The sequence below is a fragment of the Tachypleus tridentatus genome, chromosome 2 (genome assembly GCF_004210375.1).
Source record: "Tachypleus tridentatus isolate NWPU-2018 chromosome 2, ASM421037v1, whole genome shotgun sequence".
NCBI classification, from domain to species: Eukaryota; Metazoa; Arthropoda; class Merostomata; order Xiphosura; family Limulidae; genus Tachypleus; species Tachypleus tridentatus.
Window position 1 is genome coordinate 95,434,467 of NC_134826.1, and position 144,179 is coordinate 95,578,645.

At 33.4% G+C, this 144,179-nt stretch overlaps 1 protein-coding gene and 1 pseudogene across 7 annotated transcripts in view; one reads left to right on the plus strand and one right to left on the minus strand.

Annotated features, from left to right (window-relative positions):
* LOC143245564 (homeobox protein prospero-like) overlaps positions 1 to 990 on the plus strand; it is a 20,832-nt pseudogene extending 19,842 nt beyond the window's left edge. Inside the window, exon 4 of the transcript XR_013025640.1 lies at positions 811 to 990. The product of XR_013025640.1 is annotated as a homeobox protein prospero-like (transcript). The remainder of the gene's footprint in view (positions 1 to 810) is intronic.
* A 13,185-nt stretch (positions 991 to 14,175) lies between these two features.
* Positions 14,176 to 83,085, minus strand: LOC143244611 (vam6/Vps39-like protein). Of its 6 annotated transcripts, none has more exons than XM_076489601.1 (27): positions 82,679 to 83,085; positions 81,064 to 81,157; positions 76,341 to 76,418; positions 76,133 to 76,197; positions 71,367 to 71,409; positions 70,246 to 70,346; positions 64,418 to 64,489; positions 63,841 to 63,879; positions 58,011 to 58,103; positions 57,403 to 57,580; positions 57,111 to 57,243; positions 56,631 to 56,748; positions 54,629 to 54,758; positions 54,299 to 54,441; positions 48,010 to 48,138; positions 38,642 to 38,783; positions 35,079 to 35,165; positions 34,408 to 34,481; positions 34,165 to 34,263; positions 31,202 to 31,319; positions 30,445 to 30,573; positions 23,406 to 23,508; positions 22,812 to 22,857; positions 22,422 to 22,583; positions 19,153 to 19,287; positions 17,906 to 17,997; positions 14,176 to 14,473 (listed from the first exon to the last, which is right to left on the minus strand). In XM_076489601.1, the coding sequence occupies exons 2-27, from the start codon at positions 81,134 to 81,136 to the stop codon at positions 14,401 to 14,403; spliced, it is 2,655 nt and encodes an 884-aa protein (XP_076345716.1). In that variant the 5' UTR covers positions 81,137 to 81,157; positions 82,679 to 83,085; the 3' UTR covers positions 14,176 to 14,400. The 6 variants fall into 6 exon arrangements, 5 of the variants coding, with proteins under 5 accessions (XP_076345716.1, XP_076345717.1, XP_076345720.1 ...); XM_076489602.1 differs by having other exon boundaries at positions 82,685 to 83,075; XM_076489605.1 differs by having other exon boundaries at positions 82,903 to 83,031.
* Between the last annotated feature and the right edge of the window lie 61,094 nt (positions 83,086 to 144,179).

Below are 144,179 nucleotides of genomic sequence, written 5' to 3' on the forward strand. Positions count from 1 at the left end.
TAATATCTTACGAAAGCTGTTTAAGCCTTATGTATACAGTCTCTACAAGGTAGTGTACCTAATCAACATCACGTTTCTGAAAGCTTTCATTTCTCTGCATAAAAATTGTGTATTTGACAACGTTTGCTCTTAACGGGCCTGGCATGGCCAAACGCGTAAGGCGTGCGACTCGTAATCCGAGGGTTGCGGGTTCGCGCCCGCGTCGCGCTAAACATGCTCGCCCTCCCAGCCGTGGGGGCGTATAATTCGACGGTCAATCCCACTATTCGTTGGTAAAAGAGTAGCCCAAGAGTTGGCGGTAGGTGGTGACGACTAGCTGCCTTCCATTTAACTTTACGCTGCTAAATTATGGAGGGGCTAGCGCAGATAGCCTTCGTGTAGCTTTGTGCGAAATTCCAAAACAATACTCTTAACGTTCCTTAAGCGCTAAGAAACTTTAAGCGTAACGACGTATTATTGTTGTAAGATAACAGTCACTCTTCTATTCTTATTAATGTTTGCTCATGTGCAGAAAATTAGCATACTTAAAGTATAAAATCTCGAAAAATACTTTAAGTCTATCAATGGAAATCGACTTATTGTTGTCATATTTTGCTTGTTTGTTAGCTTTTAAGATTTTATAGATAATGTTTCATAGCTTTGAAATGTGTATATTTCTTTCTTTTGGCTTTATAGGCTATGATTGAGCACTTGCAGTTTATGGAATATTAAATCATATGTATAGGTGTTCGTTTTTGGCTTTATAAGCTCCTAACCTCTTCTGGTTTTTGGAATATTGAAATACATATTTATTTTGTTTTTGCACTATAGGTCCCTGAGAACTTCCGATTCGTAGTTGAACAAACTTTAAGAGAATTCTTCAAAGTAATAAAAACTGGCAAAGATCAAGAACAATCATGGAAAAAAAGTATATATAAGGTCATAGGTCGTCTCGACGACAAAGTCCCAGAGAACTTCAAAACTCCAAATTTCCTAGAGTAACTAGAATGACCATTTAATTACCTTTGTTGCAAATTATCACACGACAATGATGATTTACCCACAGAGACCTGAAGTGGCTGATCTAAAGGAGCTCACTGCTAGTTAACTGTTCTTCTAATCGTTGAAAAGATATGCAAAAATATACAATATCAAACATTCTCTCATAGATCTTTGGGTTTTACGGATTCGTGCCTTGGACTTTAGCATTATCTTTAGCGAAAGAAATTTTTAAACTGACTTGATTTAATCATCGGAAAACCATGATATTCCAAACAACTTATGAAATATGAAACACAAGTCTTAGGGTTTTTTCTTTGAAATTTCAGATCTGTTTCATCTGTACTGAGACTACATGATAAGAAAATAGCGAGCGGATTTGTTCATAGCTGTAATATATAAATATCCTTTAGTGATTAGTTCGTTGTATTTAATCGGAAAATTATCATTTTTAGACTTTTTTTTTCTATAACAGCTGTTTTTCGAGTATTCCATTGAAAATATATTTAGAATCAAGTGATAATTAACCTTTGCTTTTAATGCATCTAAAGCACTCTTTAGATATAGCGACGAGTGTCCTAGTCGCTGGATTTACAAATAATTTTGTTTTACTTCAAGTCTATTGCACCATCTAGAGGACCACTGTCGTGTTCGTGAAAGGTCTGTGTTTTTTAATATATATATATTTTATATTTTATGGCCACTTTTTAACAAAAAACGATCAAATTATGAAACATGGCGCCTGGGATTTGAGGTTTAGATAGCTTGTAAATTTTAGGCCTTAAAAAAACATTAGTTTGCTATGCATCATTCCATGCAAAGTTATTTTTAATTAAATTGGCAGCGAATATATTTTTTCTTTAAAAACACATTTGAATCAATTTGCCTCTGTACATTTGTGTGTACGTATGTGTAATATTATTACATCTAACAATGGTTATTATAATTATTACTTATAGCAACGACAATATATATTTAAGCAACGTTTACAAGTTTAGTTTGTTGAAAACGTTGTCCCTTGAAATTCCTCTTTTTGTTTCTTGAAAGTGGACTCACAACTAAACTCAGGTTTGTCTTCTGAAAATTTCATACAGTTTTATCACCACTTTTCTGCCACTAGTTGGCCATCGACCTCTCTTTGGTCGCTCATTTGCTTGTGCAACTTGACTGTCATTATTCCCTAATATTAGCTTGTTCTTTTAAAACAACCTGGCTAGCACTAGTATTTATTTTAAGCTTGCTCTTTTAATACAATTTGACTAGCATTGTTTTCTATTTCTGATTATCTTTTTAACATTATCTGATTAGCAACATTTCTTATTATAGGCTTGATCTTTTAATATAACCAGGCCACCAATACTCCCCATTGTTACATTGCTATTTTATTACACCTTAACTATTATTATTACTCAATGCAAACTTGCTCTTTTAATACAACCTGACTTCCATTAGTTCTCATTGTTGTTTTACTCTTTTAATGCAACATTACTGGCATTATTCTTCATTGCTGACTTGTAATACAACCTGGCTAGCATTATTTCCTTGCTTGGATGGCTAAGAACTTTAACTCACAATTCGCTTATTTTTAGCTTTACTTGTCTCAGCTCATAATGGTATATAGGGTGTACAACTCACAATCTGTGAATCACGGAATCAAATTCGGTCACCGATCATGCTTGCCGTAGGGTCATTATAATGTTATGATCAATCCCATACTTTGTTGATAAAGAGTAGCCCAACATTTGGAAACAGATGGTGTTGACTAACTGCCTTCCCTCTTAGTATATCACTTCAGAATTATTGAACGACTAGTGCATATAACTCTTAAATAGCTTCAACAAGTAAAATATATCATGAAGTTGTCTAAATACACGTTGACGGACTTAGTGTCTTATCGTCTTCACTAGTGAAAGTTTACTTTACAAAGCGCCACGAACTAAAAACTTACATTGTTGCACATCTTCTCAGCATGATTTTTATTAACCGTTTTGTTTTATATACATAAATAAGCTCCGTTCCTAACCCGTATCAGCTCCATATTGCGCTAATGATTTTCATTAATGATGATATTTAATTAGTTATTCTCCACGCTATTTCATATATATATAAAACGTTTATGTCACCAGCGTACAGCTCCATTTGGTGGTAATGAATAAATCTTCGCTGCTTCTATGTCAAGGACATAATCATCAACACTTCCTCCTTAATGCGTGTTTGAGAAACGGGAAGAGAAGTCAAGTCTTAGTAATAAATCTGATTCTTCTATTTACAAGTACATTTCTGGGTAGAGAGATAAACCATGCGTAGCAGGAACACCTAATTAAATTCCTCAGAATTTCTTTTCTTCTAGTCTTAAGTAATGTTTTCCTCAATTGAACTATTTGAGGAAGAGCTCGTCGAGCCTGTTAAAGTCTATAACTTGAATTTTTTTCTTCTCTTGTTCCACGACAAGGATTTCACTAACGATGCATTATAGTTACTGTAGAGATATGTTATTTTCACTATAGTGACTACAATGTAATGTACATTGCAAAAAGACATTACAATTACCTACAGATTAAGGTTTACACAAGCATTCTTATTTAGCGAAATATGTGCTTTTTAAGATAGATGTTTTTAACCTAAATATTATAGTCATTTTTACGCAAATCAACAATAAATTTAAATGAAACTGTAGTGCAATAAGTCAAACTTGATCCTCTGCATGAACATTTTTTCTGCCTTTAATCAATGATAACGTTTACTTTGAATATTTTGATTGAAAATTATATTCAGCGACTTTCAGTGAAGTTTTAAAGTTTTGCTTGAAAACAATTTAATCATAATATTTGTAATTGTTTTTTTGGAAAACTCAAACTTGCAACTGGTAATATTTTATTTTAAGAAGTGCCTTTATTTTTAAGTGTTGTACCTATTGTTAGTTTTATCATTTTCTGAATGATACAGAGCTTTCTCGGTCATAAAATGAGTTATTATATATAAAATATGTCAGCCAGATTGACAAACTTATACTGATCGACGTTTGACATAAAAAAGAAATGGGTTCGGTACAGTTGTCATATGTATTGAAGTACTGGTCGTTTCAACAACATTTTATCTACAAATTTGTTTGATCCTCTACGGTTAAGCACGATGAATTAGCAAGTTTATTACTGTAATTTATTCGGTAGGTTATTTGTAAACACAATACTGCTTAGTGTAAGGCTTCTTATAGATACACGTTAAAAGTGTAAAGATTAAAGAAAGATTAAAACACAAGTGTCTACTCACTCGAGTTTATGTTGTAATTTTTTAAATGGTTAAGATATATAAAGATAATCAAACATTGAAATGTGTTTTTGTCAATCCCAGTTAGTATCAACCAGTTAGTTACATTTGTTATGTTTTATGGAACATTGGCCTTCATTGTACAAGCAATCTGACTGGTTTACAATGTACGTATTGACTCAAGTGATAATACTTGTTTTTACACAAATGAACTTACTTAATGATGTCACTTTCGTCCTTAAGTTATTTGAAGTTGAAAAGAATCTTTTTATGCTTGCCTCAACGAGAGGGGCAAAGTAAATGTAAATGCATGCCAAAAGCATTAATTTGGTTTGGTTTGAATTTCGCGCAAAGCTACACGAGGGCTACTTGCTATAGCCGTCCCAAATTTACCAGAGCAAGACTGGTGGTAATGGCTAGTTGCCTTCTCTCTATTCGTTGGGATTAACCATCACATTATAACGCCCCCACAGCTGAAAGAGCGAGCATGCTTGGTGCGACAGGAATTCGAACTCGCGACCCTCATTAAATTTGGTGTTTAAAAGTTTACCACTGCTGCTACATAACATGTTTTCTAACATCATTTTCTTGCACTTTCGTTACAAGATGCATCGATGCCTGAATGAGAAAGAAACAGCAACCACTTTTATTGTCAAGTACGTGCGCTTCAAATCGCCAGTCTAAGCTATACGACAGCGTGCGTGTTTCAAAGTGTCTATGGAGCTACATGTTGTCCAAATTTCCACTTAAATCACATTATCAGTCCAAGTACTAATTCACTAAGAATTAGCTTGCTTCATTTATTCACCTTACATAATGAGTAATAAAGAAATATCATTTCTGAATAAATCCAAAATTTGTACTTCATCTTTGCGAGATGACTTTGCGAATATTTTATTTAATTTTTACTATGCCTTTTCCAAAGTTAATATTAACAGTTACTAAGTTAAATTTGCTTTCATTTCCAGGTAAAACTACAAATTTGCCCTTTTTAATGTAGCCAACGCCTTGGCTACTCTTTTACCAACGAATAGTGCACCCCACGGCTGAAATGGCTAGCATGTGCGGCGACGAGTATTAGAACCCGCAGTGGCCCGACATGGCCAGTTGGATTAAGGCGTTCGATTCATAATCTGAGGGTCGCGGGTTCAAATCCCTGTCATACCAAACATGCTCGCCCTTTCAGCCGTGGGTGCGTTATAATGTTACGGTCAATCCCATTATTCGTTGATAAAAGTAGCCCAAGAGTTGGCGGTGGGTGGTGCTGACTAGCTGCCTTCCCTCTAGTCTTACACTGCTAAATTAGGGACGGCTAGCACAGATAGCCCTCGAGTAGCTTTGTGCGAAATTCAAAAAACAAAACAAAACAAACTTTTCATTGAAGTGAGATTCATTTAGTCTACATGTTCCCAAACGTAGACTCCTTTGTGATGTTCTGTTTGTGAATTCTTTCATAAGCTCTTCTATATCTATCTTGTCGACCTCATCTTTGTGAGTGTGACAAACTGCCACATGGTTGAGGCGGCACTGAGACACAGTTGACCTTACCACGTCTTCAACCGTCTTAATACAGAAAAGCTGCGTTCACATTCGCAGCTGGATACTGGACATATAAGTAAAATTTTCATGAAAAGAAACACTTCACTAAACACCTGCTGGCTTGTTTCATGCATTTTACAGTAAGCATCCTTCGCACCTTTCAGAGATACTACTTTTGTTGTTCCTTTGAACATGGGCAACTGAAACTCGAGCTGTTGTGCAGAGATTTTTGGATAGAAGTTTATAACCGAGCTGTCAATCTTGCCAGATGCGATCATGTTCTCAAGTGCCAGATATTGCTTCAAGTCATTGTTGTCTGCATTGAATCTAGTGGTCAGATGTTCTATGACTGTGTCCACAAATTCAAAATATTGGCTTCTGTAGTAACCTCTAGCTATTGCAGAATGGTGTGCTGAGCCATCACCTGTGATCCTTCTGAGGGGGTCTGCGAATGCGTGGTAGTTCAATAGGCACCAGATCTAGGGAGATACCTTTTTCTCAGCTTCATCAAATATCTTGTTGTAATTTTCCTCTGTTCGCAATACCCGCAATTGCTCAACTGTCATTGCAGATGCTTCAATCATGCCAGATACTGTCGCTGATTTCGCTTAGAATGCACGGTTTAGTTCCTCTAATGCAGCTAATGGATGCTGAGCCATCAACAATCCTAAAACTGTCTTTCCTTTGTCAAATCTGCCCAGCAGATCTTGTGATTTAACTGCTACATCTGATTTTTCATTTGCTAATTCAGACAAAGAATCAACAATGTCACTGCTGTGATCATTAGCACATGTAATTGCAGATAGGCGGCACAACCAGCGTATTGGACACAGTTGGCAGATGTATTAGCTGGACCATTGTGGCTGTCTGACGATACAATATTTTCAAAGATTGTCTTGTATTTGCCTGACCTCTGAAGCAAGACACCAAGTTCATGTACCCACTGGATAGAATCTCGAACACATTCACAAGCTTCAATTGCATGTTGCATTATTAAATTAGCCTTGTGTGCTCCGCAGTGAAAAAACAAAGCTGACGGTTGCTTCTCTTTTATTTTTGCCTGGCATCCACTGTACGTACCACTCATGTTAGCGGCTTCATCATAAGTTTGTGCTCTTAATCCTGACAGTGGTAAATTGAGTCTGGTCAGTACATCAAGTATAGTCGAGGATATTGTTTCACTGTAACATTTTGAGTGCCATCGACCATTAATGCAAAGATTTTACTTTGCTACACTTTGTGTGCTATGTTCCTCAGTATGTGATGTCTGAACATCTCCATTATTTCATTCTGAGCCTGGGGTGATGTGGATGTGGTTTTTCTTGACAAGTAGGCCGTCAACTGGGGATCTTCCTCTTCCAGGAGCTTCATTAACTGCAGGAAGTTCCCCTCCGTATCAGTATGTCCATATAATGCTCGAGCTTGACGCAGTAAGAAACGTAAACGTCTGAATATTTTGGCTAGACTTCTTTTGCATTCTTCCTGCTGCTCCTTTTTTCCATCATGTAGCTGGACAGTCACTGGAGATATAGCGAACCTGTGCTGAGAGGAGGATTGGTGTTCGTTGAATTTCTGTTTTGCCTTTTTCCAGTTGCAAAAACTGGTGGATATAAAGGTATACTCCACTGGCCTCTCCAATTTCCCTGTAAAAAGGCCTCTATTTTCCGCCTTGGCACAATGAAAGCATACGACTTTTTGAGTCTGATTGTCGAAGTGCAGCCATGGGAACTCATCAAACCACTTGCCCTGAAAGTTGATATTTTGAGATTTTGCTTTCTGTCGTGGTATTAGTTGTGCGTCTGGATGATATGGCTTTATTTGTGGAGTGTCAGATTTTTCATTACTGCACAAACTTCTTTCACAACTATCTGGTGATTCATGATGTGCAATAGTTGCACAAGCATTTTCAGACTCGTCCTCTGAACATGGTATTTCTTCTGTATGGCAAGTTTCTATTCCTTTGCTTGAGATTGTTGGATTACCTGCATCTGCATTGTCACTTGTCGTACCAGTAACTGGCTTGCAGAACTGTCTAATATCGGAAAGTTTCAGACGCTTGTTTGTCATAATTGGAATCTGTTTCCCAGATGACTCAACAAGCTAAAATACAGTCTTTGTTAAAAAACTAACGTACAATGAACGAAGATAAAACAGAATGGAAGTAAGACTGAAGTGTACAATGCATTTAAGTCGAACGCGCAAACCTCACAGTTACTACCAAGCCGACTGACCGCCTGGGCATCGGTGGGACAATGTGTGCTTGTTACAACACAAGTGATTGCAAGTTTCTCGAAAAATGCTTAAACAGTCACTAATATATTATATTCCTGTTAAAGCTCATCAAAAGGCAAACACGTTGTGATATAATGTCTATAAGCACGTCTATTAAATAAAAACACCTAAACAAAAACCAGCAATACAATTCGAGTGGAGGCTTCAGGCCGTTGAAATCGCTCCTTTTGTGTTCTAATTATACAAGAAAATACAATATTTTTACTATCTATGATAAAATATTATATTGTTCTTTTACCATAAAGCACCAGCACTTTATTAGAGGGCGGTGATAATCTGAAATTTCATGGATTAATCAGGGCCACAAACACAGCATGAACCTATCGTTAACTGTACACTAAACATACACTATGGTCAGCGCCTTCGGCAGCTAAGGAGAGTAAGGTGTTCGACAGTAAACCTGGCTAGACATGCATAAGAACAAATGGCGTAGGAAAACCGCACAATATACACATAAGATTGATGCAGCTACAAGTTACAAATGGCCTACCAGATCTAGATCACAAGAGTTTACGCTTGGGAGTAATATTTTCGAATTTCATGCTTTGTTCAATCTGTTGTAATGAAAATTTTACTTAATCTTACACTACGTAAAAGACGTAGATTCTGTGATAGTGCTTGCAAGCCTTGCAGGTATATTTAGGCCTACTGACTGATACTTCCGAACTATCGCTTAGATTAAAAAGCTTAGAAGCACGCCTATATTAAAGATGTACATTTCGGCTACTGATAAAGCCTACATCTAGGCCTAATTATGTAATTCGATTGGTAAGAACACGAGAATCACAAGAACAAACACACAATTTGTAGACTTGTGATGCAATAAAACAATTCAACAGACCAAACTGAAGGGGGGATGTATCCCACCCAGCTCCCCCAGGATCTACGCCCCTGGCTTAAAATGAATCTGCCACTCGTACAAGTTACAAAATAGTGCATAGGATGGCAGAGCAAGGAAAACCTTTTACTGATGGTAACTTCATCAAAGAGTGTATGATGGAAGCAGCAAATGAGCTGTGTCCTGAAAACGCCACTTTCTTTGAAAGTATCAGCCTTTCAAAAACTTCATTTGTTCAGAGAGCAGAAGAACTTAGAGAGAACATCGCATTACAGATACGCCAAAAAGCTAGAAACTTTTTATGGTATTTTCTGTCACTGGATGAGTCTACTGATCTCTCGAGTACGTCATAACTTTTGGTATTCATTTGTGGAGTTAATTTGGACTTTCAGATCATGGAAGAGTTGGCATGAGTTTGCAGCATGCATGGAAGAACAACTGGAGAAGACATTTTCATGGAAGTGCATAAAACTTTGCAAGACTATAATCTTCAGTGGGATCAGCTTAGAGTTAATGAGGGAAAAACATGGCTGGAGTTAAGAAGGGTCTGGTGGGGCTGATCATGAAACAGTTGGAAGATCTTCAATTCCCAAGCGCTCTGTTCATACACTGGATCATACATCAGCAAGCACTCTGTGGAAAAGACTTGGATATTTCTTGCGTACTGAAACCAGTCATTTCTGCAGTGAACTTCATTCGGGGTCATGCACTTCATCATCGCTACTTCAAGGCGTTTCTTGAAGTAATTGATTCGGATTTCTGTGACTTGCCTTATCACACGGCGGTGAGGTGGCTCAGCTGCGGTAAAGTCTTGTCTCGTTTTTATCAGCTGAGAAGAGAAATAGATATATTTCTTGTCGAGAAATATAGAGCCGATCCACTTCTGTCGGATCCAACCTGGTTATCAAAGTTGTCATTTTTGGTTGACATCACATTCCACATGAATGAATTGAACTTGAAACTTCAGGGGAAGAATTACCTTGTCTGTGACCTCTATAGAATCATTAAAGGATTTCGGAGAAAGCTGTAATCGTCTGAAGCACATTTGGAAGGAGGAAACCTCTCTCATTTTCAGTGTTTCAATGAGTTTCATGCTGGAATCACAGAAGATGTCAACCTGGAGTTTCAGAAACAGATTATTGGTGATTTAAATAAGCATTTTTTGAGAGATTTTTGGGTCTTGACAGAATCGAAAGTGACATTCTCCTTTTTCAGAATCCTTTTGATTGTGTCATTGATGACGTGCCAGTCGAACTTCAGCTGGAGGTCATCGATTTGTAAGGAAATGACTTGTTGAAAGCAAAACACAAGAGAGGGGCAACTTATTGAATTTTACAGCTGCATTCCTGAAGATGATTTTCCAAAGCTGAAGCAGTTCGCATCTGGTATGGCATCAGTGTTCGGAACAACTTATGTCTGTGAACAAGCATTTTAAAAAATGAAGTATGTAAAGTCGGTACATCGATCAAGGTTGACTGATGAACATTTGAAAGCAATTCTAATGATTGGATGCAGCAATTCAAAACTGAGCATTGAAGATATATTGAAAGCCAAACGCCAATTTCATAAATCTCACTAACTTTTGTGCGGCTTAGTGAAATTCAGATATGTACTCACTATATGCGATGTAACAATTGTTTTTGCTAATGTCACCTTCTTTGATAACCTTTTGGTAAATGAAAATGTTTGTATTTCTGTTTTTTATTATGTGTGTGTATTGCATGCTACTCTCACATGGCTAATGTGGTATCCTAAACTTAGTGTTAAGTGTTTTACAGAGAGCTTTCGTTCTAGCTTATGAGTATTGAACATAATGATCATGTGGCCCGTGCTTCTCACTCCCAAAGTAATCTGGCCCCCTGTGAAAAAAGTTTGGTGACCCCTGTTCTAGTTGATCAAACAAGTGAAAAAAATGTTTTTCAGAAATAATTTTTCGTCGACTGATAAATAAATAAAGATTGCTCAATTGCGGCTGGAATTTCAGCTTAAGGCGATAGATTTAGTTTACCCCAGAGACATCACCTTGGACTGAGCTTAAATAGCCAATAACGTATGTTTATACTAAACCAACATTTTCAACAAAAAGTTTAGATGTTTTATGATGTAATGTGGCTCAACAAACAATCTAGTGAAAGGTTGAAAACGATAATATACCGCTAGGCACTTTCAGTTGGGGTCGAACATGCCTAGTAGTTAGGTAGCCGATGTAAGTATCTGATGGTCTCCGATAGGCCTACGGCATTTTGAGGCCGCGACTGCAGTGTAGGAATACAATATCTTGTTGTTCAATTGCTTTAATACAAGACAGGTTGGTTTGTAGATTTGGTGTTTTATGACACAAAGCAGCTAGGCTATCTGTGCCAAACATCCGGTAAAAAATTAAAATTAAAGTAAATTTAGTAAAATTCATAATAGGAAATTAGGGTAAAACAAAGTTAAAAAACATAAATAGCATAAAACCAATGTTTACATCTAGTCTACATCGATAAGAGAAAAACTACAGTAATACAATTATGCTACAGAAAGTCCTTGACAGCTTGAAATTATCATAACTCGCTAAGAAGACTAACAGGCAAGGACAAAAACCACTGCCAGTCTCCTGAAGTTGGCTTTTCCAGGCTTAGTTCCGAGTTATTTGACGCTATGGTCGTTTTCAAAAAGTAAAGTAATAAAAGTTTTAAAAGACTTGTAGCAAAATTTTAATAATTCGCCAGGATGACTAACGGGTAGTTCATACAGCATTGTTAGTCACCTGAAGTCAGCCCTTTCAGTTCTGGTTTTGAATTATTTGATGTTACAGCCATTTTCTAATTTCAAATCGAGCTAGATGGACTGCGATTCTTAAAAGGGAATCACGTTAAAAATGTCTAATGTATAAATTAAAAAACTTATATAACATTAAAAAGATTAATGGCATTTAAAAAACTAAAAATATTTCCAAGATGGACAGTGTCACCATAACCAATAACACTGTCTAACGTTATGAACAAACCTTGAGACAGAACATGTTTAAAATGGTGCCGTCGTTGAAAATCATAACGACAGCAAGACAGTAAAATGTGGCTTATTGTGACCTCAGTGTTATATAGACAACACATTGATGCATCATTCCCAGATAAAAGAAAACGACGAGTTAAAAAAACTGAATAATGCCTGGTCTTGTTAGAACAAGTTCCTCTTTCCAATCCTTACAGAACCAAGATGGCCAAAGTCCAATACAGGGCTTTATTTGGAAAAGCTTGTTTTCACGTTGCTCACTCCAACTCTATTGCCAGCTATAACAAAGCTGAGCCTTGAATATAAAACCATAATCCATGTATGGAACAGGCACAGCAATAAGAGTACAAGAGCAGATAGATTTAGTTGCAGTGTTGGAGAGCTCGTTCCTGTGAATACCAATGTGGCTTGGTGTCTAGAAAAACTTGATAGAAGTAGATGTTAAAGAGAAATGGGCCAGTCGGTTTTGAGTATTGGCCAGAACAAAGTGTGAACTAACGTGAATTAATTCCAGGGCCAGTAGAAAACTAAGTGAGTCAGTATAAATAGTGCAATTTGAGTACTGCTTAGCTTCCATGTGATCCAGGGCAAGAGAAATGGCGTACAGCTCAGCAGTGAAAACAGAAGCTGTAGAGAGGATTCTGCATGCAACTGCCAAATCACAACAAACCATGACAGAGCCCACAGAGTCACCTAATTATGAACCATCTGTATAAATAGGAAAGGAAGGATGGTTCAAAAGATGTTCAGCAAATAACAGACAGTACTTCCAATCAGGAGTGTCTGCTTTTCTCAGATGACTTGAAGATAGGTCACATTTGGGGACTGTAAGAAGCCATGGTGGGATGAGCTGACCAGTGGATACAGCAATGCTATCCAAGGACAGACCCAACTCATCCAACTGCAACTTAATACGAAGGCCAAAAGGAGTAATGGCAGATTTTCTGTTTTGAAAAAGCATGGCTCACCGAGGAAGAAAAACACACCATCAGGTAGGATGGTTTGGTAAGGAACGAAGTTTCGAAGCATATAGTAAAGACAGTTGGAAACGGTGGAGATGCAAAGAAGGTTCATGAGATTCTATATATAAGCTCTGAACAGGTGAAGTGCAGAAAGCCCCAGTGCAGAGCCAAAGTCCTTGATGATGAATGGGACCCAGCATCTTTAAGGCCGAAGTCCTGGCAGAGCCATAGACCAGTGATCCATAGTAGAGTTTTGATTGAATAAGAGCACGATCGATATATCTTTAGCATAAAACATCGATCCACTCCCCAAGTGGTGGAATAGAGGGCACGGAGGATGTTCAGTACTCTTGTACATTTGATCCGCAGCTGCTTTATGTGTGGTATAAATGTCAGCTTATGATCAAAGATAAGCCACAATAACTTGTCTCAGGGATCACAAGCAGCACAACTTCACCAATACAGAGTTCGAGATCAGTGTGAATTGACATACACATGCATAAGTAACCAATAATGATTCTGTAACTGAAATACACCATTCACTAACTATATGTATGCTGATTTAAATATGAGAGCTTTCTTCACTGCTATAACCTGCAAGAATTATTGTATATACTATTCTTCTTCGGGAATAGTGAACAATTAGTAAGTGTTTGAGGTTTAGGTCTCATTTGAAAATGATTACAACTTAAAATCAATATACCAACATATTTTAACATATGACAATGAAAACAAAAAATGTAGCTACCTTGGAAAACATTTTCACCAAATACATAACACATTGAGAAAAATCTATAGATCAGGCCTTCTACTGTGCAAACAATCTGGACAAATGTTGTATAACAAAGACAAAATAAAAAAATACAGCCACAGTGGTGGTTAATTATTAACTTGTCGAGAACAAAATAACAGATAGAAAAACAGGACTTTCCATAGAAATAAGAGTTAAAGAATATTCAAGAAGATAGAAATTTGGGAAAATGGGCTCATCTTTTCTATCACACCTTACAAAAATAAACACCAATATCAGGTGGAAAAAACTACAAACTTTTACCCCAATGGTAAAGGCAAAAACTAAATTGCCTGAAAATTTAAGTACAAATATAAAACGATTGCAGACAAAATTTGGACCTATTATTTAATATTACAATTCACAAACCTATATAAATAATGCTTATACAACCAAATCAAAACCTAATGTCTCACAGCACAGTTTAGAAAACTAAACCTAGATGCTGTTCCCAGCTTTTTCTCAACAATAAAAAACACAATCCAAGTATACTGAGATAAATTCACAAACTCTTTTGACTGAAAGTACTTTATTTTTTTGCTACATATTGTCATTAACAATTTTATTTATATATCTGTGTGTTAATCATTTAGTTACTTACATATGCATCATATAAAACTAATCATAACTGTATTATATTACATTTTACAAAGACATATGCAAATATATACATTTTCTGAAAAAGTGAACTTGAAATCATGGTAATATCCAAGTCACCTCTGTTATCACTGATGACCTCAATCTACATTTTCATACTTGACCTTACAGGAATAGTGGACAATAACGCCATCTGGGAACCTTGCAAAGGCACTAAAATAGCAACAAAATAAAAATATGCATCACAACACAAAATAAAACCTATAATTACAGAAACAAAAAGGGTTGTATCTTACATTTAATGTTTCAGCCATCAGACTTGCTTTTAGCATACATGATCAAGGATACAAATGGAATGGAAAAAAAGAAAACAGAATGAGTGATAAACTACTTTTGGCTACACGGTCATAATGTCAAAAAGCACTGTCTGGATGATATTCATTTATAAATTGATTAATTATTAATAAGAACTTCTGAGTAAAACTAAAGAGTGCAATAATATGTCAACAATATGTACTATATTTAGTGCTGTCACCTTTAACCACATACCAGGACACTCCTGAATCACCTGGAATGTAAGAGACATACTGTAATACTAGTTGAGATGCTATTTATAAAGAGGAAATTCCTAATCAACAACTATGGTGGTGTGAAATGCTTTAAATTGGTAAAGTGTAATTTTTTCATCAGCTTTATTTAGGTCAAGAAACTCCAGAATTAAAGTAATGGTTTATTTTTAACACTATTATTTCTTAATGTATTTTAACTACACATGTTTTAATTATTTTCTTGAATTAAACAGCTCATTGTTCAAAAGGACTGGCAAAGCAACAAGCTAGTTTAGAAATAAGGTCTAACAGGAAACATGGCTAACTAAATAACTGGAGCCACTTTTTTAAAAAAAAATTAAAAATTAACAAGTCTTTAATTAATGTTCACACATTTGATATAATAGCAAAAAGTATATCAATGAAAGAAGTAGTCTTAAATAAAAAACGAAAATTTTTTTTAAAGTTGTCAAACAGTATATAAGTAAATCTTTTATTCATTCTCTTTCATCAATATAGTTTCTTCATATTTTCGTGTGGTACAGAAAATTAGAGGAGCTTTTTGGGTGGGAAGGTTCTGTTTCACCCCTAAACGTTTAGCTACAGCATTTCATACTTTAAGAAAAATAATATTAGATTTAAATAACCACTTCCTCAGAAAAGGAAGAACTTTATAAGAAATAACATGAAAAAGTGTCAAGTAAGAAGTTGTTCAGCTAACTATATTCATCATAAAATATAGCTCAATGCAAACAGAAAACTTATTGTAAATCATACAATTGAATATGATTTTTTTTTTTAGTGTAGATATTACTCACACAGTAACACTTTGGCAGGTTACATTTAACTGAACACCATACAAGATCACAGGTTAGATAATATTTCTCATACTTACTCTAAACATTTATTTCTGCTGAGCTTTGTTAATATTACAAATGATGATGTAATGGGTGAAAAAAAAATTAGATGTCTTTAATACATACACTATGATTATAAACAAAACCTTACATTTAAATTATATTCAAAAACTACTTGTTTGAGAGGCAAATAAATTTTATTCAAGACAGTTTGGAAAGGAGGAGGATAATTTTATTCTTGAAATTAAAATAAAGCACATCAAATCTTAGCTTTCCCTAAAAAAAAATAAAAATGAATAAACTTCTGGGGGAATTTGGTTCCCAAGGATACAGTTCTTAACATACATTGCTGGCCAAAATCTTAAGGCCAATGGACATAAAGAAAAAATATGCATTTTGCACTGTTAGACACAACCACTTATTTGAGTAGAGCTTTGAAAAATGAAAAGAAAAAAAGGGAAAATAAAAACAAAAAAACCTTTTCAGCATTTAATAGGGAAAATGTGAACACTGAAATTAGCCTAAATACTAGCTGGTCATAAGTTTAAGACCATACAAAAAGAAGTCCTAAACAGGGTAGGAAATGCTCAACAAGAGGTCTCAGTCGTGCGTTTCACGGCCATCATTGCTAATAACTGCAAACATTCGATTTGTCATGGTCAATACAAGCGTTTGCAGAAAACTGGCTGGAGTGTTATTCGAAGTGGTGAAAATGGTTTCATGAAGATTATGCACTGTTTGGAATTGATGCCCATTTCAATGAACTTCCTTTGCCATCCACCCCAAAACATTTTCAATGGAGTTCAGTTTGGGCAAACACGCTATCACGTTATTTAGCATGAATAAGTCCTTTGTCCTGCGAGCATTGTGGATTACAGCATTGTTGTGCTGAAAGATCCAGTTATTTCCACACAAATGAGGGGCTTCAGTCAATAAGGATGCTCTCTCCAACATGCCAATGTAGCCAGCTGCTGTTTGATGCCCCTGTATAACCTGAAGCTCTTTTGTTCCATGAAAGGAGAAAGCACTCCAGATCATGATGGAACCTCCTCCACTGTGTTGTGTAGAAAATGTCCCCGGTGGGATATCCTCATCATGCCAGTAATGTTGGGAGCCATCTGGATCATCCAGGTTAAATTTTTTCTCATTAGAGAACAAAACCTTCCACTTTTCTACGTCCTATGTTTGGTGCTTCTCAGCAAAGTTTAACCGAGCTGTTTTGTGGTGTGAAAGGAGGCATGGCCTTTGAAGACATTTACGGTTTTCAAAGCCTTTCTCTTGTAGATGCCGTATTATTGTTTTTGAGCTGCATTCTGTGTCCGTAAGGGCATTAATCTGGTTCGACGATCGCCTGGTGCCTTGCCGGACAACCTCGTTGTCAATGACAGTGAAATTTTCTTGGGCCAACCACTTGAAATTCTTGTTACGTATCCCTTAGGAATTTTTAAGACATTTGCAACAGCAGTTGTACTACGTTCAATCTCACCAGCGATAGCACGTTGAGAGAGACCTTGCTTTTGCAGCTCGACAATTCTGCCACATTCAAACTCTGTCAACTTTTTAGCCTTTGCCATGTTTTTACCCAATGTAACACAGGAGATGTCAGTGGGAGATGTTGCCAACGCGAATGATTGAACAAAAATGACTAAATTTCGTTATGTGTTTACCGATTAACGCTTTGTTTCAGTATGTTCTTAAACTTTTGACCAGCTAGTATTTAGGCTAATTTCTTGGTGTTCACATTTTCCCTATTAAATGCTGAAAAAGTTTTTTGTTTTTATTTTCCCTTTTTTTAGTTTCATCTTTCAAAGCTCTACTCAAATAAGTGGTTGTGTCTAACAATGCAAAATGCATATTTTTTCTTTATGTTCATTGACCTTAAGATTTTGGGCAGCAGTGTATAATCATTTTAAGTAATGGGACATTTACCTGTAAGTGTAAAGAAGTTAACTGAGCATTCCTTTTTATAAACATGGTGATCTAAAGTATTAGTTTTCCAAAGTTGCATACAGTTTGTTTTTATTAAAATTCAAAGTTAAATAAATTAGCTAAGTATGTGTGTGTGTTTTGGTTGTGTGCATGTGAGAGAGAAAGTTTTAAAAATACTATTTTCTGTCAATGATCTGTTTTTCTCAACAACCAGTTGACTTGAAGTGTGATATTTTGCAATTTAAATGCTGTATGCAAGAAATACATGCAAATTTTCTCAAAAAGTAATAAAAATGACCAAAAACACTTGCCTTTTCCCAATCCTCTTTTGACATACCCTGCATATGTCAAACTCTCCAATGACTATTTTGTGAGAATGACACTGTATGCGTTGCTCTTGTACCTTTAAAAATAAAAGCAAAATTTAGTGCTGTTTCTAAATTCAAATTTAAAATATAATAAACCCCATATAGTTTTAATAAATAAAACCTGATAGATACTAAATCCTATTTTTCATAAGGTCAAACAGAATACTTAACAGTTTTAGAAGGCTAAACAGTTTGATATTTAAGATCTCTCATTGAACAGGGTGTCTAGTCAGACAACAGCAAGAAGTAAATTACATAACAATGGATATTTAATTATAATCACAGTAAAAACATTAGAACATCATTATGAAAGCACTGAAACAATATTAACAGCATGTTGAGTATTTACAGCTCAGTAAAATACTAACTCCAACACCACAGAAGGAAAAACCATTTAACCACTATAAAAGATATTTAGTCAAACCTCAGTGAAAGTAATAACACCAACACAATGGAAAGAGTGAAACATCATCATCAGTATGTCAAGTATTTAGTCAAAACTCAGTAAAAGGAATACTAAACACTGACACCACATAATGATGGAAAGAGTATCAACAGCTCTATTAAATTTCATTAGTGCATATTGATGTATAAAAGAGATGTTAATATTAGTAGTAAGCAAACATATACCAACTTTGTTAACCTTTTCTAACTGGACGCTCAATATTTCACATTGTGTTTAGACAAACACTCCCGAAAAAGCTGCAAACTAATTGAATACTGTCAGTTATAGTTTGTGTTTTAATAGAATGTTGTGAAGAAGCTGTAAAGTGAAATGATTATTCAAAACTCAGTAAATTAACAAGGAATATCAACCCTCTGGAAGGACTAAAACAATATTACCAGCATGTTGGATAGTTAGTCAGGACCCAGCCAGTGAAAGAACAAAATCAACACCATTGCAAAACTAAAGCAATATCACCAGGATGTGTGTATGAGAATGATGACATGAGCACACTCAGTACATTAGCTACCAATCAATAAAAAACTTAAAACTATTAAAGTTTAAGAAACATGCTTATTACTGTTGTTTTATCTATTATGAAACAAATAGTAAGAAGTCAGGAATACCAAAATTATTAAATAACTGAACAGAGAAAAAAAAATAAATATATAAATTCAAATTAATTTAAATATTCCTGCAAGTGCTTGACCATAAAGATGAGACACAAAGAATAATTTGAACATACCTGTAGATGCTCGGCCAACAACAAACTTTTCATTAGTTCAGCACTGTGGCACTTAGCCAACTGTTCATCAAGGATACGCTCAAAGAACTTGTGTAGTTGCGACAAGTAGATACTAGATGGTAACACTGTTAGTGCCTGAAAATGAGCAGTATAGGTAGATGTTACTGTTGTCAAATAATTATAACACCATGTTATGAAATACAGAATTATATTTCAGAACAGTGAAATTTCATTTTTCGAGTATTACTAGTCAAACCATTAAAATGAAAATTACGACTGACAAGACATTTATTAAAGACAAGGTTTTGAAAAAGTAAATTACAGTAGTAATGCTAGTAGGTAAAAAGTGAAGTTGCATTAGGATGAAGAAAAAATGGTACAAGAGAAAACCAATAATAAAATGAAGTTTGGTTCTTTAAAAATACTAAACAATATCTGATGGGTTTATTGTACTGTTTTTTGTTTTTATTTATCAATGCAGTAAATCAAAACTAGGAGGTATTTTGAAACTGGAGTCAAACTTTCTAGATTGTGTAGTTTTTATTTCCAAAGTGTAAATTTTATCATTTGCTTTAATTTGGAAAATATTAAACACATTTACTCTGTGCCAGTGATCATGCATGATCACAGTTTTATTAAAATTACCATACCAAAAATACAAACATGCCAATTTTTGTTTTAAAATATTATATGAAAAACTTTCTAATTAACATGTTTTAAGCTCAAGCTCACTGTACATTAACTGACATTTGTTTTCATGATCTTCAGTGCCTATTCAAAAGTTACTTACTGTGATTAGATCTTATGTGAACATTATCTAACAGTAGTCTTGTAAATGTCACAAAATTTGATACAGTCAGGTGCCTAATGATCTAGGTCAACCTTATTTTAGGAAAACCATTTCCTTTCCTATCATACTAAAATATTATAGTTTAGTAATCAACTAAAATATATAAAATTAGATATATATTCAAATTACAAGGTAAAATTAGCACTATTTTGTTAAAAACTGTTGTTAAATTCTTTCTTTCTAACAATGTCATATTCAGAAAAAATTCACAGATATTAATGTTTGAATCTGGAGAAAGATAAAATAAAAATTTGTAATTTAAAAAACATTATATGCAAGATATTAAATGACTAAAACTTTACTAAAAAATAAATTTCAACTGCCAAAAGGTAACTGTATCGACAGGTGTCAGAAATGTTTCCTGTAAGGAAAGACATACAGGATGGTAAGAATCAATGTGCTTTAATGTCATCCAGATTAGAACGTAAACCTCAATAGTTCCACTGTATCAAAAAGACCATTTTTACTTGCATATAGGCAAATTGGGTGGAGAGCCTTTCTGTTTTTGACCACGTTTTTTTTATTTTCTTTATTCGAAAGAGGTCTATTGATCTCCGTGGATTCTGCTCTGTGTTGATTGGGTAGGTCTCTGTTGTTGGAAGAAGATTTCACTGACTGAGGGTGTGATTACAAGATTGTTCTGCATCTCAAAACCAGAGAAAAAGATGTACCTGAGAAAATGCTCAAACCTGGAACCAAAGGAAGTGGATCAGGAGATCTGCTGGAAAGAATGGTAGGGACAGAAATGGGTGTTGACATTGATTCAACTTTCTTAACCATAGAAAACAAAAGACTTTTCACATGGTTTGAGAACAATTTTTTTGGAGGTACGGAGAGATCCATCTGAGCTCCCACAGTAACAGTGAAATGAAATGCAGCAGCATACGTCTGAGGTGGAGTGGCTGCGAGTAACTTTCAAGTCTTGGGGTAAGAAATGTTTGTGAACCATTTTCAAACACTGTACCTCTTTTTCTTCTATCCACCTAAAGCATGAACAAAAGTAAGATGGGCGACAGCCATTACAATTAACACAATCATAGACATTATGGTCCTTGCCACCACAACAAGCACACCTCAAGGAACCAAGACATAATGTTTTAGTGACCAAAATGTTGACATTGGAAACATGTGAAAGTGTTTGGAATATATGCCTGTATTTTGCAATTTAGATAACTTGCCTTGATGGTGGCAGGTGGACATGGTGAAGTAAAGGTCAAAATTAGGACATTATTTGTTATCATAATTTCATTTTTGCAAGTGGAGATATGCCTCACTGCAGAAACTCCTTGGGTAGAGAAACTAGCAAGGATCTCTGACTCAGGGTTGTTCTTCAAACCCTCTCGACAATAACTCGTTGTGACAAATTTAAAGTAACATGGGGACTAACTTCAATGGGTATAACCACAATGACTTTCAATTTCAAGAGGAGTTCACCATGTTTAGGTGTAGATGTTTCCATTAATATGTCACCAAAACGAAGCTTTTTGACTGACTTAGGAGAGCCAGCAAGTTTACCTAAGGTCTGTTTCTTCACTATTTTATTTTTATTTGGGGGGATCCATAGTAAAAAAAGAATATTTCAATGCCCACTGATACTGCAACAATGCCAGTTTCATGAGAACTAGACCCAAACACCAGCATCAGACACAATGTCCACAACACCCATTGAGAATGTTCAACACTGGTACTTGGCTGACCCTTGCCCAAGTGGACCAGCCAACTGACCTTGGGGGTGGGTGGGGGACCCCAAGGTTGCCTGTTCACAGGAATTCAATGCAAAAGTGGTGTTAGTGTTTGACCCCTCAAATCACCAGGATTCTCTCCTCCCTTTCACGGGTCACCACGACCAGGAAATTTGTCGGTGGATGTTTAGATCCCAGAGGAGGTAAACTGAAAAAAAAAGAACCTTCTCTGGAAGGTCTTTTCATCACGTACAGGAATCCACACTGAGGGGATCTTTAAAGGATTCAACTGTTGTAGCAAAACTAAAGAAAAGAGGCCATTACCTTAAGCAAAGTTACCGGTACAGCACAAAATAAAGGGGTTTGTTTTGTTTTGAATTTCACACAAAGCTACTCGAGGGTTATCTGTGCTCAAAATAAAGGGGAGAATGATATACTGAAAGAGTCAATATCTTTGTTGCATGATAACTTGGCTTTTAGCATGCATCTTTGTTTCAACATGACTTGGTAACTAGTTACATACAGAGGATTTATTTTTGTTGCATTATAACTTGGTAACTAGTTACCTTTAGAGTATCTTTGTAACAAATAACTGAGGGGTCTATCTTTGCCACAAGGTAACTTAATGATTCATTACCTTCAAGGTGGTCTTTATCTTTGTAACAAAACAACCCAACTGTTACGTACTACCTTTAGTAGGTTTATATTTGTAGCATGATACTTATGTGGTTTATTACCTTTAAAGGATCTATCTTTGTAGCATGGTTATTTAAGATGTTTAAAGCTGCCTTGATGTCAGGTTTCTGTGGAGTGTGAGATGAAAAATGAGACCCTGATAAGATTGTGGATATTCCACCTTTAGCTACACCCAGGTACATCTTCAGCAAAAGCAAGAAAACCTGGAAAGGAGAAACACAGTAACAGATAGCTTATACTGAGTTGCATATATTATTAAATAATCAAAATGTTTAATTTATCTATGAATTAAAAGAGAGTTAGGACTTTATCATTTGTAACAAGTACCAAAATTCTGCTGAAATATTTTCATTTTGGTGTTTACAAAGTTCATTTTTTACTTAATTCACTGTTCTATACTAGATTTTGTTTCAATGTAGCTTTTAACTTACATCTTGGCTTCCTGGTTTGTCAGTGCTGTAATTCTTTATGCAATACCTATAATGAGAATTTACCAGATACTGTATAAAACTTTACAAGTGTTCACAAAATTGAGTTACCGTCATGTTTTACATCTTACACACAAACAAAAATAAAACAAACACTACTCTAGTTCTAAAATTTTCATTTCAAAACTAACTGTGTTTTACAAGATTACATTTATAAAATTAGAAATATAATTGACATCCTTTAACAAAGTCCTGCTTTCAATCTCAATAACTGTGTGTGCGTGTGTGTGTGTGTGTGTGTGTGTGTGTGTGTGTGTGTGTGTGTGGCTTTTTAATTGATGATTAAGATATGTTTTTTCCTTTTAAATTTTCTACTGCTCATATTTATTTCATTTAAATCAATTACTTAATACCTTTAAACTGGCAATGTATGATGCAAAGTAACAGTTTTCCTCACTACTCTAAATTTATAATTACAAATACCTTCAATAACAAAATAATGTATTGCAAGGTTGCTTAATTTGTTTTTGTTTTTTTACTAATAATTACAATCTTATTACCAATGTGTACTTAAATTAGAATCAAATGAAATCTTACACTTCAGCTTTAGGAGGATTCTGCAAAATATGGAAGTAAATAGCTAAAGCCTCTTCATGACGACCAAGCTTTTCCATTATCACAGCTGCTTCATCAAACAGCCCTTGAAACAAACAAAGAAATATATACATAACCATAGGTAATATATGAAATTCAAACAACACTTTTAGAATTTATTAGGGCTGTAGTGATGCATCTATAAATGCTGTTACTGGCTTCCTATATGGTATTTCCTCTATTGTATTAATTTTATTGTCCATCTAATTAATAATAAAATTGGTAAATGTGAATGTTACTATGTTTCTTTGTAATAATTTACAACTATTCATCATTGAACAATTTTTCAGCTTTTTATTGTTGCAGTCATCTTTAAATACAACGGTGTTATGATACACACATTCTTATGTTATCAGACCCTGTGTAAATGATATACAGACCATAACACCTTGTAGGTAAGAAAATGTAAAACAGAACAAGTTAGTTTCAGGTTTAAGTATGTAACTTGTATTACCTCTTTTACAATATTGTATAGACTTTTCTAACAAATTTCACAACCAAAGAAAAATTAAAATACTTATGACATCTCCATAAGAATGCATTATCTTCCTTATAAAACTTGAAATGCTTGCAAATGCAATGACAGGAAATATTAGGTTAATGTCATAAGTACTGGTATATGAAGATGGAGTACAATATAATATTTGTACATATCATAAAATAAAAATTTAGTAGCTGTTCAAACTACTAGTATGATTTTGATGATTTAAACTCTTAAAATATGCAAAGACAATTATTTTAAAATAAATTATCTTAATGCTAAATCGTATACATCTTTTTCCATCTACAATAGGATAATTAGAAAATCAAGTATTGATAACAAAAGTCAATAATAAACTAAAACTGTATACAAAGCATTTTCCAAAAAGCATGTACTGCTGCAGTAACATTTGTATAACTATGATATAGCTATAGGCAACTTAGATTAGGAATTACAATATAAATCATACAAGTGAGAATGCAAATCAAATGTGTTGAACAGCAGTTTAGATTTTTTTTTATAATTAAGGTTAAAGAATCAAACTGTGCTGATAGCTACATTTTTAAAAGAATATACAAACTTGTTTGGACAATCTCATTGAACCCTATTCAGATGGGTCACAGGTCGTAGGTCATGCCAGCTTGTATTCAAAATTTTATTGAATTACTATTTTATAAATTTATCTCCTTAAGTTTGGTATCAATACTGTTGATCATTCAAATTTTCATATTACACATTCATTTCTTAATTTAAAAGTAAATATTAAAACAAACACACCTAAACATAATAACCTTTTATATTTGCTGAGTATCACTGTATCTAGTGACTATAAACATAGTACACCCACCATTCACTTCTTTCCAATTTTAGAAACAAATCAGATGCTCAGAATATCCTCTTAGATTTTCTCAGCCATTTTCAACTATAAAAGCATTTTCTCTTTCTGTCAAGACAAACCTCTGAACTAGTAAGACGAGTCTTTAGTCTCTTTGCAATTTTGTATTTTTTTAAATTCAAATACATGTTAGTTATTAAATTCTATAGTATTAATGAAGTAAGTTACAATTTTTTTGGTAATTCATAAGTTTGAATAAAACCAAAAAACATTTTTTGTTTGAAATCCTCCAAAGTCCAAAATTTCTTAAGGCTCACCAAGCTAAAACAAGCAGTAAAGAGTACAAAAGTGATATACTATTGTGCTGTTGTGTAGAGATGATACAAATACCAACAATACTATCTCATTTATATTGTTTTTAAAGGACTGATATTAGCTATCCCAAAACTTACATCCTTTTTATAAACAATTTTTTTCTACTTGTTTGCTTGGTTTTGTAATGCAATGTTTCAACAGAAGTGGGAAGGTTGCATTTATAACCAAGTTTTAAATACAGTGAGGTTCTAAGTGTAATATTCAGTATTTATTTATTGTTTGCTTTACTTATTTTTCTATGTCTTAAGAAAAACAAATTTAAGAACAAGCTTGTAAATAGTAATCTATATACCTATTCAATTTATAATAATTGAAATGTGACTATTTATCAAATACTACTCCATTAAAACACAGCCAAGTTACGTCACTCTGTAAAAACTATAGGTCAGTTTTATATTTTTATTGGAGATAGTTACACAAGTTTGTTTTTTGAATATTGCACAAAGCTACACATGGGCTATCTGTACCAGCCATTCCTAATTTAACAGTATAAGACTAAACAGAAGGCAACTAGTTATCACCGTTTACTGCCAGCTCTTGGGCTACGTTTTTACTAACGAATAATGGGATTGACCATCAAATATAATGCACTCATGGCTGAATGAGTGAGCACATTTAGTGTGAGGGAGAGTTGAACTCATGACCCTCAGATTACGAGTCAAGTGCCCTAACCATGATGGGCCAAGTAACATAAGTGCACATGGGCTACATCATCATGTCTTCCATATTGTAAGTTAGGCATGGCTAAAAGATCAATATAATAAAATTAATCTATACAAGTGTATAATGTTATAAGATTTAAGCTATTTAGTCTAAACATTTATGTTTGCTTTATAATCTGTAGTCATTCTGGAATGAAAGAGGCATAATTTATGTTCATTTCCTAATTTTATAGGTGATTATAAGATTGGCCAAATCAACTGAATGTATAGAGATTTGTTAGTGAAAATAAGTTTTTTTTCTGAAGAAATATTTTATAAAACTATCTGGAAATAATGATTTGGTCTATAAAATTTGAAAATTTTCTGATGCCAAACGTATTTTTATTCTTAAAATGAAAATTATTTTCCATGTTGGATAGTCAACATACAAAAATAAAAATGGCACAAGAGAAACATTGTTTAACAAATTGAGACTTTGTAAATTAGTTGTTACTGATAACCTGCCAAATTTTGTGAATGTATGCTTACTAATTTAAAAGTAACAGAATGAAAATTATGAAATGTAACTCAGACCATTAACAAGATAACTATCGACACGTCAGCTCAAACAGAAAAACAGACTACCATTATTCAGAAAACACAAACCAAAATCACAAGAAGAAACAAAGCATCCCAGGCCAGCGAAGAACAACTCGCCGAATAAGAACAGCCAATTGTTTCACCTCCAAGATCACATTTTTCTCTATCACCAATGGGCTTTTGGTGTAAACACAAGTTCAACACGGAGTTCCTACCTGATCTACAAGACCACAACTAGCAGTTTTCCTAGTCATCTAACATCCAGCCACATGCATACCACTGCCATTATTCATCTGTTTTCTCTTTATTCCCGTGTTTTTTTCCAGCTTCTTCCGAGCACGGTTTGGGTAGATTTTTTGGTGCCCAGGCCATGAAAGTGGGTTTTCTCTGGGTACTCCTGTTTCCCCCTCACAGCTAAAACTCTGGCATTGGATCTGTAGATCCCAGCCAAGGTAACATTCTTGCCTAGTCCTGAAAAGAGCCGTTTTAGTCAGGTATAGTTAAAGTTAATTCTAAATCATCTCGCCAGCTGCCAGGGCATTCTGACCATGGGCCAAGGCCTGGCTCACTTCACTTATGCTGCCCTTGTCCGATTCTATATTCTTTTGTGATACTCTCACATACTTACTTCACCTTAAGAAAGTCAAAATAAATTATAGAAAAACCCCATGTAAATTTCAACAATTTTTCACGTAAGGGGATGAAGAGGAACGTTTTGTACAAGGTTGATCCCTGGAACTGATCATGTACTAATAAAAGTTAATGATTCAACTTGCTACAGCATCAAAGTTGAGATTGTAATAACAACCTATATCACAGTATTGCACAGAAACTTTAATTTTTCAGGCAAAATGTATGCTTGATGAAAATTATAAATCCAATGAAATTCTTATAATACTGTACATTTTGTGAAGTGAGATATGTTGGTTGGTTTGCAAATAGGTTATCTGTGCCATGCAAGATATAGACTATTACATTTATTGCATGACATATTAAAGAATCAAGAATTACAGCAATAATACCGCTGCTTTTCATGTTATAATTTTGTCAGTTTTATATTGATATAGGTATCATGTCACTTCATGCAAATGTTTATTGGTATTAGTATTATATTTTGGATATATCACTGTAGCTATACAAGTTATCACAAAATACAATTAACTACATCTGTACCAAATATTTACTACAAGACTTCAGTATTACACAATAAAGTAATCAAATCATATAACCATACTCAAAATCAAATATTTACATCAGAAAAGTGTAAATACAAGTTCTTATCACCCATCTTTTGTCACAATCATGAGTCAGCTTTAACTCTCTCTCTCTCTTTCACTATGAGCTTGGTTCCAAGGAGAAACCTCTTAACAGTTTTGTGCTTTTTACAGTTTTTGAACTATAACATTTAATACAGGAAGTTATCTTCATCAAATTTTAGAGATTATCAGTAAACATTACACAAAATCACATTTTTTGAAAAATCTTAAGTCATGATTTGCTCATACATTTGTTTCTTTTTAAATGTTGATTATCCAACATGTAAAGTAAATTTTATTGTAATATTAAAAATACTTTTAAGCATCATAAATGGTCAAATTTCACATGCTAAATCTTTATAACTTCGTAATAACCTACAAATGATTACTTTTTTTTTTTTTTTTTACAAAAATCTTTGTAGTTTATCTGTTACTTTTACTATTGTAACTCAGTATGGGTTTGGCCAATGTAACCAACCTCATAACCATCATACAAAATTGGGAAACGTTTTTTCTCCCTCATTCTAGAAGGAGTGTAAATTACAATAAGAAACCACAAATGTTCAGCATAATGTTATAACATTTAAGCTATTTAGACATCTATCTATCTATCTATACATTTTTTTAGAGAAAATTAATACTAATAGAGTTAAGTAAACAAAATAAAAAGGAAGGACTACATAAAAAAACAGCAAATCCAAACCTCTGACTAATTATATTTGTTTGTTATTTTTTAACCAAAAACAAGCCCAAGCAATTGAAAAATAAAAAAAAGTGTTGCACTAGTTTAAAGGATCCCAGAATATAAGCTGTTATGTGATATATATAACATACCACAGAATTTGTAGGTGACTGCAGAAGTAGGACCCACATTGCAGTGGGGATACACGATCTATCAGTCTTAACTCAAGCAGTCTGGAGTTTTTGATTAGTTATTCACAATCATAGATGTATGCAAGTATTTCTTTGGCATAAATAAAAATAAAGGAATAATAATAGAAAGAATAGATGTAGAAATTAGGAGAGTGAGATGGAGTGCTCAAGCAAACAACGTCCCACATACATATGTGGGAAGGTGACTGCTCTCCAAAAGTAGAGAACAAGAAAAATTAATTGAGAAATAAGAATAGGAAAAATAAAGTACTACCATTTAGGGATAAGTATGACAGACTTCAAGATAAGTTTATTTAACTTACTTATGGTGTATCCCCATTGCAATGTGGGTCCTATTTCTGCAGTCTCCTCCAAAACCTAGGGTAGATTTTATACCCTACATTACAGCTTGTACCATGGGATTCTTTCAATTAGTGTAGCATTTATTTATTTTTCTATTTATTTTTATTTTGGCTTGTTTTTGGTGAAAAATAAAAGTAATATATTTTTTATTTCATTGATCCTTCAGCCACGTCTGACACTAAAGAAATTGAAATGATACAGTACATGTGCAATCACATTACCTTATTCAACAGTATGAAACTGGCTTTTACAAAGTGACCAGTCTTTGATTTTTTCTAGTGAACTAAGGTTTTGTAAAATACAGAAATGTTTTAGTTGTAGCACAACATGCATATATATTACTACTATTTACAAATAAGATCGTGTATTTCCATTATTTTTCTTAAAATACAGAACATTAAATAAAGCAATATAGAAAACAATGATCTTTTCTACTTGAAAATTTTATATTCCTTTGTCAACTTGCTGTAACATACTAAGCCTTGTCAAATTTTCATTTACCACATCCTTCAATAATTCAAGACAAATATTGTAGGTAATTTCTCACCTACTAGAAACTGAGAAAATCACTAAGGGTACATCTTGAAGTTTTGACTGGTTATTCACAATCAAAGGTGTATACAAGTATGCCCAAAAATGGAAAGAGGTGGGGCAGGGCCACTGTGTGTGTGCGCACGTGTGTTGTTTATATATCAGCAAACAGAAAAGATAGGAAGTTCTTATTTTATATTCTAGTTCATCAATATCCATAATTTGACATTCTAGTTTGTTTAAAGCTATAGATTTTGTATTTGGACATCACAAACATCTGATCTAAACCAAAGCTGTATTCAACATATAAAGTGATATTTAGGAATTTATTACTTAAATTTAAATTAATGAAGTAACTAATGCATAATACTGAAATCCGAATTATAACCAACAACTTGAAACCAAAATTACTGGCATACATTCTTAAAAAATTACATCAATAAAAGTTTAAATGCAAGTCCACAAATGTGATGACATGCCCTTTAACCTCTGATCATAGGAAGACCAATAATGAGGGTTAAAAGAAGCAGAGAATATGATTTTCAAGATTTAGGAACTGTGAAAAAAACATGCATTATAAAGCAAAATGGTAGAATCTGTATTTCATTAAAGTACTACAATTGGTTTTTACATGCTACTTTGAAAATCACCACCAATGTTTCTTTGAAAATGCTTGTGGTTCATGCCACAGACTTGGTTTACTCTAAAGTTTTAGATGAAGTGAAATACTAAATACGTACTGTCACTATTTCTTAGTAAAGCAGGTTTTCATTCTCCATCAGGCAAATAATTATTTACATAATTATTTTGCCTTCATCGATGGTTTGGATTAAAAAGTAGAAGAAACATTTTTCTTATTTATAAAGCCCAAGAGTTAATAGCAATGATAGCTTTAATAATCACAGTTCTACATATAAAAACAATAATGCAACACTTGATACTGTACCTCTGATTAATGTGTCAAACAGAAAATCCTCACCATGATTCAGTAATAATATTATGAATGAGTAAAATTGAAAGCCCATACCATAATTCAACAAAATTGAAGGAAATGATTCAACTGTATATTTTGTTGATGTTTCAAGAAACTTTAACAACTTTGTTCGAATTTCTCCAAGTTCACCTGGTTCACTTCCTGCCAAAGCTGGCAACTGTCCTGAGTAAACAAAAACAATGTATGATTCAACACACACACACACACACACACACACACACAGAAAGAAACAAAGTATTTCACTATCACTCACAACAACACTAAGTCAACAAAACTTTCATACAACCTGACAAGTATCATAATTACAATACAAAAATAATTATGGAAACATACAAGCAATAGATAAACTGAAGACATAAATAACAAGTAACAAACTACAAGAGTAGTTTATTATGAGAATGAAACATTATCACAGCAAATGCAAAGAAAAGTAATTTGAACAACACAGTGATACTTTTTCTTGTAAATCACTTATTTTACAGAAGGTGAGATCTTGTTTTTATTCTGTCAAGTTTATCAATGTATCATTGTAGATTATTTCTAAATTTCTTACATTGTATGCTGTCATGGCACTATGGAAGGGGGGCATTTGTTTACCCAAATGTTTCTTAGATCATTAAGAATAAACTAATAAACAGCAATGAGAAACCAATAAAAAGTGTATTCTATGGGACAAAAGGTATAACACACGTTCCTTCAGTTTTTACTTACAAGTTGTTAGAGTCTCAATGTGATCTTATAATTTATAGGAAATACTAAAGATTTACGTCATTTTAATAACTAGGCCTACCTTCTGGTAAAGATCGAAGATAGTCTTTAAGTAAAACTCCAACCTTTTCTTGATAATAATGTATTAATTTATTGTGGAAAACTTCTTGTTCCTCTTTCCAAACATGAATTATATGTTCCTAATGCAAGATAATTTAGTTCAGTATTATGAATATCGTATAATGTCTAAAGCACAGGAAAATTTCATTCAATTAATAAAATATCACAGCCATAGGTAGATTACTAATTATATTTTATAATCTTTTATTACCACATCCTAAACTGTGTCATTAAACATCACTGTCATTTGACACATTGTTTTAACTAGGACTAACACTGTATGTTCACACCACTTCATAAGGGTTTGATTGGTTTGATCAACCTTGCAACCATTAAGTAAGTTGGAAATCATACATATATAGTTTTTAAGTTGGCTTATTCTCACAAAATTTTACAAGTTTTAGTAAATGCTACAAATCTTTGTGAACAGAAAATCAGATTTCCCAATAAATTATTTTTACTACAGTTTTGTTTATGAACTTACAGAGTCAGAGTATAACTAATTCAAGTGCAAGGTGATTTTCATATTAAGAAAAAAAACCAAAAAAACCTCATCTTACATTTTAAATTAAATTGCATATCAACTTTATTTTGGTAAAACTTATTTTTTCTACCATAGAAATATACAGGCTCAGTCCATTTGACCGACCTTAAAAACCACAATAAAAAATTACAAAACAAACCTAAATGCATCTTTCATTTTAGAATACTACAAATTTAATAGAAAATTATAATTTCTTTTACCCTAAATAGCCTCATGTTTGCTTGATCTACTGCAGAGCAAGATTGGGCTACCTGCTGTGTCCACAACAGGAATTGAATCCCAGATTTGTGTTGTTATGCCACAGATTTACTGCTCTTCCACCGGTAGAACCTCATTTTTGTAACAGTTTACATTTGTTTTTATTTAATTTTAGTGTTTTTATTGCTCTTCGAGTTGCATCTAGTTACTAAATTTGTGTAAACAAAACAAAAACTATAGAACACCCTACAAGTGCAGGACTCAATTTATAGTAAACAAAGTATTCAATTATGTAATGAATGAATTGGTAGCACAAATGCATACTTTGCTGAGCAAAAAGAGAACTGGATGTTACTAATTTAGATTATTGTGTTAGCAATACCTATACTATAAATAATTTATGTTAAGATTGGAACATGTTATTGAAGTAATAAGAATATTAATGGGTAACTTAGAGCAAAAAAATTTCACATGAAACAGTGAAAGGAGGTGGAGAATTCAACTATTTCCTAATGTAATTAAAACTTGGCACTTCCTGCAAGAACTGTAAGGAAAATTTTCAAAAATGCAGAGAAGATGAAAGGTGTCAGCTCATGCTAAAACACCATTAGTTTCAAGTAAATTAAGCCATACATGATGCAGCATATTAGAAAAAATTAAAAAGATTAACTCAGTCAAGTTCTGATAAAGTTAAAACTCTGTGTGAGGACTTATGAGAAGAGGAAGGTGAAAGCTCAAAAGCAAGGGCCTTTTCTGCCAGTAAAGGTTTGCTTTGACCATTTTAGGCAAAGAAATAATATACATAACAAAATAACAGTCAAGGCTGCTAGTGCCAATTACCAAACTACTTTGGAATTTCCAGACAAGTTAAGGAAGATCACAGCTATATCCTTGAATTGGTGAAATGCAGGTGAAATGAGGCTATTGTGGAAATGAATAATTTCAAAATATATTTTTTTGTGAAGAAAAAGACAACTCCAGGATTTAAAGCAGCAAAATATTGGCTTACCCTGTTACTTGGTGGTAAATTAATAATGTAAGAATAATTTAGATTTTTTAAATCAAACAGGCTCTACAGGAGCCTGAGAGACAACCAGAGGCACTTATAAAACTTTAGCCCCACACTACTTGGTGGTAATGCTGCAGAAGAATTTTAATTTAAGCCAATGTTTGCATACCATTGAAAAATGCCACAGAGATATGAAAGGATTTAAGCCACACCTACTGGTTTTTGGTGTTCTAATCACAAAGCTTGGGCGATATTTGATGTTTCTAAAGATTTCTTTGTTTCAATGGAGAAATACTGCATTGTAAAATAAAACTGGAGAAAAAAAAAGCCTCACTTAAGATAATGCTTCTGGTCACCATTCTCATTTGGTCAATTTGAAGACTTCCATTTCAGTCCAGAATGTGTTTTTCCTCCAAACATGACATTTCTCATTCAATCAATAGATCAGAGGATTATTGTGTCCTTCAAGGCATATTATCTACATCATAACATTTCTAAGCTATTTAATGAGATATCTTACAATCAGGAACTTCTGATGGTAGTATAATGTGAAGGTAACTGATAATATCAACCATCTTGCAATCTTTGTTGAGAATAACCCAACTGCAAGTGAAGCAGTGCCTTGAGCAGGCAAGATAAGACAACTATCAGAATAAAAAGAATTTTATACAGAGAAAAAGAATTGGTCAAGACAGTTGCAAATGACTTAGTGTTTGAAGGAGGAAAAAATAAGTGAATGACCCAGCTACACCTACTCCCTAATAAACAAACACTGCCAGTTTGACTTTTATATTTTTCAATATAGTACCATGGTATGTATTCTTATTTTCATTATTGTACTATACTTTGCATTGTGTCATATGATGTGTTAAATAATGCTGCTGGAACACAGCTTCAACTTGCACTATTATACCATTGGAGAAATGGGTTTTCAATAATGTCATTTCCAATAACATTGTAGTTCTCAAGAACACAATTAGGATGTTAATGAGGAGGGGTCAACTGTATGCTCATTGTAGATTTTTTTTTATATTGTTTCAACTATCATTATCACAATGCTGATATGTACACCCACTACACTTTTTGTTTACATTCCTAATTTTCACTCATTTTGAGAAACCTAGATTACTGCTGTGAGTAAACACTAACAGATAAACAAGATCATAAATCATACCAAATAAGGAACAATGACAAAAGGATTTGTCCTTGTTAAATATTCCAGCACTTCTTTTCGTGGTAGTCCTTCAGTCTCTGGCAAATCTTCTGTAAAAATCTACAAAATGTGTCCTTTATTAAAGCCTATATTTTTCTCTATAAATAGACTTTAAAATTAAATTTATTTGCAATTAATAATGACAATGTTAATTCTGCTATTAAAAAATGTCTGTTTACAAAAACTAAAAATAATAGTACTCACTTTTAGACCATTCTCTGGACTTTCTTTCAAAACCCAACTAGCAAACTCAAATATTAGTTCTAAGTGCTCAGCTCCTGAGAAAAATCAAATAATCAAATTAATATACTAGATTCTATCTTAGGTATACACATTGTATTGTCCAAATGTTCGTACAATTTACATTGAATAGTTGAAGATACTACCATCTTATTAGAAAAAACATTTTTCTGTTCAGAAATCCTTGAAGAAACATTTAAAACCAAAATTAGTTTCATTTTTCTTAAATTCATACGTATTATGCTGGTATTGTTTATGGTTGGTTTTAAAAAACAGGAGGAGTTTAACCAACTTCTCTGATGACCAGAACACTGATACCAAACAAGAATCTGTGGGATGATCAGGATGCAGTGTCACAGAACATACTCCATTACCTACAGCCCTAATGGATTTGTAGACAATTTGTTTGACGTGAAAAACAAGTATAATTTACACTTTAAACTAGATTATATAAATTCAATTTCAGAGTATACAAATGAGAAGAACAGTTATTAGCAGCTTATTTTCCATCGAAACACAAGGTATTTTTAAAACTTATGAGGATAACAATTTAGCCTAGATAACTAAACCAAGAATCATTAGCAATTCTTCATACAAACGATATGCATCTTAAGTTTTTTTTACAACATTCTCACCTAGATGTTGAAGATACTGAATTGTCCGTTCATGACCTTTTAAAGGAGAATCTGGTTTTCTGGCTTGCCTCATCAGAAGTTCAAGAGCTATTTCGATAATGATTAATCAGAAATATTTTTACCTTTCTTCCTGAAGTTGTTACAGTTGAAAACAAATACATATTAATTTCTCATAGAAAAAGGATAAAAAATACTACCTTCCTTTAATATATATTCACAAGCAAAAATTAGTGTCTAAAACCATAGTTATATCAGAGAAAACTGATCTCAAAAATCTCATAGTGAACAAATACAACCTCAACTTTTATAGCTTCAATAATTAAAATATCAAGACAGACAGTAGAGTTCTATGTATCTACAAGTCAAATATTTAACTGAATCATCTAGAAGCAAAATTACATATACACATTCAAATGTTAGTAGAGTTCACAGTTTCACAAATCTGATTCACAGAGATGGGTGATAACACACATACACACACACACTCAAAACCCATGACACAAGAGTACACACTCAAAACCATAATACACATGGAGATAGGGTTTCAGATTTCCTAATTTTAATTGACAAACACCAATAAAAACTTTAGAAATGATTAACATCCCCACTTTCCTGAATTTATTCTGTTAGTGGTTTGTTTTTATAATTTCATCTGAATTAACTGCTCATGTAAAGCTTTAACAAATAGAACTATGTTTTGTAGCCATAATTACTCCTGTAAGAGAAATTAGGCTGCAGAAAATATATGGTGTATCATTATACTCATTGCAGTATTAAAAGCCAAAACTACAAAAAAACCACCAATTTTAAGGTACCTACAGTCAACAGGAAGTTCTGAACCTGCCTGTAAGTGAACATGACACAAAACAACGTTTTTGTAATATAAACTCTCTCTTAAAGCAAAGCAGACTGGAACTATTCCCATCAAATTACCATCAGAATAAGAGAAACATCAAAGGATAGCACAAGTTTGGTTATTTGTAACTAAGCACAAAGATACACAATGGATGATGTGTGTTCTGTCCACCACAACTATTAAAACCTGGCTTCTTGTAAGTCTGCAGACATACTGCTGTGCCACTGGGATGCAACAGTGCAAGAACAGTATTAACTTGCAAATTTTACCACCATGACCCAAAATACAAGAAGTAAATAAGGATACAACTGAGTGAGGGATTTTGTTTCTTTAGAATTAAGCACAAAGCTACTCTGCCCACTATGGGTATCAAAACCTGAATTTTAGCAGTGCATGTATACAGACATACTGCTGTGCCACTGGTGGGAGGGTGTGGCAAACCTAAGTGAGGGAAGAGAAACACCTATAATACATGTGTGAGGATTGACATTGATAGTTTTAGCTCGTAATTCAAAACACAGCAACTAAGGACCAACAACTATGTGGGGGATATGATAAGAGATCCTAATTGAGGGGGTTAACTGCAATTTTGATGGCTTACTTTAAAACTACAACATTCCTTTGGATAGACTCATACAGAGAGGAAGTGTCAGACTGAAGGGTATCTTGTCGTCCAAGGTTAACAGAATACCACTATCCTGCCCTCAAAATGAATGTGATTGTGGTTTATGAAACACACAGTAATGAAACCATTCAGGAAAATGCCTCCATGGTCCACCATCTCAGCAGTTTGAAAACTGAAAAGTGGTAAGGACTTCCAGACTTTATTGGAAGTTAAAAAAGAGGATAAAATGTGGTGGCTTGTCCAGATGAATGTCCACACCAGAAACAGTACAACTGATGACCACAAAAGCAGATTAAACATGATTTTTTCAATCTAAAGAATGGCAAGAATGGGCAGCTATTCCCTTCTGCTTTATCCTTGAACCCCATGGATTAGTATGATTTGGAATGAGCTTATTAATGAAGAAAATATGCTACTACAAGTAACCTAAAAGCAATCTTGTGAAACACCCCATCTCTAGTTTATGTGATTGTAAAGAACAGTGTGCATTTTGTGGTCAAGGAAATTATAAAAGTAAAGTCAACATTGCCTTACAATGTATGTAGAATTTAGTACAATTTTAAGTAATTGAAGTACACCTGGATAGACACCATTAATCACAATGTGGGATAATGGTCAAAGTGTGGGACAAGTCCCTGAAAAATAAGTTATATAACAAGAGAAGGAAAGCTTACCAAATTACAAACTCACCAAAGATGGCAACAGGTAGAAAATGATACCCTGATAAAAACAACAAAGCCAACCAAAGCAGAGTGAGAGAGAAAGATGAGTGTACAAGGCATAGTTCTAGACTTTGAGAGATGAGGTACCTTCAGTGAATGACAGGGTTTATATGCAGAGAAAAGGAAAGGTGCCTTATTGGAGATATAAAGAGAAGACAATTACTGGAAATTCAGGATACATTTCCAGTAATGCATGCAACAGTGTAAGTGGATTATACATGGATACTATTGTGATAAAAAAGTAAAATAGTTCAACTTATCAACCAAATTCTATAACAATTGAATTGACTTAAGTTCAGACAAGATCTGCACAGCCTAAAATAGAACTATAAATCTTATTTTGATACAAAATTGAGAAATTGATACAAAAATACAACAACAAAAACACTTGAAAAGAGCACGAAGCTAAACATTGCAACATGAGCACTACCAAACAAGAAGTGATACGTGATAATTCAGTAGAAGTGAACAAAGGGAGTAGCATGAACTAGGAGTGTTGTACTCCTGCTGGTGGAGGGTTGTTGCATGATGATTTATATGCAAAACACTTGAACCATTTATTGTAAAGATAAATGGGAGTTCAAGGCTTGTGGCATGCTAAAAAATGTTTGCATACAGAGAACAGCACTGAATGAGAATAGCTATTTGTGTGAGAAGAGGTAACTTACCATATTAGAAGCAGTACCAATTTCAAACCTATTGCACATGTGCACATACACAGATATTAAACCCATAACATAAACACAAATACGTAATATTTACTTATACTGGTCAAAAATAAAGACAAAACATTAATTTTTTTCCATGCTGAATGTGAAGTTTCCAAATTTAAAATAATTCCAATAATTTCTGTTTGGTACTCCCATATGTTTGCAGGCTCACAGGTGTAATTGGCATGTAATATTGCCAATGTAAGTGCCATTACAACCACAATGTGTGTATTTGTATACAGTCATAAAAGCATAAGGGGAGGTAACAGGTCTTTAGTTCTGAATATATTTTGCACTTTGAAAAGTGATTTAAATATAACTTGTAATTGAGCTTGTGGATAAAATGTTTTAATTATTTTTAAAATTTGTGACTAAGAAACTTTACTCATCTAAAAACGGAACAATCAATCTTAATTAGGCAACTACAAATGATATTTAAACCAATTTTCAAAATACAAAGTTTATTCAGATCTAAAAAGCTATTTCCTCCCCTTATGCATTCTGGAATTGTGTATAAAAACATGTGATAGCTGTAATGCCACTTACGTTGGCAAAACTATACAGTAATTACACTTGAAAGTTTGAATATATTGGAGTTAAAGCAGAACTGGTAAAATTATCAATTCCAATCAAGAACTAAGCAGACAGACCTTTCTTATGTAGTCCTTTTCTTTCATACAAAATAATAAGTTCACTGTACTTGTGACTTTTCTTTAAAGCTCTCTCTGACTCTTCCACGTGACAATGGTTATCATTCAGTCGAAGAAGAGAGGCAACTAGCGCATCATTGGTCTAAGAACAAAATAGACATTTCTCATTTGAAAAATGTATTTATTTCATACTGTTCATTAGAAAATTGGAGTTATTATTTCTGTATAAGTTTATCTAGACAGTAATGATAAACCATATTTCTAAAGATATTTTAGTTAAACATGTTTTCCTAAAAATTAATTTCACACTGGATTGAATGAAAGGATAAATTCAGAAGTTTTTGGAGTCATAAAACATAGATAACAAAAAAGTGTAAAACAGAAATTGTAGTGTTTTGCTCTTACACTATCAACAAGGGGTTAGTCAAATTGACTGACCTTATAACCAAGTTGTATTCATTATAGTTTCTACACTATAACTATTAATACAGTATATGCGTCTTCACTAAATTTGGCATATTTCTGGTAAACATTAGATATTTATACACACAAAAAAATCAGTTTTTAATGAAATAGTTTTACTAAAGATTTATCCATGAACATAGGAATCTTTTTGTTTACTAGTTCATGTGGAAAGTGAATTTCAAAATAAGAATAAAAATACTTTTTGTCCCAGCAATTTCAAATTTCATTTGCATAATTTTAAAAACCTCCTAAAGAAACAAAACTTTTTCAGTAAAACTTTATATTAGTATCTGTTATTACCTTTACTCTAGCAATATATTTGAATCTTCAGCCAGTAGACAAATCAAAGTACGATGAAAAGTTGTAAAATCAGAAATAAAATAAACAGCTGTGCCCTTTTCTCTTTATTATTGTTTATGAAGATTCAATATACTTCTCTTGACAGTTTGAACTGCTAAACATTTCACTATCAATGAATGAAGTTGAAATCCACTGACAAGGCAACAAATCACCCCCCTTGTGTCATTCAACTGTTTATGTGATATACCATAATATAAATTTCTCAAGAGTAACAAAGCATAAGTGACAAATGACTGATTGGAGATTTATAGCTTAAAGCAACAAGGCTATCTGTGCGAAACAAACTGTAAAAATACAAAAATAAAATATTATACAAGATAAAAATAACTTAAACACCAAAAAGAAAACACTCCAAAAGGAGGTTTAAAAACTTAAACAGCATAAAAAAGCCAATGGCCTATAAAAATTTAAAAACAATTAAGTTGGCATACAACTCAGCAGTGAACACAAACTGTATAGGGGATCCTGTGAACAACCACTGAACCACAACAAACCATGGTAGAGCCGACAGAATAACTTGATTTAGAAGCATCTGTATAAATGAAAATAGAAGGATGGTTCAAAAGATGTTCAGCAAAAAGATCATACTTCCAATCAGGAGTATTCACCTTCAGATGGCTCAAGGAAAGGCCACATCTGGGAATGGTAGTAGTTACGGGCTGATCATTGGGTACAGCAATGCCATTCATTGCCAAACCATATTCATCCAGTTGTACATGGATATGAAGGCAAAAAGAAGAAATTGCAGATTGTCTATTCTGAAAGAGCATGGCTCACTGAGGAAGAAAAACAAACCCCAAGGTGGGATGCTGAGGTAAGAACCAAGACTTGGTAGCACACTGTAGAGAAAGTTGCAAATGGTGAAAGTGAAGAGGAGGTTCATGATACCATATACAAACTCTGAACTGAAGAAGTGAAGAAAGTTGCTTTATGTGAGGAATAAAAGCAAGCTTAAAGGCAAAGATAAGCCCCAAGAACTTTGCTTCAGGAATCATAGAAAGAATAACATCACCATGACATAGCTGGGATTGGTGCGTAGACCTTACTGATGGCAAAAATGTATGCAAATGGTTTTGGAAAAGGTGTAGGTAAAATATTTTGCTGTGGTACACTTCAATAAGTGATTGAGGGCAGTCTGAAACTGCAACTCCTAAAACTTCATGTTCAATGACCAACATAAGATATTGAAGCTGTTGGCACACAGCCCACTTGCAACAGAAGGAGGTTGGTTGATTTAGTGTTTTATGGCATAAAGCAGCTAGGCTATCTGCTCCAAACATCTGGTAAAAAGTTAAAAGTACATTTAGTAAAATTCATAAAAGGAAATTAAGGTAAAACAAAACAAAGTTTGAAAAACAAATAGCATAAAACCAATGTTTACATTTAGTCTACAACATCAAGAGAAAAAGAAAAACTACAGTAATTCAAACTGTAAAGGACTTTCTGTAGCATAACTGTAATAATCATAACTCGCCAGGAACACTAACAGGTAAGTACAAAAAATAGCGTCAGTCACCTGAAGTTGGCTTTTCCAGTCCTGGTTTCGAATTATTTAATGTTTCAGCCAGTTTCTAATTTAAAATTGAACTAGATGAATTGTGATTTTTAAGAGAGAGACACATTAAAAATGTGTAATGTATAAATTAAAAAAAACTTAAATGGCATTAAAAAGATTAATAGACTTTAAAAAACTAAAAACATTACTATGGTAGACAGTGTCACCTTGGACCAGTGATCCATAGTTGAGTTTTGATCGAATAAGAGTACGATATATCTGTAGCGCAGAACATCAATCTGCTTCCCAGATGGTGGAAGAGAGGACACGAAGGATGTTCAGTGCTCTTGTACATTTGACCTGCAGCTGCTTGATGTGTGGTATAAAGGTCAGCTTGTGGTCAAAGATAAGCCCCAAGAACTTTGTCTCAAGGAACCACAGGCAGCAAAACTTCACCAATACGGAGTTCAGGATCAGGATGAATACTCCATTGGTGGCAAATGGTTTTAAAGAGAGAGAAGGTAAAGCTGTTTGCTGTGGCCCACTGCAGTAAACAATTGAGGGCAGTCTGTAGCTACTGCTCAATATACCTCATGTTCGACGGCTGACATGAGATGCGAAAGTAATTGACATAGAGTCCATTTGCAACAGCAAGAGGGAGTTGTTCAGTGACGACATTAATTTTTTACACTGAAAAGTGTGACACTTAAAACACAGTCCTAAGGGACTCCAAGTTTCTGTAGAAAAGAATGAGAAAGTGTTGAACCCAGACAAACTTGGAATCTCCTGTCCATTAAAAAATTTTTTTAATAAAAATGGGCAAATGACTCTGTAACCCATATATATGGAGGTCTTGCAAAATGCCATACCTCCATGTTGTATCATAAGCCTTCTCAATGTCAAAGAATATTGATACAAGATGTTTTCATTTGAGAAAGGCTTCTCTGATTGACGTTTCAAGTTGAATCAGGTAGTCCATGGTGGAGCACTGTCATTGGAACCTACACTGGGTGGGCAAGAGGAGGTTATTTGATTCAAGAAACCAAACAAGATGAGCATTAACCATCCTTTCAATAGGAAGAGGAAGTTGTTTAGTGGTAGCATTAATCTTGATATTGAAAAGTGTAACACTCAAGATGTAGCCCTAAAAAACTCCAAGTTCCTGTGGAATAGAACAGAAAGGAGATGAACCCAGCACAGTAAAAAGTTACAAATAAAAATGGGTAAATGGCCACACAACTCATGAGTAGAGGTCTTGCAAAAGGCTGTATCTCCATGTATGTAGTGTTGTAAGCCTTCTCAAGGTCTAAGAGCACAGAAACAAGATGTTCTCCATTGAGGAAGGCTTTCCTGATCAAAGTTTCAAGCCAAATTAGGTGGTCCATGGTGAGGCTCTGTTGATGGAATCTACAATAGGAAGGCAAGAGTCGGTTGTTCAGTTCGAGAAACCAAACACAATGAACATTAACCACCCTGTCCAAGACTTCACAAAACACATTTAGTCAAAGAAATTGGATAATAACTAGAAGGAATCTTGGAACCATTCCCTGATTCAGAGAAAGGGAGGACAATAGATTGGCACCAATCATCAGGAAAAACATTATCTTGCCAGATCCAGTTAAAAACAGAATAGCAAAAGAGACAGGAGAAAAATGGCACAGCATTTTATAGTGAACCTCATCAGGTCTAATCATTGAAAAGCAAGTTTGAGTTCCACCAGTTTAACACAGTGATTACAGTCGCTGTGACAATAGGCCCAAAATTAAAGACACAATCACTCTGCCTGGAACTTGATGGCCAAGAAGGGAAGGGAAGAAACAGAAGTGCTGGATATATGAAAAAAACCCTCACTGAGAGTACTGGCAGCGCTATGTACATCAGAAACTTCCTGGCCATTGGAGAGCAAGACAGAAAGAGGATGGGAAGAATACTACCCACTGACAATCCAAATCTTTTTCCAGATGACTTTTGAACTGATGGTAGAATAGATGTTAGTTGAAAACTTAATCCAATATTTCCTTTGATTTTGATGTCTAATCTGCAGAGCATGGGCATGAACCTACTGGAAAGCAATGCAGTTGGAAAGAATGGGATACCTACAAAGGATATCCCAGGCCTGTTTTTGAGGCTTCCATGTCTCCTGGTAGGCAGGTCTCCATCATGAACAAGATTCCTTAGAAAATGTGCTTAGGTTTTAAGAATAAATCGAGCAACTGCCTAGATGTTACATTTAGTCACTAATACCACAAAGTTATCTACTGATGGCAGGACTATGTTCCAAGAGAGTGGTAGAAGAGAGCTAGTGTACTTGCCCAATTTCTACCAAGGGATGTGGGATCAGATGACAAAGGTCATGGCCAAACCCACTCAAACCAACAGAAAAATATCCTTTCCCTGTGGGTCACTGTAAACTCTTCAAGAAAAGCAAAAGAAAAGGGAAGGAAAGTAGATAAATCAATGGCAGTACAAAACTTAATAGATGCATGAAAATAGGTATAAGAGCCAGAATGGAAGAGAAAAAGGTTGTTATTCAAGAGCAAATACTTTTTGGAACAACTCCTCCCATCAATATCAGCACAACCCCAGAGAGGACTGTGTCTGTGAACATCTCCCAGGATTAAAAAGGAAGATGGAAACTATTTAAGAAAATCATCAAGGCCAGATTGATCATAAGTCTCTTCAAGTGACAGGTACAGAGAACAAACAGTGATGGTACAATCCAAAGAAACAGGGATGACTACTACATCCAAGGGTATATTAAATGACAAACAAGGTGGGCACATTCTGGTCAACCAGCAGCACCACCTTTCTATGCACTTACTCATTACACAACCTGTCATTTCAGTATAGAGAAAACTGGTGAAAGGTGACTGTATTAGCAGATTTCAGAAATGTTTCCTGTAAGGAAAGAGATACACATGATAATAACCAAAGCCTTAATGTCACCCAGATTAGAATGGAAATCTCAGCAGTTCCACTGTACCAAAGAGGTCATTTTTACTTAGGTAGAGGAGAACCCTTTGGTTTATGACCATATCATTTTTATTTATTATGAGGAGGTATGTTGACTTTCATAGATCCTGCCCTGGGTCAAGATGGCAGGCTGAAAAAGATGAACTCAAAAAGACACCAGAAGCTGGAGTCAAAAGAAATAGACTGGACAGTTACCAGAAGGTATGATGGGGACAGAGACAATAGTAGACATTTACTAGTCAACTTGATTAAACTGAAGTAGTCAACTTCGTAAGAATCTTCACTTGATGCAAAAGAGACTCTTGATGGAGGTACAGGAAGTGATATTTGTATACCCATCATACCAGTGGAGCAGTACAAGTCTGAGATGGAGCAGGAAGGAACAACTTTTGAGCTTCCAGATAAAAAAAGATTATTAACAGTTTTTAAATACTGTACCTCTTTTTCCCTCACCCACTTGGGTAAGAGCAAAAGTAAAATACTTTGAAAAACCAAGAATTTTGAATACTTATAGTGTTGCAATTTTTGCTCATGTGTTGTACATGCTAAGCCTTGCCATAAGCCTCACTTATTCTGCTGAGTGAAAGATGAAAAGAAATTTTTGTAGACTTTAAATATAAATTCTACAAAATAAAATTATCAACATGCTATATTAGTGAAAACAAAATCCCTGTAATTCATCTCGGTTTCTAAACAAGTTATATAAAACTTAAAAGTATCTCTTCAGCATAACTTGGTCATCACACTTCAACAGCTAGCGAAATTCCTTTCTCCTTCCAGCTACTTACAAACAATTATGAGACTTGCATACATAGGAAACTGCTCTCTCTCTGTTGGTAGTAAGCAGTTGATAGAAGTAGGTGGACTGGGGATAAACAAAAGGTTATAAAATAATAGAGTAATTGGAGAAGCCACTTTACTAAAGAGGGTAATGTATTAAAATCTCAGCAAAAGGATGGATCAAAGTTCCTATTTTATATTCTAGCTTCTCAATATCTCAAATTTCAGTTTGATTTTCTAATTCATTAAATGCTATACATATTGGTTGGTAAGAATAAATAAAATATAAACTGCAGAATATGATAACAGGAGGTGCTACAGGACAAACAAAAATTGATGTTTAGCATTTTATTCTTCACATTTCCTTTGAAGTTAAGAAACTAAAAAAATATAAAAATATATATTTGGTATTAAACATTAAATTATAAACTGCATCTTGATGTAATTTTTATTGACATAAGTCATTTAATAAAATTTTAAAAACATAAACTAACCTTATCCAGGGTATCCTTTACTGTATGATGCAAAGTTTTAGTGCCTTATATTCACAAGTTAAACTAGTTTTCGTTTATACTATACCAATTAGTATAGCATAAAATCTTAGCTTATAAACCATATTTCATTAGTATACAAGTATAAAGTTCTTAACTCCAAAATAAAATATAAAAAAACAAAAAAACTCACAAATTTCCCCAAGTATGACATTTTCTCTAGGCATCTATTTTATCCACCACCCCTACAAAAACTGAGATTGAATGTAAGTTATTTACTATAAAATAGTCACTGCTCAGACAAATCATAATTTTTATAGCCTTCAATTTTTTTTGGTTACAGAACTATCAATAGATCAAATCACATCCTCCCCATTCAGGATTTGTTAATAGTTCTCTCTTATGCTTAATATAACCACTAAAAAGCCAGTTTTCATTTATCAAATGATGTAGAGTACAATGTTGTGTTCTGAACAGATAATTGTATATTTCACTCAAGAGTACAACCTTTATTTCAATTGGAAAGTTAAATACCTTATATGGATTTTCAACAGCTCACAAGAGTTAGAAAACCAGAAAAATTGGGAGACTTAAGGTAAATTGTCTACTTTTTTGCATGCCATTAGTCTATGTTACCTGGTGCATTATTCAATTAAGTATTTAGTGCATTACTACCATTAAAATAAAAAAGTAGGGTTAAATGTCAAATTATCAACAGTAAGAAAAAGGTTTAGGTAAATACTTTTTCTTATTTTTCATGTTTATTTTCTATTATTATAAAATTGATTAAAATGTAAAAATTGGAATCTTTTAGGTTAGTTGAGAATAGATCAGGTAAAATAATAATAATAAAATGGTTTCAGAAGGTATGCATGTTAGCACCTTTTACTAGCTTGTGGGTAATGAATTCAATAACATACGAGCTGTACATTCCTAAGTGATTTACAATTTATAATGGCACAGACAGTAGTTAGAAATGGTTCAAATAGCAACCAAACTAAAATTTAATTCCAAATAGATGTATACTGTTATGAGTTGAAAGCTACTTAAACAATTGTTTACAATTTGAAGTCATCATAGAAAAACAAAAATGGAAATTGATTTTTGTATTATACGTTATTCAACTTCTCAATTTAAAAATGAATATTAAAAACACACACACTCAAACATCAATTTTTGTGTGACATGTAATATGCTAAATGCAGCATTGGTTCATATTAGATGCTTGTGATGTTAAAAATACCAAGTCCATAGTTTTGTGTGAATTTGGAAATTAAATTGTCAATAATGACAAACTAGAATATAAAACCAGAATCTCATTTTTATGTACTGAATCAAACACAGTGGTCCTGTTCAACTCTTTTCAATTTTTAGGAACAGTCCCTTATATACACTTACTTCAATACATAACATGAGAATAACCAATCGACAACTTATATCGTCCTCCTAGGGATTTTACTCTGTTAAAAGGCTACCATGTTCTTTCAAACCAAGGTTCCAAGGAAGTAGGCTGTTCTTTAGTCTACTCAGTATTTCATACTTTTTGTGGACCTAAACTTTAGATTAGTTACTAAACTTGATAAACTACTGGGAAATTCTATGGTATTAACAAGATTAACTTATGATTTTTTTAATGTTCATCTTTATATATAAAACCTAAAGAATATTGCTTCATATCCTTCTTAAGCAAAATTTTAAGAGGCTTAGCAACCTACAACCAGCAGCAACCAAGTTCAAAAGTTGTAGCTAGAAGATACAACTGTTTGCCTAATTTCTTTCTTTATCGTTCTATATTTCAATAAAAATAAGTTTAATAACTTGTTTCTAACTATTAAATGTATATACACAAATATAATTAAAAGGTGACTTCATATTGTGAAATACTAGTCCAATAAAACACACACAAAAAGAATAACTTTTTGAAGACAAAGTCAGTTTTATATTATTGGGTACATAACATGAGTGCACGTGTACCACATCAATACAAGTTATGTAATGTTAACCAGTTACAAGTAGATGGTCAATATAATAATAATAATAAAAAAAAAATTATAAAATATATATATTTTTATCAGACTTATGCTAAGGAGATTGAACATCTGTACTTTTGTGTTATAATTTGTAATGGGAAAGAAAGCATTTTTTATACATATATAATAATAATAATGATGGATAATAAGTTGGTTAAATTGACAGATTCCACAGTTAGGGTAGAAAAATTAAGATAATATATAGTCTTACTGAAAACAATCATTTAAAATGGACTTAGGAGGTTTTTAAAGATTACACAAACAATATTTAAGATGAAAAATAATTTCATGTTATGAATAAAACAGCTATTTTGCATTCATATGAGTGACAAAACACATTCAATTTGTTCACAAACAAGTATTTAACAAAAAATACTTCATTAAAAAATTCAATTTTGTGTTAAAAACTTGTAATCTTTACTAAAAGTCTACCACATTTTGTAAAGGCATACATACTGCACCAAAAGTTATAGTATAAAACACTTTGTGCAAATATATACAAAAATTCATGCATGTTATATCAAGCCCATTGCAAAAGAGTTAATTAAACACCTAATATTACAGTTTCCCATTTCCTAATATTAAAGAAAATTATGGTAATCATGAAAGGTTTGAATGATTTCTTTTATTAGTCTTATACTTGGGTATTTGTTTAGAAAACTATGTAATCTTTATGCAATAATTTTACTTAATTCTAGAAATCCAGGCAAATCTATGTAAACATCAAATAATGAATAATAAACAAAATTATGTGGTTCATTTACTAAATCTTACCTCTAGGTAACACTTCAAAAGTGTTGTGTCAATGATCTGATGAAGTTGTCTCTTTGAACGAATGGTTTTACTACCCTGAATGATACCAATATTCGGAAAATACTTGTCTCCAACTAATAAACGACGTACCTGTTTAGATAAAAATTCCTTTGATAGGATAAACTTTTTTTTAAATTCTTTGTTCAAGAAAATTTGAGGAAAAAGCTTTTAGTTTGAGAAGAAAATTTCCTTACAATTTCTACTTCATCAATGGAAGGTGTTATAATTTATGAAAACAGATTGTTAAACTTAGGTCCTGTTCTCTACAAGATGAAACAGGACTGGCAAAAATGTGCACTAGATAAAGGAAACTTTTTTATCAAGGATCTAAAATATTCTTTCAGAAAACTGAAGAAAGTTCCTAGTTTTAGGGCTTTGCCCCCCCCCAAAATAGAAACTTTCTTGGATAGAAAAATATTGTGAACTAAGACAATTATTTTATTCCCTTTGTTAATGGATTTTGTCTGAAAAACAAACTTTTAAAAGATAGCAAAGTATAAATATGAGAATCCTTCTTAAATACTGAACTATTTAGCCAAAAGTATAATTAAGACTCAGTTTAGTTAGTTTCTCAAACACAGAAAAAACAAAAACTATGTATATTTTCTGCAGATGAATTCAAAATCTGTAACTGTTTTCATTTGAGTTAGTCAAATAAAGGTAGTCAGTCTTTGCTTCACATCTATAAAAGTATTTCATAATAATAATTGTTTATGTTTACACAAAGAAACAAACAATTTCACAAATCATACAGTATATGTTAAAGTTTTTATAACAGATGTTAATTTTGACCACCACATTGCCACTTCAGCCACAAGCAAGATGCAACACTGAAAACCTGGAAGGTGACATTATTGTATAAATACTCATTTCTAAGCATGCTTGCACACACAAGTATACTTTCTTTAGGAGTATAGGGTGAAAGTTTTGAATCAAGTCTTTTTTATGAAAGTAAAATATTTTTGCCAATATTTATCCTGCAAAGCTACCATTTTATACCACAAGGATATTATGTCAGTAAAAATAAAATGTAATGCAACTATTTAGTAAAAACTACAATAAATTATATTTCACTAAAATCAATTTAGTAGAATTTAACGATATAAGTAAAACCTTGAACTATATTAACTACTGAGAACTATCTGGAAACCTGCTTCTGTATTCATAATCTACATTTTTGTTTTAGTAACATTTTATTACACACACAAACTTCCATCTGTCATAAACAAGTTAACATATAACAGTCCATTATATAAAGAGAATATTATGAATAATAAAGACCTACTAGTTTCAACAACTTAAAATGTGAAAAGGAAAGCTTATTTAGTACAGTTACATTACTTTAAGATTATCAGACTGAAAAATGTCCAAAAGATTAGCTAACTTAACACAACTCTACTGTCCAGAAAAATGTAAAGGTAACAAGTTTATTGTATAAATCACAACCTGAAAAGCATAGTTATTATTAAGAATAATCCATAACAATTTATTATATAGTTCAGTTCAAAAGATATAGATATTAAAATGCAGAACATTTCAAAATTATGTACTTCACAAACCTAAGAAAGGTATAGATGGTACCACCCAGAACAATTCCCACCATTTTATTAAAGATCACTACTCCAAAAGGTATAAATGATAGCATCTTGTTCAGTTAACAGTATACATTTCACATCTACAAAAAACAAAGTTGCTAGCATACAGGACAACTGACAGTTTATTACACAAATCACAATCTAAAAAGATACATTTGCTAGCACACAGAACAATAGATAACACTAATACATATTTCACACCTTAAAAAGGTAAAGATATCAGCATCCAAAACATCTCAAAATTTATTAGTGTTCACAACCTAAAACTTAAATGTTTAGCACCATTAAGAACAACAATCCATATATACATAGAAAACACACACACACACACATTTCAAAATGTATAATAGTTATCATCTATACCATATACCATGATTTTTACTACATAAATCATAATATAAAAAGGTATGATATTAGCACCCAGAACAGTTTCCAACAGTTTATCATATAGTTCAAAATACAACATACAATCCTTGTTGTCTACAACATACCCAGCATTTCATATTATTCACAACTTTAAAGATACAGATGTTAGCACTATGCTGCATAGTACTGTATTACATAGTTTACAACTCAAAATAATAAATTTCAGTATGAAGAACACTTTTCAGCAGTTCATTATAGAGAAAATAATTCAAAAGATTACTAGCACCAAGAACAATTCTAAGCATTTTACAACATAGTTTGTCACAGTGTAGTTGTTAATGTGCATAATAATAAGCATTTTATAATATAGATAACAACCTAAGAGGTACAGACAGCACCCCATTCCCAGCATTTTGTATAGCCCCAACTGAAGATATAGTATCTATGATTCATGCAATAATAAAGGCATAAGTGAAGTTATGCAATGATACTTGACCAAGACATGAAATATAAACAAGAAATGTATTCCAGCAGTTTGTCTTATCTATGCAAGCAGGCACAATTGTAGCAAGGAGAGAGCTAGGAAAATGTTTATGTTAACTGTATTTAGGAAACCAGAGGCTGTGTGTGCGCGCGCACATTTATAACAGTGGTTTTTAACCTTGTTAGAGGTACTGAACCCCGGAAGTTTCGTACTTGCATTCACTGAACCCTTCGTAATTGGAAAAATAAAGCGATTTTGTCAAATTCAAAACATAAGTAGAAATTTTATTAGTGCACAAAATGAACCATGCATCAGTTGCACACAATATCACTGTGTTCAAAGAACAAAACCAATAAAACATGAATTTCACACAAAAACAAAACTCAATGAATATTTACTGCAAATCAATGTGACTTTTGCTGTTGCCTTTCAGAAACAAGTTCAGAAATGCACGTATTCACCTTGGCAAGTGTCACTGTCATATCATTTTTGCAACAAAGTCTGTTCCTTTTCTTCGTTTTAATGTCTACCATCTTCAAAAAAGGATTGCTTCCAAAGATACATTGTAACAAACGGTATGAGTATCTCAAGGGCTTTCTTAGCAATAAGAGGGTATGCTGTGATTTGGTGACACCAAAATGTTGAGAGCATTGTTTTCCTGAAAAGATGCTGTTGAACCTGGCTCTGCTGAAGTTCAATGATTTCGTCGAGGTATTCATCATTGACATCTGCTGTCGCAACACTAAACGTGAACAGCTGTCTCACCCATGCTGGATGTGACTCTGGTGAGCAAGTATCTGTCGAGAGACTTTTTGAGTTCATCTAAATGTATGGCAATTGCTTTCTTCAGTTCCCTGGGTACAGAAATGTTTTTGACTTCAGACACATCTTCGATCTTACTTACACAGTCATCCAGCAGGGGAAAGTTTGCAAAGTTATTATTCTCCGTTCATCGTTTCCATAATGGTAGCTTTTTTTGAAAAGCCTTCAGGTTTTCTTCCGCTTCGATGATGTTGACTCCACCGCCCTGCATCTGTTGATCGAGAGCATTGAAGATATCGGCCATGTACGCCAAAATGAGAATGAACTCGAGATTTTTCGAAGCAATCTGCATGACAATGTTGGTGCTCTCACAAAAGCAGGGCTAATTCCACATGCATGGCAAAAACACGATTCAGCACCTTTCCCCAGGATAACCACTGAACATTAGAATGGTATAGAAGTACCTCGAATTCAGAGCCCATTTCATTACACAGCTCTTTGAAAATGTGGTGCTTCAGGGCGCTATTTCCCACAAAGTTCACACATTCCACTACAATTTTTAATACTTCTGCCAGTTTTGAAGGCAAGGTTTTTGTTGCCAACGCATGCCCGTGCAGAACACAGTGCATTAGAATGATGTGTGGTGCATAGACTTTCACCAGTGCACCAAAACCACTTTTGTCCCAGCATGACTGGAGCTCCGTCTGAACAAACTGCAGAAACCATATCCCACAAAAGATCGTTGTCTTTGAAGAAGTCATCCACAAGTTTCTTCACGTCGGCTGTCTTAGTTGTTGTTGTAAGAGACTTACAAAATAAAAAATCTTCTTTTATCTCATCGTTCTTCACATAGCGCACGAATACAAGAAGCTGGTTAATTTTGGAAACGTCGGTGGTCTTGTTGAGTTGAAAACTGAATTTTGCTGGGCTTGAAATCAGATCTGCGACTACTTGAGCCAAGATGTCATTGCTCATGTCATCTATTTTTTTGTTGATGGTTTCATTGGAAAGAGAAATTTGGGATAACTTATTTTCAGCAGCTTTTCCCAGCATGATATTCGCCATCTTCAATGCAGCTGGTTTCACGAGTGTTTCACCAAAAGTGTGTGGGTTGCCCTGCTTTGTGATCAAGTACACAACTTCGAACAATGCTGTGAGGATTGGTTTGTCGATGGGTACAAAGCCAAGAACAGGCAAAGTAGCTTTTTCATCAAACCTGGCTCTCTTTACCTTGAATTCAGCAAGCGTTGTGTTCTTGTATTTCCCATCTCCATGCAGCTTTCGGGAGTGTTCTCTCAGTTTTGCCAATGCTAGACTAGAATTGCTTAACTTGGCATTGCAAATCATGCATTGAGGATGCCGGCTCCCATCATGTTCCATTATACACGTCAATCCATATTGTACGTATTTGTCTGACCACTTTCTGTTTTTGCTTGACATAGTTAGTACGAAGAGATTGAAAGATTAGGAAAAACATCACAAATGATGCACGATTACTACAGTCACAAGTTGACTGCTAAGTGCACGAAGTTCCCTGCAACACAGATATTAAGGCCAAGTTATGTGATGTGATCAACTGCAGACAATGATGGCCAAGTGGAGCATGATGTCACAAATCATACGAGTGGGGTGAATGGAACAGATGCGCATAGTGTGTGTGTCTTGATCCCTGCCGAACCCCTGAGACTGACTCACCAAACCCCTGGGGTTCAATTGAACCCAGGTTAAGAACCACTGGTTTATAGCAAAGCCATTCTGGACTATTTCCTGTGTTCACCAAGGTGAGTTGAGCCCCTAGTTTTAGCATTGTAATTTTAAAAACTTATTGCTGTCCCACTAGAGGACAATTCAAAAGGTATACTTGTTAACACACAGAAAAATTCCCAGCATTTTATTATATAGTGGACAACCAAGACGTACAATTCCTAGCACTTATAACAATTCTCTGTATATTATTATACAGTTGAAAAAGTTAAAAAGTATATTTGTTAGTACCCAGAACACAATTTCCTGCATTTTATTATATATTGCACAACTCAAAAATTAAAGATGCTCCCACCCAAAGTAATTCTTAGCAATTTATTATACAATTCATAAATCAATATACAAGGTTAATATTTTATCCAGAACAATCTACAGTAATTTATTTTATTATTCACACCTAAAAAGGTATAATTTCTAGCACTAACAAAGAAATATTCATAAACATTTATTAAAAAGTTAATAACTGAAAAGCTATAGATGGTTGTACAAAGTATAATTTTCAGCAGTTTACTGAATACTTCAAAACTGAAAAGATATAGCTGGTAGCACAGAGAACAGTCCCCCACAATCTAATTGTATAGTTGTTAGAATTTACCAAAGACAATCCAAAAGTAATATATTGTTCACAACTAGGGCAGTAAAGATGCTAGCACTCAGAACATTCTCTACAGCAGTTTATCATAAGGTCCACAACTAGTAGTTGTTGTTCTGTTAGAGTATAAGCTAAACAATCAATCAGAAACTTGTCAAAAACATGGAATTTAAACAAATACTGAAGATAAACGAAGAAACACCAGTTAAAAGGATTAACAAAGTAATCTAAAACTAAAAACAAATTAAATACTGAAACCGTAACATTTCAATCTAAAACAAATAAAACGTCACATGGTAACAGTATCAGCTACATTTTGTATTTTTTGCATTCTATTACAAGTGACACCTAGTGAAAAACAGAAAATAATTCTGTACATATAACATTAATCAATGCTTTTGTAAGAAGCACATGCTACTATCATTCTAAAGCACTTTCAATGCAGAAAAGACAAGAAACGTAATGTTATTGTTCATACTTCTACTAATGATTATGGATAATTTGAAGCATGAAGGTAAAAAGAGACATATCACTCACTTGCAAAGATATGAAAAAATGTGATATAGTGAGAGCTTTTAAATACAAAAACCAAAATATTACTTCTATAGCAAAATGCAATGTTCCTGAAAGATATACATGAACACTTCTATGTGTGACTAAACTTAATTAATAAAAAGATATGAAAACCTGTAGAAGGTATTCTGTTAAGGCAAATAAACCATTTTCTAGATCATTGCCACGCAACTCTGGCAAGGCACTTGGATATTCCAAGGTGCTTCGAAAGTACTCAGGTAACAGATCAGGAAATAAACCAATTACATGTGATGGATCTGTAGAAAGAAAATAAAAGTATTTTCTAACTATGGATTTCAAAAAAGTATTCCATATGTTAATAAAACTGCAGAAACAACTGCAAATTATATAACTAAAATACCTAAGCAGGTATAAAAGATCACATGTATAATAACTAAACACTAACATTAAAGGTTTCATGTAAAAACACAAATGACACCATACCTGTTCCAAGTTCCAAAAAAATGTCCATTGATTCCTTAAATTCTCTATTACAAAACAGGTCAAAAGCATACAAGTTCTGAATGTATTGAACACACTGCTGCTTTTCTTCTTCTTTATCATTTGTCATCCCCTGTAAGCATAACAAACTTGATGTTAGCTTGTCCAAACTAATTTATTAAGTTAAAGAGCTTAAAAAGAAACACCACACACTTTTTGCCACATCCTCCCATTTAGGCTTTGTTAGTAGTTTTCTTTTACACTTAATTTAGAGAACCAATAATCTACAGAAAGTCAGGATTTTTATCTATCAAATAATGCATTGTATTACATTATGTTATGAATAGATAAGTATTAATTTCACTTATAAAAAAAAAAAAAAAAAAAAAAAAAAATTGTTCCCACAAGATTCTCAAAGATTAGCTTGGATAAATTTGTAATGGTTTTGTTGCATAGTTAGAAATCCTAAAAATTGAGAGTGAGGCTAATAACATGCAAAAAGAAGACACTTTTCCCTATAGTCTTTGGTGCATTATTTAATGCACTACTATCATTAATATACAATATGCAAGCTTAAATGTCCTAAACAATCATCAGCAAGAACAAAAGAGTGGGGAAGTAATTTACTTCTTGTTTTTCAAGTTTATTTATAAAAGTAATAAAAATGTAAAAGTAGGGGTCATTTTAGGTTTGTTGAGGTTATGTTAGGTAAATAATAAAAATGGTTCATGAGACATGCATGTGAGCAGCTTGAGCTACACGTGCCCAAAGTGATTTTCAACTTATTATGATGCAGATAGTAGTTAGACATGGTTCAAACAGCAATAAAAAAAGTTAAACACACGTAGATGTATACCTTTATGAGCTTAAAGCTATTTTGGAAAAACTATTGTGATTTCATGATACAATTTGAAGTCATTCTAGAAAGAAAAAGAGGTATTTTAGATTTTTTTTAAAAGCTACAAGGGGGGTAAAATTAATCCTGTTTTGCATTAGGGTAGAGAAAATAACAGATGAAATATGAAATGTTACTGGAAAAACTTTGAAATGTATTTAGGAATTATACAAAGAAAATGTGAGATTTTTAAAATAAGATGAAGTATTTTAATTTTAACATGAAGGCAAGGTGGAAGGTCCAAAGACTGTCAAGGCATTAGGAGTTGATGAGATTAAGTGTTTGGATCTTGTTGAAGAGGATCTGAAAGAAAGAGCAGATACCCGCAGAATGAGAGAGAGAGAGAGAGAGAGAGAGAAAACCTAGCGACATCCATCTACAAGCAGAGAGAATATGCTCAAATGTGAAAACAACAGAGGAATAAAACTGATGGAGCATCTTCCTACAGATAAAGTAAATGTGCTGAAAAAAGAGAATAAGAAAAAACACTGACATCATAAAATACAGTTTGAGTTTTGCCCTGAAAAAGGAACAATACATAAACATTCATTCTGCAACAGTTACAGAAGATGTACCTTGAAGAAAATAAGAAGTTATACCATGCATTTGTAGATTTAGATAAAGTGTATGACTACAAGAATCAAGAAACTGGTTCCTCCTAAAGAAATCCATTTACTCTTTACGCTTCACACAGTAATGGCCCAGCTATCAATTAAAACAACAGCAGTAGTAAGACTGTTCAGTTACTAATTGTTTAAAATATTTTAACACAGTAATGGCCCAGCTATCAATTAAAACAACAGCAGTAGTAAGACTGTTCAGTTACTAATTGTTTAAAATATTTTAACACAGTAATAGCCCAGCTATCAATTAAAACAACAACAGTAGTAAGACTGTTCAGTTACTAAATGATTAAAATATTTTATAATGGAAAATGAGAGTTTACACTACATTAAAAAGAAACTGAAAAGTTTTTATAATGAAAATGCTACAAATATTAATTCAGACAAAATATTATTAAGGTAAAGTTCCAAAATAGCAAGGTTCTCCAAAAATCTAGCAGTTTTAAGATAAAAAAAAATCAAAAAAACTACACTCATAAATACATACTGCCAGCTTCAGAGCAAGTTCAAACTGTTTTTGTTTCAACAACATGGGTATTTGTAATTGTGGGGACACCACTAGAAGAGTCCAGACATCACAGCAGGTTGCAATGTAGATATGACCTCTGTAAACAGATGAAAAAGAAATCATAACCAGTTTAAAAATGCTTTACACTTTAAAGTTTTTTTGTAGCACAAAGCTAAGTAATGTTTTATCTGCAGTATGCCCACCACAAGTATGAAAACCTACAATTTTAGCATTACAATCCCTTAAGCTTTGGTTCATTTTCCATAAAAAAACTAATTTGCTCCATGTCAAGATTAAGTTATGTACAACTAGAGATACCAGAACTTGCTTTTAACAATCAATTTCTATGTTCCATAGCAACAGAGATAAAAAGTTTAAAGTACATGTCATCTCCTAGTAAATGTTCAAGAAAGCATTTTGAATTACTATTATTTTCTTATTTCAATATTCATAGCATACCTTTTTGATACTGACACAAGCTTTGCTTTTGCAGAATTCTTTAAAGGAAATTCTTGAACCAGTTGTCGTGTTTCAATTGTACGAATTTCAATAATAGATGGCAATACACCAATGAGGTATGGTGGATCATGTGCTGTAAAGAGAAATATTTGTGAGTTTGAAAATAAAAACTAGATTTTTGCTTTACAAAAATTTACACTTCACAAAAAATGTTACTTAAAAATATTTTTAAAATTCTGTTTTTTTGTAAATATCCTGATAAACAATTACACATTTTTACATGGAAACATACCTAAACATACAGGAACTTCGGACCAGGGAAGTGGAAATTTCAAGATTGGCTTTGCTTCCGAGTCTAAAAATAGAGTTTGGTCATCCCTACCTAGAGCCAGTTTATTGTCTTGAAGTAGAGCAATTAATGGCTCCTGATTTCTACCAGTTGGAAAAATCTCATGCTGGTCTCCTGAAATCTATTTTAAATCAACAAAATAAGCAGATATTTATATTCAACCAGCACAAAAGGTGAAAATAATATTAAATTATTACAAGTTAATACGGTGTATTAATTTACATTATGATTTTGCAATTATTTTAAAATAAATTTACAAAAAAGTTATAAAGCCATAATAGGTAAAAATTCACTGAACATGTGTTCTCAATAACCTAAACCTCTAACATGTCCCAATGTTCCCATAACTGACTCAAAATTATGGAGAACTTTATAAATAAAAGAAACACGTATACATGAAAAGCTGATATTATAACAAAAGAAAAAACTGAGTAAATTAAAATGTTAAACTACAAAGGTTATTTCAAAGCACACTAATGTTTTAAGGGTTCAATAGCAACTGCCTTTTGAAGTGATTTTAATAGAACAAAAATTGTATTTGAGTATTATACCTTCAGTAGTGTATATTCTGATTTAAATCCCAAACAGAGCGATTCCTGGCACCAAACCATTGCCTTAGGAGTATCTGGCACACAAAGGTCACCCTGTCATACATAAGAATATAAACAAGTTCCTCTGTATTCTACATTTCATCAAATACTGCAGTCTTAAAACAGAAGCCACTGATTTTTACAACTAAATTTTAGGTTTAGAGAAAATATAAATAAAAACCAGATATGCTTCTACATGTTTTCATTTTGTAAAGGTCATTTTTCATATCATTTGAAGTTGGTTTAGGAAAATAATTTGCATTATTCAATATAGCTACAAATGGTTGTTCATGCAAGTATATGTAACAATTTCCTGGAAAAAAAATCAATAACTTTGTGTAACATTAAGTTTCATTGCTACAGTATCAAATGAAAGGTAATAAATGTAAATCTATAATTAACTGTTATAATATCACATGGAAGTAAACATGTAAACACTTTCAGGGCCTTTTCTAAACCTGTGAGGCCAACAGTTGCATTCAACTCAAAAAACTTCCCCTTCAGCATAAAATTAAAATCAGTCAGGTCTTTAATAAAAAAACTGTTCAGCATTGAGGATTTTTTTCTTTTTTATTACCACAGCATTTGAACACAAAAAAAATGTTGTAAATTGCATATAAACTTAAAACATTTAATTACTAAAGACAGAAATAATACTTAAGTTTTAAGAATAAAACAGCATTTAATTGTATTTTTCAAGTCCATCAATTTCAGTGTGTAAACAGGACCTTTATTAGTGAGTGGGACTTTCCACTTGGTGAATAGGACCTTCTGACTGAATAAAAATTCTCAATTGGTGTACTTGTTTAATAAATTACAATTAAAAAAAAATCAACGTACAAAACTAATTGTTGTCATTTTGGAAAACCTGAGATACTGAAGTGTGACCAACCTAAACCATAAGTCAAGAGTAATAAATTTATTTACAGAATATATTGCAATATATTTAACTGTAGTAAGTAATACCTAATATATAAGGAACTCTAAAATAACTTAAGGTGATCACACAGATTACCTTTACATATCAATATTTCAGTAAACTGATTCTTCAATACTAAAGTCTCAGCTGTAAACTTTAGTTCACTTTGAGACACTTTGATAGTCACACTAAAAGTAATAGGTTTAGGCACTGTATTAAAAATAATCACAATAGTTTATTCAAAATATTATAAAGTGGTAAAAAAAACAATATTCAAACTGTTGCTCTTAATTCTGAAATGAGAAAAATATCTTAAAAAAGAACAAATAACAGGAAATTCCATGCTTTTCATTTTCAGTATCAAATTAATGACCAATGTAATGTGTTAATTGACTATTTACTTAGATTTGTATATGGGAAGAACAAAGTAGTTCAACACCAAATGCTAAGTTCTCTAACAGAAGTGTTAGATACATCTGTTTTACAACAGAATTACTAAGTGTAAAAAACAACAACAAAAAAAACAGTGAATAAACATGTATAAATTCTTATTCAAAATAAAATTCTCCAACACTATTTTGCTTAAATTCACTACTAGGCTGATATACACATTACATAAGCTTAATGTTTCACAACCTTTGTTTAATTGATTCTTCATATGTAAACTGTAGGTTTAGTCCTTGAAGATAAATGTTATTAACAGCATCAATCATAAACATAAAAAGTTACAACACAAGAATTATGTTTTGATAAGACATCTTAACAAAGGTAACTGGTACATCTAATAATTTTATTCTTTAATGACATCAGTCTTACCTATTGTTATGCTTAAAGTAATGGCCTACAAAAGAATGGGTCTAGGAAATCATTTGTAAAACATGAAATTTACGTTTATCTATACAATGTACAATTGCATCCTTTGTCACTTTTAGCAGCATTTCTTTTATCCCCCCTCCCCTTTATAATTTAAGAGTGATGAAGTACTTTTGAAAATGATTCAAGCATAAAACAGATGTTTTGCTGGACTTAATGCATTGCATCTTCCTTGTTCCAGCTACAGTTTCCTATTTCCTTGTGTTTGGGAAACCTAATAAAGGTTCTTTCTGTTCTTTTACTTTATATCCAATTATACAACAACAAGGTATAATTGCAAGCAGTAGTAAACCATGCGACAACAGCAAAGGTATAGCAATAACTTTTTAGCAAAACTGAAGACACGTTTCTCCAATCATTGACAAGAGAGAAGCTGAAAATGTTACCTTTTCATATGTCCAAATTCAAACATTGATTTCATAACTCTCTTACTATGTGCCCAGTCAATTCAATCACATTCATGACTGAATTCATATTCAGTTTGCATACAGTTATATAGGTGTATCTTCAATAAATTTAACAAGTTTTCAGTAAACATTACAAGGCTTTTATACATAAAGTCTGATTTAAAAAAAAAAATTAGGTACTTTTAATGAAAACGTGTCTTTGAATACATGGTGTCAAAAGTGTTCAGTTTCAAGTGCAAAGTGATTTTCATGTTACAATTAAAATATTTTTCTTTATCTAAAACTTGTAAAATGACACTAATTTTTTATTTCACAGTAAGAAAATCTGAATCCTCCTAAATATTTTTTTCAGTAAAATTTTATATTCTTTACCCTAGCCCTATACCCACTTGAAGTGATATATGATACAAAATAAATCTAAATTCACCTTTTTTCTTCTTTCTAGAATGACTACAAATTGTTACATGAAAATATAACTGTTTATCCTAAATGGCTTACAGTTGAAACAGTATACATTGATTTATACCTAATTTTATTATGTTATTGCTCTTTGAATCTAACAATTCAACAAAATTTTTAAATCATATAATAAATGTGTAGCTCACATTATACCACACTAAATTATATAACACACAACCTACTAATGAGCATTCATAACAAATAATTTTTATTACCATTATTATTATTATCATTTTTCAATATCTTACCTTATTTAATATATAATTGATTTACTAAAATATGTTTATTTTAATATCAATGTTTGTTTCAGTTAAATATATATTTAGAAACGTACATAACTTGTATTGTTAAATGTTTGTTGCAAAATTCCCACTTATTCACTTAAGTGTGTACGTAAAATATTACTGAATGCCAGTATTTTTTGCCAACTGAAGTTTTGAGAACAGTGCATAAAGTTTTTAAGTCAATGCAACATGGAGAGACAGTTTGATATTGTTGGTTTGCTAAATTAGTATACTACAAATTTTAGATGCCATGATAAATACTTATTAAATGGGAAACACTACAGATGTTTGACTAAAAAAATTTATAGATTTTGAACATTATAAACCATTTAATTTCAGAGAATTAACTTTGGACATTAGATATCTTCATCAGTAAAAATTCAACTTGTAAACTGTATGACACCAGTCAAGAATGGAAAGAGAGCTTGCTACCTGTTAAATGAACTGGACTGACAAACTTGAAACCAATTCATTCATCATGAACTATCCATAAAATATTCAGTTGCAAACCAGATAGCAGACTCAGTATTGTTCAAAAATTGTAAAACTTTTGTATATTAAAATATATTGGTATTAAGAAAGAAAACTGTATCAATCCTGTTGGCAAACATCATAAATTTGATACATCTCTATATTTAATTAATTTCTAAATTTGAGTCAAATTTTAACTCAGTTTCAGGCTATTTGAAGTCGTAATACACAAGATAATAAAATGGAGACTCATTCAAGATAAATTATGACACCTGTAACAAACTATTTAATATTGCACCTAAGAACACAGAATAACACCCAAAAAAGTAAACAATATTTTATAACCATTATGATTCTCTCAGCTTTACACTACACTACATGGCCAAAAGCATTTGGACACCCAATCATTACACCCATATGCTCTTGTTGAAGAGCATTCCAAAACTGTGGGCATTAATATGGAATTAGTCCCCCCTTTGCTGCTATAACAGTCTCCACTCTTCTGGGAAGGCTTTTTACTAGATTTTGGAACATGGCTGCAGGGATTCACTCCAATTCAGCCACAAGAGCATTAGGGATGTTGGGTGAGAAGGGCTGGTTTACAGTCAGCATTCCAATTAATCCCAAAGGTGTTTGATGGCATTGAGGTCAGGGTTCTGTACAGGCCAGTCAAGTTTTCCACACCAACCTTGGCAAATCATGTCTTCACAGACCTTGCTTCGTGCACGGGGGGCATTGTCATGCTGAAAGAAAAAAAGGCCTTCCCCAAACTATTGCAACGTTGGAAGCACACAATTCTCTAGAATGTCATTGTATTCTATAACATTAAGATTTCCCTTCATGGGAACTAAAGAGCCTAGCCCAAACTAAGAAAAACAGCCCAGACCATTGTTCCTTCATCACAAAACTTTACAGTTGGCACCATGCATTCAGGCAGGTAGCATTCTTCTAGCATCTGCCTAACCCAGATTCATCCATCAGACTGCCACATAGTGAAGCATGATTCATCACTCCAGATAACATATTTCCACTGCTCCAGAGTCCAATGGCAGTGTGCTTTACACCACTCCAACCAACACTTGGTGATCTTAGGCTTGTGTGCAGCTGCTCAGCCATGGAAACCCATTTCATGTAGCTCCTGACAAACAGTTCTTATGCTGACATTGCTTCCAGAGGCAGTTTGAAACTTGGTGGTGAGTGCTGCAATTGTAGACAGAATTTTTAAACACTACACACTTCAGCACTTAGCAGGTCCATTCTGTGAACTTCTGTGACCTACCGCTTCATGGCTGAGGTGATGTTGCTCGTAGATGTTTCCACTTCACAATAACAGCACTTACAGTTGACTGCAGCAGCTCTAGCTGGGCAAATATTTGATGAACTGACTTGTTGGAAAGGTGGCATCCTATGATAGTGTCACAAGGAAAGCTACCGAGGTCTTCAGTATGACCCATTCTAGTGCCAATGTTTGTCTATGGAGATTGAATGGCTGTATGCTTGATTTTATGCACCTTTTAGCAGTGAATGTGTCTGAAATAGCCTAACCTACTAATTAGAAGGGTGTCCACCTACTTTTGGCCATGTAGTGTATGTCATTAGAGCCTTGAAATAATTCAGCAAAGCACATTAATTTGATTCCAATAAAATATAAATTTGAAGCTGAATAATGAATAAACAAAGCCTTGTAAAGAAAACAATATAATACATTGTATGATAGGTTAAAACTTTGGTTTTCTGTTGGATGTAAATATTGAGAGAACCATTCATAATTTATGAAGGAGCAAATGAGATAGGTGAGCATGGCAAGTGAATGTGATTTTCTAGTTTGACTTCATGTACAAACAAGATTGACAGTTATAAAAATTATGTTTAGCCAGAATAATGTTTCTAGTGTCATGAGTAATTTACATTAAATTCTGTACCTCTTGGAGAGGTGGCAAGTAAATCAGAAGAGAGAAAAGATGTTGAGAGAAAATGTCAAAATTCTCATATTGAGGGAGATTGAGAATATTTTTAAATTCCCTTATATAATATCAAAATTTTATTAATTAAGTTTTGATGCCAAGTTTAACCATATACAATGATAATATAGAAGTTTAATTACTTTTTTGAATGTAACTAATAGCAAGATAGTTAAAATGCAGTTTGTGTATGCAATGTTTAAATACTATGAATGAGATAAAATTAAGTTAGTACAGAAAGAAATAATAACCAATGTCCTTCCTAATTACAATGCCTAATTATGTGCTCTTTTAAACACAGAATTGTCAGTACTTGAAAATAAACAACCTACTTTCTATGTTATCAAAAAAACACCAAAAATAAGAAAGCTATCATCAACTGCATTATTAGTATGCTTGAATATATTGTTTACTTACTCTGAGTTCGTGAAAATCCCTGTTCTTCCAATAATAAAGCTACAGGAGAAGTGTTTTCTCTATTACCAACATACATATGCACAAATACACATCATAACACATTTTCATAAGTAAGCTGTTATAAGCTTCAAACTAGAATATTTTAAACATGAACCATAAAACACAATATTCAAATTTATGAAGTAAAATGGTAATGAAAAAAAACACAAAAATATAAAACATAAAATAAATCATTAGAATATTCAAATTTAATTTAGCAAGAAACAATTCTGAAACCACCATTTTCTGATAAATACAGAACACTTATTTCCAGTAAATGTTTTTGTATAACACATTTTAAAATAACTTTTATGTAAATAAACATAAAAAAATGTTTATATGAATTTGGCATAACTATCAAAACCATTTTGCAATAACTGAGTGAATATGTCAAATATTAGTTTAAACTTCAACAAACTGTGAAACAAACTTGTAAATTTTGAGAAACTTTAAGGCTTGACCTAATACACATTCAATGAAAAAACAGAAATAATAATCATGTGATAAAACATAAAACTGTATAATTTGTAAATTTTACCTGTAACTTTCTTTTCACAGCAACGCAAATGCGTACCATGGTTTGAACCTCACCCGTAAGTGTGCTTTGATTCTAAATTTAAAAAAAAAGCAACAGAAAAACTAGAATTCACTATTCCTACTTTTCTCCCCTAATTCAGTAGGTGTACAACTTTCACATGAAAGGTAATAAACTTTTATAAATCAACTTATCATTAACTCTCATTTTATGTTTAGTTAGAAGGCTACAGATACTGATTAACTGATCAGTAGCCTGCATCTTCTGACAACTGTTGGATTGGTGGATTAAATGTGTAGAAATGAACTACTTGTTTTTATTAAATTACATATTTATCACTCATGTAAAGATCTATACAATAATCTTGAACATGTATAACCTCAAAGTACTGCATTTCAACTTGATATCATGCTTTTCTTTCTTTCTCCTGTCTTGTTCTGCATCATCAGGATAAGCATGTCCTTATTCTTTAAATATTTTTTGCAATGCCCATAAAATAATTACCAGAAACAATCTTGCATATCAGGATCTTAATAAGACTTTCAGACTATCAACACTTTCTACTGAGGGCAGCCAATCATTGTAATAATAATAATAATAAAAAAAAAAAGAGGTAGCTGGACAAACAGAAAGGCACAATTCCTTGAATTAAATGGAGATGTTTCATTGTGTAAAAAAGCAGAAAGTTTCTTTAGAACAGGGAAGGTAAAATGATATTTAATACCGGACAAGTACAACAGTACTTCATAATGATGTTTTGTTTTTCCTTTAATTGTTTGTTGCTGACCTCATTCTAGATTTTTGAACCTGCATTTTCAATAACATACCAAACTTGCTTTAATTTTTGTTCCCATTCTAAATTCAGTGTATCATATACATGTCTACGTGTACATTACCCAAGAATAATATACATAAATGGATAAATAGTGGAAAAAATATAAATATACAAAACCTGTAACAGGTGCATTTAAATGGCATGTCACATACACTATTTGGTTTTTGCATTAGCTAATGAAACTGAGCCATAGCTCGTATTGATTGGTTGGTTTGAAGTTTCATGGCACAAAGCACCTAGGCTATCTGCATCAAACATCAGATAAAAATTTAAAATTAGAGTAAAACAAGTAAAACTCATAACAGGAAATTAAGGTAAAACAAAAAGTTAAAAACAACATAAATAGCATTAAAAGTAGTTTTTACATCTAGTCTACAGCAGTAAGAGAAAAACTACAGTAATACAAGTTGTAAAAGACTTTCTGTAGCATAATTGTAATTATCATAAATTGCCAGGAAGACTAATAGGCATGTACAAAAACCACCATTAGTCACCTAAAGTTGGCCTTTCCAGTCGTGGTTCTGAGTTATTTGGCATTATGGTCATTTTCAGAAAGTAATAAAAGTTTTAAAAGACTTGTAGCAAAATTTTAATAACAACTTGCCAAGATCACTAACAGGTAGTTCAAACAGCAGCATTAGTCACCTAAAGTTGGTCTTTCCAGTTCTGGTTTCGAGTTATTTGATGTTACGGCCATTTTCTAATTTCAAATCGAGCTAGATGGACTGTGATTCTTAAAAGGGAATCACATTAAATAATGTCTAATGTATAAATTAAAAAACTTAAATAACATTAAAAAGATTAGTGGCATTTAAAAATCTAAAAATTTTTCTAAGGTGAACAGTGTCACCATCACTAATAACACTAATATTACAGATAAACCTTAGGACAGAGTATGTTGCCATCACAGAGTCATAACAGCAGCAAGACAGTAAATGTGGCTTATTGTGATCTGAGTGTTACACAGACAACACACTGGTGCATCAGTCCCAGATGAAAGAAAACGATGAGTTAAAAAACTGTGACCAATGCATAGTCTAGTTAGAATAACTTGCTCTTTCCGATCCTTATGGAAGCAAAATGGAAAGTCCAATATGGGGTTCTATTTGGAAAAGCTTGTTTTCATGTTGCTCACTCCAAGGCAACTGCCAGATGGCACAGAGCAGAGTCTTGAATACAGGACCATGGTCCATGTATGGAACAGGCACAGCAGTGATAGTGACCAGGACATATAGATTTAGCTGCAGTGTTGGCAAGCTTGTTCCTGAGAATACCAATGTGCCTGGTATCCAGAAAAACTGGATAGAAGTAGATGTTAGAGATATGGAGCAGATGGTTTTGAATATCAGCAAGAACAGGGTGTGAACTAATGTAAAGCAATTCCAGGGCCAGTAGAGAACAAAGAGAGTCAGTAAAAATAGTGCAATTTAAGTACAGCTTAGCTTCTATGTGATTCACAACAAGAGAAATGGCATACAGTTCAGCAGTGAAAACAGAATCTGTAGAGGAGATTCTGCACACAACCACCGAACCATTACAAACCATGGCAGAGCCCACAGAGTCACCTGATTTTAAACCACCTGTATAAATGGGAATGGAAGGATGGTTTGAAAGATGTTCAGCAAATGACAGACAGTATTTCCAATTGCAAGTGTCTGCTTTACTCGGATGACCTGAAGATAGGTCACATTTGGGGACTGTAAGAAGCCATGGTGGGATGGTCTGTCCTTGGATAATATTGCTGTATCCACTGGTCAGCCCATTCCACTATGGTTTCTTACAGTCCCTTTGGCCTTCCTATCCAGAAGCAATGGCAGATCATTCGTTCTGAAAAAGCATAGTCCACCAAGGAAGGAAAACACAACCTCGGGTGGGATGCTTTGGTAAGGAACAAAATTTCGAAACATGTAGTGAAGACAGTTGCAAATGGCAGAGGTGCAAAGAAAGTTCATGAGATTTTGAGTATAAGCTCTGAACTGAGGAAGTGCAGAAAGCCCCAGTGCAGAGCCAATGATGATGAATAGGGTCCAGTATCTTCAAGACTGAGGTTCTGGCAGAGCCACAGATCAGTAATCCATGGTTGAGTTTTGATTGAATAAGAGCATGATATATCTGTAGCATAGAACATTGATCCACTCCCAAAGTGGTGGATGAGAAGACACGGAGGATGTTCAGTGCTCTTGTACATTTGACCTGCAGCTGCTTGATGTGTGATATAAAGGTCAGCTTGTGGTCAAATATAAGCCCCTAGAACTTTGTTTCAAGGGACCACAGGCAGCACAATTTCACCAATATGGAGTTCAGGATCAGGGTGAATACCTAGTTGGTGGCAAAAGTGCATGCAAAGGGTTTTCGAGAGAGAGGAGTTAAAGCCATTTGCTGTGGTCCTCTTCAGTAAATGCTTGATGGAAGTCTGTAGCTGCTGCTGAACATACCTCATGTTGGATGACTGACATGAGATGTGAAAGTCGTCAACATAGAACCCATTTGCAACAGTAAGAGGGAGTTGTTCAGTGATGGCAATTTTTATACTGAAAAGTGTGACACTCAAAACACAGTCCTGAGGGACTCCAAGTTCCTGTAAAAAGAACGGAAAAGTGTCAAACTGACACGTACTTGGAATTGCCTGTCCATTAAAAAATTAATAAAAATGGGCAAATGGCCACATAACCCATATACATGGAGGTCTTGCAAAATGCCATACCTCCATGTTGTATCATAAGCCATCTCAATATCAAAGAACATTGAAATAAGATGTTGTTTGAGAAAGACTTCTCTGACTGATGTTTCAAGTTGAATCAGGTAATCCATGGTGGAGCACTGTCATCAGAACCAATACTGGTTTGATGAGAGAAGGTTGTTTGATTCAAGGAACCAAATAAGATGAGTATTGACCACCTTCTCTAAAGTCTTACAGAGACAGCTCATCAAAGCAATTGGACGGTAGTATGAAGGAATTTTGGGATTCTTCCCAGGCTTAGAGAAAAGTAGGAAAATAGCCTGGCACCAGGAAAAACATTCTCCTGCCAGATCCAATTAAAAACAATCAGAAAAATAACAAGAGAAGCAGGAGATAGATGTCACAGTATTTCATAGTATGCATCAACAGATTCAACCAATGAAAAGCCAACATGAGCTCCACCAGTGTAAAGGGGCAATTATAGTCATATAGACAATCAGAGGAAAGAGGTGACAACTCTACCCGAGTCTTGATGACTAAGGAGGTGGAGGAAGTAGCAGAAGTGCTATAATACCTGGCAAAAGCTTTCACCTAGAGCAGTGGTTCCCAACCTTTTTTATGCCCCACACCCCTAAAAAATTTTAATATGTTCTCACACCCTTCACAGTAATTATTTATTTAAGAATAAAGGTGAAGGTGGCCAAAACACATGTTGCCTCGCACCCCTGGATGAGAACCACTGACCTAGAGTATCGGTGATGCTCCAGGTATCAGTTACTTCTTGGGCATCAGAGAGCAAGATCGAGAGAGGGACAGAATTATATTGCCCACTGACCTTTCGAATCTTGTACCGTATAACTTTGGAACTGGTGATAGAAGATATGTTGGTTGTGAAATTATTCCAAGAGTCCTTCTGGCTTTGACGTCTTACCCACTGAGCACGTGCATAAACCTGCTGGAAAGCAATGCAATGCAAGAGTGTGGGATACCTACAAAAAATATCCCAGGCCCATTTTTGAGCCTTCCGTGCCACATGGCAGGCAGGGTTATTGTCAACACTCCATGAAAAGTAGAAGAATAGTGAAGGGGACCAAACTGAGAGATCAATAGCAGTAAGGAACTGACTAGGCACATGAAAATAAGTATAAGAACCACTATTGAAAAGCGAAAGGTTGAGATCAGAGACCATATGCTTTATGGAGTGACACCTTCCATCAATATCAGCACTTCCCAAAAGAGGATTATGTTCATTAAAGTCCTCCAGGAATAATAAGGGAGATGGCAACTGTTCAATGAGAGTATCAAGGTCTGATTGATAATTGGTCTTTTCAGGCAACAGGTGGAGAGAACAAACAGTGATGGTATGACCCAAGGAAACACAGATGGCTATAGCCTCCAAGGGTGTATCAAGTGGCAAAGACAGGGTGGGCAAATGCTGATCAACCAACAGTGCCCCTCCTCCATGCACTCATTCATCACACAGCTTGTCACTTCCATACAAAGAAAACTGCCGAAAGGTGACTGTATTGGCAGGTTTCAGAAATGTTTCCTGAAAGGAAAGACATACAGGATGGTAGGAGGCAGTTAGTGCTTTAATGTCATCCAGATTAGAATGCAAGTCTTGACAGTTACATTGTATCAACGTAGCCATTTTTATTTATGTGTAGGCACATTGGGTGGAGAGCCCTTTAGTTTATGATGTCTATTTTCTTTATTTGAGGGAGGTCTGTTGATTTCCATAGATCCTGCCCTGGGTCGATTGAGCAGGTCTTTGCTGTTGGAAGAAGATTCCAGTGACTGAGGACATGACCAACTGATTGTTTTGCATCTTGGAGTGGGAGAAGAAGATGTGCCCGAGGAAATGTTCATACCAGGAACCAAAGGATGTGGATCTTGAGGTTTACTGGAATGTATGTTAGGAACAAAGATGTGTGTTGAAGTTGATTCATCAACATTTTTAACCATGGAAGTCAAAAGATTTTTCATTTCATTTGAAAATTATTGTTTTGGAGGCACAAAGAGATCCATCTGCACTTCCACTATAGTAGTGAAACAAAGTGCAGCAGCATACATCTGAGATGAGGTGGTGGACAGCAAATTTCAAGTCTTAGGGTAAGTAACATTTTGAATTGTTTTCAAACGCTGCACCTATTTTGCTTCCAAACATTCAGGGCAAGAATTTAACATTTTATTAAAAATATTGACTGTTTATCAAATGAACTCAAAAATGACAAAATTATGAAAAATTATTTATGAAGAAAAAATAATTATAATATGAAATTTTATTTCTCTGGTACACAAGTTAAACTTTCTTACTCTCACATCCAAGCAGAACAGAGTTGCTCCTTTTGTCCTGCCAATTGTTGATATATGTGAAGCATTTTCTTGCATCAGATCATGTACACTGATAATATTGTCTGTAATATAAAAAAATATATACTAAATAAAATGTATGCCCTTATTTTTTGCTTGTTTTGAATTTTATGCAAAGCTATTTGAACTAGTCATCCCTAACTTAGCAGTTATAGACCAGAGAAAAGACAACGAATTAACACAATCCACTGTCAGCTCTTGGGCTATTCTTTTACTAAAAAATAGTAGAATGGATCATCAAATTGTAACACTCCCATGGCTGAAGGGGTAAATATGTTCAATGAAAGGGATTTGAGCTCTTGACTTGTAGATTGCAATTCAAGTGCCATAACTATCATAACATGGAGGTATAAATCTAGTTGTCCAAGTTTTTTATGTTACTTTGCATGATCATTTCTGTGCTGATTTTTATTTACTGAAGCATAGAAATCTGGTAAAAGGAGCATTTCCAACTAGTAACATCTATGAGCTTTATATTTGTAATTTAAATTATTAAAAACACCTGCATAAAATTATTTAATAATGGTATTATAATTAACAACTTCCTAAATAACACAATATATATAAACTGTTGATTAGTAGAACCTTATTTTACGTTTTATAATGATATATATATGGTCCTTCCTTTGATCTTCACATATCAAATTACGAAATTTGGTGTAACAAGTCTTCGTATCACAGTTAAAAAAGTATTTAAATAGCACCACACTGCTCCATATTTAAACTTAAGTTACAATTTTTGTAACTTCAAATGTTTGAATACAAAACTATATTTCAGAATATTTTTTCAAAAGATTTTTTTTGAGTAAGAGATGTAATTTTATATAGATAATACAATTTACATACATTAAGTAAACAACAAGAATAGCACATTGTTTAAAATATGAATCAATTACATTGTTTGATATCTTTGTTTTCATTCAAAATATATACTCTGGAAGAAAAAAAAACCTAGTTATTTTAAAGTTTCTTTTTCTAACAGCTCACTTTATCACTATTTAATATTATTCATTTGTAAAGTCTTCTTGTACAGATAATATCGTTTTCAGACACATTAAACGTACCTGATAAGCTAATTAAAATATTTAGCTCTGGAACAACAGCAATCTGTAACAAAGAAAATGCTTTAGAAAAGTCTTTAGTAGTCATGCAACTAAGAAATACATTAAGAATTTATTTTGGTAAGTGAAATGCTATATGTATATTCAATAAAGAAAACAAGTTACAGAGAATATAGATATAGCTTATAGATAAATGGTGTACATGGTTAAATGGGTTCCAAATGGCAAGTACAAATTATAATATTATTCTTATAGAACATAACTGTATTTCAGTCTGTTGATGTCTTTGGAAAAATAACCAATATGGTTTAACCTGAAACACTGCAACAGTAAAAGAATTTTTAAACGATTCTGATAAAATGTGACACAAATTTGTAATATCAAATATAAATGTGAAATATTTAATACAGTGATAAAGTTCTTTGATAATAAATAATACTTAATTTACTGTACTTTCTTTACGGCATTTATGTGTTTCTGGAAACGAAAAATATTAGAAATGTTTTTTTTTTACTGTTTTGTTTGTTTGTTTGCTACTAAGCAACAAGTTACATAACGGGCTACCTATGCACTGCACACCAAACCGGTTTTAGCAGTATAAGTCCGCAGTTATACCACTAGGGGCTTTTTGTATTCTGTGCTACAATAGATTCAGAATACATACACTAACACAGTAATCTGGAAGATATTAACCTAATATATCAAGTTTAAACCGGTACCTTCGCTAGTTTATAATAAATAAGGTTAACTATCAGTACTACTGGCACATTAAAAGTTATATATTTAAAAAGGTACACTGGTATATTGATAATACCTTAGATTAACTGTTAGTACTGTTGAAGTAGAGAGAGTTTGGTATTTGAAAAAACATAGAGTTGTTATTTTTACAAATGTTATATTGAAATGTATGTATTTATAAGATACACCTGAATATTGACAATATATTACGTGAGCTGTTAGTACTGATGACTTAATAAGATTTTTTTATATTTAAAACGTGAATTGGTATAATGATACTTTAAACGGTTAGCTTCTAGTATCAATGCTTTACTAAGATTTCTGTATCTATAAGTCACAATAGTATATCAATAATGAATAAACGTAAAAGTTAGTACTGTTGGAATGTGGAAAGCTTTGTATCTGAAAGATACTCTGATATACAGAAATATATAAGGTTAATTCTTAGTACTGATACACAATTCCATATGGAACTTGGTGAATAATGAGTTAAAACTATACTAATACGATATAATAATAGTAGCTTCGAGGCAAAACGTTATTTACACGCATTACGTATTTACGTTAAGACCGGAGGGCTGAGGATGTGCAGCACTTATTATGCACAAATATAACGTGAGATTGTTGGGGCTGAAGGGACCAATCTTTCTTGAGTACACCCTGTTGAGCTGTATGTTTTTTTTATGTTTGTTTTGTTTTCTATAGATAGGGTTATATATTGCATACAATATGATACAAGGTGATATTCTGTTCTTATTTAACAACATAAGTATCATATATCTCATGTTTTAATGTTACTATTATTTTATTTCACAGGTTTTCAAGATGGTAAAATTACTAAGGCATGAAAATCCTTTTAATGTGCAGTGTAAAATGTCGATTCTCTAGTGTCTTCATTTCCTCAATGATTTTACATCCCTCATTCAAAAGAACCTTCCTTCCCTCTTTGACTAATAATAAATAACTTTTTTCCTTTTATACCTTTGATTCCACCTTTTTACGCTATCCCTAAATAGTTTCTAATTTCATAGGAAAGAACTAGAAATCGTAAATAGGAAACTTAATATTTTCACTTAATTTTGTTTTGTCCCCCACAATGTGGAGAAACGTTCAGGACTTCAACAACTTCATTTTTGTTACTCAGCTGAGATACAGAAACATACGAAAAATGACAAAAGAAAGAAAACATCAATGCCAGTCCCATCTCACATTATTCATATTATCCTTTCGTGTTTCGGCTTTTTTACAAGATGTAGTTGTATAATGAAATTTTCAAATAATTTAATTATTTATTCAAAATTCAAGATACAACCAGAAAAAAACATTGTAATTTCATAAATAAAAAGTAACAACAGTTATCTACGTTTTGTTTTGTTTTTAAGTAGCTAAAGTAGTTTATCAGTTTTTAGAAGTTTCACACTAATCAAACACTCCTTACCGCAAGAGAAAACGTTTTATTTGTTGTCAAACGTGTAAAAGCTGTGGGGTTATTTTAAAAAGTTTGTTTGTTTTTGAATTTCGCACAAAGCTGCACGAGGGCTACCTGCATTATCCGTCCCTAATTTAGCAGTATAAGACTAGAGGGAAAGCATCTAGTCATCACCACCCACCGCCAACTCTTGGGCTACTCTTTTACCAACGAATAGTGGGATTGACTGTCACATTATAACGCCCCCACGGCTGGGAGTGCGAGCATGTTTGGCACGACTCGGGCGCGAACCCGCGACCCTCAGATTACGAAACACACGCCTTAATGCGCTAGGCCATGCCAGGCCCCAACTTTGAATGTACCAGATATATACTCAGAAAATATGGCAAGCTTTTATTGAGCATTAAAAGCAAGTTGTACACAAAAATAAGGCAATTTTCATGTCGAGAACAAAAATATGTTTTTCAATCTTACAAATTTAACATTTAATTTGTATAACCTACAGATCGTTGTTAGTGAATATTATATTAAAACTTTATATTTCATTTCCTATTTTCTCTAACACTAACTGTAGTGAAACCTTTCAAATCTGCTTTTATTCAGTTCTACCATTTTACAAATGTATTTAATCTCAGAGTATGTGGAAACCATTTATTAAAGTGGGAAGTACTGTGTATAGAAATAACTGAATTATACTATCAGTGATGTCGAGAAACCCACTTGTGGAGAAATTTATATGCAAAAACGGCTCGTTTGGGTTGAGAAAATATTAATGGGTTGAGAAACATGATGTTTGATGTTTTCAAACATCTAATACCGCCCTCTACATTTCGACACACAGTTACACAACCCCTTTCAAACATGTGGTCAGCTTCGGGTCAGTTACCTCTTTCTTTATGAACCTGACGATGACCAAAGAAGGTCGAAACGTTGTTCGCTCTTCTATGTAAAATATTTTCTCAACCCAAACGAGCCGTTTTTGCACATAAATGAATTATACTATGCAAGTTGATGTACAATGATATTGAGTACAATGAAAAATGTTTATTTAATTTGTTTTTAAGTTTTGTTATCTTACCCAACAGGTTTCTAATTTGTACATTTTGTTTTTATAATAAAAATACACAGAAAAAATAAGAAATTTAGTAATTTTGCCTCAAGCTTTTTGCTGTTAGTGGGAAATACATTTTAAATGTTTTTTGTGACAGTGTAAGCTCTCAACAAAATTATGTTTATTTCAAATATGCATTGTACACATTGTAAAACAAAAACTCATGATGAACTAAAACAATGTCCTGAAGTTGCTGCTGTTTAGGTAACTGCTATAAATAGATTAAATACAATGTTAAATACATTATAATCACATGCAATGAAACTGAAGCAAAATAAATATTTAAGAGCACCAAGAAAATTAAGTAAAAAGAAAGATTTTTTTTAATGGTTAAACATTTTAACAACAATATCAGATAAAAATATTGGCTCTTTCCTTGAAAGACAATGATATGGGAGTAGCAAGTCATGTGGGTTTGGCTTTTTTTTTTTTTATATCTTAAAGTAAGAACACTGGAGATAAGTTTATATTCTAATTTGTTAATATCTACAGTATGTACATGTAATTTAACTGAACACAGAAAATCAAGTAATGATAGAAAAAATGAAAATGATCAATTAGGAGTGAAAATTCTTAATTTGACACTGATAAGTCGACAAATATGTAAAAGTATTAATTTTGAAATTTATAATACAAAATGTAGATAAACTAAGACTAAATTACAAACTATGTTTGATGCTAAGTTTGTTAACATACATTAATAACAAAGTAGTTTAATAAATTGTTAATGCAATTCTATAAAAGATCTTAATATGCACACTTTAACCTTCCTGTAACCAGACTTAAATATTCATACAGTATGGATTATTACTCATCATAATGAAAAAAATCATTGATATGAAGAGTACAGATTAATAGTGATTATAAGACTCAAATTTTCCATAACCTGCATCAGAGAATAATTACTTTTTTCTCAGTAACTAATATAACACTATGTAACAAAATTTTTACTTTTTCTTGTTGCTGGGCAGAAAGTGTTATTTCCTAATTCCTTATGCTTAAAGTAAATGGAAAAGACCTATTTTTCTCTTCAAACTTTGCTTTTGTGACATGGGAGCGTATAACAAAAAGATGATGGGAGACTATATTTGAGGGCTTATACGTGAAAGTGATTTCATATTACAGTTGCAAATCTCAAAAAACTACTCACTTCTAAACATTTTTGTATAACTTCTGTATAAATACATGTAAATCTTGATATGTTGTATTATTGAGACCTTATGTAAATGAAAGTGTGCATATTTGCCTGTTTTCACACAAAAAGTAGGTTAATTTCTAAATTTCATTAACCAGGTCACAAAAGCAAAGTTTGAAGTGAATAACAGCCATTTTCTGTATTTTTACAACATAAGAAATTAAGAAATAACATACTATCCAGGAACAAAATTTGTGTTACACAGTGTAACCAACTTAATCTAGTTTTCTAAACTTCGCATGAGAATGTAACCACTTTATTCAGTAAAACAGTATTGTGTTTTGAAATATTCCTACCTGGGTAACAGGCTTTTTGGCAAATGACTTGTTGGACCTCAAAAGATTTACTTCAAACTTGTTACCTGCAGGAAGTAAATTAAAACATTAAATATACTTGGTGACAATCTGATAATCATGATGTGCCCATTTCTGAATATTAAACTAACAAAATTCACATACGTCTATTTTAAAACTTCACATAAACTAATATTAAAGTAATACTTACTACTATTACTGGATGTTACTGAAGTGACTTTGTATGTCAGAAGATGTCCCTGTTTAGTTCCAACAAGCAGGAATTCATCTGAAATAGCAGAAATTTTACAGAGAGAAATTCCTGTTGTTTCTTATTACTAAGCACAAAGTAACACAGTGGGTTATCTGTGCTGTGCCCACCATGAGTATCTAAGATCTGTTTTTAACATTACAAACCCTAAGACTTAACCATCAGATACTCGAGAACAGAAATACCATGTTCAGTCAGAAAAATATATATGTAAAAATGGCTTGTTTTGGTTGAAAAATTTTTTACATAGAGGAGCGAACAACGTTTCGACCTTTTACACATTTTTCTCTACAAGTGGGTTTTCTCGACATCACTGATTATGTTCAGTCAGGATTAGTTGAAAGAAACAGTAAGTGATACATTCTGATTAGTAAATTTAAAAAGCTAACTTTATTACAGCTTTTGCTTGATTAAATACCTTTTACTAAATATCAAATGATCATAAACATACTGAAATTGTGCCTTCTTTCTAGAAGAAACCAAAGAATGAATAGGAAATTTCAAAAGAAAGTACGAAGACAACTTTCAGTAAGCATTACCTGCCTTTTAGAAACAAAAACCAGAATTTATAATGAAGTGTTTTTAGTAAATATTTGTTGTAATAGAGTCAGAGTTGACTGCTTCAAGTGTAGAATGATTTTCATGTTATGATTAAGAATACCTTTCTTTATCTGGAAGTTTTGAAATTTTAATAACCTTTAACCTAAGAAGTTTAGATTAAAGGTTAACAAAGACCCTGAAGATGACCTAAAAAAAGTCAAACCTTGTTTTGTACTTTATTCCAACTAAAGTTTTAAAAACCATACAAGCCATCTTGAGAATACATTTCTATGGTGAGAAGGTTGACATAAAAGTGCCACATGAAGTAGTGATGACTGAAAAATTATAAATAGAGACAGCTGTGCTAGGAGAGTATAACATTGCTATTGTTGGAAGGTTGTTGCTTACTTATTTGCAAGCAACAATGAAGTAATATTATAAGGAAATACAAGATAAGGTGGAAGCTTCACAGATAGTGGCAAGCAGAGAAAGCTTTCATATAAAGGGTAACAATAAATACAGAAAGCAAAATGTGAGAAAGTTAATAACTAACTACAAGACACTAACAGATTTTTTACTCTCAATCTTTTGTTTACAGGCAGCAAACAAACAGGATTTCAGCTATAACTGTTTGTGAATTATTGCATATGTTAGTAACCATTTTTTAACTAGAGCTATACTGTGTTCCTTAAAACCCACATTAGGATTAACACTTTTTTTCACACTGCTACAACTTTTTAAAGGCTTAGAACTTAGGGCATTTGACTAAATGTCACACAAAAAGTACAAAACACACAACCTTGGTTTGTACTGTAGCTTAGCATTGGATGCTAAACAAAGTCAGATTTACAGATTTTTTTTTCACCCATTAACATGAAGTGCAGCTCAATTTTTGAAAGATTGAAGTTTATTCTGTCAAATCTTTACTTCTCTTGAAGACACTAAGTAAAACTATTCAATTTACAATGAGATCAACTTATTTTAATCACTAAGACAGACCTTATCTTTACAAAACTTTCAGAATCACTATGCAACTCATAAAAAGAACCATGGACTCACATGACTAAGATTTTTGGTTCCAGACTACTTTTTATTATTATTATTATTATACACAAAAATAAAGCACACTTCACTGTTATATGAAAATTTATTCTTTTTTTTTTATTCTTTCCATTTATTCAAATTTAAAACTATTGATTTTGAACCCTACAATGACATACTCACTACCAATGATAGATATTGAATATGAGAATTAATATAGCAAGTTACAAAAATTGAGATTAACTACCATACATCTATCAAATTATGAAAGTGCTTTTAGGAATAGGATAAACACAGAAACTGATTCATTATAAATAGCATTCTTTTTTCTTTTCTCCCTAAGATAAAACATATGCATAGTGAATATTAAAAACACAACTTAATAAACACTATTAGAAAGGTGATCTCATCAAAATTTATGTTTCAAGTATACAGTACTGGATAGGTTATCTTGTTTATTATTTATTTTACTCGCAGTCAAAACAGTTAGTACAGAACTCAAAATAAGCAATCAAATCAATAAAAACTTTGCTAACTTTTTTAAAAATAAAATCTCAGTATTTAACTTTAGAATTAATGATGAGGGTATACTCATATTTTTCTCAAGATATTCATTAAACTGTTTACATCTGCATAACTTAATTACAAAACTTATATTAACACAAGTTATGCATAACAATTTTTGCTTGCTTGAATAGTAATATTTAATATTATTCAAATTTTAGACTTTCTAAATTTAAATATCTTTTAATTTTGTTTTTGATTTCCAATAGTATAGAAAAAATATCATGTATAAAATTTTTTGCATGAGCCTCTTACACATTAGTTGTGGATGAAATACATTTATTCTTCATAATAATTTTATCTTGCTCTTTTGCAGGACGGTACAGAGGGGAAAAAGAGAGCCATGAAGTTTGTCATTCCGAGAAGTTGATGTGAACCCACTGACCACTCAAGCAATTGCTACTTCTGCATGGTAGACCCTTCCAAATGTTGGGCTAGGAAGAATGCATCTGCTATCATGTATCCAGACCTTCCCCTTCCATCATCCATTACCCCAGTGTCACACTGCCCTGAGCTTTCTGTACCTCCTCCTCCAGAGAGAAAGCAGCCATCCTCAGAAGAGGAGGTATATGTTGAAGATCTAGATTACAATTTCAGAGGTGCAAATGTTAAGAGAAACCCATACTACCCCAACCAAACAGACCTCAATGACTTGATCAGAGGTCTTGGTCTAACAAAGTCGAATGCAGAGTTTTTGACATTTAGGCCAAAGGAGTGAGATTTGTTAGATGAAAGTGTGCAAGTCACAAGTCAGAGGAAATGTCACCAACATATTTCAAGCTTCTTTACTCATCAAGATGGGCTCTGCTCCTGCAACAATGCATCCGGTCTGTGCGAAGCAATTGGAATTGCCTGTAACTCGAACAAGTGGTGCCTCTTCATTGATAGTTCATCCAAAAGCCTCAAAGCTGTGCTGCTACATAACGGGAATAAATATCCGTCTCTCCCATGGCTCATTCGGTGCACCTCAAAGAGGAATACAAAGCATCAAGACCTTGCTAGAAGCTTTGAAGTATTATGAGTATGGCTTGAAGATTATCGGAGACTTCAAAATGGTGGCATTTCTGATGGGTCTCCAAGGAGGCTTTACCAAGTTTCCCCGTTATCTTTGTCTTTTGGACAGCAGGGATGCTGCAGCACATTACAACAGAAAACACTGGCTGCAATGGACAGAGTCCTTTGTGGGGAGGCACAATGTCAAATGTGAACCACTACCGGACCTCCAGAAGGTGTTGTTCCCACCATTGCACATAAAATTGGGTCTTATGATACAATTTGTCATAGCTCTTGATAAGAAGTCTGTAGCCTCCACGTACTTTTCAGACTTATTTCCTAAGCTGTCTGATGCAAAGATCAAAGCAGGTGTCTTCGTTGGACCACAAATAAAGAAGATCCTGGAGTGCACAGAATTCCCCCTGAAGCTTAGTAGGAAGGGAAAAAAAAGCTTGGGTTTGTTACAGGGGTTCAGGGCTTTTGGGCAATCACACTGCCGAAAATTATATGAAACTGGTTGAAGCTCTGGTGAAGAACTATGGCAAAATGGGCTGCAGGATGTCCCTGAAAGTCCATATCCTTGACACTCATCTTGATAAATTCAAGGAGAATAAGGGAGCATACTCAGAGGAGCCAGGCGAGCACTTCCACCCAGATATACTGGACTTTGAATGCCACTACCAAGAAGTGTATAATGAAAACATGATGGGAGACTATATATTTGGGGGGCTGATATCTGAAAGTGATTTACATTACATTTGCAAATCTCAAAAAACTACTCACTTCTAAACATTTTTGCATAACTTTAGTATAAATAAATGTAAATCTTGATTCTCATGTTGGTTTTATTCAGACCTTATGTAAACGAAAATGTGTAAATTTGCCTGTTTTTACATAGGAAATAGGTTAATTTCTAAATTTCATTAACCAGGTAATAAAAGCTAAAGTTTGAAGTGAATAATGGCCATTTTCTGTACTTTTACGACACAAGTAATTGAAAAATAACACATATTATCCAGGAGCAAAATATGTGTTACACAGTGTTATTGCTGGTGTTTTCAAAGTATTTTACAACAACAACAACAAAAAAAGAAAAAAGAAAGAAAAGAAGGCAATTCCATCAAATTAGTTTGACCCAAGTTGTAACAGGCAAGAAATGTAAAATTACTCAATATGATACAATGTGTGGACTCTGGCTAAAATAAATGGCACATAAACATGCACACAATTTGAATGATAAAGGTAAAGATAATAAATATAAAATTTAATTGCATTAGTAATTTACAGTCCTAAAAGCTCCAAATCCTAGCAAATGTTAATTTCATAAATGAATAGAAAAAGCATAAAAAAATAATAAAGATAAATGTATTAAGGTGTTCCTTTTCTGGTAACAGTCCTCAAAATAAATTTTAAAATTTCAACTTTAATCTGTATTTATTTCTCACTTTATACTCATGAACGTAACTTTTACATTCTCTGGTTCAATGTTGAAATAACTAATTTTAAGTAAACTTATTAAACTTACCATAAGCAGCAAGGGCTTCTATCTGTAATGGAAGCTTCTCGAGTATTGGTAACATCTCATAAGCATCATGCATTTTTCTGGTTCTACTTCAAAACTATACAACATATAATATTAATATTTTGCTACTTTTATCCATCTTACATTATACTCTATTACCTTTCTACAGATCTGTATGATAAACAATGCACATGTTATTGTAGTTTATACATACTGATTCAATACCATGCAAGATATTAATCTGATGATTAAAATTTATGTTTACAAAAAAACTAAGAAACATTAAATATCATCTGAAAATGGTCTTACAAAATGAAAGCCAAGAAATTTTTATTGATGTTATTCATACAAAGAAAAATCATTGTTTTAAGTAACTAGTATATTTAACATTCATTTGTTTGTGGAATTTCACATCTCAAACCTAGCAATGAAAGACTAGACAGTAGGCAACTACTTAATGCCACTTAGAGCCAATCTTTTACAAACAAATATTTGGGTTGACTGTTGCATTATAACACATTTGTGGATAAAAGGGTAAAAATGTGTGGTGGTGAGGATTTGAACCCAGGACTTGCAGATTGATTGTTATGTGTCTTAACCACCAGACAATTAAAGCCTGCTTTAGTCATCTGTGTTTAGAAATCATTACAAGTTCTTAATGCTAATTAAGAATGATTAAACTTTAAAAAAACAAAATTTTCTAACAATACAGATATCAAAATATTTTTATAATTAATCTGAACAGTTCAGAAAAACTTACAAAGTTTATCTGTGTGTGGTTAATTTTCACAGAAAATTTTGTTTTTTTATTATAACATTTTCTTATCTCAAGTACAGAATGAACTAAAGACAATACATTATTTCCTATTAAACAACAGGTTTGGTATATATTCATACACAAGGTACACTCGTAGGTGTTACTTATATTAAAAGAAAATACATTTATAAAAGAAATACATACACATTTAAAACAACTATGACTACATTTCAATATCTAATGAAAAAGTAAAACAAAACCAAACAAAAGAATTAAAATTAATCAAATGTTGAGACAATAACTCTTCATAATGTAAATTGTTAATAAACCTTATGAAGTTTAAAACCACTACGAAAAGCTTTACATATGAACTAGATTCATTACAAAAACAATCACTCACAGTACTTAAAAGAAGTCTAAATTTAAGAACAATCTTATTGTAATATTTTTATTAATTACTCATTTATTATTATATCTATTTAATAACTCAGTTTTTCATCGTGAAAAGTTTTAAATTGGAATTTGAAAAAAAAATTAGTTTTTCAATCATAGTTACTATCAACACATTTAACTTACAGCTATAGTATTTGACTATTAATATTACTTGTAAGTAGCCTAACATATATTTGAGTACTAACAATATCAATGTGTGGTGTGACAAAGGAGACAGTTATATTAACTTTCAGTGCTGTATTCAGTTGTATCAAATATTTGAGAAACACAACTTACAAAAGGTGTTACAGGGAAATATTAAATATTGAATTAAATGATAATAACCAAATGACAATCTGCAAGGTACAAGACTAATAACCAAAATGTAGCAAAATACTGGCAATGCATAGAAAATTTCATACAACTTACACCTACAGGACTAAATTTGAAGTTCAACAGCCGATATGTCAAAATCTATACAAATTTCACAAACGACAATAATACTTAAAATTACTATTATCAGCGTCAGTAGACAGGAATTTTACTTGTTATAGCGATTATACTTCAGACATTGTGACACGAATGTGACAACGACACTGAGTTAAGACTTTAGACGTTTAACTTTTAAATTAATGTAAATAAAACTCATTTACAGTTAAGGTGACAATTCAAATTAGAACTGGTTCTCAGTAATCTATTTACATGAGATTAAAATAATGCACACAAACTAACGTTTTAACACTTCATTTATATAAATTTAGAACTACTAATTTATCTCATCGATTACGAAAGTTACTCCGAAACATATGACATATACCCCCGCCATCTGAGAGCTTATATAATGAATTGGAAAAAAACAAACAAATATAATAAAATATTATGAAAAATAATCCAATAAATTAATTTTGAATTTGTGATATTTGCTAAATATATTGCTAAAGCGTAATCTACAACACAATCCCAGCATAAAATATTGAAAATTTCTTTTAAATTATACTATCTTGATAACCTTTATTTCATTTTAGGACAAAAACTTTACAGCCGCTATGAACTACCAGGGGAAATTAAACCACGGATTTTAGCATTTTAAGTTCGAAGACTTACAGTTGACTCATCGAGGGGAAATCTATATAAATATAATCGAAAAGTCTGTTGTATGTTCACGTACTTACTTTGTAGAGTGTGAATGGCTCTTCACCAAAGCTGGTATGTAAGTCCATTAGGTCCATGTGGAGTATATAAAAATTTTCAGTTTTGCGTTTTGCATTTTTACCCCTACCTCACCTCTTGTGGATGAATTTTCACTAAAATTGTAAGGAGATTTCTTAGGTCGGTCCATGCTCTGATGCATACAAATTTATGGTTTTGCATTTTGTATTTTGCAAGGTTTCTTTTGTGGGCATTATTACTTTTTTTTTTTTTTTTACAATTTCTCATAAGGATGAAATTTTTCATGTCCTAAAATACGGTTCATTAATCATGAACCTGCATAACTTCCATCCAGGGGACAAGTACTCCAGATAGTCTTCAATAACTTATTAAAAATATTAGAAGCTTCAAAGGGTAACAAGAGAAGATACCATAGAATATGACAAGTTAAAAATGGCATTGCTGAAATGTTATATACTTACAGGGGAAGTTTTTCTTGAAGCTCAAAGAAGTCAAACCTGACACTGGAAAAAAGTATTTCGGTTTGTGGCGTGGCAACAGAGATACTCAGAAGATGTACTGACATGGCCAGGTGTGAAAAATAGTTTTGAAAGACAGTTTTTGATAATGTACTCAACTGAAAGGCAACTGTTCCTAAAGAGAGAGTGTGTGTGTTTTTTTCTTATAGCAAAGCTACATCAGGCTATCTGCTAAGCTCATCGAGGAGAATCAAACCCTGATTTTAGCGTTGTAAATCCAGAAACATACTGCTGTACTAGCGGGGTGGCGTTCCTAAAGAAGAAAGCACCAAAAGACATAGACAAGCTGATCAAGATGGCAGAACCCAAAATGAAAGTCCAGAGAGGGAGTATAACTGGCAAGCTCAAGAATAACCAGTTGAAGTTGAAATAAAGGGTGGCTGACTAGAAACATGATACACCAAAGGAGAAAATAATTCAATGGACATAAGGGACAATAGATGGTATACTTATTATAAATTGAGCACATTGTAAAAATGAGTAAAATGCTTTTCACTAACTAGCAACAGTAAAAATTTTACAATAAAGCAGCTGGAGCAATCTCCAAAAATGGTGTTGGAAAGAGACAAAAAAGAGGTAACTGACACCATGGATGCTGATACCAGAAGAAACAGAATAAAACCAACTCATCAGATTCATCTCAAGAGGGAAGTGCTATCACCCTGAGTAAACAGTGCATTATTGATTGTCAGCTCAAGTTAGCAAATGAATCAACAGTGTCGTTGATCATTGGAGCATGTGACGAACATCAAGAGGTGACAACAAGAAAGTGAAAGTACTGTAGGATACCGGATGCATCAGTGAGAACCATAATAGCTGATGACCAGATGATGGGCAAGGTACATCTGTGTGTGCTTATTGATGGGATAGTGTAAAAAATTCCCAGAGCAAGAATAAAGGTGGAAACTCCATACTATGTGGTAAACCTTGAAATCGTGTGAAGGCGTCAACCTGTGAATTGGTAATCACAAATATACTAGAATGTAGAAGTTTGGAGGAACCAGACAGATGAGGCATCTGCGTCATTAAATGTACTCAAGAAAGCAAGCAAGACATTATGCCCCTTTAATTTTTAAAAAGTAACATTCTGAATGCAAGTTTATGGGAACTGAAGATAACACAGAAGAAATACCCTTTTCTGCAGAAATGTTTGGACAGTGTATATTACAAAGTTGAGCAGAGTGCCAAGGAAAAAGTGACTTACAGCACAAAGAATTTGAATGGTGTATTGTACTGGATCTATTAAAGTAGTTTCTACTGGGGAAGTTAAAAATATCATATTGCCAACAGAATAATAAAATTTAAGTGATGAAGTTGGCCCATGAGTCAATTGTGAATTCCCATTGGCCTGGAGTCATCAGAGATGTGACCAAATTTTGCAGGCAATCTGACATCTGCCAAAGGAGAGTATCTAGTTGGAAAGTAGAAAGGATGTCACTGTATAACGTGCATCTCACAAAAGACCTGTTCAGCATAGTAGCTGTGGACTTGATTGAACCACTAGCATCTGTATCCAATAAAGGTAACTGGTACATGATGAGAGTAGTTGACTATGCAGTATGTTAACCAGAAGCCATAATGCTACTGAAAATTGAAACAGAGAACATAGCAAAAACATTCATAGAAGTGTTCTGTAGAGTAGGCTTTTTAAAAAGTCTTCAGTGACGGAGTGACTGAATTTATCTTAGAAATGATTAAAAAAGTGTGTATACTCGTCAGCGCAAGGCAGTTCTTTATTGCCCAGTACAACCCCATATATAATGGATGGAATTTGTGAAGAGTCAATGGGGTCTTAAAGAGCATGCTAAAGAAGATGTTCTAGGAGTGACCACGTGACTGGAGTAGGTACCTGCAGACAATATTATTTGCTTACTGAGAAGTCCCAGAAGTGAGTATAGATTTTTCACACTTTGTATTCCTGTATAGAAGAACACTGCGAGATTCAATACAGATTGTGAATGAAATGGTCACAGGAGAATATGAGTTTGAAGTGATTAAACAATATCAATACAAATTAGACCTTAGAAACTAACTGCAGGAGACTGGTCAAGTTGCTTCAGAAAGTTTGTATGCAGCCCCTAGGCAGTCAATAGCACTCTTATGACAAGAAGAACAAAGATCAATATTATTCTAAGGACAGACTAAGGTCTTGATTTATGCTACTCACAGATAACAAGAAACTCATCCTTCAGTGAAAAGAGCCTTTTCAAGTGCAGAAAGCAGTCACAAGAATTGACTATAAGGTAAAATTGAATAAGAAGACCACGATCTACTGTACCAACCCTTCGAGGAGGTAAGTTGAGGGGGAAGAAGACTTAATGGGTGCAGCTATTGAGGCACAGTTTCATATTGCAGATATGGAAATCATATATGTGGAACCAGAAGATGATGTATTTGTCATAGAAGATGAATACCTATTAGACCTAAGATAACTGGGATGAGGTAAAACAAACAACGATACTAATGTCAGTAAAGAACTGACTGACAAGCAGAAAAAATAGATACAGGATATACCAGGCAAGAATAACTTTATGCAACACAAGACTGGGATAACCACTATGGATCCAGTCAAGATGAAGCCTTATTAGATGCCTTATGTGGCGAGATACCTTATCAAACAAAAAAGTAAAATAGAGTTAGAAGTCAGAATCACTGAGCTTTCGAATTTAACACACTGTTAACCAGTAGTAGTAGTTAAGAACTGGAACACCACAAACTGCTTCTGTATAGATTTTTGAATGCTGAATCTCATAATAGATTTGGACTCCAAACCCTATGGGGAACTCAGAGACTATCATGGCGAAACTAGATGGGCTAAATTTACTTTCCAAGATCGAACTCAATAAGAATTCTTGTCAGACCTCAATGAAGACCGAATCTAAAGAGAATACAGCCTTTGTGACACCAGACAAACGCTACTGTTAAAGAGGATGTCATATGGGTTAGTCAACTCAACAGAAGCATTCCACTGTATGGTGAGGTAGATATTGCACAAAACAACCGACATTAGGTATTACGTAGATGATATTCTACCCCACATAGCTAGATGAGGAGATCATTTGAAAAACTTAGAGTTCTGTTTTGGTAAGTGAGACCCAACAGTTCTTATCATCATATCATCTAAATGCCACATTAGTTATTTTGTGCTGGATTTTGTTAAACACAAGCTAGCAAGGTGCCTTTAGAATTACTAGTTCTGCACTGAGGTCATCAAAGAGACTGCAAATATTGGTGCAGACTGCATGAGTAGGCTTTGTGTATGAAACTTGAAAACAGTCTTTCTATATGTTATGCAACATGTTATAAATGACATATCATACCATGTGGAACATTCTAGGCCTTTTTCTGGCTATAAATACCCATCCAAAACGTAGTTCATGTAAGCTAGTTAGAAAGATAGCAAGATATAGACTGTACGATTGTAAATTTAGCCATAAATTGTGTATAGTGGCGACGTTTAAAGGCAAATGATCAGAGATTGTATTGCAATAACAAAGCATAGAGGAACAATCATTCTTCTCAAATTGTGTTCTAAAATAAATGAACCAATCTGTAGGACATTGTTGGGAAAGAGGCAGTTGTTGAAGGCTTTGGTTATCACATTCGATCCAGAGCCTTCAACAATTGCCTACAGACTTACAACTCTATAAACTAGGTTTCGATACCCATGATTGGCAGAACGCAGGTAGCTTTTTACGTAGCGTCGCGTTTAACTCAAACAAACAACAGACTTGTTTTAAAAGAATTATTAGTTTAAAACAAATCGATTATTTGCTGTTTTTTTACTGTTGAAATTTATCGCCAACAAGTCACAAGCACTTGCTATAAAGAATCCTTTTCATATACATAAAATCATGACACAGATAAATGTTTTCTGTTTTGAGAGATATTCAGTCCTTGAAAGTTACAAATATTTCAAAGGAAACACTGAATTGTTATCTATTCTTATAATTATATTCTACGCATTTCCTCTCTGTTTTCAATTATTAATACTGTTCTGCATTTATTTATGTTAATAGTAATACACTGGCGATATAAATATCTTTTCATGTTGTTTCTTGGAAGCAAAGTTTATATGCTTACTTAAATTTCAGTTAAAATAGCACAAATTTAAAAAGCGCTAAACATTAATGACAGGACCAGATTTACTTATTTGTATAATATTTATAATATAGATGTGGATATTGATTTATATTTCACTTGTTTAATATTTGCCATTAATATGAAATTGAACTCGTGACATCAGACTCATTCTGGAACTACTCTACATCTACAATTGCGATTAATTTGAACAAGTAGTTTTAGTGTTTGGGAGGCATGCTTCAATAAAATATTTCCTGACAGAAAAGTATTGTATATATGATCCATTATGGATAACATTTACCCTTTTCTTCTCCTACTGAACAGAAGAAAAATTATTTAGAAATGAATGAGTATGTACAATTTTGATAGATATTTTCTGAGATCTTATTTGTTACTTGGAATCAGTCTCATTTGTTTGATTCTAACAAAATAGTGTACGTAAGATTTTATAAGATAAATATAAATGTAGTGAAAAACGTTCTTTTGCAAATATATATATAATAATAAAGATAATTACAATTGTGCATGGAAAGAAAACAACAGATGGAACTAGAAATTTAAAAGAATATATATTACAGAAAAAATTACATAACAACCTGGTACGTATTAAAATACAGTTACCATTACATGGGCCAGCATCTTCGTAACATACTAAACTTATCTCTTATAACTGGATATTTTCAGACGTTTGGAAAAAGGCGAAAATAACTGTAATTCCAAAAACTAATACAGGAAACTCTAACCCGGACAACTTCAGGCCCATAAGTTTATTGAGCTGCATTGGCAAACTTTTAGAAAGAATAATTTCAAGAAGACTGCTTTTGTTTTGCGAAAACAATAACCTAATCCTGAAATCCAAAATTCCTCACGTAAAGGTAGACAGACCACAGATCACTTGACGAGAATCACAGAATCAATATACAAGTCCTTTAATAATAACCAAACTACGATCGCTGTTTTCCTTGATGTCAAAAAAGCTTATGACTCAGTATGGCACAACGCCATTAGATTTCGACTTCATTCTTTAAAAATTAATAAAAAAATAACCAGATTGATCTCGAACTTCTTAACTAACCGCACAGCAGTGATTAAGATAAACAATACTATATCTAAGACATTTAATATCACTGCTGGTGTTCCACAAGGCTCCGTTCTATCTCCACTACTTTACATCATTTTCGTGAACAACATACCTCTTCCTGACCTGACCTACACATACTTCTCTCAATACGCTGACGACATTGCCATTTGGAGTGTATCGCGTAACCCAATAATCGCTAGTAACAGAATTCAAGAAACTCTTAATGCCATAGTCAACTGGTGTAACGATTGGAGAGTCCTACTAAACCCTCACAAAACCACTGCCATAGCATTCAGGCACAGCCTGAATAAACATCATAAAAACTTGAAAAAAATAAATCTACAATTAGGAAGCAATAAAATCAAATTAAGTTCATATGTCAAATTTCTTGGAATGACATTTGATACGCGACTCTCCTGGACACAACACTTCAACACGATCAACAAATCTGTTAGCAATAGAATATATCACTTAAAACTTTTAACTGGAAGCGACAGACGCTGCACACCCGATACCATTATTAAAATTTCTAAAGCCTACATTCTTCCTCTAATTGCGTACGGAGACCCAATCACATACAACATGAAAAATTCCACAGCAAGATCACTTCAACTCCAACAGAACAGAGTATTAAGAATGGCACTTAGACTACCCATATGCACTCCCATCAAATACATACATGATACTTGCAACATACCTCTTATCACTGACCGCCTCACAACACTAGCCCATAAATACTATAAAAACGCAGAGACACGAAATTCCCTAACAGCCAAATTACATACCATGACATGCGCCACACACAAAATAACATCTCTATATAACGCATATCTAGTTTCCAAGAACTCAAAAAGTAAAACTGATCATAATTTTGCAATTGTATGACGAATAATAACTAGTTTTTCTTCTTTATTTCAGCTCTGGTCACAAGACAAGAAGATTAGCCTTCAAGACCCTAACAAGTTAAAGTAAATACTATTTTAATTTACTGTCTAATCAAAATTCGATGCTTTCCTTTAATTTCAGCACTGGGCACAAGACAGGCAGATTATTCGGCGCTTGTCTTGTGAAAGTGGGTTTTATCGGGGTACTCCCGTTTCCCCCCACATCAAATTCTGAGGCATTTGGATTTATAGATCCCAGCTACTCGGTGGCCATGAACACGGGCGTTTGGTATGTTTTTGGTTTGCCGCTTCTTTTCGTTCTTCTTCGTATCAGCCTGGACTATTCCCGCTCTGTTGCCTTTACTCGGCCTTTTTGTTGCTTTTCTCTGAAACTATTTTCAACACGTCAACTTCTCAAACATCCGACATACTGCATCATCAGGAGAAATTAAACACAATCTATAACACCATTAAAATTCTAACGCGAGCGGGACGAAGGGGGATATAAATATCCCTGAACACCCCAGTCGGGAAGTTCATTTTCCTTTATAAACTAAATACCTCCCACGAAATTTTCCTTTTTTGGTGGGGGGCAGCAGAGAATAAGTAACATTATGAATGGGGTATGAGAATGTCAGTGGTGAATTTGGGTTATACAGTTTGGTACACAGATTTAACAATCCCATACTAGCATTCTAAAGTTAATGGGTGCAGCGCTTTTGCTTTAAAGAAACTTAACTCTTACCCGGTTTTTTTCATGGCAGAGATACATATTAAAGAATTATGGTAATAAGATTTTGTTATAGTGGTCACAATGATAAAAAAATGTCTTTCATGGCCTCACCATATTTTTCTTTTCTGTGGGTAATGTTTGATGATGTAACTTCATATGAGGCTTTAGTTACCATATGCAATTTGTTTAAATATTAGTTCTGAATAAAACTAAACAATCAGGGGTAGTTGCAAACAGACTTATTGATAAGCTACCTTTAAAACATATTTGACCACTGTGTTATTCCAAATATAATTTTAATATCCCTGTTTTAATTGTCATTATTTTATTTTTATGTAATTTTTTATTACTCGTCGTTTAATTGAATAGATAGTTTCTTAAGGTACCAATTTACATAATTCTCAAAAGTTATTTTTGTGTAAAATATATGTATGTATACTTTTAGAAATTTTATAGGCATTCCGACTTAATTAATGAATTACTAATGTGAACTAAATGCCATCAAACAGTAGTCATTCTGTTTGTTTTTCAGGTTTGCAGATTAATCTCAAACTGCACTGAAAGAGGGAGAAGTTAAAAACTATTAATCGATAATGAATAAATACCGAAATTCTTATTTAATAGAGTTTTGGCGTTATATTGATGTAGTAAAACTTATAAACCTGATAATAAATATTACTTTTGAGTAATTTTGGTCTCTAAATATATATAACACTTTATTAGCTGTTATATATTTATAGTAAGCTTTTGAGAGAAGAAGTAGAAAACCTTCAACATATTAATCTTTGCAATATTTTTTTTGCTCATTCTTTAAATTATATTCCTTCCTAAGAAGCTTCTATGTCCTGTACAGTAACAACTTTGGTATAAATGATAGACATTTAAATTTTCACTAGAGGTTTGACTGTATTTTTATAGTACATTTATAAAATAATAAAGATACATAATAAAGATGTTGTGAAAACAAAATCACATTTTTCTCTATCTAGAAAGACTAGAAAATGTTTAGTAATAATAATTTATATTTGGAGATAAAGATCTCATATCTATTTAATGTTGGTACTAGATATACACGAAAATTTCATTTAAATTTAATACAAGAGTTATGATGTAGATAGTCATAAAGCATGAATATTAAATTTTGTACTTTTAGAAGTAATAATGTATTGCAAATTTGCTTATGTATTCATTACGAATCATTTGTTGTATAGTTAGGTTTTCGTAAAGTGGCATCACGTTACTCTACCCTTTGGAATTTTTCTTGTTTTAATTGAGTATTTTGTAGAAAGTTCTAGGCTTCAGCAAAGAAATATATATAGGTGACTGAGTCAGTGAAAGTAAAAGTGAAGTTATACTATGTATCATTTTGGCTATAAATGTCGATTTCTAAAACGAGTTTCATAGCTTGCACTACGACAACAGAGGAAAAATCTTTGTCTTGTCAAAGGATGTTTTAAAGTAATTGAACCAGCCTGTGTGGAGTTTGAGAAAAAAGGAGATAATTGTTTAAAGCTCTGGACATAACTGTTGTAGCCTAGGAAGTAACAAAAGTGAAGCTCTCACTGATTGTACTGTCAGTGTGGTTCTAAAGTAACTGAATTGTCCTGTGTGGACATTTGACGAAAGAGAGAATTATTCGAAGATCTGTATTCAAATGTGGTGATTAAGTGTGTAACAGATTTATGTATATATGCTTGACTTGTTCTGAACATGTCGTTTCAAAACAAATAAATTGTGTGCTGTCCGTTTATTGCTCATATTTTTGCCAACAAGTCACAGACACCTACCGCAAAGATCTCCCTTCACCTATCCACTTATAAAAACCTGATATATATGCAGGGCAATATTAAAATTTTCTTCAGTTTGCTAGTGGTTCTTTCACAGCTTTGTTTTTGCTACTAAATAAAAACCATAACAACATCCATTTCATTGGCGAGCCAACCAGGAATATACAGTTGAAAATGGTGATAGAAGAAGACATGACCAACGGCAAAAATATACCTATATATATGCACAATTGGAGTGTTAAGGTCACAATGATGTTGTATAACCATGTTGAATGATTTTTATAAATGGATATAGCGAGATGAGTGACTTTTGACTAAAAGATAGTAATCTATGAGTGTTTGTTGAACAAAAAGTAGGGAGAGAAGAGTAGCAACAAAAGCGAGATGAGGGGAGAAAGAGAAGAGAGGAAGAAAAATTGAAAGAAGAAAAGGAGAGAAATAAGACTAGAACTATAAGAAAAGAATAAGAGAACAAACTGAGAAAGAAGAAAAGGGAAGAAAGAAGAGAGATTACAAATAAAGAGAATAAGAGCACAAATTAATAAAAAAGACTGGAAATGGAGAGAGTAAGAACACAAATTGAGATGACAAAGCTCACTTAACAGAAAAATGAAGGACCCAATGGGTTCAGGGCCAGCCAACTCAAGCTTCCCAAATTGGATGAACAGAAAGAAAACATGGATGCTTTTCTGGAGAGATATGAAATATTTTCCCAAAGTAATAGATAAGACAAAGGTGACAGGGCAGTCTGTCTCAGCTCACGTCTCACACGAGAAGGCCTGCAAATGTATAAAAGAAAGATGCCAGAAGATGCTATGTACTATGAATGTGACAATATCGCATGGCTATAGAGATATTCAGAAGATATACTGATATGGACTGGTGTGAAAATAGTTTTAAAGGACAGTTTATGATCTTGTGCTCTACTGACATGTTAAGGTTCCTAAAAGAGGGAGCACTAAAAGATGTAGATAAGCTGATAAAGCTGGCAGAACAGTATATGGAAGCCCATTGAGAGAGTTTAACTAGCAAATTCAATAATAATTAGTTAAAGGTGAAATCACGAGTGGCTGACCATAAACAGGACATCTGCAAAGGTGAGAAGAATCCAATGGACAAATAGGAAAAGAAATTATATATTTGCTATAAAATGGGGCACATTACAAATTGGTGTAAGGCTGTCACCAACAAAGAACAGCATAAATTTCAACACAAAGCAGTTGGACCTTACTACAACGATCGTAATGGAAAAACAACAACAAAATTGTGGTTACTGCCATGGATGCTGCTTTTAGAAGAAGCTAAATGGAACAAAAACTTCTCAGATTCACTACAAAAAAGGAAGTGACAGTGCAAGACTGTCGGTCATCTTAAGTTAGTGAATGAGTCAACAGTGCCAGTGGTGATTGGAGCATGCAACAAACATTGAGAGGTACCGAAAAACACCACATGTCAGCAGGACAAGAAAATGAAAGTACTACAGGACACTGAATACAGTAGTGCAGCAGTGAGAACCAGTTTAGGTTACGATGACCTTGTAATAGGTAAGGCAAATTTATTTGTGCTGATTGATAAATGTGGATACTTCATACTATGTGGGAGACCGTAAAGCCATAAGTATGAAGTCACTCATATACAAATTAGAGATTAGAAATATACCGGGTAATATAAGTGTGAAGGAACCAGACAAAAAGAAGACTATTGAAGTATCTGGAGTAACCATAAGAATAACTGAGTAAAAGAAGTGCAAACAAGATATCGAGCCCATTCAAGTCTCGAAAGGTGACATCTCGAATGAAGGTCTAACTGAATCAAGCACAGAAAAAGACACTTCACTGCAGAAACTTTGGAACAGGGAGAAAGTGGAGTTCAAAAACAAAGGGGAGAAGACCTATAGACTGGAGGATCAAAAGTGTTGTAACAGATCTGTCAAGGAGAAATTAAAAAGATCATTGTTCCAAACAGAAAAAAAGACTCAAATGAAGAAGCTGGCTTGTGAGACGATTGTGGGAGGACACTTAGGAGCAACAAAAAAGCAGACAGAATCACCAGCAATTTCCATTTACCATGGGTCATCAGAGATGTGACCAGAATCTGCAGGTCATGTGACATCTGCCAAAAGGACATTACCTAAAAAGAGAAGATACCACTAGGTGAGGTAATTCTCATAGAAGACCCATTCAACAGAGTAACTGTGGACTTGAATGGACTACAAGTACTTGTTTTCGATAAGAGCAATAAGTATGTGCTGAAAGTAGTCGACTTGTTATTCAGAAGCCATAACATTATGAAAGAGAGATATGTAGAGAGTAACAGAAACCCTCCTGGAAATGTTCCGTAGAATCGGCTTTTCAAAAGAAGTCCTCGATGATAAAGTGATCCGATTTGTCTCAGTGCTGATTCAAGAAGCGTGTTCGTTCATTAGCACAAAGCAGTTCTTTACCACCTCATATAACTTTAGATGTAATAGAGATTTTGAGAGAGTCAATGAAATTTTAAAGAGTATGCTGAAGAAGATGTACGATAAGAGGCCACGTGACTGGGACAGGTACCTGAAGGCAATATTATTTATTATTTGCTTATCAAGAAATCCTGCTAATCAGTACAGGTGTTTTATTTTTCTAGTTGCTGTATGGAAAACATTACAAGGTTTTGTTCTCTGATGAGAAAAATTTAACCTAGATGGTCCAGATGGCTTCCATCGTTACTGGCACAATAAAGATATCCCACCAGAGACATTTTTACACGACACAGTGGAGGAGGTTCCATCATGATCTGGGGTGCTTTCTCCTTCCATGGAACAATGGAGCTTCAGGTTATACAGGGGTGTCAAACAGCAGCTGGCTACATTGGCATGTTGGATTATTGACTGAAGGCCCTCGCTTGTGTGGAAATGACTGGATCTTTCAGCAAGACAACGTTGCAATCCACAATGCCCGAAGGACAAAGGACTTTTCCATGACGAATAACGTGATTCTTTTGGACTATCCAGCGTGTTCGCCCGAACTGAACCCTATTGAAAATGTTTGGAGGTGAATGGCAAGAGAAGTCTATAGAAATGAACGTCAATGCCAAACAGTGAATGGTCTTCGTGAAGCCATCTTCACCACTTGGAATAACATTTCAGCCAGCATTCTGCAAACGCTTATATCGACCATTCCAAAGTTATTCGCAATAATGGTCGTGCAACTCACTATTGAGACCTCTTCTTGAGCATTTCCAACCCTGTTTCGGCCTTTTTAGATATGATCTTAAACTTTTGACCAGCTAGTATTTAGGCTAATTTCATAATGTTCACATTTTCCCTATTAAATGCTAAAAAGTTTTTATTTTTAGTTTTCCTTTTCTTATTTTCATCTTTCGAAGCTCTACTCAAATAAGTAGTTGAGTCTAACAACGTAAAATGCACAATTTTTCTTTATGTTCATTGGCCTTAAGATTTTGGCCAGCAGTGCATGTATAGGCGACCATGTCAGTAAAAGTGAAAGAGAAGGTAGACTTCACATTAGTTTAGCAATATGTGGCAATTTTAAAGTGAGTTTTACAGATTGTACTGTAACAAAAGAGTAAAGGAGAATAATTTGTTTTATCTAAATGTGTTCTAAAGTAATTGGACCTGCTTGTATAGGTTTTGGTAAAAAAGACAATTATTTAAATTCTGGATACAACTCTGGTACCCCACGAGGTAATGTAAGTGAATTTTTTACTGATTGTATTGTGATAACAGAAGAAAAAGAGAATTATATAGAATTGCATTAAAATTGAGATATCCCATAGCGTAAAGGATTTTTTATAATTTGACTTGTTTTGAACACATTATTTTAAAGTAAGTGGATTGGGTGTAGTCCGTTTATTGCTTGAAATTATCGCCAACAAGTTACAGACATCTATTGTAAAGATCCAGCCACTACATGCATAAAATACTCTCATGTTTGACGAACCAGCCAGGATTATACAGTGGTAAATTGAGGTAGAAAAAAGATGTGAATGACAGCGGAAATAAATAGACTTGCAACGCTAGTAATTGTGAAAATAATTGCGAGATTACAATCACGCTATATAACCATGTAAACAGATTTTGATAAAAGTATAAAAAGTGGTGAATGTCTTTGGTTAAAAGAATTTGTTTAAAAATAATCAAAACTAGAGAGTGCAAAGCAACAACAGAACAGAGAAGAAGAAAAACTAAAATGGGAAAACGTAAAGACTGGAAATAGAGAGTGAAAGAATAAGAGCACAAAGAGAGATTGGTTTGGTTTGTTTTGAATTTCGCGCAAAGCTACTCGAGGCCTATCTGTGCTAGTTGTCCTTAATTTAGCAGTATAAGACTAGAGGGAAGGCAACTAGTCATCACCACCCACCACTGACTCTTGGACTACTCTTTTACCAGGGAATAGTGCCCACATGGCTGAAAAGACGAACATATTTGGTGCGACGGGGATTGAAATCCACGACCTTCAGATTACGAGTCGAGTGCCTTAACCATCTGGCCATGCCGGGCCCACGAAGAGAGAAAGAAGTAAATGATATAAAAGAAAATAAGATAAATAAGTGGTTGGAACTGGAGTTTGTTTGTAATTAAGCACAAAGATACACAATGGGTTATCCGTGCTCTATCTACCACAGGTATGGAAACCCGGATTCTAGTGTTGTAAGTGCACAGAAATATCTTTCTGCCACTGAAAGGGGGAATGAAAATAAAGAGAGAGCTAAAGAACAAGAGCATAGATACAGAAAGAGAAAAGAAAATGAGAGCAAGGATAGACTGGAAACAGGAAAATAATAAGAGCATAAGTTGAGAAAGGAGAAAAGGGAAAGAGGAAAGACTGGAAATGGAAAGAGGATATGATTTAAGCTACACTATATTTTATTCACGTGAAAGAATATTTGTTATTAAATAATAGTTCGTTTACTTGGTGAGTGACATTCCAATAAAAAAAAGAGAGGAAAAAAAGCTTGAGAAAGTTACAAATTTTATTATCATAAGTTTATTTCTAATCAATAGAAACACGACATTCTTTGTGTCTAATCAATAGATACACGACATTCTTTGTGTCTAATCAATAGATACACGACATTCTTTGTGTTTAATCAATAGATACACGACATTCTTTGTGTCTAATCAATAGATACACGACATTTTTTGTGTCTAATCAATAGATACACGACATTTTTTGTGTCTAATCAATAGATACACGACATTATTTGTGTCTAATCAATAGATACACGACATTTTTTGTGTCTAATCAATAGATACACGACATTCTTTGTGTCTGTATGTAATACATAAATTAGATTAATTAGAAAAATTTTGTTGCAATTCACAAAACTGTGAAATAAAAATTAATCGTTATAAAAAAAGTTAAAATTTTTAAAGATTATTCGTTTTTATATTAAACTATCCAGTCTATTACATAGTACGGACGCTACAAAAAACAAATAAAAAATCAGTTCCATATCCATAGATAATAATATTTACTCCAATAAAAAGTTATGAATATCTGGTGTTCGTTGATGAAATAAAGCGATAAATCATCTTCCTTATTTATACTTCAACGTGACTGATACTTTGGAATGGCATAATAATTACATGTAAATTATGATATAAATACTACAGATTTGCTGTAAGCACGGTGCCATAGAACACAATAATGTTACAATAACTATGCCGACGTTTAAATTTTGCTGTTTGGCTTATTACGACTCAGTGTTTTGTGGTTCGCTTCTCGTTACTCCTTCCTTGTTCTCACACAAAATGGGAGTTTTAAACATAACAAAACAAACAAAAACAATCAAACGCCCTCTAAGAAAAATATGAATTAAATCATTGAAAGTATGGTTTACAACAAAATGCTAGAAGTTTATTTTTATTTAACACTGACTGAAAATTCAATTACACTTGCTGTAGTGTTTTTCTAACCAAAATAAACTTGAAACATAGAGTATAAATATTCACACTATACTAAGCATGAGAAGAACGTAACTGGTATCTACAATAAAGGTCAACATTTTCACTTCTTTCTTAAACGCAATAAGGTACTTTCAGTTTTTAAATATTTCATATTAGAACTCATTCAAATAATTCTGTGTGCTCCATCTTTGAGGTGCTTTTTTTAGATGATATGGCAAAAGTAATAATTACTTCTGTAATAATAATGATAACAATTTACTTCTTCAATAACATTTGCCACATACTATGCTACAGTCAAATCTAATTTTACAAAAATACTTACATGTACATTTACTTGTATATTTCTTCGGTAAATAAGTAATAAAAAATACGCTGACTAACCAATTAACTGAAATGCAAACAAATAGATGCAATAACTCTTGCTGCCTAAATCATTAACTATCACTGAACTAAAGTACTTATTTTCTCAATAATTCACTGATTAAATAACCAATTAAGTCACTCTACATTTTATACATCATTATTCATTACCTAGTTACTGTAGCATACAAATTGGATGACCTCTTGTTCTTATCATCATATTTTGTCAATAAATAGGGGAGTTTGAGGTAGGTGTTTGAACAAAATATTCAGTTGCTTTATCTTTCGTGACTTTTTAGAAGTTGTCGTTAGCTAATTCAACTTTGAAGTTATCCTGCTCAAAATTCTCTTATTGATGTACTGACAAAAATGTTCAAGGAAAGTGAACTTAGAGTAGCTGTCCTTTTAGACTCTGTGAACCACATTATTGATTCTTGTAAGTACAAAATATGTTCATTCCTAATACATGCTTAACTTTGCAGTTCTTTCTTCCTTCTGTTACTAATTTAACAAACACTCCATACCACTTTAATGAACTTCAATCGTATTAGCATTAATGTTAAAGCAAATTTTCATTTTATCAGATTATTATTTAAGTCTTTTTTCGGTAAAGTCATTTGTGATACTAATGGCGTTCCTTAAATTCTCTGCATATTCTTTGCAAGACATGTGTGAGTCATTATCTCCAGGTGTGAATACAGAAACTCCAATGATGCTCTAAGTTCTCTCCTAAACATTAATTATAGTACATTTTCTGTAGCTTCATGCACTGCAGCTCAATAAATCATAAGTAACAGTGAACAATTCTGAAACCTTGTTTTCGATGTTCATATACTAAAGTGTATAGATGTATTTCTCCTTCAGTGCACCAGAACACAGATGGAGGACTGCTTGCTCTTATTGTATTTTTATTCCAAGGATTTAATGCATTTCTGTAGATAATGCAGTTTAAAAATCCTATTTCTGATTTCAATAAAGTTTCATAGGTACCCCAAATATTGGAAACCATTCAAGACAAGATTCTTGTTTAGAAGTTCTGTTTCCTAGTTATAAACAGCACAAATATATATTTGGCTATTTGGTAAAATAGCCCCTCACAAACATGATGTAATTATTTCTACTGTTACTCTATGGCAGAGAACCAAACGTATCAATTGCAATTCTCTCAGTACTCCTGTAGGCGCTTATGCTCTATCTTTTGTTGTCTTTTTTTTTACACACAGCATACTTCATGTTATCTATTCCAATTCTCTATAGATTTCTAGCATCCAATTCTGTAGAACTCTTGTTTCTCTAGTGTTCTTTTAACACTTAACTGTGTTAAAGAATAAACACAAGCAATTAGGAGGTTAAGATTACGGTGAAAATACCAGCTATAAATTTTATTTCTATCCATTGGTATCTTCCTCATTTAGAGATTCTCTTTGAGGCACAATGAATCCAAGTGTGCCTTGTACAGCTTTGTCTTTTGGCAGTATAAAGTGACATTTTGCTACAATGGTTTATCTGTACTATTCTTTTTCCAATGATTAATTGAGTTCAAAATGTATATCTTTTGCCTGATCATCTTTCACATATGTTTGTGTAGGGAAGACCACTTTAGTTCTTCATTGCTTATGGATATGTCACCTTGGATTATAATTTGTTCTAATTTAATCGTTTTTACTATTTCGTGATTCCTTCTTTAAACTATGTTTGCATTTTATTTAGCACACTGTTTTCAAGATAATTCATCACCATCTCTATGGTTTTGTCTAGGATGATGCATAATGCCATAAATTTAATTTTCTGTCACCTTGTGTTTGTTTTTCTCTCAACGTGCTGCTGTTGTCATTCTTGAAGTTTAGTCAAAATTACATTTTATTTTGACAAAATCAATTCGACTTCAGACAGCTGTAATATTTATTTGTTGAGGACAAAGACACATTAGGTTATTTGCTGCAGAGAATCAAGCCCCTAATCTTAGCATTGTTATTCCGTAAACTTCTATAACGTTTACTAAAGGCTCCATTCGTGAGTAGAACTAATCTCACACCAGCTTTTCATCAGAATTTCTGAAACTAATATATATGCCCAATTTACATATAATCGTATTTATGGAACTATTCCATAACTGCTCAATAAAAGATACATTAACTAACTAAATAAATTGTAGATGAATAGGCACAATAACTTTAATTATCTAAGTGATACTGAAGTGAATCACTCATTGATTCAATAATTCACTGATTATATCACTAATTCATTCTGAAATTTTACATCATTTCTTGTTTTCTACTAACAATTAGAACTTGTGTATGACATCTCATCATTAGGATGAAATGATGATATTTCCTCTAGCAAACAAATAGTTAAATAAAAATTATGAAAATGTATTTCCGAGCATAAATATCACGGTTGTTTGGAATTTAATGGCACAGAGCAACCAGGCTATATGTGCCAAACATCAGTAAAAGAGTGAACATCCTGTGTAAAAATATGAATTGCTTCTTTATTTCTATGAAGCAAAACAATTCCCTGATAAATATGAAAAGGTAAAAGAAAAAAACCCAATAAAAACGGAGCAATAAACATACTACACAAAGTAAAAATGGTCCATGCTAAAAAATGAATTTGTTTTTCAAATCCCTCCAAAAAGTAAAACCTAAATAAAAGTAAAATGGCCAGTCTCACGTAAAATGCTAGAAGCACAAATACAGTCAAGATGGACAGTGTCACCGTTAGCCATGTCACTGCCCAAATTAAATGGTAAATTCTGAGTGCAAACATGTCTAAAATGATGCTGCCAGTGCTGTAACTCACGATTCGGTTGTAACGATAATATGAAAGCAAAATGTGAGCCATTGTGACTTGAGTGTCACAAAGGCCATACATTGGTGCATCAGCTTCGGATAAAAGCAAGGGGTGGAATAAAAATACTGTGACCAATGTATAGTTTTGTTAAGACAACTTCCTCTTTATAATCCTTGTGAAAACTGGACAGCCAAATAACAAGAGTAGGTTTGATCATGAAAAGCTTGTTGGAAAACTATTCGACCACAAGTTGTCTGCGATCTGGTGCAGATCCTTGATTAGGCTTGAGTGTAATGATACTAGAGCAGATGAACTTAGTCACAGTGTCAACAAATTTGTTTCCCCCGAAAATCGACATGGCCTGATAACCAGAAAAATGGAACCAATAAATGACAAAGACCATTGAGCCAGTCAGTTCAAAATCTCAAGAAGAACAGAGTGAGAAGTCACTCAGGGCTTGTAGACAGTTAAGTGAGTCTATATAAATAGTACATGTAGGGTACTGGTTAGCTGCTGCATGACTCAGGGCAAGAGAGATGGTATACAACTTAGCGGTGAACACAAAAACTGTAAAGAGGTGTATAACATGAAAAATCTTGTTGGAGCCCATAAAGGCATCCGATTTTGAATTATCCATGTAAATAGCTACGGAGGAATTGTTTGAGAGATGTTCGGTAAAGAGAAGATGGTACATCCAGTCTGGAGTATCCACTTTCTTTAGGTAACTCAAAGAAAGATCACATATAGAAATACTAAAGTGCCATGAAGGAATAGCCCGAATATTAGACTGAGAAACGTCGTTCAGTACCAGACCCACTTTGGTCATATGTGCCTTGGTATGGAAACCAAAAGATGACATAAATGTCCACTTGTTACCAAAGACTACAACTCACTGAGGATGGAAAATACAATCTCAGGTGGAAAGTCAGGCAAGGATCGCAGTTTTGCAGCATACTTTATGGAGAGTTGCAAATGTCGAAGATTGAAATATGGCTCATGAGGCTCGATGCACAAACTCTGTACTGGCAAAGTATGGAATGCCTTGTAAAGTCAGAGCCACTGATGGTGAATGAAATCCAACATTCTAAGTGCTGAGGACTTGGCTTAACCGTAGATCAGAGACCTATAATCGAGTATTAATCGTATGAGGGCATGATAGATCTTCAGCATAGGACGTTGACCTGCTCCCCAAGATATGGATGTGGAGGATGATCAGTGTATTGGTACACCTGACACAAAGCTTCTTGATGTGAGGTATAAAAGTCAGCTTGCAGCCAAAAACAAGTCCCAATAACTTTGTGTCTTGCCCCGCAGAATAGCATATGTGCCAAAGCTCTATTGATGGAATCTTCACTGGTGGCAAAAGTGCACGCAAACGGTTTTCAAAGAAACAAAAATTAAAACCATGTACAATAGTCCAGTTCACGAAATGATTGAGGGTAATCTGAAGCTGGGGCTCTATAAACCTTATGTTCGATGGCTGACATGAAATGTAGTATCATAAGCATTTTCAAGATCGAAGAAGATGGAGACCAGATGTTTCCTTTTGAAAAAGGTTTCCCTTATTGATGTTTCAAATCGAATAAGGTGGCCCACGGTAGGTTGCTTTCATTTGTACCCATATTGTCAAAGCAATAGGTTAATAGTTTATCAGAATCTTGGGATATTTTCCAGGATGAGAAAAGGGTAGTATAATAGCTTGACACCAAGTATCAGGAAAGACATTCTCCTGTCAAATCCATATGAAAACAGCCAGAATAACAGAAAGAGTGACAGGAGAGAAATGGTGCAGCATCTCATAATGAATATTGTCTGGTATGACTATTGTATTGCAGGACTAATGAAGAGCAATCTTCAGTTTCCACAAATATACATAGATATATCTAAATATATACAGGCATGCGTGTGAGGCACGCACACACATATATAACCATATATGCATTATAGTTTTAAATAATTAGGTAGATACCTAATTCTCCGTATAAAACCATTTAAGTGTGGGTAAAACGAGGAATATTACTAAAACCAAAGTAATTCATTTAGCCCATTGGAATAGAAAGATTCCAAGTCAAAAACTATTTTATTTTTTTTAATTTACTATTATATTTGTTTGTAGGGCCTTCTTCAAAACAAGTATTTTAAAATGGTTGTGCAAATTGAAGTGTCGGTCCATTGGTTAATCTGTGTTACAATTTAATATATTTTTTTATAATTTTGTTTGTTTTTAAACTTCGCGCAAGCTACTCGAAGGCTAATTTAGTAGTGTAAGACTAGAGGGAAGGCACTTAGTCATCACCATCCACAGCCAACTCTTGGGCTACTCTTTTACCAACGAATAGTGAGATTTATCGTAACATTATAACACCCCCACGGCTGAAAAGGCGAGCATGTTTGGTGCGATGGTGATTCGAACCCGCGACCCTCAGATTACGAGTCGAACGCCTTAACCCATCTGGTCATGCTGGGCCTTTGCTTGTTTGCAATTAAGCACAAAACTATACAATGGGCTATCTATGCTCTGCCAACAACGGGTATCGAAATTTGGTTTTTTAGCAATGTGACTCCGCAAACATTACAGTGTGCTACTGGAAGCTTTATTTATAATTATGGATATACATATTAAAATATATATATACGTGTATGTATTTACTTCTTAATAGCTTTACCTTCAACATTTTTTTCTTTTATCTCTTTTAACAACCACTGCGCATAATTTCCTACACAGATTTAAACCAACTTACAATACTGATATAAGAGTAAAGTAAAAAATAATTACCTGTAATACTAATATGGTGTATTGTACTAATTCTCAAAGCAACAAATAATGCAGACCTAGCAAACTAATTTTATTGATTCATCTATAACTCTTAACTAAATGGGCCTGGCATGGCCAAGCGCGTAAGGCGTGCGACTCGTAATCCGAGGGTCGCGGGTTCGTGCCCGCGTCGCGCTAAACATGCTCGCCCTCCCAGCCGTGGGGGCGTATAATGTGACGGTCAATCCCACTATTCGTTGGTAAAAGAGTAGCCCAAGAGTTGGCGGTGGGTGGTGATGACTAGCTGCCTTCCCTCTAGTCTTACACTGCTAAATTAGGGACGGCTAGCACAGATAGCCCTCGAGTAGCTTTGTGCGAAATTCCAAAAAAACAAAACAAACTTAACTAAATACGTGAAATTTACACCATATACAATAAACAAGAAAATAGAAACCGTGTGAGTATCTTAAAATTTCATAATTTATCAGATCAAAATCAGCTAAATTCCGTCTTCAGTTTACTTGTTACTATAAAACGAGTAAAAGGTTGTTTGAATCTGCACGTGTGTACTCTTTTGCTCTTTGGCACAAAACTGCTTTGAAATAAAAAAGCTACTAAAGGGTGACTAATATAATATTAACATGGTATATTTCATATGAAATCGCACTACAACATATCATGCAGATCTAGTGAAGTGGTTTTGTTTATTCATCTAGAACTCTGAACTAAATACAAAGTGTCATTATAACATCTACAGCACGTTAATTTTTACACCACTCTAAACTTCCCACGAGAAACTTTCCCGTGGGAACGAAGTCTACAGTGGTAGGAAGATTAACAATTTTTATTCGGTTATAAATAATATGAGAACTACTGACAAATCCTGAAAGAGGATGTGACAGGTGAGTGTGGCAAGAAGGACTAATTTTCTATTTGATGGCTATGTAATCAAGCAAAATTAAAGGTTATGAAAACTTTGCTTTACGTGAGAGATGGCAACGTTATAATGGGTCATTTACGTTAAATTTAATATTTCATGGAGAGGTGATAACGAAATTAAAGAAGAGATATCTAGAGAAAAACTCACATTTCTCACAAGGGAAGCTCATGATTTGTTTTTAGTATTCCTTTTATAATTAAGAACTTAAAACTTAAATACTATTAGCCTATAGATTATTATCTATGCTTTATGCTATGCTAATTTATATAACATTTGAAAAAAAGTGGTTTAATTAAATTCCGAAAGTAACTTACTAAAAATGTGACACACACAGCACATGATGCTTATGGCAAGAGGGTTAAATCAAGTCAGTACTCTCCAATCACCTTAAAATTATTGTATTACATGGCTATCAATCTAGTAACATAGCTTGAGATGGCTACTAAATAGACTTTAGTGCACACTTTATACTTCTTATTGCTACGTTTGGTCAAAGTGTAAATATTATGAACAAACTATATCTACTCCACTTCTAATCTGATGACACATCTGAAGGTAAGACTTTTATTATTTTTGTTAACATGAACTATTTTTTAAGTAAATCATAAAATATAATATAGGTAAACAAAAATTCTCATTCATGTTAAATTATAGTTTTTATTAGTTTCTTTTATTTAATACCATATGTTTTTATAATTTCTGTTATAGACTATATTCTATGTTATATAACGTAGAGTCCCTCGCTGGGACAGCGTTAAGTCTTCAGATTTACAGTGCTAAAATCAGGAGTTTGATTTTCCTCGGTAGACACAGCAGATAGCCTGTTGTGGCTTTGCTATAAAAACACAGACACAAACACGTATAACTGAGATTTGTGTTCATTATTATATATTTGTATTATTTTTTTATTGTTATACACAATATTCTATAGGCCTCGGCTGGCACAGCGGCATATTTGCGGACTTACAACACTAAAATCAGGGTTTCCATACTCGTGGTAGGCAGAGCACAGATGGCTAATTGTGTAGCTTTGTGTTTAATTTAAAAAAATCAATCAATTAATCAAGATATGCTTTTGTATTTCTATTATAATCATGAAGCAGAGCTACAGAAATGTAAATCTAGTTCTGGTACTTCCGCACAGGTGCAGCATACTGAACAAAATCTACTAAATATTAGTTAGTCTGCACGCCCTCGTCAGAAGATCATCACTAACAAACTCTTCATTTTATTGCCGTTATACTTTAACCTTTCTCGGTGCTGGTGTCAAAAGCATTTCAAGATCTAATATCAGCTATGGATTTACGGTATATTCTTCCTAGTCGCAAGCATTTGTCCACAATGTTGTTCGAAAACAGGTTTGATGAAGTTCAACAAATATTTATCTTTTCACTGCAACTTGTGCCAAACATCGATGTCACTGCAGATATCTGCAGTATGAGACAAATGCATAGCTTTCTTAGAGTCACTGGTCATTGTATATTTGATTGGAAACTGTAAACAGTCATGCTGGAATGTCAGTATTTCAATGGTCGCCATACACATGATTACATTGCATTTTAAGATAAGTAAATAATAAATCTCTTTAAAATCAACAACGAGATATTACGTGTGACAACTGATAGCGTATATAACATGATTAAGGGTTTCTGCCTGCCTGGATTAGAACAGCAAATACTATCTAGTGTGAAACGTAACGGTAGCTCATCCGTAGACAGTGTCTCAGAAGATGAACTTTTCGATAGACCATTGCTGAAAATAATTTCCAAAGCTTCAGTCATCATGCCCTTCATTTAAAAATCAACGCAACTAATTGATCTACTTCAGGGAGAGGCCAGAGTTCAGTCGGTAACACCAGTATAATGGAACTTGGAAATTAAAATGTTTATATCTTTATTGAAGGTTTCCAAGGAAAAGTTGAATAATGTAGATGTTGGTACGTCAAAACTTAGATTTAGTGTCAATATTGGCACCTTTTAAAGAGGCAACAGATTTCCCGCTAACTTTTCACGCAAGGATACTCTGACCATTACACAGTGTATAATATATTTTAAGTATAAACATAATGAGTTCCTAAGACTTACACAAAACATATGGAGAGGTAATAATGAATGCTGTAATAATTTGTTAGGATATAAATAAACTGTGAACAGTTTTTTTTTTACCCAGGACAAAGGACGGGTATCTTAGCTTGTATATAGAGAACACATAATATCAGGGTTCGGCTAATAATATACAATTGAAAAAGATTCTTGTTGACTGTTTTAAATTTTTGGTCCTCTGCATCATTTTCTAAGCAACGTAGTACCTTGTTTTGATTTTTTGTTCTAGAATAACGAAGATTATCAGTGTTTCTCTTAATTAGGAAACCTGCTATAAGATTTGAGCGAAGGTACATCGGAATTTCTTATTTCTTGGAGATTAATTTTCCTATTGGAAAAATCTCCCATTTACATTATCCAGTTCAATCAAATTTAGTTCTAGTAGGTTTGCATTTTTCTTCCCTTTGAAAATTTTCCATAAGGTTTACATTTTTCTTCCCTTTGGAAGTTTTCTAATGTATTACTTTACTAACAGCTGGAATAAGGCAAATACTGGAGATCAGTAATCGAATACGAATACATAGGAACGTATTCATGAATATTTTATCCGTTATCTGCATTAATGATATAACAGTTTTATTTTATTAATTTTTCTTTAGAAATTGAAACAAATAATGACATTTAAATTGGTCTAGCGAAACATTTAAATTTATTTTTCAAAATGTAATAACAAAATTTTAGAACAAAAATATATTTTAAAGTAGATTTATAAATATTATAACTGTCCATTGTCGTTTACGAACATCAGTCTCTCAATTGTCTTGGCAGTAAGGCGGCAGTGATCAGATCTGAGAGTTCTGTCTGATGCTGACCAAACGCTCTAAGAAATATCGAATCAAATAGATACATATCTAAGCTTTACATACGTGCATGAAAATGTGTTATAATTACATAGACGATTTTAGAATGATTAAACAAATTGAAAATGTTTCATAGAAATTTAATTTTTGTCGTGGCTTGGCGGCACATAGAGGGATTCTTTTTTTTTCAAGTGCAAACTTTTAGCTTATAGCTTTATCTCGTGACCAACTACTGAGGATTCTCTCTTGTTGCTAAAGGCAACGTTTTCCATATTTAAAAGTTTTATTTTTATAATAATCTAGTTCTTGTGAAAAAATCAGTAAACATCTAAAGGTACAACTGAAATCTCAGTTAAAATTTACAAAAGTTTGAATCTTTACCTTAAATTTCAGTTAATGTGAGATGTTATAAGTAAAACTTAACTGAAGCCTTGACTGAAGAAGTGTAGCCCGGCATGGCCAGGTGGGTTAAGACGTGCGACTCGTAATCGGAAGGTTGCGGGTTCACATCTCCGTCGCGCCAAACATGCTCGCCCCTTTTAGCCGTGGGAGCGTTATAATGTGACGCTCAATCCCCGTATTCGTTGGTAAAAGAGTAGCCCAAGAGTTGGCGGTGGATGGTGATGACTAGCTGCCTTCCCTCTAGTCTTATACTGCTAAATTAGGGATGGCTAGCGCAGATAGCCCTCGAGTGCCTTTGTGCGAAATTTAAAAAAAACGAAGAAGTGAAATTTATAAAAAATTATATTCTAATTTACGAATTTTTTATTTTAATCTATTTTCGCATTCATTCACACCAAACATGCTCGCCCTTTCAGCCGTGGGGGAGTTATAATGCGACGATCAATCCACTATTCTTTGGTAAAAGAGTAGCCTGAGGGTTGGCGGTGAGTGTTGATGACTAGTTGCCTTCCATCTAGTCTTACACTGTTAAATTAGGAAAGGCTAGCGCAGATAGTCCTCGTGTAGCTGTGCGCGAAATTCAAAAACAAACAATTCTATAGTGGAAAGCAATATAAAATGGCCGCCATATTGTAAGAACATTTTATTGTTGTAAGTCTGTAGACCATAGGTATGCTACTGGTGGATTATCTTAGGATATTAAGATTTATTATGACTGCAAAAACAAATTATGTATCCAAAGTTTGAAGATTAGAACAAATTACTAGCTCAGTTGAATATATATATATATATATAAAACAAAAAATCTGTGTGTTTGTCTATTGTCCTTAATCTAACTACTTCTAGGTGACTGGGCAACTCTCAATTAAACTTTGTAGGTGCACAAACCTCTCCACCCCCATTGTTGCTGTTACTGAGTGTTTATTTTTGACGTAAGTTAACGTTAACTACATTCATATACACCACTTACACGGAACATCTAAACAATATATTAACTTTTCTATTCCTCGGTGGAATAGCGGTAAGTTTTCCGATTTAGAATGCTATAATCAGAAGTTCTGTAGTTACAGCAGATAAGTCAATGTGGCTTTCCGATAAGAAACCACTTACATATACGTTAACCTTTTCTATAACCCAACATACATTCTGTGTGGGGGAGGGCACACGAACGTCTTATATAATTCATAGAGTGTGCTAGCACTTTCTACAGAGGAATACCCGACATGGCCAGGTGGTTAAGAATAGTCTAGATGTAGACAATTAAAGTAGCAAATAACACATGTTTTTGAAAGTTTCGAGACATTTTGTTCTACATATGTCAGAAATATCAACTAATTTAAGAAATGATTTCTCTGTGGAAATATGTCGGTCTAATTACATCAGTTTTCAATGTAACGCAACAAACACGTCCCTCTCTGGGACAGCGTTAGGTTTATAAACTTATAACGCTGAATTCCACTGTTTGATTTTCTGCGATAAACACAGCAAGTAGCACAATGTGGCTGTGTTCTAAACATAATTAAACATCAAAAAGGTGATTATTAAACGCAATGATTTATTAGTTGTGTATACTTGATGTTATTCGCATTTTCGGTCGTAGTTCCAATAATACTTGAAGGAGTTTGTCATTTAATGAGATTTAGGTTAATCCTAAATCTAAATACAAAATCAACACTAAAAATAATTTTTGAAAGTGGAAAAAGTTAAATGCAAAATTAAGAAATATATAATACATATAATAAACCACCCAAAAAAAATATTAAATACAAAATTAATAAATATATGCATTAAATAATTTAACTGATAGTTTTAGTGGAACTAACTTCCTAATCACTTATCCTAATAAAGTTAATCAAACATGGTTTTGAATATTTCACAGTGATTCGTAAAACAACAACAACCAATTGATAAAGCCAGTACACAAAATCTCAAACCAGAGAAGGCAATACTTGAATTAATGCAGGTTTTATCGAAAATAAGATGTTTAATACAAACAAGAATCTAGAAGAAAAGTGCAAAGAAACAGCTATCAATACGTGTAGCTATTATAATTTGGTAAGGAAACATAATAGAAATTCCCTTATATATTTAACAGATGTCGCAGTTACCTTCGACTGAAAACTAACATAGTTAAAATGGAAGTGGCTTAATCGTTTAACATGAGTATTCGTCTTAACTAAATAAATAATGTTTATTTCATTATTTTTCTTCACAAGAATAAAAATAAATTTTCTTTGCTTTATTTAATTCTTTCATGAATAGAATGCTCTCCAGTAGCCCGACAGTAAGTCTGAAGGTTTACAACGCTAAATGACAGGTTTCGATACTGGTGGTGGACACAGCACAAATAGCTCATTGTGCACCTTTGCGTTTAGCAAAAAAAAAACACACACACAAAAAACAGAAATAAAATATCCGTAGTTTCGTAATTAATAATTAATTAATAATGAAATACTTCTGCTTTACTTTTGCATATTTTTTCCTTTTTTACATATAATAAAGGTTTGTTACATGGCCTAAAAGAACCTAGATATACATTAAACAACTTAAAACAATATTAACTACTTAATTATTAAACAGATATAATATATATATTAAATAATTTAACACTCACATGATTCCATGAGCAATTGTTTCTACTTTTAAGTTACTGACCAGAAAAAAGCAACCAAATGAATAATGGGTTTCACTGTAACTTTTATAACGCATTAAATTCAGTGATATCACATCACGAATCGGTTTATTCGAATAACGACACTCTAGCCACCAATTACGTCAACACTGAAGAAACATGTTTGGTGTACTGACGTTGAATCACTACTAAATTTACTTACGTTAACCTTTCAATTAAGTAATAAATAATATACATTTAACCATGAAATTAATAGTTTGTTCCTACATTGTTTATTACCTGTGTGGTGCACATGTTGTATCTTACTGAATAATTTAATATTTTGTATTTTATAACAATCCGTGTATGAAACCGTCCAAACCGATGTCAGTGAACTCCCTTATTTTTTGTGCAAAATATATAGGGGCCCCAGGAAAACTTAGTAGGGATAATTGAAATATTAATGATAACTTACGTTCTCTTTCTGTCGTGTGCACCTCATGTTATTAGGTAGCTAACAAGTGGTAGTTACATCATAAGTGGCTCCTATCGAGCCAGGGTTCGGTTCCTGGTGATAAACATAGAAAATACTTCAATGTGATTGTGCTATAAAACAAACAGCAACAACATCATCAGTAGATGAGAAAAATGTGGACCCTAGTCAGCATCTGTAACACTATGTATAACTGGGTCTCGACCTACGTGAAAATAACCATTTTTAAAAATGTAAACACTTTTACTAATAGATTAAGAAATAGTTAAATAAACTGAAAAACAAAGAATTTTTTTATAAAGCTTTAATAATGTTTAGTATATATAGTAGTTAAGAGAATTTTGTATTTTAAATAAAAGGTATCTTTTGCATACGTTATTATAGTGCAATTGTTTTAGTAGATGAATATGCAGTTTTTATCGTATTATATGTAAGTCAAACTAACATATATTATGATAACATTTTTGAATTACGTAACGCTGATTGGACCTTAATATGCATAATTATGAATAAACGAAACAATCTTGAATTTCACAGAATCTTTATTCTATTCAAATCAAGACCGTTATATTTTACTCATATTAAGAGCATTGAATTCTATTTGAAGTAAGATTGTATTTTACTCACATTAAGAGCTGTTGTATTCTACTCAAAGGTAGATCGTTGTATCCTCAACAAATTCAAATCGTTGTTCTAATTTTAGTGAAAGAACTCGTTACAGGAACTTCGTTGTATCACAGCGTTTTCCAGTTGGTGGAACAGCAGTAAATCTACACACTTAAAACGCTAAGTTCCGGAGTTCAATTCTCTGCAGTAGACACAGCAGATAACCCAATCTTAAAGAAATAAACACATGCAAGGAGACTTCATTGACGGCGCACATGCATCAAAATAGTCCCTTTCGGTACTGAACACAACATTAAATATCAGCAAGTGAAATACATTTTTCTCAGTACCAAGCCTTTCCTGGAAAAGACTAAAACCTTCCCTGAATATTTTAAACGGTCTTTAAATCACATTCTTATCACTCTTTGATTCAGATATTTCACGTCTTTCACACTTTTATGGAACTCACTATAACTTTTCTCCATGAATTACATGATAATTTTCTAAATACCCTTCAACTGGTGCATCATAAACAGACGGAATGAAACGTCTGGTTCGAATAAACTTAAATATCATCATTTGTGGAATGCTCTTAGCTTATTTTCCCCTTAGTAGCTACTTGTTCACAGCCATTTTATGTATTGGTATTTCCACCTTTATCATGGAACTCACCAAGATCTTCTTATTTCATATTTCCACTTTTCTTCACAGATGAGATTTCACTGACTCATTTTTTTGATAAATATATTTTTAATACATTTGAGCGTATTTTCGTTCCATCGTTTTGCACTAGTAGTTAATATTGTCAAGTTCTCAAGCTGGTCAAAATATTTAACGTACAGATAGTGATCTGTCGCAAGACTTGCTCATACTGAACGAAATACTTGACTTACCCCTGAAGGTGTCACTTCGTCATAAATGAGTTGACTTACCAGTGCAGGTTGTGGTACCATTTGCCACCTTTATTTCTATTGAACAAAATAGTTGATTTACCACTGCAGGTTGTGAACTGTCTTTAGACCTGTTGCTGCTGAACATAGTACTTGACTTACCATAGTAAGTATCGAGCTATCTCTAGACTCGTTCCCAGTGAATAAAATATTTCACTTACCACTGCAAATAGTGTTGTGTCTTTAGAATTGTTCCAACCTAACAAAACGGTTAACTTACCATAGCAGATAGTGATTTATCTTCAGATGTTCCTAGTGAATAAAATAGTTGATTTTCCATTATAGATTGTGATAGATCTCCAGACTTGTTCCTCGACGTGGCACTCTTGGTCAACTCCTCAAAATTACTAATACAAGTTGCTGTAATATTAAGCTATAGATCATCATGTGTGTCATCATTTTATGGTTACAAATTTCGTTCCATGGCATTAATTTTTGTATATCTCAGGTTTATAGATTCATTTCTTCGTGATCGTAATACTGTCATATCACTGGAAAACACTTTTATCTCGACCGTTGACTATCTCTTCATATTGCGAATATACCGAAACCTACTTATTTTGCTCATTTATTTCAATATGTTAATAACGCAAGTTTTATTGTGCTGAAATTTTTACAGGTCTTACAGTTATCGTTGTACACTGACTCCGAAGATGATATCCATTTTTCTCTATAACGTACAAAGTTTTTACAAAACGCCATATATACTTTTACATAAGTGAATCACTTTTATTGAAATCAGGTCACATTTTGTTATGCTTAAAATGTTGACAACCACTAGCTATAGATTTGTCTAGAAAAATCGCGAGCTGAGAGACTTACTGATCGTTCTTTGGCATTATTTGCTTCTTTTTCAATATTTATTTGTTGCTTTGGCAATAGGAGGTTATGTAAATAACTACAAACTATTCACTTATTGTTGTGGAAAACTTGATATAAAGAAACAAATGCGAAACGCTACAGAATTCGTCAAAAAAGTGTAGTACGCGTAATTTGGAATAAAAATTGGGAACCAAGATAAATCATGGACTCCGCACATATAGTTTGCACTATTTGTGACGTAGAGTTGATACAATGGACTGAAGATAAGATAAAGTCTTTTCTTTTTGAAATTTCAATAGTTTGTTGAGAACCTAGAAACCAGGGTTCTATTTCTGCCCCTGTAACGTGCAAAGCTACAACACTCGAATCAAAAAGAAGATTTCTTATCCAAACTTTCAAATTGCTGTAAGACCTGTTTCTGATTCTGATGTCAACGTAAATGATGTTATGGATTGCCTTTAAAGATGTGATTGACAATTTTTTAGGACACAACAAGAACCAAACTTTTGAAAATACTGTCAATAACATTCTCGATAAAATCAAAGAGTTGAGTCGTGATCTTGAAACTTTTTTCTTACACTTATGTACTGAGTTTTTCTATTTCATCTACCAGTGTATATTTATTCTCCATCCAGCTAAAGACAAAAGTCTAATATTTCAAGGCCTCTGATTTTTCTGTATATTCATTTTAAATAATTAAATACATATATATATTTCGTTTATACCCGGCTTTCTTCACAATCTACACATCAAATATTCTCTGATGACCACCATTCTCGTCCGAATCATCATTATTATATCATCTGCTTGAAGAAGGTTGACTGTCATGCGCTTTGTTCTCTTCTTTCCTCCATTCTAACAGAGTTACTGTATAATACTTCCATCCAATCTTTGATGTATCCATCCACATATTTCTTTGTCTACCTCTTCTCCTTTTCCCATTCATTTTTCCTTCTAGCAACAATTGTATTTAATTTCTTCTAATTATATGTTCCTAGTACTCATATTTTATTTTCTCCATTTTTAATATTTGCTCATTTGTCTTGTATTCTGTGCAAGATATTGTCAATAATATCCTGTAGATCCACATTTCAAATCATTCAATGTTTTCAGCAATCGCTTTATATATCGTCTACGTTTCAACACTATATAGCAGGGTTAACCAAACATAGCATGTGACTAGTCTCATCCGTGTTGTTATGTTAATGTTTCTTGATGCCAATATTTTTCGCACGTTGTTAAATACAATCTTGGCTAATTCTATTTTCTTTGAATTTCTATTTGGCTTTTCCATCTTCAGTGTTCATATGTCCTAAATATATAATTTTTTTTATTTGTTCAGCTGATGCTCTCTCTATACTTAGATTGATTCCAGGTACATCCTGCTTCTTAGTTACTACTATTGATTTGGTCTTTTTTAGTATTCCGAATAGACGACGTTATCTACTGAAGAACCGCCATGCTCCTCCCATCAGATGAAAACGTCCTTTTTTGGAGCTGGAATAATATTGCATTTTAAAAGCTTTACCATTAAACTTTTTACATGCACCTTTCTCCTATCTTAAAATCCTTGCAAAGTCCAACTTTCTGTAAGTTATTCATAAAAATGGACGAATGTATTGATTTTTGTTTGGAATTAAGCACAAAGCTACACACTAGGTTATCTGTGCTATGCTCATCCACTGGTATCGAAACCTGGTTTCTAGCGGTTTGACTTCGCAAAAATACCGCTGTGCCGCTGGAGGGTGAATGTATTGAAATGGACATTTATTTCAAACAATGAATAGAACGTAATTTAAATATAGTTTATACATTAGTATTGAAGAAACAATATAAATCGTCAAACATTTCTGGCGGCTTTTTTATAAATACTGGAATGTTTATAACAATTTAAGTAAGTTAATAGATTCGAGCTCTTGTATATAAAAAGTATATGTTTACGACATTTAAGGTAATCTGTCAGAAATAGTGGTGTTTTGAGATTGCAGCATTTACAATTACAAGGCTATGAGTAAGCAGACATTATAAAAGAGTATTTAGTACATATAAATAAGTAAGTTAAACAGATAATTTATAAAATTAAAGGAGTAAAACACATGAATGAAGTAATGTGAAATAATAAAGAACTAGATATTTCCAGTATGGTTGTATTCAAAGTCGAAATTATCATTATAGTTTGGAACTTTGAAATACAGTTTTGTGTATGAAGTATTACACCCTAAACTTTACAGTAAATGCCATAATAAAATGAATATTGTTAGATAAACAATAAATGATTTCATTCACACACAATACAATTTTAAAAATCTAATAGTTTATATTTCTTCGTCGAAAGACAAGTGGGGAGAACAAACAACTAGCAAACTTATTGACTCAGAAATCAACAATTTATCATCATAGACCAACTAATAAACCAATATTACATACCATCTAATTCACATTTTATATTGTTCAAATCATTTTAATGTCATTGATCATGAACTAAAATCGAACTGCCCTCTTTTGAAGATTAATAGAACCGCTAAATTAAAACAAGAACTAGCTCCCAACAATACAAAGTGTTGCCTAAAAATTTTTTATTTCTTGTAATAAAGACAGAAAAAACAAGAAAATTCTAGTAAGCTAATGCAACTTTTGAAAGTGTTATATTACTAACCTAATACTTGTAATTTTACAAAACTCGTATACAAACTTTTATGTATTTGAATAAAACTAAAAAAAACGTGTACATGTGATGGCATATTAGGAGTTTTGTTTTTTATAAAAATAAGTTGCTCTGCTGATGATACTTAATAATCGTAATTAATGCTGATAGTTTATAGCGAGTTTACCTATTTAATTAAGAGATACATACCCTGTTGTATTGATAACACATTGGATAAACTGTTAGTACTGATGGCGCGTTGAGATTTTTGTATTCAAAATATACACGGATATATTAATAATACATAAATATAGGCTTTGGTACTGTTAACATACTAATATTTCTGTAGTTAAACGATACACAGGTAAATTAATAATTCATAAAAGTAGCTGTTACTACAAATGGTGTGTTGAGATTTCTGTACTTAAAAGATACATTAGTATGTTAATAATACATAGGGTTAGCTGTCAGTATTTAAGTCGTTTTAATATTTATATATTTATACGATGAACTGGTGTGTTGGTAACTATCGAAAGCACCTGGTTTTGCTCGGGTTGTTAGGCTGAGAGTGTGTGTGTATTCTCAACCCATTTTACCATAAAAGTATATACTTTTGTTGCTAAGTGGCATGGCACAAAAGCTATTGTTAAAAAGCATTGTTACTAAAACGCATTGGTTTTTCCATATATTAGAAATTGTTATTTAAGGAACCATTTCTTTTACATGTGATTCCTTGCTAGCATGCCTCATTAAATAGGAGAATACGTACATGCGCCCAGGCAAGTAGATAAGTAATAATATCTAGGTTCACACTCTCAAAGGTTTACGTAGTATGAGTGTAAAATTTCGGGTTTCTACGTCCTTTCTTCTTGGAGCTATGACAATCAAACTCACACACACATAGAAACACTCTTCTATTTATATAGACTAGCGAAAGTACCTGGCTTCACTCGGGCTATTAGGTCGACATATTCCGGATGACTGTGTCCGTGTGTGTATTCTTAAGCAATTATAGCACAGAAGAACGGTAAAAAATGTTTTAGAAATTTTTACTTCCTACAAACTTAAAAACACTTCTTTTCTACACGTTTTTTCGCTAGGTTGCGTCATTTAAAAGGTGCGCAGGCGCACGCACGTGGATAAGTAATAATATTAAATACAAACTCTCAGGGTCCATTGTAACACAAAATTAAATACTTCTTTTCCATGTCGTTTCTCGCTAGCTTGCCTCATCAAAACGATGCGTACGCACATTCACGCACGTGTCTGTCTGTTTTTGATTTCTATTGGCTGGGGTTATTAGGTTGATATAGCATAGATTACTATTTCATTGCATGTATTTTTCAAATGTCTTTAATCAATTGAGTCTCTAAATCAAGAAATCATTAAATGGTTTTCAATTTTGTTGTTTATACATTTCATTCTAAACTTTCGGCACATAGACTAACAACAATATTATTTGCTAAGAAACATTTCCATTTCATAAAAACCCATTGTTTGAATGCGTTGTTACCAAATTTCACTGGCTTCTTTATTTATTATAAGTTGTAATATAAGAATCCATTTTTTCTATGTGCTTTATCGCTAGGTTGCGTGGATAACTAATAATACCCAGATGAACACTCTCAGGTCAACTAACTATGTGTACAAAATTTCGAATATCTAGGTTCTTTCCTCTTGCAGTTATGGCTGTCACAGACACACAAATAAATAACCTCGCCCTTTTATTATTGTAAATAGATGCAAAGTTTTACCTTTTAGTACAGGTTACATTTGTGATATCTTGTGTTTAAAAGATGCACTGGTATACTTATAAGAAATATATTTATCTGTTATTACTCTTAGCGTGTTAAGATTCGAATGGTTAAAATGCACAATATTATATTCATAAATAATAAAGTTAGTTGTTGGCACTGATGACGCAGGGGCGCACCTAAAGTGTTTGACACTCCTGGTGGATACCTCATTTGGTATCCCCTCATAAATAATTTTAAAATTTAAACACAAAGAAAAATATATTATGTTTGCAAATAGATTTTTAAACAGTACAGTACTGTCATAAGCAAATTGGAAATAAGAAAAATGCAGAACATTAAAAATTCAGTGAACAGGTAATACTGCACTTTATTTTATACAAAAACACAGGAAATTTAGTCTCAATGTTCAGCCTATTCTTCAAAGGTAAATAAAGAGGATTCACAATCTCTGCTTTCTAGCATTAATTTTTGGAAGCTGATCAATGAACTTATTAAAAGTCACTTTCTTTGCATATTCATGTTCAATTGAAAGTAAAGCTAGATTTGTCAATCTTGGCTGACTCATGATCGAACAAAAAAACATATTTATAAAGTTCAGTTTAGAAAGAAGAATATCAAACAAAATGACAAGCTTGACTGAGATTCACAAAAATTCCATTTCAAATAAACTGCAGAAACTGGAATGCTGTCCATTTTATTTCCTCTTCAACGCTGACTTTGGTGGCTTATAAATGTCTCCGTAGTCGCCCAGTTTCCACACTGATATCTTTATCAGCGAATCATCGAAAACCTTAGTAAAATTTGGAATATATTTCCGAAGTTGTTCTCCTATTGTAGCAACCAAAATGTTTGGTTGAATAACAGCGTATATTGACGGAATTTGATCCATTGCCTTAGAACGAATCTCCAATTCTTGATGAAAGCGATCAAGACATTCAAACATACCCTTTTTTACTTCCTCTGGCAATGTGAGACCACCATCCTTCGCCATCCCTCCTGGCATCATTTTTTTTAGATTTTCTCCTCCTCTTTTCTCTACAAAAATGTTCATTTCCTCACACTTTGTAGTTGCATAATGAATGATCCTTTCCACAGTTTCATTGAGCTGATCTTCAAGAAACAGTTTTACAGCTTAAAGCTTCAGAAAGCACTTTTCAAGGTTGATTTCAAATATTTGCAAATACTTTTCTGAGATTAAGTTCTTCCAGGACTTCACACTAGAGCGAAAGGTAGCTCATAAAAGAGAAATCACATAAAAGAGAAAACAAAATCTGAGCTGATCCTCTTTTGTTTATATTTTCTTTGGGACCACACAGTACTTCAAGAGCTGAGGACAATTTTTCAAAATATGCTTTAACTGTATTCACAGTGTCATAATGTGATACTGGGAAAGTCTTTTGACTGTCATGCCTACATTCTCCCTCAGCATTTACCATCAATGAGGTGAGAATGAGAAGGAATAGACTCTTTTCAAGAATCCCCAAAAAAAAATCACACATGAAGAAATGCTTATAAATGAGTGCATTCCACAATAATTCAGAGAATGGTTTGCACAAGACACAAACAAAGCCTTGGGTTAATCTCGCTGTTCTTTGACTGAATATCACCAAGAATCACAGCGATAGTTGCAGCGTTGTCATATCCTTGACCACAGCACAGATTTATATCCAGTCCATCTCTCTCCAGATGGCTGGTTCTCAAACTCTTTCCAACCAGATACCCATTGAGTTATCAGATTATCAATTCAGATAAGCAGAGACAATTAATTATCAGTGCTATTACATTAACAATAATTCAGTATAGTATGGTATAATGATAAATATTATAATTGATATCGTTACTTATTAAGCAATAAGTGTTAACAACGTATTAAATATACAATGAAACTACACTGGACAACGTAAAATTGCTGAAACTAAGATAAATTAACTAACGTATAAGCATTAGTACTAATTCAATATAGAATAGTGCTGTAGTTGTTGATGTCAATTTGAAACGGTGTTTTCTATGTGAAGCACATAAGCACAACATGCATTTACATCATCACCCTCTCTCTATTAACATCACCATGTAGTTGCATTAATAAAATCATGCAATCACATTACCACCACCATCATAAGATCACCACATAGTATCATCATAAAAAACTTGCTTAGTCATACACGACATCGTTACGTGAATAATTCTAACCTATTGTACCATAAAAGAACAGTAAAATCTATCTATATATAAATGTTTTTATATTCCATAAAGATAAAATTGCCGTAAAAAGTACTGTAACTTATGTATTCTTTATTATCAAAGAACTTTATCGTTGTTGCTTATACAACAACTCAAGCTCAAAATATACCAATACAAAGGAACACCTTTATACCTATATTAATAAATGTAATAAAATATTTAAGCACGCCTTCTACATTCCTACACTCAGTTATACAACTCCTCTTTAAACATGTGGTCAGCTATCGTTCAGTTACCTCTTTCTTTGTAAGCCTAACGATGGTCGAAACGTTGTTCGCTCTTCTGCATCAAAAATTTCTTAACCCCCAACTAGCGGTTTTTACACATATATATATATTGCATTAAATATTTCACATTTATATTTGGTATCGCAAGTTTTATCACATTTTATCAGAACTTATTACAATTTTTACCGCTTCAGTTAAACAATATTTAAAGAAAAATCACAGACATACAGATACGCTCCATAATAATACTATAATTTAAATCACAGACAGACACGTACATATGTGCGTATCGGTGTGTGTGTGTGAGACTGCCATAGCTCCAAGAGGTTTGTTTTGTTTTGAATTTCGTGAAAAACTACACGAGGGCAATCTGCGCTAGCCGTCCCTAATTTTGCAGTGTAAGACTAGAGGGAAGGCAGCTAGTTATCACCATCCACCGCCAACTCTTGAGCTATACTCTTTTACCAACGAATAGTGGGATTGAACGATACTTTGTAACGTCCCTACGACTGAAAGGGCGAGCATGTTTGGTGTGACGAGAATTCGAATTCGCGACCCTCGAATTACGAGTCGAGTGCCTTAACCGCTTGGCCATGCCGGGCCTGTTTGGTTTGAATTTCGCAGAAAGCCACACGAGGGCTATTTGCGCAAGCCGTCCCTAAATTTGCAGTGTAACATTAGAGGGAAGGCAGCTAGTCATCACCACCTACTGCCAGCTCTTGGGCTACTCTTTTATCAAGAGGTAAAAAGGCCTAGAAGCCTGAAATGTTGCACCCATATTAAGTGGAACCTGATTGGTTTGCACCTGGGTATTATTACTTATCCAAGAGTGTGCGTAAATAAGTGAGCGCAACTTTTTGTGTGAAAAAAAAACATCTAGAAAAGAAATGGTTCATTATATTAAAAATATAAATGACAAACAGACAGACAGAAAGTGTGTGCCTGTGCGAGGACGCGTGACAACGTGCGTGTCTGGGTATGTTTTATCGTCATAGCTCCAAGATGAAAAACCTAGAAAGCCGAAATTTTGCGCTCATAATAAGTAGACCGTCAAAATGTGCACCTGAGTATTTTATGTGCATGTATGCACACAGAAACATATGCATCTTTTTAACGAGGCAAGCTAACAAAAAAGAGTACAAAAATGGTTCTTTATATTACAAATTATAAGTATAAATCGCAGACTGAGAGACAAAAAGAACAACTTTTTTATCAATTTTGTAATTTATACATTTCATTTTATATTTGCAAGACTTTTGATAACAATATTAGGTTATACACACGGACTCTTAACAACAATATTAGGTTTTATTGCTGAGCAACGTTTGTTAGAATGTAGTCACCAAAACGTTCCGGCTTTTCTATATATTAGAAATTGTTGTATAAGGAACCACTTCTTTTTTATGTTTCGCTGTATTGCGTCTTCAAAAGGATGCATGCGCGCACGCGTGCATGCACTTATCTGTCTGTGACTTATAGCTTTAATCTATAATATAAGGAAACATTTCTTAAATTATAATATTATTCTTATAGAACATAACTGTATTTCAGTCTGTTGATGTCTTTGGAAAAATAACCAATATGGTTTAACCTGAAACACTGCAACAGTAAAAGAATTTTTAAACGATTCTGATAAAATGTGACACAAATTTGTAATATCAAATATAAATGTGAAATATTTAATACAGTGATAAAATTCTTTGATAATAAATAATACTTAATTTACTGTACTTTCTTTACGGCATTTATGTGTTTCTGGAAACGAAAAATATTAGAAATGTTTTTTTTTACTGTTTTGTTTGTTTGTTTGCTACTAAGCAACAAGTTACATAACGGGCTACCTATGCACTGCACACCAAACCGGTTTTAGCAGTATAAGTCCGCAGTTATACCACTAGGGGCTTTTTGTATTCTGTGCTACAATAGATTCAGAATACATACACTAACACAGTAATCTGGAAGATATTAACCTAATATCTCAAGCGAAACCGGGTACCTTCGCTAGTTTATAATAAATAAGGTTAACTATCAGTACTACTGGCACATTAAAAGTTATATATTTAAAAAGGTACACTGGTATATTGATAATACCTCAGATTAACTGTTAGTACTGTTGAAGTAGAGAGAGTTTGGTATTTGAAAAACATAGAGTTGTTATTTTTACGAATGTTATATTGAAATGTATGTATTTATAAGATACACCTGAATATTGACAATATATTACGTGAGCTGTTAGTACTGATGACTTAATAAGATTTTTTTATATTTAAAACGTGAATTGGTATAATGATACTTTAAACGGTTAGCTTCTAGTATCAATGCTTTACTAAGATTTCTGTATCTATAAGTCACAATAGTATATCAATAATGAATAAACGTAAAAGTTAGTACTGTTGGAATGTGGAAAGCTTTGTATCTGAAAGATACTCTGATATACTGAAATACAGAAATATATAAGGTTAATTCTTAGTACTGATACACAATTCCATATGGAACTTGGTGAACAATGAGTTAAAACTATACTAATACGATATAATAATAGTAGCTTCGAGGCAAAACGTTATTTACACGCATTACGTATTTACGTTAAGACCGGAGGGCTGAGGATGTGCAGCACTTATTATGCACAAATATAACGTGAGATTGTTGGGGCTGAAGGGACCAATCTTTCTTGAGTACACCCTGTTGAGCTGTATGTTTTTTTTTATGTTTGTTTTGTTTTCTATAGATAGGGTTATATATTGCATACAATATGATACAAGATGATATTCTGTTCTTATTTAACAACATAAGTGTCATACATCTCATGTTTTAATGTTACTATTATTTTATTTCACAGGTTTTCAAGATGGTAAAATTACTAAGGCATGAAAATCCTTTTAATGTGCAGTGTAAAATGTCGATTCTCTAGTGTCTTCATTTCCTCAATGATTTTACATCCCTCATTCAAAAGAACCTTCCTTCCCTCTTTGACTAATAATAAATAACTTTTTTCCTTTTATACCTTTGATTCCACCTTTTTACGCTATCCCTAAATAGTTTCTAATTTCATAGGAAAGAACTAGAAATCGTAAATAGGAAACTTAATATTTTCACTTAATTTTGTTTTGTCCCCCACAATGTGGAGAAACGTTCAGGACTTCAACAACTTCATTTTTGTTACTCAGCCGAGATACAGAAACGTACGAAAAATGACAAAAGAAAGAAACATCAATGCCAGTCTCATCTCACATTATTCATATTATCCTTTCGTGTTTCGGCTTTTTTACAAGATGTAGTTGTATAATGAAATTTTCAAATAATTTAATTATTTATTCAAAATTCAAGATACAACCAGAAAAAAACATTGTAATTTCATAAATAAAAAGTAACAACAGTTATCTACGTTTTGTTTTGTTTTTAAGTAGCTAAAGTAGTTTATCAGTTTTTAGAAGTTTCACACTAATCAAACACTCCTTACCGCAAGAGAAAACGTTTTATTTGTTGTCAAACGTGTAAAAGCTGTGGGGTTATTTTAAAAAGTTTGTTTGTTTTTGAATTTCGCGCAAAGCTGCACGAGGGCTACCTGCATTATCCGTCCCTAATTTAGCAGTATAAGACTAGAGGGAAAGCATCTAGTTATCACCACCCACTGCCAACTCTTGGGCTCCTCTTTTACCAACGAATAGTGGGATTGACCGTAACTTTATAACGCTCTCACGGCTTAAAGGGCGAGCATGTTTGTTGTGCCGGGGATTCGAACCCACGACACACAGATTACAAATCTAACCCTTTAACCCACCTGTTTATGCCGGACTTTAAAAAGTGTTAAAAATACTTTATCTAGTTAACTACAGGATTTATGAAGGATGTTTGATATTTTTAACGTGAATGGCGCTTTGTGCAACACAGGATAAACACCCAAGTCAGAGGTTTCAGTTAAAATATGTTGTTAGTTTCTGATATTTACGGAAACGTACACAAGGGTTATCTGTGCTAACATTCCCTGGTTGTGAGTTGTAGGCTATAGAAAATTCAGCTAGTGAACAGCATTCATTGTCCACGTTTGGGAATCTGTAATTGAATAATGCATAAGTTAGACTGTCGTTCCTTGATCCCAAAATGCAGAGCGCGATATTTTTTCTATGGTATCGGGACGCGAACCACAGATCCTCGATATGCATACAAGTCGGTATGCTGACTATTAGATCATGTTTGCTTTCATGATCAGCAGTATAACTTGTAACTTCTCACCAGAGGTAGGAAAAGTAAACAACCTACTCTGTTAATTTTGACCAAATAGTAGGATTGGTTATCATTTTTATAACGTGCCTACAGCTGAAACTATAGAGTTTATTCAGAGCTTATCGTGGACGTGAATCGTAGACGAAAAGCGTTATCCAGGCATCCGGATGTAGAAGTTTTTGGCTTCCAAAAGTTTCGGCCAATTCTCAAATACTTGAAATTAGGGTCGTTACGGAAAGAGATATAAAAGCTATAGCCCAGATTTGAAGTTTCTGAAGTAGATTTCGTATCGAAAGTTTTACATAGATACTAAAACTATAATCCAGTTTTGAAGAGTGTTAAATTGAATTGGTTTCGCAGGTTTGGAATGAGTATGACACTTATAACTCAGATCTGGTTTGGGCATCTTTACTCTTGAAATGTAATGATTGAAATAACACTTCCATTATTTTCAGAATAGGTTGAATGCCGTGTCATCAAGGCTATTTTAGTATTCTACCCATATAAGAACAATGCAATTGATATGAAAATTCGATGAAAGATAAGGAATTTAACAGATTTCAGTCAAAATTGAAAAAAAAATCTGAGGAAAAGTTACAAACTATAGGAATAATATATCATTTTAGTCAATAAGGTCCATATTAAAAGCAGCTTGAAACAAAAGATTTGAGACAAATGGGTGTTTGTCAATAGAGTACTGAGTAATACACTACAACGCGTGCCAGTATCCTGTTAGGTAATACATTTAACGATACATTCATCTCTAAATTTCCACTGTGGAAAATATTAATATTTTTTACCAATTTCATACATTCCTAACTTCCTCCCTTTCCATTCAAAATTTGAACTTAGTCTTTCTGTCACGTACATTGAATAAAATTATATTTTTAAATTTAGTTAACTATGAAGGTTCGGCACGGCCAGGTGGTTAGGGCGTTTTACTTGGCTTCTTAGGGTCGTGAGTTCGAATCCCCGTCATATTAAACATGCTCGCCCTTTCAGCCATGAGGACGTTATAAAGTCGCGACCAGTCTCAATATTCGTTGGTAAAAGAATAGCCCAAGAGTTGGCGGTTGGTGGTGATGAGTAGCTGCCTTCCTTTTAGTCTTTCATTGATATATTAATGACGGCTATCTCAGATAGTTCCAATGTAGCTTTGCGCGAAATTCACAACAAACAAACAACGCTACTTACAAACTAAAATATCTATCTCTAGTGACAAAAACGTATATTCATATTTATTATAACACAGTGTAAAAAATTACTTATTTGCCTGTCTTTATAACCATTATTTTTCAATTTATTTGTTAATAATACATTATCCATAAAAGAATTATCATTATTACAAACTATTAAAAATATTTTCAAACTGAGATGTAATTATGCAGAATAACACAATTTGGGTGAGTAGACCGAGAACAGGAAAATAAAATGCTCTTCTTTTACAGAAAGTAATCGGTCTAGTTTTGCTTTTTTTTTTTGCTAAATTAACGTCTAAATCTAAACAGTTAGCAGGAACATTACTTTTTTATTTTCTAAATTCTGCTCCCCAGTGGCTCAGCGGTATGTCTGTGGACTTACAACATTAAAACTGCGTTTCGATACCCGTGGTGGGCACAACGCAGATAGCCCATTGAGTAGCTTTATGCTTAATTCAACACAACAACAAGTTCTGCCGCATATATTAAGCTTGGCTTGAAATTCAAGTTATTTAAGGAGATTAACTCATCTATGTAAGGAATAGTGTACATGTATAAGTTAAAATTTCATACCTGAGACCTTTACCTCATTGAAATACCCACTGTTTGTTTATATACTTGTTTGTTGAAAGTAATATAACTATTATAAACACAGAAATGAAGTATATTTTTAAATATAATTTCAGTAAATTTTAATTTTGGAATGTTTATTTTTATGTTTATAAAATTATCTAACAAGTCGTTGAATACCCTGATCAAATCTTTCAAATCTATTTTTAGTATATAACATAATGGAATTATACGTAGAAACAGAATTGACCGTTCTTGAAGAATTTATATCATAAAAACATTCCCAAACTGGAATGTTGTTTATGATAATCCAAAAATAATTATTCGTATTATTTGAAAACAGTATTTAATATCTTTTCAAGCATGACATCTAGAATATTACTAAGAACACTAAAAACAGATATAGCAATTGTATTCAAATAATTAGTTATAAATCTGAGCTTAACAGGTTTGTTATTAATTTTGGAATTGCATACCACAATGACAGTTTAGAACAAAAATAATCTGCAAGTATATTCCATTTTAATAACTTTCTTTGCATAAATAATAGCAATATTATTCGTTAAAGTACTTTTTATAAATGTACTGGTGTTATTAATTTCTTTATTTAAACTTTTAGCGTTTAATTTCTTTACCTGTAGAGCCAAAGTTGCAGTTAGTTCAGTCAGTTCGGGTTATAACATATTATTTCTGAACTTATTTTATTTTTCAAGACGTTTAAAGAAATGTCAAATAATATAGAGATAAATTTAAAGCTCCTAATCGATCTTGTATGGAAATGATAAAATATAATTTTCATTCAAAAACGTAACAAGGCAATCTGTCAACTTCTGTTGAATTAAATTACTCAATGAATGTTTTATAGTTAAAGGAATATGTTCCATAAATTTATCATATTCAAAACTAACCATAGGTTGAACTGATTTTATAGGGGAATATGGTTTCTTGAATGGTTTTATGGATTAGATACAGTAGAAATAAATCATCATATATTTTATGTTTAAAATCTATTATTAATAATATTTTTTTCTTTACTAAATTATCGGCCCGGCGTGGCCAAGCGTGTTAAGGCGTTCGATTCGTAATCCGAGGGTGGCGGGTTCGAATCCCGGTCGCCCAAACATCCTTGCCCTTTCAGCCGTGGGGGCGTTATAATGTTTCGGTCAATCCCACTATTCCTTGGTAAAAGAGTAGCCCAAGAGTTGGCGGTGGGTAGTGATGACTAGCTGCCTTCCCTCTAGTCTTATACTGCTAAATTAGGGACGGCTAGGGGCAGATAGCACTCGAGTAACCTTACGCGAAAATTAACAAAAAAACAACTGAAATATCTTCTGTTATTTTATTCCACTTTAACCTAAAATCGATATTTAAATATTTAATTTGAATAAGCTTAAAGTTACTGGCGAGTATAACATCAGCTTTTTTATTTTGCCTGATAGATAGGATTTTCCCAATGGTATTTGAGATTTATTTCCATCAGGATTAGTCGCTATGACAATGGGTTTCTACTAAAATCTTTTTAGTGCTTATTGTATGTGTGTGTGTGAGTAAATGACCGTTGGTTACCGGTCATTAGAAGCAAATGATTTTCACACAAAAGTGAATAAAAGTATTATGAATAGTGCAATTACTTCCACTGAATACTGTCGAAATTCCATTTGTATTTTACGCAAAAAATGGATCACTCATTTAAGTCTTTACCAATACATACTCACAACAGTTTTTAAATAAAACATAACATGTGGGTCATGTACCTTATACAAATATCATAATAACGAAAAAAAAACAACGAATAATGTACATCAACTTTAATCCGTACAGATATAACATTAATGAGTAACATCTGTTTATTTAATAACGTGATTGAACGGAAGATACTTTGTTTTACTTGTTTTCGTTCGGGATTATTCTTATGTGTTAGTCAGTTGTTTACCTGATTTTTCAGTTAGTTAAATCAGATAGATATTTCACCTTTGCCAACCGAAAAGCGTATAGATGTTTATCTGCCCCTATATCGGCGGTACCATGTATTTCTCTTCTGTCTCGGGCGAAATTTTGAGAGTAAATTTCGTTAGTTTTTGGCGGTTCAGCGATAAGCTCGGATGCTTTTGATGCTAAATACTTAGCTGAATCTCTGCGGTGGACACAGCATAGATAATTGATTTGATGATTTATGCTTAACATTTAAAGATGTAAACTACGTTAAATTTTAATGAACAGAATGATACATATATCACAACGCATGGATCACACACCTTATTAAAATATTCACTATAGCTTCTCCAGTTCACAGTTACTTCACTAGCAAGCATCTCAAAGTTAATATCGTTGAATTTAACGTTTTATAAATGGGCAATGCACCATATGTTGTGACTAGTGATCTGGAGTTATACTGTATTCAGTCATTGTTTTACGGGAAACAATATTTACAGTTTACCATCACTTTGAAAGAGGAAGAAGTTCCCGTTTTAGGAGAGCACAGTGAAATGGATGCTATTTAAAAGCAATCAAAGCAAGATAGAGATAGTTTAGACATGTAGTAAGACATAGAAAATTATATGCACTGAAATAAAGCAGTGGATGCCAGTGGATGGAATAAGAAGTAGAGGTAGACAGAGAATACGGTGGGTAGAGGTAGACAGAGAAATATGGAAGATATAGATATAACAGAAGTTGGTGCAGCTAGAACTTTTATACAGGACCATAATAAATGAAGAAGGAAAACCAGAGAAGCTAACATTATATCAGAATGGAATGCCTCTTTTCTTTCTGAAGGAAAAAAAACAAAACATTTTGCGTCTGCATACGATCACAATATTTTACAGTGGATTATCTTAATGTATAGTTACTAATGTAAATAAAATATTACGGTTTTAAACGAATTAGCAAACAAACCCCATGAAAGAGGAATTAATAAAGGAGAAATAGTCTAATAGAAAAAAAATACACCCCCTCTGAAATCTACTGATTAGAAATGTCAGTTATGTAGCAACAATTCCATTTATGAAACACATTTCATTGAAGCACTTGTACCTCAACATAGCAATAATACTTTTATTCAAGCAACACAATCCATTCATTTTCATTAACTTATGATTAAAACAAGTTTCAACGAATTAACCCACTAATGAATGTAGATAACTTGACATAATGATTACAATGTATTGATCAATCAGATGGGTAAAAATCATTATTAGTGTTTTTCTTGTCCACAATCCTAACAATATCGCGAAGAGATTATATTAGCCCTAAGTACATGTACCAAATTAAAAATACAAACTATTATTAAATTGAAAATAATACACACTTCAGCCGTTGGATATTATAATGTAACAGTCAATCCTACTGTCTGTTGGTAAAATAATAGCCCAAGGATTAACTAACGGTGGATGGTGCCGATTAGTTGCCTTTCCTCTAGTCTGTCATTGCTAAATTTGTGACTGCTAGTGCAAATACCCCTCGAGTATCTTAGCACGGAATTAAAAACATTACTGTCTTTTAAAAAAATGTGATACCACTATACGAAAACCGTTGCGTATAGTCGTCCCTAACAACGTCTTGTGCCCAAACACAGTGTATTAAACGCTTTGACTGAGTACATTTTTAAGGACTTACAGAGCTAGAATCTAGGGTTCGATTCCGCCGATGGACACAGTTGAAAGCCCAATGTGGATTTGCTCTAAGACAAAGAACCAACCAAAGTAGTTTTACAATAGATTAATATTACACATAACATAAGTTAAGGCTTCACACAATTAAAATTCAGTGCTAGATACGCGTGGTGAGCACAACACTGTGTAGATTTGCGCTTAATAACAAATAAATAGAAGTAATGAATAACTGAGAGACAAAAACTTACAATATATAGAAAATATTAAGACTGACATTATTATAGTCAAGTTAAACGTAATAAAACATAGTTTAATAATACGCTATAAGCTGTCGTTACGACAACGAATCCAAATTTAACTTAACATCAGTTATAATACAGACTAAAGAAAACAGGCAACTGTTACTCAACACAACTGTTGCTGAAGGACAAGTGATTGTGTCCAAACTAGCAACAATATGTTCGTCTACAAAACTTAAAGCATATAAAACAATTATAACTCAACACAGTACCACTGTTGCTGAAGGGCAAGTGTTTGTATCTAAACTAGCAACAATATGTTTATCCACAAAAAACTACAAGAAGGGTATCTGCGCTAGCCATCCCTAATTTAGCAGTGTAAGACTAGAAGGAAGACAGCTAGTCATCACCACCCACCGCTAACTCTTAGTTTACTCTTTTACCAATGAATAGTAGGATTGACTGTACATTATAACGCCCCCACGGCTGAAAAGGAGAGCATGTTTGGTGCGAAGGGGATGTGAACCCGCGACCCTCGGATTACGTGTCGAATGCTGCTCAATATGGGACAAATGTTGTTGAATGACAGTCGCTTGTGTACAAACTAGTAATAATACATTTATGTACACAAATTAAGAAATAATACAGTTGTTACCAACACAGTATAAAAATTTTCAAATGCCTACCCTCATTCAAATAGGACTGAATTACGAAATGACTTTATTAAACAAATGAAAACCTTTTACGCATTTTATTTAAAAAAAAGTATATCGGAACATCTAATTTTTTGACCTATAGAAAGAGAAATACAAATTCTCAAAGTTCGTTCATTCAGTTGCTTTGATATAATGAAAAGTAATTATAGATAAAAAGAACAAAATATTAGTTGTACTAACAAGCTCGAAGAAGCATCGGTACTGAATAATTATACAAGCCGACTACTGCCTTCGGGTTATGAGCGAAATTGTCACAAAGATGAGGGTTAGACTTAAGTCCGTAAACACCAATATCATAGGCCTCGCGTGAATTCCGCACACGCACGCGTTTCTCGTGCTTGCTGCCAAGTCTTCACTTTTAACAATCGACTTCTTACAGAAAGGAGTGCTCCCGGTTTTAGTGTTAATGAGCGCACGCTGTCGAAGTGAGATAAATTAGGTTCGAAGTATGGTTGATCACGATTGTATCCAGTATCCGTGCTTACGGTGACTCCTGACAAGCTAGTCACGCTGCTTGAGATCATTAACGATGAAAAGTTAGACACACTAGCCAATCAACGACATAGTTATACCCCGAGCTTTTCACCAAAGAAAGAAATGTTATGAAAGTGGTGCATTAGTAGAGTGTGGTGAATTTGCTGTACATTCTATTTTGTTTTATTTCTTGTTAGCAACAAAAATATTCATTTTTCATTAATTTTCAGTTTACTGGTGTCTTCTAATACCGTCCACTGTCGGTGGGTCCATATACGATATATTTTATGTTTTCTCGGATGTTACAGCACTCACACCAAATAAATGACCAACAACTTTGACGAAATCACTTACTCTCTCTATACATAACGCACAGTAGGCCCAGCATAAATTAGTAGGGTTAATTATAGAATTGGTTGTTTATTTGTTTGCGTTATTTTTAAGCGATTAGTATGTTGTGTTGCGTATTATAATTTACCTCGGATGATCCTCCACTTTTTTATGTTGCGTATTAGGATTTCAAATTGTAATTTAAATTTAGAAGTTAATTAAACGTAGAGATGTACCAAATTTATGATGTATGCCAACAAGATTGATATACGCAGTTTTCTTTCTTAATACAAATATATTTTAATATAGAAACAATAATACAATTTATAATAATGGTTATTACAAATAGTGATTTATATATAAAAGTTTTACAAACTTAAAAACAATATTGAGTGTTCTATCTGGTCTGGTACTGAATATTTTATCGACGGTTCATTATGAATGAATTAATTCTGAGCTGATATAGATACACTTTACTTAAGGGGGAACTAGAGAGCTCTTCGCTGATCACACATGAGTTTTTCACAACTGAAGTTGTATAATGTCTTTCTAAAAATACTAACGTCCAAGGTTAATCCGCTGAATCTAAATGGTTTATAATATTCGAAATCTATAAACTTTCCTGGGCAACGTATACTGTAGTATCCCGATTATTAAGCATTAATCACAGTTATGGCTTCCAAGGTTTATAGTATACCAACTGTAGGAAACCAACAATATACATATGCTATCTTTTGGCCCTCGTTGTGTTGGATAATTTTATAAGCTTGAAAGGAAAATTTCTAGAATTATTGCTTAGGCAACAATTTTGACAATCACTGGTATTTACGTACACATGTAGAGCACCGCGGATTCTTATACACGAGAATCTTCCACAACATCGGTGAACAGGCGAAAATTTCGCACACTTCAGATTTAACAATATAAAATACATTTATACATATATTTAACTAAAACGAACAATAAATAGTAGTAAATCCGTTACAGTTGTAAAATAATTTTAATATAGTTGACGGTGGTATATTATTTTTAGAATTCACTTGCATGGTCTAGAGTAATACTTGCACAGTTGTTTAACTGACAGAGACACAGTAATACTTGCACAGTTGTTTAACTGACGGAGACAACAGTAATACTTGCACAGTTGTTTAACTGACGGAGACAACAGTAATACTTGCACAGTTGTTTAACAAAGAGAATGCAATGATTAAGTATACCTTAGTAAAAATGAACTTTAACGTAGATGTAACATGGGCTAAGATTATATGTATATTCAAATATGAATTTGACTTGTAGAAACAATATCGAGATTACAAAACTATGAATAATTCGTCTCACAGGCTTAACTTATTATTATTTTATCAGCGAATCTCTTAAGAAAACGTATTAGAAGTAGTTTTGTATTGAAAACAAAGCACTCTATGAACTACTGGCAGATTTTCTGTCAAAATCTATATGGTTTTGAACTTTCTTATTTCATATAAGAATGATTAAATCAAAAGAATATCGTAACTAATTAATTTATCTATTTTCAAAATCGCTCTCTCAATGCACACGTTATTGTTCGGAAAGGAAGAGTTATACAGTAGTTTAACTTTTGTTAAAATAACTAATTTATTGCCCAAGGTTAACAAAGAGTACAGGGGCGTAGATTTTTTTACATCCGATGGGAGGAATGATTGTTGCAACCACTTATGTGGACTGTTCAATTTGCAAATTAGTAATCTCTAATTACGTGAACCTGAAAGCTGTAAACATGCAGTCACAGAGTAATCTTGTTGCCACGATACTTCAAGGTTTCCATGTAGGTTTGTACAAGTGAGGTGTTGTGAACAGTTTTCAAAATGTTAATAGAATAAAGACAAATGTGTCACATATTAACTGCCACATGAATTTATTCCTGCACACTGCACAGTATAAAAGATGGCCATTATACTTGACAAGGTTACTAATAACTTTCATTGCACGAATTACGTTTTCAAATATTAATAAAATTATTAATTACCCTTGATAAGTTTATATCTACTGAAAAACTGTTCATGTTGTTCGATAAAAATAATTAATATATCTTTGCGAACTCTTGAAAATTACACATCAATAAAATGTAGCACATAATTATTCATACTTTTCATTGAAGTAAGATTCAATTAGTTCTCTAGTCCACATGCTCACAAACGTAAACCTCCTTTGTGATGATCTGTTTATGAATTCTTTCACAAGCTCTTCTATATCTATCTTGTCGACCTCATCTTTGTGAGTGTGACAAACTGCCACATGGTTGAGGCGGCACTGAGACATAGTTGACCTTAACCATGTCTTCAACCGTCTTAATGCAGAAAAGCTGCGTTCAAATTCGCAGCTGGATACTGGACATACAAGTAAAATTTTCATGAGAAAAAACACTTCACTAAACATCTGCTGGCTTGTTTCGTGCATTTACAGTAAGCATCCTTCGCACCTTTCAGAGATACTGCTTTTGTTGTTCCTTTGAACATGGGAAACTGAAAATCGAGCCGTTGTGCAGAGATTTTTGGATAGAAGTTTATAACCGAGTTGTCAATCTTGCCAGATGTGATCATGTTCTCAAGTGCCAGATATTGCCTCAAGTCATTGTTGTCTGCATTGGATCTAGTGGTCAGATGTTCTATGACTGTGTTCACAAATTCAAAATATTGGCTTCTGTAGTAATCTCTAGCTGTTGCAGAATGGTGTGCTGAGCCATCACCTGTGATCCTTCTGGGGAATCTGCGAATGCGTGGTAGTTCAATAGGTACCAGATCTAGGGAAGTTACCTTTTTCTCAGCTTCATCAAATATCTTATTGTAATTTTCCTCTCTTCGCAATACCCGCAATTGCTCAACTGTCATTGCAGATACTTCAATCATGCCAGATACTGTCACTGATTTTGCTTGGAATGCATTTAGTTCCTCTAATGCAGCTAATGGATGCTGAGCCATCAACAATCCTAAAACTGTCCTTCCTTTGTCAAATCTGTCCAGCAGACCTCGTGCTTTCACTGCTACATCTGATTTTTCATTTGCTAATTCAGACAAAGAATCAACAATGTCTCTGTAGTGATCATTAGCACATGTAATTGCAGATAGGCGGCACAACCAGCGTGTTGGACACAGTGGGCAGATGTACTTAACTGGACCATTGTGGCTGTCTGACGATACAATACATTCAAAGATTGTCTTGTATTTGCCTGACCTCTGAAGCAAGACACCAAGTTTACGTACCCACTGGATAGTGTCTCGAACACATTCACAAGCTTCAACTGCATGTTGCATTATTAAATTAGCCTTGTGTTAGCAGCTCCATCATATGTTTGTGTTCTTAATCCTGACAGTGGTAAATTGAGTCTCGTCAGTTCATCAAGTATATTCGAGGATATTGTTTCACTAGTTGTATTGGAAACACTGTACAAACCAAGAAATGTCTCATGGACGTCAAGGTTCTCATCTACGTATCGTACACATATTGCTTCCTGTTCGGCACCTGTAACATCTTGAGTGCCATCAACCATTAATGCAAAGATTTTACTTTGCTACACTTTGTGTGCTATGTTCCTCAGTATGTGATGTCTGAACATCTCCATTATTTCATTCTGAGCCTGGGGTGATGTGGATGTGGTTTTTCTTGACAAGTAGGCCGTCAACTGGGGATCTTCCTCTTCCAGGAGCTTCATTAACTGCAGAAAGTTCCCCTCCGTATCAGTATGTCCACGTAATGCTAAACCTTGACGCAGTAAGAAACGTAAACTTCTGAATATTTTGGCTAGACTTTTTTTGAATTCTTCCTGCTGCTTCTTTTTTCCATCATGTAGCTTGACAGTCACTGGACTTACATCATGTGAACCTTCTGGAGATACAGCGAATCTGTGCTGATAGATGTTCGTTGAATTTCTGTTTTGCCTTTTTCCAGTTGCAAAAACCGGTGGACATGAAGGTATATTCCACTGGCCTCTCCAATTTCCCTGTAAAATGGCCTCTATTTTCCGCCTTGGCACAATGAAAGCATTTGACTCTTTGAGTCTGATTGTCGAAGTGCAGCCATGGGAACTCATTAAACCACTTGCCCTGGAAGTTGATATTTTGAGATTTTGCTTTCTGTCGTGGTATTAGTTGTGCGTCTGGATGATATGGCTATCCACACTGTATCTGTGGAGTGTCAGATTTTTCATTACTGCACAAACTTGTTTCACAACTATCTGGTGGTTTATGATGTGCAATAGTTGCACAAGCATTTTCAGACTCGTATGAACATGGTATTTCCTCTGTATGGCAAGTTTCTATTCCTTTGTTTGAGGTTGTTGGATTATCTGCGTCTGCATTGTCACTTGTAGTACTAGTAACTGGCTTGCAGAACTGTCTAATATCGGAAAGTTTCAGACGCTTGCTTGTCATAATTGGAATCTGTTTCCCTCAACAGGCTAAAATACAGTCTTTATTGAAAAACTCTAACGTACAATGAACGAAGATAGAACAGAATGGAAGTAGGACTGAACTGTACAATGCATTTAAGTTGAACGCGCGAACCTCAGTGACTACCGAGCCGACTGAACGCCTGGGCATCGCTGGGACAATAATGTGTGCTAGTTATAACACAAATAATTGTAAGTTTTTCGAAAAATACTTAAACAATCACTAATATATTATATTCCTATTAAAGCTCACTAAAAGGCAAACACGTTGTGATATAATGTCTATAAGCACGTTTATTAAATAAAAATACCTAAACGAAAACTAGCAATACAATTCAAGTAGAGGCTTCAGGCCGTTGAAATCAGGCCTTTTGTGTTCTAATTATACAAGAAAATACAATATTTTTACTATCTATGATAAGATAATATATTGTTTTTTTACCATAAAGCACCAGCACTTTATTAGAGGACGGTGATAATCTGAAATTTCATAGATTAATGAAGGCCACAAACACAGGTCTAATGAGCTCTGTTGTAAAATCGAGGCTGAGACTAAAGGGAGCGGAGGAGGGTGATGTAGGGCGCGTCTGGATCCGAGCGGCCCGGACCTGTCGTTAACTGTACACTAAACGTACACTATGGTCAGCGCCTTCGGCAGCTAAGGAGAGTAGGGCGTTCGACAATAAAACTGGCTAGTCATGCATAAGAGCAAATGGCGTAAAAAAACCGCACAATATACGCATAAGATTGATGCAGCTACAAGCTACAAATGGCTTGCCAGATCTAGATCACAGGAGTTTACGCTTAGGAGCAATATTTTCGAATTTCATGCTGTGTTCAATCTGTTGTGATGAAAATTTTACTTAATCTTACACTACCTACAAGACGTAGGTAGATTCTGTGATAGTGTTTGGAAACCTTGCATGTATACTTAGGCCTACTGACTAATATTTACGAACTATCGCTTAGATCGAAAAGCTTAGAAGCACGCCTATATTAAAGATGTACATTTCGGCTACTGAAAAAGCCTACATCTAGGCCTAATTATGTAATTCGATTGGTAAGAACACGAAAATAACAAAACAGACACACAATTTGTAAGCTTATGATGCAATAAAACAATTCAACAGACCAAACTGTAGGGGGATAATTATATGCACCATACCCCCCACCTAAAATGAAGGTGGGGGATGTATCCCACCCATCCCCCTCAGGATCTACGTCCCTGAATACTGGATTACACAATAACAATCAGACAATAATAGGTAGGCAAACAACGATTTACAAGTATAAGCAAACTTTTTTGATTGTGCAACATATTACATATTTCGACAGAATATTGATTTGTCTTCTTCAGGTATTATGTGTACTAAGCCACATGTGTATGTAGTTAGAATAAGACAAAATACAGAGGGATTAAATGTAACGGAAATTGTGTTAGCAGGTGACAGGATATAGGGAATGGTCAAGTGTATGATTGGGGAAAAGAACTTGCAAAATACGGCTGATGTAGCTGAGGTTATTATCAGAGTTTAGTGAGAGATATTTTGCTTTAATGTTTTCGGTAGTTTCTAAACAATATCTTTCTTTTTCAGTTGTGGTTTGTTATAGAAGAAGAATTTCATCACAAAGCATTTTGTAACTTGTTTCATATTAATAACATGTTAAAGAGATATCTGGAACTTAACTCTACGTATGTGATCTTCGTGTTCTTTGCATTTTATTTCTAACGAACGTAATTTTGTCCTATATATTTCTTTCCGCATTCATATAGTGTACTATGCATGCCTTGGTTTTTGTTTTTCAAGTAGGGATTTTTTTCGGGTTATGTAGTAAGATGTTGATTTCATGTGAAATAGTCTGAATACAGTTTTTACATAAACGCTCAAATTACGGAACAGAATAGTAATTTCATCAGGTGAAAGTTTAGAGTTAACATAATAATTTTCATTGGTTTGAAGTTTGAAGAAGTCCTGTCTATGATGTCTAGGTTGAACCTCCAGATAATACTACATTCTTTAAATAGTTTAAATAGTGAGAAGATATTTTCTGTGATAGGCGATAGTTAAAAATATTGACAAGATTTGACCTTTAGCTATTTTCTATCACCTGCTGACACCACTTTCTTCACATTTAATTCCTTTGTCTTTTGTCTTAGTAACTATATATAAATCTTGTAATTCTTATAACTATTTATACCTGATGAAAACACACAAATGTTCTTGTGAAACATGTAATATGTTCCAACATCAATAAAACTTGTACTTGAAATTAGTAGTTCAGCGTTCAATCTTCAAATTTATAAAGCTAAAAGCCGGGTTTCCATACTCTAGGTGTACACAGCACGTATCGCCCTTTGTGTAGCTTGTGCTTAACAACAAACAACAAATCTGAGGTTAAATGTAATACGAGTTATAGCATGAGAAACGAATTACCTGCCTGGTTATTCAAGAGCAAACTAAAAAAAAAAACTTAAGCCATTTATCCATCAAACTGTTTGTAAGTCGATTAGAATAGGGTAAATTTAAACAGGAGTACTATCAGTGTCAATCCTATTAACTAGTGCTGTGTTCCCCTAAACGTACTTTAACGTATTTCAACAAGTTAATGGTTGGCCAGTTTACACCAAATTCAACAATTAAAATAAAATCAATAGGATGCAACAATTAGATTAGATTTGTAGTGAAGACTACAAAAACAGTCGTTGAGGGCTTATAAGAGTTTGGTTAATTCTTAATTACAACTTGTTGTTTAGAATATATCAGTTAAAAGAGCCTGGAATTCGGTAATCTGTACGGTTTGGCTTCAGAACATAAAGACTTTCTGGAAACTTATGAATCATAGTAGGATATACCTCATTCAAGTAATCCGTTCTGAATAACCTGTATGATTCTCACGGTGGATAAAGTGCAATCAACCGTTGAGCAGATTTGAGTTTAACAAAGAGATAGTTATGAGTGGTCCTTTACCTTCATCATTTTTGCAATTCAATTGGAAAATAAAATAAACATACAACTGGAACACAACTTTGGTCAAATTGTTTCCTACTATGTATGATTACACAATATGCGTTGCAAACAGCGTATGATAAAATACTGCGAGAATATAACATTCGGTCAAACTGTTTCGACAAAGTGTATGCAATATACTAATATAACACAACTTTTGCTCAAACTATTTGAGCACAGAGGACGATGAAATACTTCTAGACCAATTCATATTTAATTCAACTGTTTGGACACAGTGTATGATAACATTCTGCTATAACACACGATTTGGTCAAATTGTATGAATTAAACGTATGACAAAATAGTGATAGAATACAATGTTTGATTACAGTATTTCATAAAATACTATTAGAACACAACAATTGTTCTAACTATTCGGACACAGCATATGGTAAGATACTACTAGAATACAGCATTTTGTGAAACTGTTTGGATTCAACATTTCATAAAATATTACTAGAAGACAACTAAATTGTTTGGAGACAAAGTATAATGAAATAGAGCTTGAACAAAAAAAAATGTACTGATTCTTTTTGAACACAACGTATTATAAATTGCTACTAGAACATAACAGTTATACAAAACGTTAAGACGCTGTATATGGTTAAAATTCTAAGAAAATATATCTTTAACCAAACTTTTAAAAATTCAGCAAACAACTAAAATGGGATAGAGAAAATATGTGATTTAGAAACAACATATCGCTCCCGTTAACGTGGCATCATCAGGGACTTAGCACAACTGAACACGCCAATTAAATACATCCAACTGATGACGTCAGTAACATAACCTTGAACCTAGCATAGGTCCGGCATGGCCAGGTGGGTTATGGAGTTCGACTCGTAATCTGAGGATCGTGGTTTCGAATCCCGGTCGCACCAAACATGCTCGCCCTTTCAGCCGTGGGGGCGTTATAATATGACGGTAAATCCCACTATTCGTTGGTAAAAGAGTAGCCCAACAGTTGGCGGTGGGTGGTGATGACTAGCTACCTTCCCTCTAGTCTTACACTGCTAAATTAGGGACAGCTAGCACAGATAGCCCTCGAGTAGCTTTGTGCGAAATTCAAAAACAAACAAACGAATCTTTCAGATGGAGATATGATGTAATATATCATGTCCGTATCTCGTTATTCTAGTAAATAAATTCCTAGAAGTTTTCCATGTATAGAGATTATTATGGTCAGTAAATTTTACACTTTAAACTACTTTCTCAACAATGGTTAATTTAATACTATTTTTAAGATCATATTCAACTTTTCTTCCTGGTGACAAAATAAGTTTAGCTACAGTTGAAAGTTTGTACAGCCTTTCTATTTCTTTCTACAGTATTTTTATCGCATATGATAAGCCAGGTAAATAAGAAGTTACACAATAAACCAGTTTATCTGAATGATTTTTTCCCATCACCCTATCGCCCTCCCCCTCCTAGTACAGCGGTAAGTTTAAGGATTTACAACGCTAAAATCAGGGGGTTCGATTTCCCTCGGTGGGCTGAGCGTGTAACTCAATGTGGCTTTGCTATAGGAAAACACACATGCGTCAACATATCAGTTCTTTAGTATTTCTTAACCACACTAATAAGATAATCATTTCTTTTCCCGAGTAAACTCTCCAGATAATGTTCTTCCTTACTGAACACTTCTTTTGAACTGAAATTACTTTTTGCAATAACCATTAAAACTTGTGATAAGCTGATGCAAGTCAAGATCAGTATGCGTTTCGTTGTTAACTATCTCCGTTTTAAAAGCATTATTAACCCTACTAACGATGGCATTGACAAAAGGTAACTTACCCTCATTCTCATGGATAATGAATTTAAACATACTAAAGACTGCTCAACCATTTGTCCAGAAATAGTCAGCAAATGTATCATGAACATATCTGACAAAAAAGTATAATCCTAACTGAACCGTACTTTTAACGTTATAATAATCATGTTTATAAAGGTGTTAGCTAGTTATTCAAGATGACAAGAAACCCACTTTAAGTAAAAATGTATTCTAAAGACGGCTGATATTGGTATTAAAACTTTAATTAAATACTCATACCAGCCGTCTCTAGAATACAGTTAGCTACTAATGGACTGCCTAAACTTATTCTTTTAATCTGATCGCAAAGTTTCTCAATAATGTGAAGTACAATTTGTGTTGTTGTTGTAAAGATTAACATTCGTTTTAAAACTTATAAAGGAAGTCATGTTTTTGGATTTTCATTTTGTATAAAGGAAAAAAAGAGAGTATAATCAACAGATTCATTAGTCTGCACTTGTATAAACATGAAATAAAATGAAATATAAAAATGAAATAAAAATAGGGATTAACGTCTAGATTCAACTTATTATAAAATATATAACTCAACATGTGGTTAAACTGCTTGATAACAATGTATGATAAAATTCTACTAAAATAAAAGATATTGTTAATATTGTTTGAAAACATACTATGAAAAAATACTTGTGTATCTGAACACTTAATATAAATAGTATAAAAAAGTAGTTCTAGAACTCAATTTTTGGTCAAAAGTCTTGGAAAGAACGTTTGATAAAATACCACCAATTAGTCAAATTCTATAGACACAGAGTACTATAAAATAATGCTCAAAAATTTATTTAAACTATATGGACACAGTGTATGGTGAAATACTGCTAGATTACAGCATTTCCACAAACATTTTAAGCTCAACATGTCTTAAAATACTACTAGAATACACCTTTAAGACGAATTGTTTCTATAATGTGTGTTATAAAAATACTAATAGAATACAACACTTAACCAAATTGTCTGGACATATTGCTTGATAATATACTACTAAAAACACACAAACACATAAACTGTTTGAGCACAGTCTATCATAAAATGCTACTAGAACACAACACCTAGTCAAACTTTTTAAACACATCCAATAACAAAATATTAGCAGAACACACGAGTTAGTGATACTTATAGAACGGCATATAACAAATACTAATAGAACACAGTGTTTACTCAAATGATCTGACACAGTGTTAGAAAAAAATACTGTTAAGTAAGATAATAAAGAACACACAATTCGATGAAATTGTTTGTACATGGTATATCATAAAGAACTAACTACTAGAACAAATATTTCGTTAAACTGTTTCGATACAATATTTGATCAATCATTTAGAACCCAGAGTATGATAACATGCTACTCGACCAACAGCATTTGGTCAAATGTTTTGTACAGACTGTATGATACAACACAAATAGAATTCATCGTTTGGTGAAACTGTTTCTAAAGGCAATATGAAAAAGTATTATTATAACACAACATTTAATCAAATTGTTTGGAAACTGCTTAGTAAGATGCTGCTACAACAAAGCATTTTGTCGCATTGTTTGGATTCCAAGTATAACGAAATATTACAAGAAACAACGTACACAGTAACTGATAAAATACTACTAAAGCTCAACATTTGTTCAAACTGTTTAGATACAATGTATGATAAAATAACTAAAATAAGGCAATATTTGGCTAAATTCTTTGTAAGAAGTGTCTGGTAAATTAGTGCTAGAACAAAACGTAGAATATCTGGATATCTTTCGAGACACTGTATGATAAAATAATGCTAGAATGCAACATTCAAACAAACTATCAGGTCATCCCTTAAGTAACGTCCGATTTTAGGTTCAGAAAAAGAAAGAATTTTAAACACTTTAATGTTATTTAATCAGTAATGTATGTTCCATTATCATTAATTACTTCCTGCCAACGATTCACAAGCTTCTGAATGCAATTTGTATAAACTTTTTGAGGTTTGGAGGAAAAGAATATAGAGAGGGTGGTTTTGATATCTTCATGTATTCCAAGCTCTTTTCCATGAAGATAGTTCTGCAAACTTCAGAATAGATGATAATCAGATGTGGCAAGGTCTAAAGAAAAAGGAGGATGTAGAAGTTTTTCCCAGTCTAGCTCTTCAATCTTTGCAGACGTGATCCTTGCTGTATGGGGCCGTGTATTATCCTGTTGTGACACAACACCTTTACAACTGATCAAAGCATGCCTCTTTCCTTTCAGTGCAATATTTAAGCGCTCTAACTATTGACAATAGAAGTCTGATGTAATCGTTACATTGAGTGGTAGCAACTGAATGTGGATCATACCAACAATATCCCACCAAACGCTTAACAAGACTTTTCTAGGGTGGATGTCCATTTTGGGCTGTGCTTTGACCAGTTTACCTGCACTGAGCCATTGTCTACGGCGCTTCACATTTTTATAAAATATCAGTTTTTCATCTGCTTAAAAAAAAGGTGAGTTACGTTCACGAGAGTGCAGATAAGTACAAATGTCCACTCTTGCTCTAAGGTTGGCTTCTGTCGAATCATGGGAGGCCCATTTTTCAAGTTGTTGCACATGACGGTAAACTGTTGAATGGGTTGAATTAAGTTTCTGTGCTAGTTCTTAAACTGTTATAGCACAATCTTCATCAAGTGCAGCCAG

What these genes read in the sequence shown, in the direction of transcription:
- LOC143244611 (XM_076489601.1), bottom strand. Translation starts at nt 81,136, where the DNA reads ATGCATGATGCTTATGAGATGTTACCAATACTCGAGAAGCTTCCATTA. An exon ending in AGTAACATCCAGTAATAGTA is followed by an intron (nt 76,198 to 76,340) that starts GTAAGTATTACT and finishes TACTTCCTGCAG; the next exon opens with GTAACAAGTTTGAAGTAAAT. An exon ending in CTTGTGTCAGTATCAAAAAG is followed by an intron (nt 56,749 to 57,110) that starts GTATGCTATGAA and finishes ATCTGTTTACAG; the next exon opens with AGGTCATATCTACATTGCAA.